Genomic DNA, 122,927 nt, shown 5'->3' with positions numbered 1-122,927 from the left:
TGACATGAAAGAATGTGTCTGTCTATGTGCTTGTAGGAAATTTAATAAGGTCTCATTTAAGCAGTGAGCTCTTGTTCCATTCCTGTCTCCTGCCCCCCCCCCCCCCCCCCCACTCCTTTACCCATCATTAAGAGAGTTTTGGCTTTGCCAGCTTTGTCTGGGTGTCAGTGAATTACAGAACATTCTCCATTCTCTGTTTTGACCAGTACCTCCAAGGCATTGTACCCGTGGGTCAATAGGTATGTAGTGCTCTGCAAAAGTTATTATGGGCCTTGCCCCAGTCAGCTGTGAGGACTTCAAAGTCCAGGGTCAGTATTTAATCCGAGTCCAGCCCTAAACCAACTAAATCCAACTAAAGCACTTTCTGATTGTATGTTGTGCTATTGCACTGAAAGAAAGCCTGATGGCCTTGTTCAGTTCAGGAAGATTGAACAGAAAATTGTAAGGCTTTAAAGCAGACAGGTAATCTGGAATGTAATGGTTCTGATAATCTAAGTTTCCTGATATGTTTGTACAAGTTTAAATGTCACTGTTGATATACGTGATCACGCAGAACATAAAGTAGAGAGACACACAGCCACACACGATGGAGTATCACACATATATGCAAGCTCCTTGGCATCCTGCAGAGGTGTTAATAGACTGAAGGTGTTGAACCTCCAGTGGGTGAAGAGAAAATAACTTCTTTCTCAATGGGGACTGTGGTCTCTAGAAAATTTCAAATTTTGAACTTTTGTGAATATGGAAAACGTGCAAGAACATGCTCAATGTAAAGATGACCTTGATCCCTGAATTCATCTCCTTTCTGGATACTTGCCTTCCTAAACATCATGCATGCTATGCATAGCAATTGTCCAAAAATGATGCATAACACATACTGACTATAATTTATTTAGTTTTTTTTTGTCCAGGGCCTGGCATGACTTGACGGAGATGTTGCTCTTCCGCAGCTGGACATGTACTGCATTCTGCATCCCTCTTCTGATCTTATGGGGGCCATTTACAGCTGCAACCATAGAAAGGAAATGGCAGCAAGCCCAGGGAAGTAAATATAAAACCACATTTAAAATAATGGTGTGGAAAAGAAAGTATAGCATAAAGGTAGCCTTTTATTGGTGCATTTGACATATAGAGATATTCGCATGTAAGTTTATTACTGCAATTAATAACTGCATAATTGCTGCATAATTAACTACTACTTTACATGAACTACTGTGGATAGTAACACTACCTAATGCTAAACAGTGCAATTTGCTTTTTACTTTGCGTTTATCTTTTTATCCAGAACTAGACATATATGACAATATGCAGAGTACAGAAAAGACTTGGATGAATATTAATAGAATATTGTAACTGGCAATGATAGCAAAGTATAGTAAAAGCATTGTCTTTAGTATTGATCTATTATTGATTTTCTGCCTTGTTTTTGTTACTCAAATATTACTTAAAAGAGCATACATTTCCAGCTCCGGTAAAATGTGTAATACCGTAAGGTAACTAATTCTTATCCAAGTAAAACATAAGCTCTCGGTAAATGCATTTACCTGAAAAATTAGCATAACAATGTTGACATAAAATCTGCATGCTTGTGTCATGCCAGCGCCATACTAGCCTTCACTCATGTGCTTATTTTACATGTGTAATTATGTTATGTGGTCTGCCTGTATGTATGGGTCTTGGAGGCCCAACAAACAAAAGGCAGGCCTGATTCTCCATTGATGTCCATCTGGCAAGTGTATAATGAGTATCTGCATGGCCCTGTGTGTGTGTGTGTGTCTCTGTGTGTATGTGTGTGTGCGTGTGGACTATGTTCATGTTGAATTTTTCAGGTCCCCACAAAGATCTGTGAATGCAATCAAAAAACTATAAATGCCAAATGTCTCATATTATGTTTGGTTACCTATGCTTAAGGTTAGGGCTGGATAGGGGTTAAAGTTGTCATGTTGGGATTAGGGTTTTCCCCATAGAAATGAATGGAGCATCCCCACAAAGTTATAATTACAAACCTCTGTGTGTGTGTGTGTGTGTGTGTGTGTGTGTGTGTGTGTGTATGTGTGCGAGCGGGTATACCTGTACTTATGGGGACACAATGTCCCCATAACATGATAAATATCCATTTTTCCCCTTTTTTCCCCTTGCATTTTTTCCCCTGGTCCCCATATGGGAAAATTCTGTTTTATAAAAATCAGTGACTGCTATGAAAAAACTAAAAATGCAAACTCTTGCATTTTGCTTGGTTACTTATGGTTATGGTTAAGCGCAGGGTGGGGGTTAAGGTTGTCATAGTTAGCGTTAGCATTTTTCCCTCAGAAGTGAATGAGCAGGCCCCATAAGGATAGGTATACCCTACATGTGCGTGTGTGTGTGTGTGTGTGTGTGTGTGTGTGCGTGTGCTTATGTGCGTCGTTTGCTACGGGCACACTTAGGATGTATTACACCTCCACTGAGATGCCTTGGGGGCAAGAAAAGGACAAGGAAGCATGTCTGGTTCACGTTTCTGTTACGTTTACCCTGCTGTTTAGTGAAAAGGAAAATTGTCATGTAAAGATATGAGATGCCTAGAAAAGAGGAGAGTAGCAAAGCATCAGTTTTAGACAATGGAACTCAGACGATCACAAAAAAATAAATGACACAGCTAATGCAGTTTGCGGTAACTCAACAAATAGTCATAAAAGTTTTAACAGGGAACTATATTGTATTTACGCATTCACTTTCGGACTTATTTCCAAAACGGAAAAATATTACATATTGCTGAAAGTGAACATACAGCATATTCAGTCATCTCAGCCTAGTCTTCTTGGGTATAGCCTCTGAAAGTGATGAAAAATGGACTTTCAGCCACCTTTCAAAGCAAATGTGTCAGCTGCTTTCATCAGGGATCCCACAGCATGTTACCCGTTTACGGACATTACTCCTCACGGTCTTATCCCTGCACTTCCTGCGATATATATATATATATATATATATATATATATATATATATATATATATATATATATATATATATATATATATATATATATATATATATATGCTCTTATGTATATATTTATGCCGATTGATTTTTTTGTATAGTACCTTTATAAGGGATAGAAAGACTAAAGAAATTGATCAAACTGAATTTATGAAACCTCTCTACATGTTGTTTCAGATATATGTTATATTGTATTGTCATTGTTTATATCCTTGACCAATAATGTCAAAACAATACTGGAAGCACACAGAAAATAATAATACAGGGTCATTAGTTATGGGAATGAGCTGAAAGGGAAAGCAAATAAGTCATCTGTTTTGGGGGAGTCTGGAGGAAGGAGTAAATCGGAGTTAAGGCCTCAAAGTGCCTTTACAATGGTGCATTCTGGGTGTCATTTAAGAGGGTTTCAAAGAGGGTAATTTGTACATGTGTTGAGCTTATATGTTGCCTCACAGTCTTCAGTTTTGTTTGCACTGGGCAATCCACAGCATATACTGTATATGCTTCCTGTCCTCTTACAAAAAGACAACATGTAAGTAAGTCTCTAACATTCATTCAGCTAAAGTCATTGTGATAGGTATACTTACAGTAGTTAGCTTAAAGGTAAACATGAAAAATTCCTGATCATTTAGCTCTTCACACCCCTACCTTTCATTTCTGCAGTTTGTTACAAAAATGTTAAAAGCATAGAGAGAATCAACATAACCTCAGACTGGAGAATCAAAATAACGCCAAACTGCAAATAGCTGATGAAACCTGAAGGACAAAACCAGCAACCTTCACATTTAAACCATCAGGTTAAAGTGAGTTTGGCTTCATCAGCAATGAGAACGACTTCAATTTTATCTCCATTCATCTGAAAAAACTTCAGTCATGCAGTACTCAAGGTTGACATACTTTCAGTGTTGCCAAATGCAGACTGGAGTGTCATCTGCATATCAGGAAAAACCAGGACTGATGTTGGCAAAAGCTGAGAGGGCTAAGCCCAGTAAATAGGAAGGGATTGGGGGCTTACGCACACTTGGTGCAGTATTGCATCTGCAAAAGGCTAAAATTGACAGTTCCCGACATTTAACTGTAGCTGTTCCATATTTTAACAATTTTTAAATTAATTATAAGGCTTTTACATCTGTGCGTATATTGATAATAAGAAACACTTTGCAATTAATTCAGTACTAATGTAATTCACGTTTAAAAGAAATGTTAATAATTTACGATTACCAACACTCATGGAGCAAAAATAAAAAACAGAAAAAAATCTCTTAATAAGCCTAAAATAATTCGTATTGAGATCATACCGCCATACCTGTGCTTTTCCCCAAACACTGCAATAGTTAACGAGAACATAAGAGCAGCTGCAGAGCCAGATTCCATGTGATTCATGAAAACCTATATGACTTCCCACGGTGTGATCTGTCTGCTTTTTGTCGGGCTACACTCTGCCATCTGCTTTAATCTTGATGTTTCTAGTGTGTGCTGATGAGTGAAACAGCATTACTAAAATTTTCAGCTGTCCCTGAGGCACACACGCCGCTATTAGTTTTGGTAACTATGCCAAGTACGAGAACCAGAGAGAACTATGATCCGGATAGATGGTAACTAATTCAGATGTTAAAGACAAGCATTTTGTTCTGTAGATGACAAGTGTTTTGGGGTTGAATTATTACAGTTGCAAAGAGTGATAGTTTTATATTTTTCTATAAAGATACAAAGGATAATTTCAAGCATAGGAGGGATTATAATTTAGGAAAATTATTGCAAAATAATGCCAATCATTAGATAGAACTAAAGACCATTAGAGACAATTATTGGAGGGGATGAGAAAATAGTTTTTTTAGTTGAAATTTGTGTTTGAGACTGATTCTGCATCAAAGAGAAATATATGTAGATACCCCACTAAGAACAAAAAGTGTACCACCCTCCAGGGACGAAGGTTTGAAGAAAAGCTCTGGAATTTTATGCTTGCTATATACGGACAGCAAGGGTGCCTTTTGGCAAGATGGGCTCAGTCACTGGATCGCATCTGGGACAAAAAAATAATCCCCACATCCCAGCTTCACCTAGTTAAATGTCAGTGCTGACTACAAGATCCCAAAGGACCATTCTGCAATTTCACCTCTTGTGTCCGTAGGCACACTCTCCTCAGATATTTACATTTTCACTTTTCAAAGAATATCTGGAGCCATGACTAACATGGCATGGTCAGCATTTGACCCAGCAATGGCCTGAGTCAGTCACAGAAGACATAGTCCCCTTCAGTGAACAGCACAAATATAACAGGTCTCAAATACATATCCTCATTAACACAATCTGCACATCTTGGTACAACTGATTTCCGAGCTAGAAAAACTACTTTACTCTTGTCCTGACCTGAGCACGTACATTAGCAGAGTGAGTTCTGTGGCAGATTCAAGAGCTTCATCACATAAAACAAATGTTAAAAACTTTTTTTTAAAAAAAAGCAATTCACATTGCCTACCTTGCTCCAGAGTCTAACAGTAAATCCAGAAGAAAAACCTGTGCAATTTGAAACATATGCATCTGAGATTTTAAAGCACGTAGCTTGAAACACAACAAACTTCCAGAAGAAGAAGAGCACCATGCTCCCAGCAGGGGAGGTAGTGTGCTTGACGAGCCCCCTGGAATGCTGTGGCTGAAGCCTTCACTCCTATCACCAGGTCGGCCATCTATCCATCACACCAGTGCAGGACAGTCTCTTAAAGCTACGCCAAAAGGGGCAAGACCCTTGACCCCAAAAAGCAGCCTCCTCTCCATTAGTGTTCTGGAAAACCATCAGCTGACAGATATACTGCTATAAGCAGTGACCAAACTCAAGATACGGCCCAACCTCATAGAATTACACTCCCAGAGAGCACTCCTTTTGGACTTTTGTGTAATTTATGAAATGCACACCCAACTGGACTCCTATCAAAACATTCTGTTAAATCCTGAGGGAGATATTAATCTAAGTGCTATGAATCCCAAACTGATCTCAGCCAAGTTGGTCTAATGACTCACTTTCATGACACCACATTTTAAACATTTCAAAGGTATTTATTTATTCTAGATCAGTTTATGGCAAAACTGTAAAATACATCTTATTGTGACTGTACATATCTTGTCATTTTTACCGTTCTCTGAAATTTAATTTCAATTACCTGAGACCAAAGGGAAATAGATTAATTATTTACATTAAGCAACATAAACTGGAAATTAACCTGACATACAAGAACATACAGTTCTTTTGCCGTTAGTGTTTTATTGTATGCGTACCTGTGTGACAAGCGATGAACTGATGTCTCATGCGAGGTGCCCCCTGCCTAATGCTCCGTGCTTAGTGCTCACATTGACCCTGTGTTGGATGAGAATATTTCCTTCTAATGTAATTTTTTCAGCCTCTCCATCACTGGCAGAAACATATCAGCAAATGTAAGAATCACACATCATGTTCTCATCCACTGACAATTGAAAAGACACGGACTTTAGATTAACTTAGTCTACACTGAAATACATTCCAAGTACCAAAGTAAATTATCTTCAGGGAAAACTATTCAAATATTAATGAGTATGCTGCATTTTTACAAGCAAGTTTATAAAATGTTTTATAGCAGATTTTCTAGAGGAACACAGAAAAAAAGAAGAACACACTCAATATGGGGAAAACTGACAATTATTGCTTGACCGAATGTCATGACGGTCTTTCAGTGAACAGTCTTAGAAAACTGCATCTATAAATGTAGAAATCACAAATACAATTATAAGACATATCTTGATCATAGCCGAAGAAGCTGAAAGGGGGATTGGCTTTTCCCAGAGGAGGAATGAAAATTTACTCTGTGAGAATATATGTTCACACAGCTTCACACCAACCTGTAATGAAATGGAAAATGGCTAAAACAGAACTTTGCAGCTTTGAAGACAATTTTGAGGACAATGGGACTATGGGGATTCTTTGCCCCACAAGAATAGGTCTATAGCCACAGAAATGAAAATGCTTTAATGGGCAAATTTAATACTGTAGCGCCAGCATATCCTGGCATGCTTGTGGGCAATTGTAAATCGCTCCTTGTTGAACTGTTCTTGATAATAGCTGTATTTCCCGATTGTACCATGTCTGTTTGCTTCTGTCTCACGTGAACTGTGTCCGATTGTCACGTCTTTTATCATTGTGTAAATTACCCACCATGTGTGTATCTTATGGTCCAGCGTCTGACCTCGTTGTGATTCACCTGTTCTAGTCGGTTTGGTGCTTGTTTGAATGCTTGTGTTACTCTTGTTAAGGGTTGCCATAAAAGGGCATTGTTCTCCCCTTATAAAAGCCTCCTTGTCATTTGCCACTATCGCTACAATGTCTTGGTTATTACAATATGTATACCAAAAACCTGATACATTTCTGTATCAATGTGTGGCTTTTTATAATTTGCTATGTTTCAGCTTTTTTACCAACTGAAAACAGATTATTATCATACATAATTAGTGAACTAGCATAGAGATTCATTGTATTTCAGAGAACACAATCTTAGTATGCTATAGCAGTGTTTCCCAACCTTTTTTGAATTGTGTACCCCCTGAGAGATTTTCTCATACCACAAGTACCCCCTTTGTCAAATGTGTTGATGATTCAATAAAAGTAGAACGTACAACTGATTATCAAATTTAAAACATTTTATTAAATCTCCATAACTTGAACATTTAATTCATTAAGCAACACATCCCAGATAGATTTTCTTTCTATACCAGGGCACAGCTAATGGAATGGCTGATAATATTTACCCATCATCAGGGAAATTAAATATAAAATTTTTTTCCACGTACCCCCTGTAATGTGCTCGCGTACCACTAGGGGTACGCGTACCCCCGGTTGGGAATCACTGTGCTATAGAATTATAGGGAATTCAAAAACAGGTATATCTTGGTATACATTTAAAAAATAATCCTGTGTCACTGATGCTGAAATTAACATAAATATTGTATTGTTTCAGAACAATAAGCGGCTGAAGTTTGACTATAAGGAAAGAATGAAGATGAAAAGAATACCATTAAGACAGCAAAGCATATCAAGTACATACAATATTGTTACACGTGATAGTAGTTCAGGTGACAAGTTCATCTCCATTTAATACACCTTAACCATTGCAAAGAATGAGGTCCACCACAAAACCAGCTGATGGAAGAAAGAGTTGATCCATGCTCTAAACTCTTGCTTATCAAAGGCAATCCATTAAGCAAAACCACACTTACAACATTTTATGAAAGGAATCAATCAATTGTAATAGGATATGTGCTTTTTTTAGTCTAATTTTAAGAGAAGGAGCTAATCGTTATTGGAACTGGAATTCGTTTCAGGTCACCTGCCTTGATATAGCATATTAGTTAATGGACATAACTGTATTACACACTATACAGAAAAGCATCTTAAGATGTTTTTATTCGATGTGGGTGGAAGGGTGATTTTGATAAGATTGTTTCTTGATGTTTGAAGCTATAAGGGAAATAACAGGATCTTCTGTCAAATTTCAGGTCATTGTTTTGAGTGGTAATAATTGCTTTCTGGGCTCTAGTTCCCAAACCAATGGGACTGTTAAGTCAGTGCGGGCCTTGGAATGACAGGAAGTATAAACCAATTACAGCTGCCGGTGGGCATTGCCTGGATTTCAGTAACATGATAGAAGGCTTACCATTTCTAAAAGGTTTGCATGCATTTTTCCCTGCAAAACAAATGACGCATTTCCCAAGGCGACTGAAATCTAACACGCCTCTTTCCGTGTCATTTTATCTTCTGTTTCCCCTCTTTGATCTGTATGTGAATATGTCTTTAAACCACACAGTTGTATTTTATGCAGAGATTAGAATTAGTGTTTGAAAGACCAAACAAAATGGTTCTCATATCTGTGGAGAGTGTTCTTCTCATATCTGTCCACCGCAAAGTCAAGTAGGCCTGGGAACAGGCTTTTACATTGGATTCGTGGTAAAGGTTATTCTTCCGATAAAATGAAATATCAGATTCGTACAGGAAATTCATGTGGTGGATGACTGTGGGAAGGCCTAGAACTAAATGCACTACACTTGGATGAGACCAAGATGGAAACAAAGTTAATAATTATAGTGTTCTAAGTGTGCTTATACTTGTGGGTTATTACCCAGCTTATCTTGGTACAATACATGTTAAAAAGACAGAGAAAACCATGGCAGTAACTGTGGATTCAGCCTGATCTGGCTGAGCAGAAAACAGTACAGTATGTACAAATGTCATAAGTCACTTCCCAACGCATAGCTAAAATGGTTGCCATTGACTGCAGCTTCCAGGCCCTCCACCCCAGGAATGACCAGAAAGCAGTATTATTAGAATTAGAATTTAAATTAGAATTTGGTGACCAGTGGTCATTGCTGACACACCACAGCACACAGTGCACAACAACGAAATGCGTCCTCTGAATTTAACCCATATGTGACATCGTATTACGGAGCCATACCATGACTTGGGGAAGGAGCGGTACCCTGTCAGCCTGTGGTTACCCTGCTAGTTCACCTTTGACCCAGCAATGGAGTTAGTTCACCTGCATGTCATGGTGGGGCATTTGGGAGCCAGGAACAGAGATGCCCAGCTATTGGACAGATTCCACTGGCCAGTAATGAGCGGAGAAGTTAAAAAAAAACTTTAGCAAATTGTGCTTCATCTGTCAAAAACTCCTTCTATGTTGTTACCCATTACCTCAGGCCCTCTCCCTATTATCAATATTCCTTTCAAGAGCAAAGCTAGCAGTTATTGGGCCCTTCACCAAGTTTGCCTGAGGGCAGGAGTACATCATAGACTGTGTCATTCAATACCCAGAGACAGTACCCAAGAATGTGGCTAGGGAGCTAATCTTCCTTGCATAGCCAAGTAGCCAAGCCAATGGAGATGCTGACCAATCAGGGCTTAGCATTCATGTCCCAGAGAATTAAAGACCTGAACACCCTATCACTCCTAAATGGATGCCCTAGTCGAAGGGTTCAGCCAGACCTGAAAGCGTATGCCAAAGCAGGTGATCACTTGAGCAGCAACCCTGGAGCCACCTCGATGTTGTTTGAGAGGTCTGTCAATGACCCGATCGTGTCCTGAAAATGCTGCAGCTTGACTGATCAAGAAGTCCTGGATCAATGTGTTTTTGCAATGATTTATGGAAATTGAATGAGCTGGGTAAGTTCCTTAGCTACCCATTGCCAAGGGCTTACAAGTGGGTAAAACAACTAGGTGAGGCGTGGGATATCTGCATTTTGGACCTGACTTTAGGGGAATGAAAGTTGGCTATAAACCAGGCGAAGGTTTATACCAGCCGTGCGCACTTCCAATGGTCACTGGTACTATACAGTTCTACTGTTTGTGGTACATGAGGGTCCAGCAGATGAAGAATATAATCCTTCATTCTCATCAAGCCTATGCAGCTGCCTACCTCAGCTGCAGGTTCCTCATTGGACAGGACCTACTGAAATTATGCCCTGAATCTATGTTTTGTAAATAATTGCATGAAACCAGACAAAGAAAAATGTTTTGCTGCACTCATTTCATTGATCCCATGGCCTGTAGATGCAAGGCAACTCAGGTAAATTATGCAGTCCTTAGTAATTAGCATAACATTTAAAGAGATCCATAGGTATCACAAGTCTACTAGTACCATAGTTTTTGCAGGTTGTCTTTGATTACTTGAGGCTAAATCTTGTGCTATTAAAAGTCCATCTCAAGCAATCAAAATACTGTATAGCCACATGTACATTTACCATTGTATTTTACAATGTTTCCACATGTTACACAATCCCACAGAAATACAGCTGGTTTTAGATTGTTCCAAAATTTCATTTGTTTGCATCTCCTGAACTGTTATACTAAAAGACTCGTCAGCTAGAGAAAATTCATTCGATAGCCAAATAAAATTATTATTTTGGCTTGAGATTTAACATTCCAATCATGTACTAAACATACAAAATCTATAACTGACAGGACTGAGTCAACAAACACTCATTCATTTTTCTTCATAAAAAAAGTCCCTTACTCACACAATGGTTCTCCTTGTAAAGTTGAAATTTTGAGCAACTCAGATTTACAAGAGTTTTATTTCAGGTGATGCTTTGATTTGATAGATACCTTTTAATACAATAAATCTGTGTGTGGTGCAAGGAGTAAATAAATATTTCAGTTTTATGAATCCATAAACATACAGTTTCTTTCTGTGGTAAATCATTTTGTGCCCATGAGCAAGCCAGTTAAGATGAGAAACTGCATTAAATATAGAGATGTATTGATGATTACATGCAGGAAACACAAGATGCTGTGGATTAAATGATTTGCTAAGCAAACAAATTACATGAATGCAAGATGTGTGTTGACTACTAATACAACTAATTAGTCAAATGGTTGATCCTCACATGCTTTCCTTACATGGACCATAATTGCATGCTGTTTATCATGCTCAAATGTCTACTCAGGGAAAAGGGTGAATCACAACAGACTATGACTATCTTTTGTCCAGAACAGATTGTGCACTTTATGAACAAAGAATGAACTGCAGGTACAATGGGGAGAAAGGCCAAACACAAGTGGCCCTCCTCTTGAATGCGTGGGATTGGGACATTTCTTATGTTTGCGCACAATATTGACCTCAGTGGAGATTAGTGTTGAGTTGACTGGATACAAGCACTTGACTTCTACCCAATTAAATTAATTTATGTCAGGGACCCAGGTTGGTCTGTCAACACCTGGAATAAATGTTCAGCTTCAGACCTCAGTGGGGCTCTCAGAATGGCTTCCTGCTGAGAAAGTGGTCAGAAAATTAAAAACATGGACGTGGATTAGTACCTACAAAGCCCAGACAGTTAATATACGAACTTCCCCCTAATTTCCCCTCATTATTTGAGTTTCATCTACAGACCTTCTCTTCATTCTTCTGAGGTATGCTACTGTTAAACCTTAGACCTTAATCTAAATTGATTTATAATATTTATAACATTATAGTTTGCATTGTTGCCTTGTTATTAATTTTATAAATGTATGTTATTTTACCATTGATATCCCAAACTACCTTAATAAACTTAATAAACTTCTACTACTCAAGAACAATTTATTAAGATTGTAAAATAAGTGCAGAAGGGAAAAAAATCCATCAGACCCCATTCTTTGTTTCTCTTTTCAGGGGGCATTAACTTCTACTAGGAATTTATCTCTGGCTTGGCTGTCAGCCCCCTGTCAAGTGTGTCTCCATATCCATCCAAACACTACAGTCCTCCACCAAGAATCTTGTTTAAGCTGTAGGACATTTCCTCAACGTAGTTCAGCATCCCATTATAACTTTGACGGAAACTGAAACCCTGGAGCTGTTATCTGTTGGCAGCATGTTTTTCTGCATCCCACAGAGATATTAGAGTGCATCTTCATCACTGTCTAAAAAGATCGACTTAGAGGGTCGCTCTCAGTTTAGCACGAGCCTTTGGAAACCGTTAAGATCATTAATTTACTTGTTTGTTTTTATGAATTTCCCATTTCTGCCATGAAGACTGCAAACAGCCCAAAATCTAACATTTTGAAATTAAATAGATATAATGACTGTATGAAGTTAAAGGTTTGTTTCAGTATAAAATAAGACCGTGTGATTTTCTGTGCTTCTCTTATATATTGTATTTCTGAGTTATAAACATCAACAGCTGTTGTTAAATCACCTACATATTAGGTCTGTCTTTGAAATTCTTTTGATTGCTTCTTTTAGATTCTCACAGTTCAATTTTAGAAGCTGAATGGCGAAGCAATAGTTTTTTTTTCATGCTGATAAATCAGCTAAAATTGAACTGAATGAAGCAAAGAAAGAAATGGAATTGTGTTTCCTGTGGCAAGCAGTGGCTACAGAGTAAATAAAAGCTGAAGATGAAAGAATAGTGATAACGAAGCCTGAATGAACCTGGTTCTACTTCAAAGATGTCCAGCTGAACCATGTGCTGTTCAGCCTGACATCACTTCACTCACACTGCCATTCGAAGCAAAGTGCTCTTTTCGGTGCTTGGATGCGATTGAAGACATGCACACTGCATTGTTGATGTACAGCCCAGTCATGTCACAAGTGCCAGAGTAGTGGAAGAGCAGTTGCTCTGTTGTTGCTCCATCATAATTACCATTACTGTACCTGCCCTTAATCCTTTCATTATACCTGCAGTACTGGAGCTTGATTATCTGATTACCTGATCCATCACATGGGATTGCACTTGGCTTTTAAAATGTGCTTTGTTTATTTTTGGAATGGAAACCATTTCTATTACCCCATGTCCATATGGGAAGTCAGATTATGGCCAACAGTATCGAACAATGTTCTGACCAGTTGCTGGCAGGCGGACAGACACCTTGTTCTTGTTTAGCTGGTTTGGCTGCATGTCTTCACCAAGTGATATTGCTGCTGAGCTAAAACTGCTCATTTTATTAACCAAATGATGTTTAATATGTCTTATGAACAACAGATTGTGGACTAGCAATGCAGGAGATATGATGTAAACAGCCCCTTCAGATGTTTCCAGGACTACAAGCCAAGTCAGCTTCTCTCCGTCCAACTGATTTGCTTTGTTTGGTCTTCGACTCATTTGTTTAGAGAAACGTTCTTGTGCCAAATGAAAGAAAGCAGCTCTGCATATCAGAAACACCTGTGGTCTTCAGTTACCGAACAAACGAATGCTTTGTTAATAAACACACATCTTATTCTTCCATGTTATTTTTTTTTTCATTGTCTTTCTCATTAAGAATATACAAAAAAAAAAGGTACCATCAAGTGTGACTATTAATAGAATGGCACATTCCTCTACGGGTGATTAATCTCCCACAGGCCACAGCACATCATATTATGTCCATTTGACTGGATTCTCAGAGGGAACTTTTTTTTTAAGTCCTTTAATGATGGGGGAAAAGGATGACTAATGTGCTAAATTACGACGGGTCAATTAAGCCGTTACAAGAGAGCAAACAAACAAATAAATTGCCCAGTGACTCACTTCATAAATTCACCGTTAACACAGGTCCTCCCACCCCCAGCCCAAACCCACATGGCGATAGCTTTTGTGGATGTGAGTCAGCACATGCAGATGCCCTTCAGTTCCTTCTGTGCCCCATGACAGTGTGAACCGCACAGGCCAGCAGCTCAGCCAGCGGAGGCGTGGCCGTCCCTGTTTGGATGACTAAAGAACTCCTGATGTTTCCACAGAGCCCAGTTTTCTCCCAAGACTCGGCTCGGTAATTAATTCATCCTGTTTATCTCTGGTGGCGCAGCATACGGTGCCCAGTGACAAATCCATGTTTACAAAAGTGATTGCTCTTGCTCACACAACGCTGCCACTAAGCTGTCTGTGGGAGTTCTGTAGGAGCTAGTAGCCACTTACAGAGTGTCACATGAGATTTTAATTCCAGAAGTAGGGCATAAGCACCCTCTTGCTGGACAATTAAAAAAAAAAAAAGATTGAATTATTACTTAAATGTACGGCGATAAATTTATTATTGAAATGTATATACCTGCACTGCCTAGGTACACACACACAGGCACATATGTAAGGATGAATGCATACACACACACACACACACACACACGATCTGGAGAAACCAGAGTACCTGGAGGAAACCCCACAACAACACGGGGAAAGCATCATATGTACAGTACGTATGTAAGTATGCCTGTTCATTCATCCATATTCTATATTCTGTAACCACTTCTCCTATTCAGGGTTGCAGGGGGGATCCTGGGGGCTAATAGGCACACATAAATATACAAGGCTATAAATAATTATGATGCTAAATTTTCCCTGCAACAAAGAAGGGGTTGTCTGTCACCTCTGAGACCCCATGGAGTTCCCCCTCAGTTGAGCTGTAATCATGATATGAAACTTATTGTACTGTACAGCAGGAAGATCTCTGTAGCGAAGCTCTAGGTTGTAACTTACTAGAAGCAATACTAGCATCATATTTTCATGACAGACTTATCAAACTTTGAGAATTAGGAATTTGGATGATTCAAAAATCCAGCTGCTCTGTGTTCCCCCCAGACTAAAAGTGAGCAATGCATGAAGGATCTGTTCAAAGTAGAGCTTTTAGCATTTTGGATTAACACCAGCTTCCCGAGAGCTTTATTACTTTATTACTGGAACTTTGTTTCTTTAATTTTCAGACTGCCAGACATGAATGAAATGTAACCAAACCCGCTGTAATCAAGAAGTAAACAGAGTTTAGCCGCCTGTCCTACAGGCAGTACTTTCAGTCAGTTTCACGATTGGTTACACTGGAATTGACAAACATAGGATCCAATTACAGAGCTCATACCTGCATTACAATGTGTTTCGCATGTTTATTTCTACCTAAATGGAGTAAAAAAAAGCCAATAAAGCTGGAATGGTGTCTAAGACTTAAAACCTTATTGAGTAATTTTACCTCCTTCAGATTTTACCCAAAAGTTGGTGCCTCAAAAATCACATCACCAATCTGCGCACTAAACACACTTTTTATATGTTAAGTACTTGTTTAAATTAAAAGCTGGTTCTGATTTCCACTAGGCTCAGTCCTTGTTCACAGTCCTATGCTAAAGTAAATATATAAATAATGTGCCATGAACTGGCATCCCATCCAGGTCATGACTCAGCCTGTAACTTGTGCTTCCTGAAATAACCTCTGGTTCAGCAAAGTAAAGGTCCCACAATGTGTACAAAACATGGCACATATATATATATAAAAAAACAAAATCTAAATTAATAAACGATATGAAATTGTGTGAAAATTTGGCTGTAAATTAAGATACATACTCATTTTATTTATTTTTTTATTTTAAATTGTTGTTGGTTTTTTAACCAGAGAGCTGCCGAAAAGACACAAATGGGTGCCGGCAGATTTTCACAGGACTTAAAGTACAAAATATTGCACAGTGTGAAATAGAGGGGTTAAAGATAAGGGTTTGTATACATACAGTACTGCATTGTGTATGTAACAATAAATATAGCAGCATTAAAAGGGTGAAATAAATATAGTGGAACTAGATAAATAGATAAATAATAATCCGATAAATTTACCAGTGCCAATTTGGGGGGTGGGGGTGGGGGGGGTGGTATTTCCAGGAATGGGTAGGGGGTGAAATGGGCAGCAGTGCATTTGGTGTCACAACAACCTTGGGGAAGAAGCTGATGCTGAAGATGGCAGGAACGGTTTGGATGGTCCTGTACCTTCTGCCAGGGGGGAACAAGATAAAAAGTCAAAGTCAATGGGAAGGGTGTGTGTGGTTGGGGGGGGGGGGAGAGATTATGCTGGAGGCTTTATGGGTGCAGTGTTCGGGGAATGTGTCCTTGATGCAGGAGAGGGAGCTCCCAGTGATTTTTTTCCTGTTCCATGCACTATCGACTGCAGGGACTTGTGTTCCTGGACTTTCCATACCCAAAGCAGGCAGTAATGCAGCTGCTCAGAGCACTCTCTATAGTGCTCCTGCAGAATGTGGTGAGGATGGGGGTGGAAGTCTTGCACTCCTCAGCCACCTCAGGAAGTAGAGGCACTGTTTAGACAATTTTCTGTAAGAGAACATGATCTATGAGTTTTATTTTTTGTTACGAGCAGTGAAAAAGGTCTGCAGTGTAAACTCCTGACATGTTTATAGTAGCTATCCAAAAGTAGCCACCGTGGCCTAATGGTTAAGGCTCTGGCCTCTTAAGCCAATGTTTGTGGGTTCTGGCTTGAGATATCCTTCACTGTTTACCTTAGTGCCGTTTGTACATCTTTCCCCAATGCACCACCCATTTATCCTTTCACTCCCCGTTTCATTGTCTTTTGACTTGCATTGTCTCCTCTCTTATTGCAGTGCTGTTTGTCCTTTTGTCACAAAGACAGTTTATAAATAATAACAATTACCGCGCAAGAACTCCTTTAAATGTATTCCACACAACAACAATCACACCAGGTCAAATTAAGCTATATGTCAATGCATAGCTAAATAAATGAAAAGAACCTTACCCAGATATAAAAGTTACAAGTAGGGATGCAAAGGGGTAAATTTTTGGAAACTTTCCATGGAAATTTTAACCTGGGAATATACAGTTGTGAAAAAAATAGGACACGTCATTAAATATTTAGTTCTTTATTAAGAAATAGCCACATATCAGTATCAAACCTGATGTAATTGCATTGCCGATGCAAGAACTGGGGGCATGGTGTAGCTCAGTAAGCTAAGCCACTTCACTTGTAATCAGATGGTCATTGGTTTGAGCCCAGCCTTGCTACTGTTCATCTGCAGGTCCTTGAGCAAGACCACTAACCCCCATCCTTTGGTACTGCACCAGGTGGGAAAATCTTCCCATGGAGATCAATAAAGTGTCTATTATTATTAAAACAAGAAACAAATTCACTTATTTAACAAAATAAATTAAGATTCCAGTTTTACTGAGGGAAAAGTTAGGACACCCTCACATTCATTACTACTGTATGTAAAATGCCTAGAATTAGATTCAGGTGCATCACATCAGGTGAAAATGTTTTTGGTGGAGCCTGTCTTATTTAAACCACAGAATTTTAGTTTAGTTTGCTCTTGATTGTTGAACTGAGTGGTATCACTATGGTGACATCCAGAAGCTCTCTGAAGCATTCAGAAAGAAGATTGCAAATGCATATGAGTCGGAGAAGGGATATAAAATGATCTCAAGAGAGTTTGGGATCAGCCATTCCACTGTCCAGAAAATAATTTACAAGTGGAGAACATATATTTAAAAAATGGCCAGGTCAGGCTGTTCTAGTAAGTTCAGCCCAAAAGCAGGCCGCAGTGCTGAAAGAAGTTTCCAAAAATCCTAAAATGTCATCACAAGACATACAGGAAACTGTTGCCACAGTTGATGTCAAGGTACATGTATCTACCATCATAAAGAGACTGCACAAGTTTGATTTACACGGGAGGTGTGCAAGGGGGGAAACCCTTGCTGTCAAAAAAAAATCAGGGTAAGACTGAAGTTTGCCAGAGACCACCTAGTCAAAGACCAGGACTTTTGGAACAATGTGCTTTGAACAGATTAATCTAAAATTTAATTATTTGGACACAGTAACAGGACATGTTACCAAAGACAGCTTTTGAGCAAAAGAACCTCAGACCAACTGTGAAGCTTGGGGGTGGAAATGTCTTGGTTTGGGGCTGTTTTACTGCAGCAGGACCTGGCCAGCTCACCATCATAGAATCCACTATAAATTCAGGAAGATGTGAGACCATCTGTCCAGAAATTGAACCTCAAGTGGGGGGTGGATCACGCAACATGACAATGACACAAAACATTCCAGGAAATCTACCAAGGAATGGATGGAAGAAAGAAATGGAGAGGTCTGGATTGGCAATGTCAAAGCCCAGATCTGAATCCTATTGAGATGCTGTGGGGTGATTTGCAAGACGCCCTTCAAACATCACATAGCTTAAGGAATTCTGCATTGAAGAGTGGGGAAAACTTTCTGCCAGTTGAGGTTATTTCAGGGAAAATACTAGCTATTAGGCCATAGGGTGTCCTAATTTTATTCTCAATTTGGATTGGTATCATAGTTCATTTTTGGTTAAAGTGAATTTCTTTCTTGTTTTTGCATAGGTGAAGCAATTACATAACCTTTATCTACAGATATAATTTGAAAGATGATTCAATATTAATATTTATTAATAGAGAACTAAATATTATTTAATTTTTTTACATGACTGTGTAACTGGTGTGTGTGTTTTTTTTTTTTTTTTTGGAGAGTACAGTTTTGGAAACTACTTTCTACTTTTGATCACTTACCGGTGCACCACATGTCAAGTCTATATAAGATGGGGAGACTAGGCTGTATTAAATTCATATTTTTGTTATTATTTTAAATAAAAGGTTAGACTATAATAAAATAAAATAATGCAGGGCAGTATATATGATATATTGACTTATCATTATATTAAACAAATAATAATAAAATGAGAAACCGATAAACTGTCAATAAAGAACACTGTTTGATAGCGCCCAAAACATAAACACATCACAGAAATGAATCCAAGTCCAACCAATCATATGGTAGTCTTACAAAAACAGACAACCTACACCGAACAAATGCACAGCAAAGTCGACTGTGTTAGTGGAACACAGCACATTCTACTGTTTCGCCAACATCATGGAAAAGATAAAGGTTCCCCTTCAAGTGTCTGTGAAGAAAGCGAAAGTTCAGCAGCCACAGTAATTTTTTTAAAAGGAGATATTGTGGATAAGGAAGGTAAGAAGATATCTGTTGTGTGGCCGTACTTTTTGCAGTTTAAAATCCAACACTTGTGCTGTGTACTATAAACTCTGCCGAACACTGGAAATACTGCAAACTTATTTCACCTCTTGAAATAATTTGCTAGCCAGTTGATGTCACTGATATCTTAGTAAAAGTTTATTATGTGATGATGTAACTGAGCATCAACCTGGTGGAAGAGTCTTTTCTCATCCAAGGACCTGTTACTGATTGTAGCAATAATCTTATGAATCCTTATAATATCAGCTGCCACAAATGATCTCTCTTTGGCAATATACACAAAAAGTCTGCAAGAGGCACACAAATGTACCGGTGGAGAAACTGGTGGAAATTCAGACAAACCTGAAGCTTCCATCCAGCACCTCAGCTGAAGTGGATTCTGATTGTTTGATCGAAAAAATTATGACTTTGAATGGATTCTCCGGGTTGAACATACTCTGCCTTCATCATCATCAAGCCTCATACGTCCCAGTTTGTAGGCAAATGTATATGTGTTCAGATTTTAAATTAGTATACTTAGTGTACTATGTTTGACAAATGTACATATACAGAACAATATAAGATTCCCTTATAAGTCCCATAAATTCCCATGGAAAATTCCCCACTCTGAAAATTCCTAGAATTTGCATCTCCAATTACAAACAGGAGCTAGATACATTTTTTGTAAGTTACATGAAAAGGAATTAGTGCATAGTGCATTTTTCATTAAAATAAATATTCTTCAAATTATATTTGGTCTCAAACAATACGGATCAGATAATTAGACTAAAGAAGGTAATTATTCTGAATGCGTAATTACTCAAAATAGAAAACCTTGATGGAGTAACAAAGCAAACCAAATTATTTTTCAGTAAATTTCAGTAGTCACCACTAATTATGGATCTGTAATAACGACATGATTTTCAATTGCTTATTTTTTTTACCGACTATTATCAATCATTTATTATACTCTTTTTATCCATACAGTGGTATATTTGTTACTGTAGTGACAGTGTTAGGAAATAAAGCCTGAAGTATGTGGTTCTGTTCTAGCTTCAGGATTTCCTTCAGTTTCAACATGCACTGGGCACTCCAAAATCATTTTCACACTCAAGTCAGAATTAGTTCAATCCCCCCCTTCAGGGAACGTATGCAGAGATTCTACCAGGAGATCTTCCGTAGAAGCATTTCTGAAATGTACTTCACACAGTTTGAGCTCCACTGGGCACCTTTTGTGTTTAATTAACAGCGGAGCTCATGAGGCTAAACGGGACGCTGGAATTGGGGGATCAGGCTTCTCACTGCAGGCACTGCTATGTCACAGCTTACAGTAGTACATTTTTATATTCAACTTCAGTGAAGCATTAGGTGCAGTAGTTCACTAATTATGCAATAACATTTTTAAAATAAAGACTTAATGTGATAATTTAATCTAGATAAAATGTTTTTTGTATCCTTAACACAATTACCTTTTCATGCTACTGCCACAAAGGTAAATGATAGCGTTAGACATCAACATGGAATTTGATGCCCTAGAAATAGCTGACTTCATAATGGCCAATATGGGCCCAGGATACTTTAAATCCCATTATTCTGTTCTAAAGACAATTATACTATTCGGCTCATAACTAATGAAAAATATATATTTTGCTATAGTAATACATGCATGAGCATCCAAAATGTGAATTTGCTTATTTCTAGGCTCCATTTTAGGCCCGGAAGATGGAACAGGAAACCACAAAATAAGAAAGTCATGATTCCAGGTTTAGAGGGCATGGTCTTTTTTGTCATTTTCTCTGGATATCTCATTAACAGGAAAATGAGAAATTTCATCCTTTGCCACTTGGAAACAGCTGTATTCTGACTGAACACCTAAATACGTTTGTAAAAAAAAAATGACCCCAATCCATACACTACGCTTTCAAAGCAGCCCATGATCTTACAGTGGCTAACAGTGTTTGACAATCAACAGCACTTGTAAAGCAAAAGCCTCCCAGAATCAAAATGACTAGTAATTGTAAATGTCAGTAGGTATTAGCAGGGATATAAATAGCTCCACCTTGGTGTAGGATACTAACAAAGACAAGCTGAAAATTTCCCTGAGGTTCACCCTTTTCTGTGGGAGGTAGAGATTCATCTAATGGTGCTTTACAAATGACAAGACTTAATCTTAAGAATGCATTTCATGTAATCGTCAATGATTTTGACATCAGAACAATGAAATTTCAGCTCCCATTGTTAGGTTGTATGGTTGTATGGTTGTATGGTTTCTGTGCTATAATCTAGGCCAAATGCAGCAGTGCTGTCTCTCGGCCTTGATTAAAAGAATATCTTTCTAAACCCCAAAGGAATTTAACTATTTAACTATTACATGGCGGTTGTTAAAGCTCATATACTGTAGATAAGTAATGATTTATCTGGAAAACAGCACAATATCACCAAATTAAAATCGCTTTGGTCTTTTAGGGTGGTCGCTATTCATTTTGCAGTCTTACTCATGTGCTAACCAAGCAGGAAAATCAAGATGCAAAAATACAGGAATTGATTTGAAAGCCATCCAACTGTAAAAATTCTTGAAGAGTTACTGTGGTTGTGGTTGGGCTGCATTTCATAGCCAGGAGAAGGAAAGACTTGGTAATGTCTGTGAAGCATGGCCACGCACTGGGATGGGACAGCGAATGGAGACTAATTATAAAAAGGGACTAAACTGGGACAAAAATCTCTGTGTGCTACTGGATATCATGGATCTGGAACACATTGGAACAATTTTTGTAACCCAAACATGAAAGCAATCGTCCTTCTGCATTGTGCCCTACAGGGATGCATGAATATCCGTCTGTGGTGCTGAGGTCGGGGCCTCCTCATGCCCCGTGTTGTTTTATAAGTGAGTTATGGCAGATTCCCCCGGCATCCTTTATGGCTGTTTAATGGCCGTGCTCTAGTGGGTTCCCTTCCCAGCATGTCTCTTCCAGGCAGCTGAGTAGTGTCTTTGTCTACCATCCGGTGTGACCAACAGGGAGCCAGATCCACAGCATTCCCCTGGCTTCCAGATGTGGCCTGGTCCCCGGACCTATTCATGCCACTGCCACAAATGTGCTTGAACTTTTACATGATCTGTGTAAATACTGTCTGTCACATTCCTGCCTGTGAACCTGAGATTGGTGAAGCTGTGATGAGTCCATGTAATTGAGAAATAAATTGTAGCATCCAATGACAAGGAATCCAAACTGAGAAACATGTACTGCCCACAGTATTTGTTTGTGCTAAGGAATGAAGACATATGCGTACTGTAAATGTCATGCAAAGCACGGGCATCCTGTCCAGAGAATGCTCATCCTTGTGCCCTATACTTACTGGGATAGGCTATGGCACACCGCTATGCTAAGACCCAAAAGCACTCAATGGTTGGTTGCGTAGTGAATGACCTTTATGGAAAACAGTTTAAAAGTCATTGATTACTTCCAGAGACCATGGTCTCGGCATATAGCAAAGCAAGCCAGAGGTCTACCAGCTACTCATTGGGTTCACTACATATGATCACTCAGTGTATTTTGGCAGTGATGCTCACAAGAGTATTAGATGGTCATGGAGGGCAATCCTACAAGGAATTAAAGGATACGCATCATATTACCATGTTTAATACAATTATGAGTATAGCTCAGCGGAAAATACAGCAATAGAAATACACAGTGAGTAATTTTACTTAAGTCGAAGACATGCCCTTAGCAAATCGGCCTTTGTAAAATATACTAAACTACTACACCAAAATACACCAATAGTGTGTGGCTGCAAAGGAAAAGTTCCTCCGTGACGCAGACCAGTTGGCAGTGAGGATTCCATAGTAGGTACATAGACCATACAGTGTCACATGTGGTGCAGGCCTTTGGAATCACTCATCTTCTACCTAAAATCAATTGTTAGCATGAAATAGAGTGGGTGGGGGTGGGGGGGGGAAGTGGGTACACAAATCAGACATCACACCCCCAGCTGTTCTCCCCTTTGCTCATTAGACATAGTGACTGTGACCATTAAAGTGAACGGCGAAAGACAAACACAATTACACGTTAATTTAATATCTGCCACTCTTAAGTACCCTCAACATGATGTATCGTTGTTGTTCCGCTTAGGGTTTCATGGTAATGACTCCATGTTGGTATGCACCAAGCTAAACAATCGTGTTGTAATGGACGGAAATAAGACTTCTCAGGGCTGGGGAATGCTGCACCTCCTCCATGCTAACCGGAGGTGGATTCCTCATCATGCTTAATGTAAGAAATGAAATAATGACCAAAATACAGCTGTGAATAAATAGCTTCCACTATACACAAATTTTAGCACAGTGTCAATCTTTTTTTTTATTATTATTTATTTTTTGAGGGATTCTTTTCTTTTAAATACCAACATGACTATGGTAAAGAAGTTCATCGTAAGTTTTTGCACCAAGGAATACATTGCCGTATATAAAACTAACCGCAAGTGTAATTCCAACAGTTCATCTTTTGCAGAGTCAGGAACAGGTAAGAGCATTAGTCTTGGAAACTGCTCCAAAGGCTCAGAAAAAGTGCGACTGACACGAGAAAGTGGGGTTGTGAGAGACTGAGGGTTTTCTGGAGGATTTCAGTGGCTTCTGGCCGGAGGCCTTCTCTGGCCCATAGCTTGTCAGTTACAGAACACTGTCATAGAATTGAATAGGTCCCCTATGTTGTGTATTCGGAAGACAAAAATATTTTTAACTGAAAGAAAAAGAAAAGAAAATTGCTGAGCAAAATGTCAAGAATTTAGCTTCTAAATAGTAGTTGTGTGATATACTGTAAATGGATGGCAACTTCTATTAGCTTCTACCATTGATCAAAAAAAAAAAAAACAAATGTAAATGACCCACACTTTTCCAGTGTCTCCCAGTACAAATGTTTCTCCCTGACACAGAATGAAATAACAGTCTCAGTATCCTTGGGTCATGACCCTCAATCTTTATCGAGGACAGCTGACCTATTCAGGAAGTTGATTCAACGATTGACACCAACAAGACTGCTGTGACTCCCAGAGAGGTAGGTACTTATGCATTTGCAAGATGGCGTCACGGTCAGTACTGCAGCTGCAAACAGCTGGATATCTTTTAAGAGACTGATTTGGGAGACACTTTATTATGATCATGTCAAACAGCTGAAGATTTTCCTTCATTTGGAAAAATGCTTTTCTTTATAAATCTTCTTATTTATCAAAACTAAATCACTAGGGGTGATACAATAATTGGTCATTTCCTTCTTACACTTCTGTGAATTTATTCAAATGTTTGTCTCCTTCTCAGACTCTTTTTAAACCAGTAGACAGAATTTTGGGTGAATGTGGTGAAACAATGAAGTGCTGTTTTTATCTCAATGAAGAATGGGAAGGCGAACGCATTACAGTGAGAGACTGAAGGAGCACCGGACTTTACAGAGAACATGTCATTTCTGCCATTCTGGAAAGTGTCTCCTGGTCCAGTTCTGCCATCATGATGAAACTCTCAGGAGGAATCTTTCAAGTATTTCATGACATATGAAAAATAAAATGATAATAATAATTTGCCTCGTAGGTGACAAATGAAGATGGTAAACACTCAGTTGGATGATTAAATCAGCATTTTGTGTGATTCCAAAATGCTTTCTAAAAAACAAGCAGTACCCTCTCCTTACCTGTCTCATGGGTTTGTAGTTTATCTGAACTCATCAGAAGATTTATTTCAGCAGCAGATGGACTGCAGATCATTCCAGAACAAATTGAAGCAGTATCCGCCATCTTTCTTTCATTGTCCTTCCTTTTGGCTTGACATCCTAATCTTTTTCACTTCTCTCTTGATCAGGACACATCTGCAGGACTACATCTGGTCTGTCTCAAGTGCTTGGGACAGGGTACAGTGGCAATCCTTCATTCCAGGACAGTCAGGTTAGACTTCCTTGGAGAACTCAAAGATCAATTGCATTAAAAGGCTACAATAAATCTGATTCCCAACAAAAGAGTGAATGGTATGATATGTTTCATTGAAAAGATTCTGTAATAAGGTTCCTTTAGAAGTAAAATTTTGTGCATAGACCATACAGGCTTATAAGGCAAGAAAAGCTGGTGGCCATATGTGTTGGAAAAACACTATACTGAAACTTTTAATATTGTTTACAGCCATAGAAACTGCATTAGTGGTTGTTATCCTGGGATTTGTGCACCTCTACATACCTGAAGCCACACAAAGCGATGGTCTACATGAGGTACATTTTAAAGAGTCCAAGTGTAATTGGGGCCAGCAATGTCACCTCAAACCTCCAGGGTTTGGGGTTGGAATCCTGTGTGTGTGCGCGTGTGTGTGGATTGTTATATTACATTGTGGGGACCAAATGTTCCCCACAATCTCGTAAAAGTCTAGTATTTTATTTGGTTACTTATAGTTAAGGTTAGGGCTATGTAGGGCTTAAGATTGTCATGTTGCAATTAGAGATTTCCCCCATAGAAATGAATGGAGAGTCCCCACAATGATATAATTACAAGCCCGTGTGTGTGTGTGGAGTATGCACGTTCACTGCGTTTCGTGTGGGCTTCCTCTGGGTATTGCAGTTTCCTCCAGCAGCCCAAAGTCATGCAGCAGATTGGTGTTTTTTCAAACTGCCCTGTTTAAGTGTCTGGTTGTGTGTTTATGCTCCCTCAATGGACTGACATCCCACCCAGGGTGTACCCTGCCTTGTGACTAGTGGCGTCGGCTGATGTATGTGCATTTCTTTGTAAAGCAACTGAAGAAGCCTGAGCTTTAAAAAAGTGATGTAGCTTATTCTAACTGGATTACATCTCATTTAATCTTTGAGACTGGCCTGGCACTGTTCACGAATTCATTATTTCAAATCAAAATAACTGCAATCCAGAGAAGGCAATTAATTAGCAGCAAAGCTCAATTTCACAAATATGTATAAGATAAAACAAAGAAAACATTAATGACGGTCAGCATTTAACACCACCCCCCCCCCCCCCCCACCCAAAACCTGAAGTATATCTGAATCTCTGGTCCAGATCTATTATGGGTTGCAATATCGGAAAAATAAATACGGAATATACAGACGACAAGAGTGAGATCATTGGTTTATCTGCTCTTGGTTAACATGTGCAGCAGCAATGTTACTTAAAAGGACAGAATTAGTAAGTCAGCATATTTCGCTGTTAATGTGGAGAATTCTTGCTTTGAAGTGTGTAATGGGAGAGGAGAGCCTACAGGAGGAGTGAACACACAGGCCAGGCCGACGTGATAAAATGTGATAATGTGCTGGAGACCTATAGCAGAAGCATAAAAAAACCACGGCAATTATTGTTTAAATTAGCTATAAACAACAATAAGCTTTATCATTTATGAAAAAAAATCAGTTACCACTTTATTATAAATGTTATATGAAATGTTGTTCTTTAATATTTGCGATTTACTTTTAAATTGTAATACATAGTTTTTATTTAAAATACATTTTAATGAATGCATTTTAATTCTCATTAAAATTAAAACTGAGCAAATGAGTTTACCATTATATCTGTATAAATAAAACATGTCCACCTAAGCAAAAATTCCACGAACAATTAAAAAGTGCAGTATAATTCTGGAACAATTTAAACATTTTAAAAACCTAAATATTAGGTCTTTTTTCCCGATGTGCATTGTGTAAAACACCATTTTCTAAATTTGTATTCATAAAACATATTAAAGGGTATCTGAAAACTACCTAAATCATCATGCATTGAACAGTGAATATTCTTACTGACTGATATTGTGTCAAATAAGATTTAAAATAGAACACAATACCTTACATTACCTTATCTCAGGAAAGATCAGTCTGTCGATCAAATGCTAAATCATACAAAATATAAAATATGGATATGCATAGGATTGAAAATAACCAATTTCACATAAAGTAACCCTTTTATGTACAGCTACTGTGAAGTACTACTAATTATTATTTTAATTGAGTTTGCTCTTATTTTGAAAACTGAATTGCAAAATAGGAACAGTGAGACAATTTCTCGGCAGTTTCTCATCCTTTAAAAATCATTTTTGTTATGTTTATTATAAAAATATAAATGTTTCCACTACAAATCATTTTACATTAGTAGAAGGCCATCTACGTTTGCACGCAGGTACACAGACACACACACATCCATGCGCACACAATTCTTAAAAATAAAATAAAATAAAGGTAAAGAGGATGGGGAGGGTTCCCATGATAATATTGCTCTTTTGAAATTCTTGTTTATAAAGTACAAAACACTGAAAAACCATCACATGACCATGTCATAACTTACGCTATACCACAAAACAAAACTTTAACAAATAAATAATATGTAAATTATCATTGCATTTTAAATGTAAAAACAAATACAATACAAAATAACAAAAATATAATACAAAGTATTTTTTTCTTTTAAGGTTGCACAAATATTTTTTTCTTTTATATATATATACAAACATTTGTACAAATTGATGTCCATGGCTTACAGTACCGCTAGCTTACGGCTGCCTTCATTACGGTGGCTGGTTTACATACGTACACGCGAATAGCGCGAAGAGCAGCGTTCTTTGCTAGCGGTTTGAGTGCAGCCGGGTGATTCATTCTGAAATGGCACAAGTTTGGGGCATTTAGTTAGTCGTTGTCAGAGCGTGAACGCTTCCTGAATACGCATGACATCATTCCTTTCGTGACGAGTAGAATTGCGGCGATAACGGGAACTGGTAAATAAGTCGTGTTGCTGTCCAGTGATGATACTATGTGCAGCAAATTAGTATGAATACTTAAAATCATTACAATGATCACATGAAGGTGAACTGTCGTTTTTCTACATCCTCATGACCGAACGCGTGGAAACAGTATCATACACTGATTTTTGAAAAACCTCATAGTTTACATTTCATAGTCTGCTGAGCCTAAAGTACTTCCTATATAGTGCACAGTGGAGAAAGTTAAATATTGGAGTTTTAAAATGGCTATTTTAATAGATCAAAAGACACCATATACATTTAATTGATTTAGTTATCAATATAACCTTTTTACAGTGAGCCTGAACATTTTCAAAGGATAAATAAAAGATTCACAACATGGTGTAGAATTTTTCTATTTCTGGGGGGTGGGGGGGGGGGGGGGGGGAGAACCCTATAATTCCTTGTTCTCTAGTAAGAAGCAAAAGACATCCTCATTTATGGTCTTGGATTAGCAGACCAGGTGACCTGTTAAATTTATATACTTCCACATTATTAATTTATATAAGATTTATTCTTAAGTAAGAGAATGAACACACACAAAAAACTCATGGTATGTAGTAACATGTAGGATGGGTTTGAGGTACTCAATCAAAAACAAACAAAAAAATAATAAACTGATAGCAATCTTGAGGAGATTTGGTCCTTAATTAGGATATATGTAGGTACCAATGGAATAACTAATGAATTTCAAGGTACAGTACAAGAAAACTGCAAGATAACTGCACATTTCAGAAGAATCGCAGTCAGACACCTGTTGCTTTTGTGACTGCGAAAACCCCGATGTGGTTATCTGAAGAAACACCATTTAAAATGTAAAAACAATGGCACAAAATCTGATTAAGATGCTCTTGTTTGTTCAGATGTGAATAGTATAGACATATTTTCCCTTGATATATGTATTAGTGTATTAAGATACATTTTCTGCAGATTTTATTTTATTTTTTGCAACAGTGAGCCATGCAAGTGTGGCCTTCTCTTATAGCAGGTGTTTTGCCGTCAGACTGGTTTATGCTTCTCCAGAATGCAGCACTCCTAAGGGCATAGCAACAGCCACTGAGCTACGTCCTTGAACTGAAGAAGAAGGTCTCACTTATATTCACAGAAAATAATTGCGGGCTTGCATGGTATTATTGCTCAGTATGACATATTCTTGCAAACAGCACCCGATTAGTATGAAAGACACCCACTTGTCCTTCTCTACATTTCGTGCTTTTTCATCTAGATCCACTTTCGCAGTTTTTCCCTGCCTCCAAACTGAGCTTTGACAAGCTTTTCGGGTTGTAGACCACTGATTCTCTTTATGCCAGACCTACACATCCTAAAATGACCTTACTGTGCACTGAAGCATACAGACAGATCCACCCTGAATGATCCCAGTCCTTCACCAGTATGACTTGCTACCTTGAGATCTCTGAATCTCACTGTTGTATCCAGACAGTTCTTTCCTATGATATGTTAAAGGTGTTTTATGCCCCACTGTTACAGGCTTTCAGCGGACAGGCTGGTACTGATGAAAATAGACACGTTTTCTCATAGTTGTCATCACCCGTTTATGTGGACCTTGATTTCCAGTTAGCTAGCATTTGTGGACACATTCATCAAGTATGGATGCCCAATCCTCAAATACAGCTTCAATCATTCCCTGGATCCATCTTTTCACGTATGTGAAAAATAAGGCAACTGATCATCGACAGAAGGTCATTCTATAGCCCAAAGCACATGCTGTAGGTGTTGGGATATCACTCATTCTTTACATAAATCCTAAGGGTATATTTTATATGTCAGTTCCTCTTTTCATTAAATTCATCAGTTGAAGGCGAAGCGGATGGTAGGTTTCATACAGGAACTGGGCCATTCTTAGTGTATGTTTCAAGTGCCTTGATACTGCTCACAATCTTCTTCTGAGGTCCTACTATGGCAATGCCAGCCTTTTTGAAGTCCCTGAAAGGCAGAAAAGAAAGGTTCAGTGATGGAGGCAAAGGCACATAACCATACGAAACAGTGCTGTGACCCCTCCCTCATGTGGCAACCCAAAGGAACAGGGACACATTTTTAAGAGATTTATTTATCCTGCTACCAAAATGCTAGTTGAATGTTATTATCAGGAACATGTTACTGTAAACTTGCTGCTATGGTATCAGTTAGTACCTGATGTATCTAATTTCCAAACAGATCACTTAAAGTCTGGGGTAAATTAAGACTATAATTAAATAATTAAACTGCAACCTAATCAGATTAATTTATAATAAAACAAAGCTCAGTGGAAATTTAATTTACTTAAATTTACTGAACATTTGTTCATAATTTACACCTGATTTAATTATTGTAGGTTTTGTAGGTTATTTGGTTTGTATATGAATAAATATTTAAATTTTATGTGCATCAAATATGCTGCAATCCATGGCAAACATTAAACGAATTGTTCTGAGCAGTTCCCAGGAGAACTGAGTTCAGTTCAGAAGGCTTGGCTTTCATTTTGCTTGCATTATTAAAACGCTTATGCTTCAGTTATAATTTTCACTGCTAGTAAATTTTTTTCTTGAAATGAGAGACCATTTAATGTTCAAACGTATGGTTTATATAACTAAAACATATAAATCTATGCCGAATTTCAAATAAAGACAATTTTAATACTGTATTATTTTTATGTTTCTAGCCATTAAGTCTACAACATATTTACTTTATTGGTATATGGCTTATATAGTATATAAGTTCAATACTTTTGGAACAATAAAAGACTGGCCTATATTAATATAATAAAAGACAACATTCTAAATGTCAGATCATGTGTATACGTAGGGATGTCATAAAAACCAGATCAGCCTGACTCATCAAATGTCTGACGTTTGATTTAAATTCATTTTGGTTTAATATGGTAAGTAAAAGTAAAATTTGAATACACAGTCTCATTTACATTTTGTCTCAAACACATTTCACATGCTTGTGTATTATGTTATCTTAACTATTCTTTGGATACTAACAGCGAAAATGGAACTGCACTAAAACACTGCAAACCTCTTAGCAAGGAAAAGAAGCCTGAAATTTACAAAATTTGTTCCATGCACAAATGACAGATGTATTTATTACTAATGACCAGAACGTTCTTTTTAGCTCACCAAGAGGACATATTCATCCCATGCACGTCCACAGAAAATGTTAGAATGGATGAATCTGCATCAGTCGAAAATCAGAATATGACAGCTAACAAAGGTAAGTGGATTACAGGATCTGTTTTTGCAATATATCGTAAGATTAGGTACAACCTCTGTGAACGCCACTATACTGTACCTCAGGCTGGCCTTTGTTTAATTTGGACATCATATAAAAGAGTATTAGTACAAGCAAAACGGTGGTTAGTGAAAAGCACAAGCTGATTACTCTGGCAGCTGTTTCATGTACAGGACCTGTCTAAGCACCGTTTGGTGAGTATGCACAGAAGCATGGGTCAGCGGGGCACTCAGCACGCAGTGAGCAGTGGTCAAACCCACCGTCCAGCCTCCGCGCTCTATAGGGTTGTGATTCCCATGGAAGGATCCCATTCAGGGCAGGTGGCTGCTGGTCTTATCTCGCTCAGGCAGATTCTACAGACAAAGTACATCTTTGAAGGACAGTGTCAGGCGCCCAACCCATCAGCCTACTGGGCACATATATTTTGCAGGCACTGCTTTAATTAGCAATTAACACTCTTAACGTTTCTAAATGGAGCATTTGTAGCATGTGAACAATATATTAATAATGAACATGTAAGTAATTCCAACTGTACAACCTTACAGTTGCAGTGTAAGGTATCATCATCAGGACCCAAGGACCCAATGAGATGAACACGGATGATGTACTCATTTTGTGGCCAATTACGTCAGAGACGTAATTACATCAGACAGTTCTATTTCTCTTTCAGTGGTAATGCTAAAATTTAGCTGAATTGTCACAATGTTAATAAAACATATGCTAGTAAAATATATGCTAATAAAATGCTAATGCAATCCCCCAGTACTGCAGTAACAAGGCCTACAAACCCCTCCTCTGTAATGCATTATGAAAGTATTGTATGTAAAATAGCACCATTAGGTACTTAAACCAAACACTTAATGACCCTTATTTTTTAAAAATGGGATATCTGTAGGAATAAGGCAATATACTAAACCCAAAGATCACAAAGCAGCACTTTTGCAGTATTTTGGTTTTATATTACATAAATCGAAAATTGAGCATAACAATTGTTACAGTGCTGGTATATTTTTTCTTTGAATATATAGCAGCAATCTACATTTGAACTACTGTGAACCTGTCCTGGATATACAGCTTGAAGGTAGATGGGTGGATTTAACGGCTTTTGGAATGCAAGCCATATTTTTCAACAACAGAAAACAGCTTGAGAACATAGGCTATATACATGGTGCCACTCAGAATGATCTCATTTGCAAGTGGAGAGAAAACAGAGACAGTTGCATAAATTTTCATATTTGGCTAGTAGCTATTTGCCAACAAACAAAATCCCTACAGTGTTTGTTTATAAGCCATGTTCTCTGTTTACTGTAGCCACACTCAGGGACTGTTTTTGACGTTTAAAGGCTTGAAAGACAGTAGTACTTGATTCGGAAGGCAAAATGCAGTATCTATCTAAGGAAAAAAATATCATGTGAAACTATGACTAAGATAGAGAACAAGGATATTTGGTATCGTAAGACTTTCTTGCCAATGACTGATCTGTAATTGTTACGATTGTGACAATGATATTTCACACTACAACAGACACAAGAGACTCAAAGATAGGGCACCCAGCTTCAGTAAGCATGGCTTCAAAGCAGTGGTCAAACAGCTAAATGGTCGTGATTTTTGGTGACTATTATTGTCTTCTATGATGCATGTCATTGTCGTGTCATTTCCTCTTTTTCTGGAAGCCAAGTCACTTTGCTAGATAATTCATCAGGATCATTCCCATATGACAATGGGAAAGTAATCTGGCTGGGAACATTCTGCCACTGAAGCTACACCACCAGGCTTTATATTCAAAGTCATCTCTCTGCCTTTCAACATCTGCTATTCTGCCGTACCGTATGGCACATGTGTCAGACAACGAATAAGTGCAGGAGTAGCATTTATGAAATACAATCATTTTATAAATCAACTTTACAATTTCCAAGGGCTTAAACTGCATTCTGAATCTAAACAACATGCATACATTTTGAGACTAATTCTTGGGTTTTGTGCTATGTTTAGAATAGCTTTTTTGAGATACATTTAAAGACTCCTAAAATATTTAAAAATCGATTTAAAATGCAAAATTAAAAAAAAAAATATATGAATTAGTTATCAGGAACAGAATCACCAGATTTCTGGCACTTTTACCAGGTGAGTTTATGCAAACACAGGCGCAATAGAAGGCTAGTACTCCACACAAGCTGCCCAGACACAGATGAAACCATTCATACTGTGTGTAGTCACAAGCTTTGGGAAGCATGAGAGTAAGAAGTAAGTGAGGAATTATGATGTTACGGTATTTGTGTCTGCGTTATGAAGACAGTGCATTTAAATAGAGCAGAAACTGGAATCACAATACTAAGTAAAGAGAGGCATGATATAGGAAGAATATTTTATGAAGAAGGAGCTTAGATATGTAATAATATATTATGAGAATATCTGTTTTACAGAATGACTGATGTAATTTAAGCAAAAATAAATGAAAAGACAAAATAGACTCAGCTTTTCATTAGCAGATTGTAAAGCAATATATAAATCAAATAAAGATAATGAGAAACATAACCATGGATTCTAGGGAAGATTAATTATCTGTGAATGTGAGAAATGTAGGTTACCACAAGCCACCTTGCAAAACGGCAGCTTGACCGAAAGAAAAGAATAAACCGCAAGGCAATACAGGTGTATAACACGCACTGCCTTTTTATCTATTGAGGACTCATTTAAGGTGGAGAGCTGGGAGCCGGCGGCTAGGCTAACAGCACCCTTTGTGCTCCCTCTCACCCCCTCTCGCAGCACACGGAACATGCTCAGTGCCTTTGAGCAATATCACCCCCATGATGAGAATCAACAGCATCAGCACCAGAATCAAATATGGAACCAACCACCAACATAAAGCAGAGTTTCAGTACAAATCCTAAGCATAATCCTAAATCATCTCCTAAATTCTTTAATAGGAGGTGTTTAGATACTCGCCACTGCCACGCAATACCAAGCTTAAACCTCTCCCTACAGGCCTATTAGCCCTACCAAATTGTAACGGTCTAGTAACGGTCCTCGCACTCCCCCTTAAGTAACCCACCCCTGAGCAGCCTCAGTCCCAGGTTCACACAATTACAGTCCCCCCCCCCCCCTTCTCCCACAATCACTCTCTGCCCCCTAGGTGGACCAACAAGAATGTCACAACAACATTAGGAAACTATTTGCAATAAAACTCTACTGTTTTCCCAAGAGTGGGTTATACCACAATTATCCATCCATCCATCCATCCATTTTCCAAACCGCTTATCCTACTGTGTCGCAGGGGGTCCGGAGCCTATCCCGGAAGCAATGGGCACGAGGCAGGGAACAACCCAGGATGAGGGACCAGCCCATCGCAGGGCACACTCACACACCATTCACTCACACATGCACACCTACGGGCAATTTAGCAACTCCAATTAGCCTCAGCATGTTTTTGGACTGTGGGGGGAAACCGGAGTAACCGGAGGAAACCCCACGACGACATGGGGAGAACATGCAAACTCCACACACATGTGACCCAGGTGGAGACTCGAACACGGGTCCCAGAGGTGTGAGGCAACAGTGCTAACGACTGCACCACCATGCCGCCCTACTACAATTAATAAAAAAAATAAAACCATAAAGCCAAGCTAACAATAAAAGCACAACTAAAAAGCAAACTGTACAGTAACGGCATTAGGCACGCCTGCTGGTATGCTTATCCAGTAGCAGAAATTTAATATATATATATATGTGTGTCTCTCTTTGTTTGTTTTAAGAACATCTACATGTCCAAATCTTAATTAACATCAGAAATAGATTTAATAATTGCTTTACCTTTAACCCAAAAAAGGAGTGTAACCAGCTTTCAATTAGGTATTCATTTTATGAAGTGAAACCCCTTCAGACATGAACAAATGCACGTCCTGATGACATCTAAACTGAACCTACTTTTTCCACACAATAAAAAAAAGAAAACAAGCACAACCAACCCGCTGTCAGCCTTGATAAATCACATGGAATCCTAGCATTTTGTTCCAAAAATTGCAAATCTCGAAAGCACATTAAGCATCTGGCAAACAAGAAAGAAATACTTTTTTTTTTTTTTGCTTTGCATTACAACAGTGCTGCTTAATTTGCATCTCAGGTGTAGCATAAATAGGTTCTAAATTTTAAAATCATGCTTCAGGCTAATTTCTGCTACTTAAATGAAGAAAATTCCTCATTTTGATTAATTCACAAGAACAGCCAGCATGTGGCCTCCTGCAAACTAATGCAAACTAGCGCAGGACATGCCAGAGTCTTATGCAATTAACTGTGCATTACGTTTGAGTCAAAACATTTTATGCACTACTACCACTGAGCTGTTTATATACACATCAAAGCCCAATGTGTATACATAAAAAAGCAGTAAGGTAAAACAGAGCCCTAACAGATGCACCCACCTTGCAGTCTTTGATCCCCTTCATTATTAAACTTACATTATTCATATTGTCAAATACCTTGTCAATAGACTAAAAGACGGACTGAGCAGAGAGCTTCAGCTTGTGCCATGCAGAGATGCAGCATGTCCTATTAACCGAAAGCAACCAGGGAATGAGGAACTGCAGTTTATTAATAGCAACTTGTCTGAGTCAGCTGGGCTCCTTAGGTATAGAAACTGCCAGATTCAATTTACTGTGCTGCTCGTAGCCGGCAGATTCTGTCAGGGTTGCGTTTTTATTTTTGCGATGCCTTTTTTCTGCTGTTGTTGGGCTACGGACAGAAGTAAGTGTGGTTACAGCAAAGTCATTACCAATTAAAATCAAACGGGGCTGGTGCATTTACCAGATAACCAAGACCTCTAGAGTCTAAACTCTGTTTAGTGCTAGTGGTACTAAATACAGATGGCTCTTGAATTAAACAATCCCAGGGAAACTTCTGCTTTGTTTATTTTCTGATCTCCTCTAATTAGTGTACCAGGGACACACAGCAAGGTAAACGTAAGTCCAGAGAGATTACGTTTTCACAAAGTGAGACTTTTAGGTATTGGGATTACACATATTCTGGGATCAATCTCATAAGAAAGGCCACAAACAGAACATTAAAAAGTAATGTTACTAATTCTAAATGCACCTAATTCAGTATAAGACAATAACAAAATATTGACAATAACAATTATGAGGATGAGGACAGTGAAGATGAGGACAGCGACTTCCTCAATCAGATACGCACTTAATGGACTGCAATATATAGATGGATAGAAGTATTCCATCTTTATATTCCATGGAGAAGCAAGAACTCTCATTTCAGCGGTTTGAGTCTCCAGAGCATGTCCATGAATAAGAGACTGGCTGTCCTCTGAGTCCATGCCCTACTGAAAGGGCTGTGCGCTCCGTGCTTCATTAGTTGACAGTAAATAGCTTGGATGGTTCTAAAATAGCCCAGTGATACCAATGCAGCAAACAGTGGTCACTTCACCGCCACTGTGCCATGTTTGTCACAGTGGCGCTGATTGGTTGAAATTTGCTGAAGTTGGCATGAAGATGGTCCCCAGTTAAATTTCCAAAGCACTTGATGAGTTTGTGCCCACCTCATGCAACCCAAAAAAGAGGGTTTAATGATTGAGATTATCTATGAAGAGGCAATGGGAGGTGATGTGATGTGGGAGGATGGAGAAGGAGGACTCTTACTCAGCAGTGGCCTTGGCCAGGCTGTCACAGGAACTGTAGCCCAGCCCGCTGAAGGCATCTTTGCAAGGTAGCGTCTGCACATTGTCCAGCCAGTCCCCAGTGGAGTGGAAGGAGAGGACGTCTGTGCTGGTCCGGTCCAGCAATACGTTGCTAGGCCTGCGGACAAGAGATGGTGGGCTTTTAGCCGAGGGGGATCAACAAGACCATTCTTCATCAAAGAAAAACACAGAGTCCTTTTTTCCACTGCTGTTCCTCTGGGAGTATATCTGCCACTACAACCATGTAGGCTGCATATGATGATTTTCTGGCTCAGTCATATTTCTACAGACAGATGCCCCAAGAGAGGTGGGTATCCCAATCCATGTTAGTATAGGGAAGACAAACTCTTGAAAACCGAAGCTGCAGAGAAAAAAACAAAAAAAATAACAATGAAGTGATGCGGTCTTAGCGTAACCCCCTGTATCGCCATTAGGAAAAACCTGTGAAGAAGTGAGACTCTTGGCAAACAGCTTCTGTCCCCCTCAGCCTCAGTAAGTCAAACCGGAAACATTTGTCTTTGACTACAATCGGCAACCATCAGTCAAAGTGCTCCTCGCTACTGTCTTTTCAAAGTGAAATATTTGTACTTCGTACATTAAATACTTACGCATGGCTTAAAGAGAACTAGATTAAACCTGATTAAACATTAAGGACCTGTAGCAGCTTGGATCTAAAACTGATTAACAGACAGGAAGCAGTGGGTAGTTATTAGAGGCATAATATCAGAGTGGGCCTGCATTCATAGTGAGGTACCGCAGGGTTCAATTTTAGGACCAAAATTGTTCCTAATTTACATTAATGTTATCAACACCAATACATTCAGTAAACTGGATAAATTTGACGAAGACAACAAGGTGGGTGGTGCAGCAGATACCGAACTAGCAGCACAGAGGCTACAGCAGGATCTTGATTTAATTAGTGACTGGGCTGATACCTGGCAGATTAAATTTAACATAGATAAATGTAAGGTTATCCATGCAGGGAACAGAAATATAAAGTAAAGATATTTTATGGGTTCTACTGAAATAAAGGTAGCTGATTATGAAATAGACCTTGGTGTGTATGTTGATGCTTACATGTCCCACTCTCACCAGTGTGGAGAAGAAATTAAAAAGGCCAATAGGATGTTGGGTTACATCTCTAGATTTGTGGAGTTTAAGTCAAGGGAGGTGATGCTAAGATTATATAATTCCTTGGTAAGACCTCACCTAGAATATTGAGTGCAGGTTTGGTCACCATACAGTACCTTAAGAAGGACATTGCTGCCTTGGAAAGGGTTCAATGTACGGCTAAAAGAATGATTCCTGGTCTTAGAGGAATGTCTTATGAGGAGAGGTTAGCTGAGCTGAATCCGATTAGCCTCGAGCAAAGGAGATTAAGGGGGGACATGATTCAGGTATATACGATTCTAACAGGTCTGGATGCTGTTCAGCCAAATGGTTACTTCATTATTAGTTTAAATACTAGACCTCATGGCCATAGGTGGAAATTAGCAGGAGAACATTTTAAAATGGATTTGAGAAAGCACCTCTTTACACAGCGTGTAGTTAGAGTATGGAATAGTAACCTGTTAGTGTAGTGCAAGCTAAAACCCTGGGTTCCTTTAAAAAAGAGCTAGATAAGATTTTAGCAACTTCCCAACAACCCCAGACGAGCTTGATGGGCTGAATGGCCTCCTCTCATATGTAAATTTCTTATGTTCTTATGTTGCTTGTGATGTTATATGTTGTTGGATAATTAAAATAAAAAAAATGAATCAAAAATAAATGAAAACCATTTTTATGTTAAACAAATCAGAAAACATTCTGATTATTGAATCTTCACAACTGAAAATAAATTTAAATCACCCCACCATATTAGGGGACAATTAAAGAGATACAAAATTATGGTTTTGGGAAGCAATTAATTTTGTGAGATAGCTTGTGTCCTTAAAAATTAATTATAATTTTGTAATATTCATATAAAGTGAGGAAAATCAATTCATATGGTAATTATAGTCTAATAGTAGTAAGTATCCAAATGAATAAATATTATTCTAAAAATATGTAACTCTATGCAAGATAATACTATATATCCAAAAATATTTCATGAATGTCTGCATGAGCCTTATGTCTTTCTCTAGAGTGCAGCCTGCCACTTCCGGCACCTTCCGGCCAACAGAACCCTTCCTCTCCTCTGCTGACACAGATGTATGCCTATTAAACGCAATGCTATGAATATGTGTCAAATTGCTTCCAAAAGCAAAATATGGCACCTGGACGACATCTCACATACACAGAGCTGTGAGCATTTGATCGTACAATGAAGCTTTATCGATAACTTACAATAAAGCTCAGCAAAAGACCTTTATTTAAAGTTGCATATATAAAGAAACTATAATACGAGGAGAACTTGAACCAGGATTTTGAGACGGAAAATTCTGGAAGCCTTGGTCTAGAGATTCAGTGTGTTCTCTTGCCTGGAAAACCAATAAGATCATTTTTCAGATACAAACGCTCTGAAGTGCTGACAGAAATACATTTTTACAACATGGTTATACTTTAAAAAGACTTTCTAAAAGGAATAATGCAGCTGGGACACTCCTCCAGGTTAACGTTGTGGGGGGGGGGGGGGGGGGGGGAGAGGGGGTGTTCCCTGCACACATACTTGCAACTGGACCATTAACAAAAAAAATATGCAGCTAGAAATGGAGGTGATCCTCAGGTCTGAATTTCAGAAAGATGCTGTTTGATTATTGATCCCAACAACTTTGTTAGCCTACAAACTTTTGCAGTGAACGCCAGATGACCTTGTACTTCTCTGTTATTTTTGCTCGCTTGTTTTCTTTGTGCCTTTGTGTTTAAATGTAGATCCCCCTGCATATGACGCCGAGGACGGAATAAAGACCGCAATGAGTGAGAAAGCTTGCAGGGAAGCACGCGGCGGCCTTCCAGCTGGGAGCTCACTCGCCATCCCAAGGCTTGGTTTCGACAGCACAGTTTGCAGACTGTTGGGCTGAAACCTTTTGATTCTTTTGAAAGGAGCAGACTAAGGAGACAGGGAAGAGTAAACACTCTGCGCTCTTCTCGTTTTTTGTTCCCCGGCTTCCGCTTCTTTCCCGCTCGTGGGGTGACCTCTAAATAACCACGGCTGCTTAGTATCATGTTTTTCAAGTCCTCCTGGGAGAGGAGAATGGGAGAATCTGGCCCTGTACCGTCACAGGAAAGACATCTGGGCAACTTAGTCATGGACAGGAATGTGTCTCTAGCTGTGAGGAGGGTCACAGGGCCTCTGCATGGCGTCTCCTGTGCCTCTCCCCCGCACTCGTCACCCCTGCCGCTGAGAACAGGTCTGCTATGGGGGGGCGGTCCCTGACTGCTGTCCGCGATATATTTTAGCCGCCACTGTAGCTCAGCCGGGCCTGCATCTCCATTTCTGTTAAAAGCTAATCAGGATAATTACATGCAGATTCCCAGGGACCAATTCTGCCGTTCTTAAGAAATCATTAGTCACTGTTACGCATCTTGACGTCTTCATAATAACTGAGCCCCTCCCATCACACTGCATGGTGCCAACGCCTGCCGCAGATGAGGCTTCACGGCCCCTCCCAACAGACAGGAAGACAGAGCCTGGAGGAAGGGAATAAAGGAGAGCGGGATTTTCTGGAACCACCACGAACCGGATCATCGCAACACTGCAAATTCATCCCGCTTGTCTGGGAACCACTGTTTGGCACGCAGGAAGTCAGTGATTGTTTACAGCACAGACAATGCTGCTGCCACCCGGTCACGGAAACAAACGGTCTTGGTCTTGGAAAACATGGGGAATGTAAATATGGCATTTCTTCACAAACCACTGTGTACAGTGTGCTGTGCACAGCGTGACCAAACAAAAGGAAACCAACTATTTCAGGAGGTAGAGTGTTAAAATGTGCTGAGTGACTAACTGATGAACTTTGGGAAAGACGTCCCTTTTGGCACGGAAGAAGGAAATTAGCCACTGATGAGCGACGCGTCAAATGCTGGGAAAGAAGCGGACTCCAGCGAGGCGTCTGTCGCTTCTCGGCACAGCGATGCTGCGTACCTGGAGGCGGTGTTGGCGATGATCTTCAGGCTGCTGGGGTTGCGGATGAGCTTGTCCAGAATGCTGACAATCTGCTCAAACTTGGGCCGCTTGTTGCGGTCCTTCTGCAAGCAGTCCAGCATCAGCTGGTACAGGGCTGCAGGGCAGTCCATGGGGGGGGGCAGCCGATAGCCATCATCCACCGCTTTAATCACCTACGCCCCAAACAGAAACAGAGAGCGGGACTCAGTAGCCTTGCAAAATCCTGAGTCAAATGTCAAAGTCAACGTAGCAGGCTTAGTCGTTAACTGCATATTGTCGCTGTCTAATGAAAAACACATATCTCCAAAAATCCATTATTTCAGGAGCGTGAACAAATGCATTTTCTCAGAAGGTACTTTATAAAATAAATCTCAGACAACGTAATGAGACACCCATAGCACCACAAATAGAAATCTGTCTTTACACAGCCGCCAGTGAACGGTTTAATGTTTAAATGGACTAAAATGTTGTAAGCGAGGCAAACGTGCCAGTATCAACAAGATACAAACTATTCTCACTTTATATGCACAATTAACAATGATGTTAGCTATCTTAACTAGTTATCAACATTGTTAAAATTTGCAAGGTAACGTTATCCATACAAATGACTGTCAAGAATACAAATGTTAACTAGTACAATCATAAATGCCTGTTATACTTATAAAACATCTTTTCATTGGTCAATTATGTGCCAAACACTAGCAGTAGTCAAAAGTCCCAAACATTAAAATGTGGACATACGATATTTAAATTTTATTATACCCCCTATTATATCCCTACAGAATAAACAGTTAAAAGATGGATGGATGTATTTTTAAAAATTATACACTGCTAATTTTAAGAAATGTTTCTTTATTTGCCAGTATTTTAAAAATATATATTTAAATCATTTTTTAAGTAAGTCTTTTGACACTGTTAATCAGATGATGTTCCCCCAGAAACCTAATGATGAATCTTGTTGAAAATCCAAGAAATGATTTTACATGCTCAACAGAACCAATGTTGTAATAGAAGCAAAAAATTTAAGTAATATTTATTAATACACTGTACTATTAATGGTGCACCAATGTCTGGAAATCAAACCAATGTCTGGAAATGCCAGCCAGTCAGGTGATCACAGAGCCTGAGCGGTAAAGCAGTCGCTATGGACGTCTGCTTGCAGGTGGCAGACAGCCCTGGGTGACAGATTCTGTCTGCCACCTGGCACCTCCACGCTTCACTTCCTCTCTCCACGGGAAGCTTATCGGAACTCCTTGCCGACAGCACAGTACTCACGTCCTGATTGGACATCTCCCAGTAGGGTCTCTCCCCATAGGACATCACTTCCCACAGCACGATGCCGTAGCTCCACACGTCGCTAGCTGAGGTAAACTTGCGGTAGGCGATAGCCTCTGGCGCCGTCCACCTGATTGGAATCTTGCCACCCTGCCAATTGACAAGAGAAAGAACAAGTTTGGATTCTACTGCCTCACCTGATCTGTTTTTTGAGAAACCGATAGCGTCACAATGCTTAGGATACATATTTAATGATTTTCTCAGTTGAAGGTTATGACACAGTGATACAATTTCCAGTGCCATTGCACATAATGTAAATTGATTCTTGTAGTATGGCTTATGGCCAGCCCTTGACTGCTATTCAGCAAAAAAAAAAATACAATTAAAAGAAACTGCCACATCTAAATTTTGGGTCTTTGCTTAAATCTCAGATCTTTCACTAGCACATCATCACACTAGTAACTCACAAAATATTTCAGTGAATGTTTAAAGGAGCTGTCTGCTACTCTGTCATTACTTACAGTTTAACAACACACATCTCTGTCATTGTATTAAATTGAAGTGTCTGTTATTACACTGCATGCCACATCAGAATGTAACCTTGATTGTGATCATTTAAAAATGTTCCTCTTAAATGATGTCATTTTTGTATATAAACTCCCATATCTCTTGATCTGAGAGGAGTCTGTTTGGTTTAAATCATTTACAAAATATCTTTTTAAGTTCCTTGAGATAATATAATAAAAGGTCTGATTTGACATGTAAAGGGGACACTGCTTTGGACAAGGATGTCTTTTATTATCAAGACATTCCACAGAACCAAAAAAAGGCCTCCCTTTGAAAGTTAGCCTGCAAGGTAGTCGGCTAAGTGCTTAAGCCAAATTTATCCAGCAGAAGCCGGGGTACAAAAAATAAGGGTCTGAAAGTAATCTGCAATAAAACAAACTCCAGGCTTAAAGTAAGTCTGGGATGGAGAACAAGTGCTGTGCATAATTTAATGGATGCACTGAACGAACGCGACGGACCTAAACATGAGCAATCCATGAAACGGAGCACTTAAATGTGCCGATCGGGGCAGCCGGCTCCACAGTGCCGGGTTCCCATGCGCCGCCTTCACGCCGTGCTCCCAGAGAGTGAGGGATGTGTTTACGCAGCTCTGCGGACAACTCCGACGGCTGCTGGAATTACCCAGGGGCCTCAGCGTCATGTTTACGGGGAGGACAGAGGGGAGCCAAAGCTAACCACAGGCGCAGCCAAATAACACAGGACTGGCCCTCACCCACCCCCACCCCCCCCACACAGACAGGACTTCTGAAACATAAGCCCACTTCTGCACGCAGAAAAACAGCTGCATTCTACATAGGTTACTGGCAATCGAATCGAAGAATCGGCCATCCATTCTGGTTACCAATACGAAAGGACAGAAGTGGGAGCAAATCCGTCTGATGTGTTTTTGGCCATGACACCAAAGAAGGTGGATAAACACAGATCTTTCAAAACTCATTAAATATGCAGAACCTTCTCAGACCCACTATTGCCAACCAGAAACCGAAAAGCCCTAAACAGACTCTTGCCTCTGTGTGCAGATACCCCACTAAAAATAATAATGTTAATAACGACTTATAAATATTATTTGTATGGTTGTACATAGATAAACAGCTTTCATTAATATCTATACACTTTACTGCTGAGCTCTAAAAATCACACATTCCAATAATCTGCTTCAAAATATTAGGAGAGGAAATGTAAGATTTAAACGGTCTTTTATTAAATCAGGAACTGCCAGAATGCATGTACACAATACTTTGGTTGTTTAATTTATTTTATGTTATTTTATCCTTTTCTGGAAGCCTCAAGATATTTGTTCGATGTGGTGAGATATTTATACAGCTCATTATGTATCTGGGAAAATTCAGCTTAGATGACCTTTTGATTCTTCAACTGCAAATCTTAAGGTTAACTACCAGTTATGTCCTTTACCAGTACTACTACTATATTTTTACTTAAAGGAATTATCCTTATAAATCTTATTGATGTGAAGAATATTGCATTGCAAGTGAGATTTTATATATTGAGTAAAATATAAGAAATGAAGTAAAATACATTTCCGGTGGCTGCACTCCCAGCAGTGCTACCCTACCAAGTGCGTGCTGTGTACTCGATGCCATGGGAAAGTACAGCATACGGTATAAATGATAAATAGTAAGAAAAACTATAAAAGAGAAACTACAGAATCGTGTACAAATCCAGCTAAAAGGTTTGCTGAGTGCCTGAAATGTCTGCTGGTTTCTGGCGGTGGTGTGGGCAGGTTTGGGTGAAAATATGAGAGGGGTTTAAAGGAGAAAGGTGCATATTCAGTTACCCCTCCCCACCTCAGAACACCACCAAGACCACCCACCCCGACAAGAAGAAAATGTAAAGAATCTTAGTGTTATTAAGATAACGGAGCAGTGTGGGCTAGTAATGTACGGCAGACTATATATTTTGGATTCGTAAGGTATTTGGTTGGGTTAAAAACTCAATGCTTTCATGCTTTCTAAATACAGAATTAGTGTATATGTTACATAAAACTTTTTTGAAGCCTAGGAACCTATTTTTCATGTCATGAAGTTGGTGCACTGTACAGTAGGGCTAATAAGTAATTCTGACATAAAACCTGCCTGTCAGACAGGAAACCAGTAACGAGGTAATCTGGACTTTTCATTTTGTCGCAGCACATTTTCCATATTTAAACATGCTTCTTCTTCATTCCTGCTTTGTGTAGCGCATCAAGATGAGCTACCTCAGACATGTCAAACAATATGTAATATACCGCATGTAGATACTACATTGTGTTAATTCCTCACCCTAGTGGTGTAGGCAGCCTCTGGGTCGTCCTCCAGCACCCGCGACAGCCCAAAGTCGGACACCTTGCACACCAGGTTGCTGTTGACCAGGATGTTGCGGGCGGCCAGGTCCCGGTGGACGTAGCCCATCTCAGCCAGGTACTTCATGCCCGAGGCGATGCCGCGCAGCATGCCCACCAGCTGGATCACCGTGAACTGCGCGTCGTGCTTCTGTGACATCACAACGAACAGAAACTCCACTTACAAATGATCTACACACGATTTTACGGCCCTTTCTCATGGACAATAGCCACATGCACCAAACTCTAAGCACATTCTTACCCCACAGCATGCGGTTTTTACAGCATGCGATTTACACAATTTATGTATTTTGTATCAGTTATATTTTCTGTTTTTCAGTCTACGTTTTAGATCTTTCAATTAAATCATCTGCCAAAAAATAAAAGCCCTTTACTACATAGTTTATTTAAAATTAATTATCATATTTGATCTGTAATAAAATATGTTCCTGATTTTAATGACTGAACCCTAAAAAATACAGATTACATATATTATATACAGTATACATACACACAGATTTATTTTACAATATATTTCTATATTTGATGTATGAACAATATGCGCTGTTTTTTGGAGAGACAAAAAGACAATAGAAACAAAGATGTTGGTTTCTGCAACCCATGAATAGAGAAAACGGGCGGAAAAGCACAAGGATCCTGGACCCAGTAAGGAGGTAGTGGCGGGAGAGAGAGAGTACAAAGGGCACCTAATCCCAGTAAGAGGGGCAGCAGTGTGGTCCTAGTGCTTTTTCATCTGGCTCAGGCTTCTCCGCAATGCTCTGGAAATCGCTGAAAAACTCTGCACTCCTTCTGGATCGTTCTTTTTTCATTCTTTCGCTTGACAGCACTGCATATGGAATAGATTTCTTATGGGCCCTGCAATCGCAAACTGAAGCCAATCCATGATGATTTGATGTTATGCTTTGGCTAATTTCAAGAATCCAGAAACTCGGGGTCTACTGAGGTGGTATATGGAACTGAGAGCAAGTCCGTCAGCATCTTTTCAGCCGTGTCAAAACTCCCAAAAAGCCGAATCCCATAATGAGTGCAGTGATCACTGCTGTTTTTTTTTAGTGTACGTGAATCCACAGCTATTCAAACAAAAACATGTGGACTGATCCCATAGGCTGTGGCACCCTACAGTACTTATGTCTGCAATGGAAAATGCCAGGAGAGTCCTGTCTCTATGTGGGCTGCCTGGCAAGGGTTTCCTTTTCCTTTTCATACTGGCGAGACGCGAGCATGCTGATGCTGGGTGCTTATGCGATTCAGTAAGGAGGACTGTGTGCAAGAAGAATTTGATACCAGCTTCAGTGATGTAAGGTTTGGATTCACTTTGACAGATGATAAATGAGTAATGATACGTGCTTCTCTCCATCCCCATAACACGCCAGGAAGCAATCCATATTTGCAACTGGAAAAGTCCAGTGCTGTCTGTTATTTAATTGCATATTAATATCTGCCAGTTCATCTATCTATCTATCTATCTATCTATCTATCTATCTATCTATCTATCTATCTATCTATCTATCTATCTATCTATCTATCTAATCTGTTTCCTTTATTTCATTAATATTGCATAATATTCTGTTTCATGATTGTACTTATTTACTCTCTTCTTTTTCATTTGTTTGCACTCAATTTACTTGTTTGCACTATGTGCACTGTCCTTGCACCTTGTCTTTTTTTACACAAAACGTATATATTCGTCTGTGCTTGCTGCCGTACATGCAAGGTTTTTCCTCTGGGATAAATAAAGTTCATCTAATCTAATCTAATGAATGATGCCCATCTCACCAGCTTCCTGCTAATGCAGGTGTCACCACTGCTGTAAAATCACAAGCTGCACCAGTGACCAAAATCAGCGTAACCCTTAGGTCAACCTGAGTATTTCTCCTGTTTCATTACAACTCAGCATAAACCTGCAGTGTGAAGCCTGCCAGCATAGCGCCCCCGGTCCAGCCTTGGAGCCCCTGGTGAGAGGAAGCCGATTCTTCCGGCGGTGTTAAACGGAGGGCGGCGGCTCGCGGGAGGAGACAGGTGTTGGGGCCCCGCTGCAGCCCATGATCGACCCCCCCCGCACCACTGCACGCGTCTCACACAGGCAGCGATCATTTACTGCCCAGGGCGCACTCACTCGCAAGAAGCCATCCAGGGAACCGTTCTCCATGTACTCCGTCACGATCATCACCGGCTTACCTGTGGAGTAAGAATGATAAGGCAGAGGGGGGGCGTCCGTGTGAGAATCCACAGCGAAGCCGCAAGGAGCCACAGTCACCTTCCCCATGCATATTGCTGGCTCTATAACATGTTACAGTATTTACTACATAGGCTTAGCATATAATAAACAGCATAATGCTCCAAAGTGCTTAAGTTCACAAAAATGGGAAACAGTAATGTGGTTACGGTATATCTAAAAATCCCCACACTGCACAACCATTTTGTTTCATTTCATTTCATCAGGTGTGCCACATTTATAGCCAAGTACTGTATGCCTTTCTGCGGCACAGATCCACAATGTCGACACTGATAAATTCTGAGAAACATGTTGTAGTAAAGTGCTAACTGTCTATTTTGTATAAAAATATAAAAAATATCCCTGTGTAAAATGGCAGTGCTCTGCTTGAATGGAGGATTTATGGAGTTCAGTCCGGATGCTCACGGCTGTCATAAAAGAACCTCAGCTGTACATCTGCGTTTTTACAGGGTTCCTATAGCGAGCGGGATGTGTTCTGGGAGCACAATCTGTGTTGCACGAACACACTGGACACAAACCGGGCCACCGCAACACACTGGGCTTAACTCGGGATACAAAACGGGCTGAGCCAATGCACTGGGATCATCTTGTGACACAAACTGTGCCACCCTAATGGACTTGCATTGTCTTGAGACACATACCGGGCCACCTCAGGGGTCATCTCGGGACACAAACCAGGCCACTCCAACCCACTGGGCCTGGGGTCCCCAGCAGGCAACTTGCTGCCCCATGTGGCAAGGGGGGTTGGGTATGGTAATGACGACTGAGTGCAGCCCCCCTGACAGTTATCGGGGCTCACTTTCCGCAGGGGAGAAGGAGGTGCCAATGAATTTATAGGATTGTCAAGGTCAGCAGTCCGTCCCTGGCGACTTTATTCCATCCTCACTGCTGTGCATAAATTATCCGCCTTATCTCCTATGCCTTAATTCAATCGCTGTTGATGGGTTTTGTTAAAAATTAGAGGGGAAAAATTGCCTTTAAATTACAAGCATGTGAGAGGCTGTTTGCGGCGTCATGGAAAACGCGCCTGACAGACGGCTTCATTTCCCTGCCTGCTCCTGCTCAGCGACGTTTCTGTTGATGCGGCACAACTTGGAAACAAAAAACTGCTTCCTGAGACTACAAAAAAAAACTTGTGCCATTTATAAGAGTTTCAACATCACATATAACATACATTAGACAGACGAAAATATGTCCCGGTAGATACAAGCACACACTAGTTGACTTTATTTGAAAGTATGGTTTTACAATGGAAATGTTAAAATGGAGGCAACGGAACAAAATTTCATTTCATTTTTGTGCATGGACTGCAGTACAGTATAAGTCAATGCAGGTTATCTGTTCATTATTTTTATATAGTTAAACACTTCTACTGCTCAAAAATCTTGATGGATCTACCCCCTGACTCTGGCTGAGGGCTTGAACAGAATAAGATTTTTTTTTTTTTGTTTAAAGCCTCCCTTAAGCCTTCTCTCCTGCAGCTTTTCATCCTGAAAGTCGGCTTGTAATCAGTAGCCCTGCGTCCTCTGCAAATGGCAAAATGCAGCTTCCAAAATCTTTGGCCAACTGCACAGCCAAGAGCAGCAGGTTAAATGAGGTGTAAAAGTCTTTGGATTATTAGGAATTAACCGAGGGGGGGGTTAATAAATCAGGCGACGTCAACGGGCGCATGCTGATCCCCACCCCTCCGCTACCCCCAAAGACCCCAGACCCCAAACACTGTAAGAGCTGCTTCCTTACACATGTGCTAAGCATGGCCAGTCTCCCAGCCCTGACCTGGACCCTCCACCCCATCCCAAAAAAACAGAAAGGATCTGCAGTCAATTTCAATTATGTTCTCCATTATTTACAGATGAAACTTTAATTGTAAGAGTGACGCAAGATTTATTAGACAAACATAATCCCACTTTTATGAACAATTATACACATTAAAGGCAGATTAAAAGCATTCCTTCCTGGATGCTATTTATAACGCATTTGAAGCTGGCCACCAGCAGAAAAAAGCAGAAGCTAAACACAGACCCTGCAGTGCTGAAGCAGTACTTTTAGAGGGAGTTTTGCAAATAGCTAATCCTGTGAGGCATTTAAAACAGCAGGAAAGTAAAGACTTCCAGAGCAATGGCGAAACAGCTTGCTATCCTTGCAATAAACTTAAAAGCAATCAAGCTTTATCCAATGCAAAATACGCAACAAAGAAAATCTGTATTTCACAGAGGAGCATTTGATACAAATGAGCCCCATTTACTTTGCCTTTATACAGAGTACATTCTTATTTAGCTACACTCCACGTACACTTTTATTCTTCCTATGCTGAAGAAGAAACAGAATTGACTCTGCTGCTTTAAATGCCCGTCTAAGGCACAGTGCAGTTCAAACATATTACTTAAAAACATTTCGCGAAAATTTCAGCTTTTCATTAACTTCTGGAGTAATGTCACCTACAGCCACAGGGCACATGGGACAGCAGGGTAATCTTTGTTCAAAAGTGATCCTGTAAGATTTATGGTTTATGTGATTGTATTCACCTTGGGCACTGGTCCATTGTCATCAGCAAGGTTCACTGCATAAAGCTGATAAAAACTTGACTTTTATTGTTTCATATTGGCCAGGTTTACAGTGTCTCTCCATGCATAACTAAAAACAGCCACTGTTATACAGTTCAGCTCATGTTTTTAGGGGCTAAAGTGACCAAGGGAACATCAACCAAAACAAGGCGAAGTGTCATTTTGTGTTTGGCATTTGCACTTACTGCGAGTGACCACGCCCTCCAGCCTGATGATGTTGGGATGGTCAAACTGGCCCATGATGCTGGCTTCACTCAGGAAGTCCCGCCTCTGCTTCTCCGTGTATCCAGCCTTGAGGGTCTTGATTGCCACACAAATCTCCTTCTTGGAGGGAAACCGCAGTCGTCCACTGCACACCTCACCAAACTCACCTGCGTAGGAATATCAGATATGGCCGGTTCAAAAACAGAAGTCAACCAGGAAATTATAAATAATGGAATATGTATCACTGATGCCTCATTATTCATCCGAACAGGAGCCACATGCTGACTGCTGCTTTGGGGGCTTTGGCAGCCTAAGGTGACTGTATGAATTCCGTTGCTGAAAATGATCTTTAACCTACTGGCTGCCCTAAACCTCAGCAACTCTCATAAGCAACAGTTATCAACAGGTGGCTTCAATCCTCTCAAAACAAGTGATTTGCAGTAGCATAAAAATGGAATGGAGACCCCCCCCCAGATAAAGAAGTACCTGTTTTAAACACAATTATATATTGGTTCATTGAAGGTTAAGTTACTTTACTTTCACTCAGGTTCTGTACAGTCTTTATTTACAGTGAGATCAACTGCAGTTTTGATCACATGCATATCAGTGAACAACTCATTCTCTTCTTCCATAAAATTAAAAGAATCCATAAACAACTTTACCAGAGTATATATATGGATGTAGTAGAATATCTGAACCCTAACCCCAACCATAACCCCTTTTATACCAGAGAATAACAATTATCTGACAATTACTTTAGTTATTATGGTTATTATAATTCTTCACTGATTATGGAATAGTAAATTCTGACGAACTGCATTCTGGCCTGTCAATGTACTACATTTCCTGGAACTGTGGTTCAGCGGTAAACCCATTTCAAGCTTTGGCAGCAGACTAAAACACATGGAGACAGGAAATTGGACAAAGGCAAAGAGGGAGGGAATTATTACACAGCTGGCCATGAAACGTCCTTATATCTCTCATTATTACCTATGATGGGTTTGAGAAACTGCCCTGATATCTGGAAAAATTTTACGTGATTACGAGTCATTCCAATTGCAAGGATCTTCTACTTGGCTTGTGAAAGGTAATACTGATGTGACGTTATATAAGCCTGGTCAGGGTGCGTCATGCTTCACTGCAATAGCTTGCTTTTATTTAGTATTATTTCTTGTGGAACAGAATAGGCATTTTACATTTTTAAACAATACAGTAATATAAATGGCAAATCCTTAATTACAAATAAGATTTATACATATTGCTAAGTTTGTAGGCAAAGTATTTCAACCCATTTTTTGATTGCCCAAAGACACTTTATGTGTTGTGAGACTGGGGGGCGTGGGGTCTCATCCTGAGACACAGCCAAGTCAGGTGACAATCCCCTTCATTCACCTACAGCCAGTCGCTAATAATGTAAAAGCCGTGTCATAGTTCCTCAGGCCAGACTACGAGCTGAAGTGTGTAATCCCATCTGCAGGCCCCTTCTCCTAATGCCACAATAGTGCTTTTGTGGTTGTTTCCTCTCCCCCATTTGTCCAAGCATAAAACTCAAAATAAGTCTTCGCTGTGTCCTAGCACAGCCATTACACAAGGCAGCTGAAACGGACAGACCACACACCTGAAGTCACAGTGTGCACCTGCTCTGGGTGGAGAAGTGAAACGGGACAGTGTGCAAACACGATCTGTCAAGTGACCATTTCATCCTTTTGTCCCCCATGTATGGAGGCTCGTCTCCTCGCCTTACACTTTGAGGAACTGCCGTAAGGGTAGAGGGAAGGATCCCAGCGGAAGCCATATTACTCATACCGCTGCTTCCCCACCGTGTCTCCCATTAAGCTTGGTGAGGCGGCAAGGACAGATGGTGAGAGCACACCTTTCACCACCACAAGAGTTCAGTGGGAACAAAACCTCTACTGAGCACGGCTACTTCCCACTGATGGTGATGATGTAAATCATTAACGTTTCAGAAATCACGTCACTAATATTAATATGTCACATTCCAACTCATTATTATTGTTATTTTTATTATCTAGCCTTTCATAATGATTTTATATTAAACAGAACTATAAGTAGCACTGTCTCCTACCTGCACCCACCACCTTGTCGATAGCTATCCCAGAAGCATCGAGCTCTTTGGCAAATTCGTGGACAGCTTGACTGGGGTCCTCATAGGTATGTGGATCTATATAAGTTTTTATACCAGGAAGTCTCACTGGAAAATGGCAAAAAAAAGGATATTTACATGCATGCGGAGTTCAACATATGTTTCTGCTTCCAAAACTACAAAGACAAAAAAGGTCAGCATTCCTCAAACTAATTTAACCTAAGCATTACCAGATAATTTACAGATTTTAAAGCACATGATTTGCATATGTGAATAAACGACTGGATGTAGCCTGGAAAACGACTATAACAGGATTATTCTTATAAATACTGCATACAATGCATAAATACTGTATATAAACACTGTACATAATAATCTGTAAATAATAAGCAAAAATACCATAGGTAAAAAAAAACAATGTCATATTTTACGATTAAATTAAAGCTTTAAAGGTCTGATTCAAGTAGGCTAACTAAAAACAAAGACAAATAAAATAAAGCACTTACAGTGTCCGTTACCACAGTGAAACCTCTTTTCATCTGAATCTTTTGATTTTCTGTAACCACAAATCCTGGCAACGACATTGACAAATAGGTTTTAATATTAATCTGTGTTTGTGTCGATGCTGTGGCTTTAGCACAGCACAGCTACAATGCCAGAAGGATCAGCACTGAGAAGAGCTGGGAGCACAGACCGGCTCCTCAGTCAGGATAAAACGCTGTTTGTGTGCCCTGCCATGGCCCTTTGATTTATACTCTCTTTGAACTGAATGGACCGTCAAGATCAGCTTTCCACATGACACGGCACTCATCTCTCCTGGTACACAGTTTTATAAAGTAAGGGACAAAAAAACATCCTCTGTTAAGTCAGCCAAGTTGGACTACATATGGGAAGCAACCGACTTCCATTCCCGCAGCTGTTTCCGATCCTTTGGGGTAAAAACACTATCACAGGTGAGTATGTACAGTATAGTGAGTATACTGATTGCCTTGGGCCGGCTTTTTCCCATTAGCACTGACTGGTACCGACCTGTTGATGAGAACATACACCACCACCGTCAGGACAATGATGGCCACGGCACAAGAGATGGCGATCAGCACCACCTGGCTGTTTTCACCGGAAATGGAGAAAGCTGAAGAGACATGTCGGTAAGCAAAGCAGCGTCAGCGTCAGGCATGGAGGTGGACGAGGAGACTCCAGTAGGTGCAAGTACTACACGACCCAACAATGGCAAAACACAGTAACGATGCTGACACTGAAACTAAGAAAATGGGATTCAGTTTTTTTTTAATGTCCACCTCTATGTGTAGTAAGTACAGAAATAATAGTGTTTTATTCAAAACCAAACATAGTTGAACTGAGATGTTTTGTCATGAGATAAAACAGAGGTTAGAAGACGTACCTTCAGTCATAACTCAATTTTGATAAAACATGCAGTTATGGTGTTTCGCCTTGGTATGGCAGTAAATACATCACATAAATGCAATGTAAATAAAAGTGTCACTAAAAAATATAGGTTTCACAGAAATAAGGAAAAGTGGGCTGACGGTCAAGAAAAATTATGCCCTTTGGGACAATTACAAAGTCTCAGAGTAAGGAGATTAACTTTGCTTATATATTTACAACAGATTTGAACTCCATCAGCTATGAGCACTAGAGCATACATTCCACATTTAATGACATATCCACTCTGGCTCTCCAGAAGCTGCATCAGGACACTAAATTACCTGCTGAACAATAAACCATGGCTGCAAGTAACCGGACCTTCCTTGCAGATATGGTTGAATACATATGGCCAAGTGGCTTTTCCTCCTCATCTAATGTCTTGAACAGCACATGCAGTAAGTACCCAGTAAGCAAGTATTTTATGGAATTTTAGTATTCATATAAACTGATTGTTATCAGTCCAGCAGAGACATTAATTTCTTAAACATCAACATCTATGGATATTCTATAGATACTTTCACACCAATGAGATCAGGATGGAGGAGAGCGAGGTAAGAAAGCGAAACTCACAGTCTGGGCTGGTCTCAAACTGGAAGTTGCGGCTGCTGAGTCCGTAACCAGCGGCCGTGCGAGCCCGGATCTGCACCAGGTAGCTGGTGTCAGGCTTGAGGCCGCTCAGCGTCACGTTGGTGCCCTTGGACCTCAGGATGGTGTAGCTCGTCTCCTGCTCCTGCTTCAGGGAACAACGGATGCAGCAGGGAGGGGGGCGAAGAAAGAGGCCTGTTAAAATCCAGCCCAGAGAGAGGGACAGTGAGAGGAACACGATCTGGTTCCGAGTACGCTGCCCCCTGATGGCTTGTGTCGACACCACGCCTAAGATCGTCCCGTGAGCCGTAAAGCTGACTTCGCAATCATGGTGCCCCTGAGTGCCGCAAACAGTGCCAACTGCACTTGATAAATTACCACCTTTATTTTTTATGGCTTTTCTAAAGATCTCCACATTGCACTGATCCTCTGACGGTGAAGGGATTTATAGGATGTCTGTACATTCATGCCATTGTTTCCAGATGTGACTACAACTGGGTAGAATGAAAGGAGGACTGGGGTTCATCACAAATAAAATATTAAGCATTTATTTCATAATACACATTAATGAAGGACCTTAGACAAAAAGGCAAGTGTCTCATTTACGGGAGAAAAATCAAAATCTGCATCTACTGTTCTTTAACATTTATTCAGATCTAAACACCAAAACCAGTGTAATATCATATTATCCTCAATGACTAAAATGTGTAAATGCATTTTAAATCTCTACTAAATGCAAAAAAAAAAACTAGAAATATTAAAATCACTTATGTGATTTAAGACAGATTTAATATTGGTGTTTAATTGTTTGAAACAGAAAAATATCAGACTTATAATTAATAAAATCAATAAAAATGATCCTTTGCTCAATAAGGAGTTGGAAGATTGATGGATGGAATTCAAACAGATAATATATAATTTTATTGCTTTATACCTTTACCTGCATAATTTCATGCTTGTAGTTGAGTGCTCATTTTAACATCTGTAGCATGTCAATACCCTCAGCACAGTGATGAGATTTACTTTTTACTTACACATGTCCAACATTAACTCTGGTCAAGTCATACCGAAGCTGAATAATCCATGTATCCATCCATCCACATTCCAACCACTTATCCTAGCCAGGGTTATGGCAGCCTGTGGCCAACCCCAGGCCGCACAGAGGATAAAGCAGGAGACTATACTGCACTGCATGCCAAGCTGTATAATCCATCCATCCATCCATCCATCCATTTTCCAAACCGCTTATCCTACTGGGTCGCGGGGGGTCTGGAGCCTATCCTGGAAGCAATGGGCACGAGGCAGGGAACAACCCTGGATGGGGGGCCAGCCCATCGCAAGGCAAAGCTGTATAATCTTACAGGGAAAACTGTGATAGCTATTTCTACAACCATGAGCTGATAATATTGTCCTGTGATACCCCATGGAAGATTTGACATATAGCTTTAGCCTTGAATTTAGTAACTCATTTCAGAATTTGTAATGTAGGAAGTACTTTCATTTGCAGACAGACATTAACATCATGCTGTATGTTTTTTCATTTAAGTCATAAATCTTTTTGTAGGTTGTCACCTTTCGCTGCACTCGACAACATATGAGCCCTGAAAATCACACACAGGTGTGCCCGAATCCTTGTTAGGGAAAGTTCTCTTAGCATGTGTATCGGAACGATCCCTACCCCCTCTGCGCACCAGAGTTTGACAAGGCGTGCAATTGTTACTTTCTGGAGTATGTGATAGAGGAAGAATATAGTTTATGCCACGTCATGTTCTGCTTTGACAATATAAATATTGCAATCTGCACATATGTCTTTATTCTCAGCCGGAGAGGAAACGGGAAATACAAGATGCATTTCAGCTACACTGCCCTTAATTTGAGCTCAAATATAAATAAACACTTCCAATTACCCTGTTTCTTTTTTTTCTTTTTTACGTTTTCTCCAAGATGATTATAACAGGAAAAATAATCGCTGAAGCTTATTCTTACAATCAGTATTCTTTAATAAGCATATGAAAAAGAACCTCTGGAATGTCTGTTGTAATTTCTCCAATTTTAGTCTCCAGAAAATATAGTCACAAGCTGCAAGTGGCCAGTGTTTCAGAGGAACTTCAATGCATTTTTTATATTTATGGACAGTATGTCCCCTCATGTGGGCATTAAGAGTGGCTGACATCCTTCTGTAAATCAATAGATCTAAGAGAAGCTTCTGCCGTTAAGCCTGGCCAATCAGGAGGCACCTCTGAATGGACAGGGGTGTGCCTCAGCCATTCTGCTTTGCTAAACGTGCATGTTGTTTCAGGGCATACAGTATCTGTGTAAAAATGACCAACTCCATAACATAATGGCTTTGGAGTCGGCGGTGACACTTTGTAAACTGGACAACCTCTTGGCACTGGGAGACCATTACAGCCCATTCAATCTAGACCAAAAGCCATAGATGGAGCATCATTCACTGGAAAATGATGGCTGGCTTATGGAAATGATGAAGCATACTACAGAGGTAAGATTTAGGGCTTTAATGGATGTGCTTTAAAAGATATAGCAAAGGTTCTTTGTACAGAGCACAGCCATACAGAAGGTCATGCCAACACTTATTTTCTACAGCAGAGTGAACACTGCTTTTACAGACTCTGGGCCATTGAGTCGGGTAAAGCTGTGCTTATATCTTCTCTGAATGCACCTATAAAACGTGACAGAAGAAACAGCCCTGAAGATCTTTCAAAGGTCCATCTCTCTAGCTCATTAAAAATGCCTCCCTGGCTAATTTCAGTATCAAATGTCACCGATAGTTCACCCTGTAGGCCACAGAAGGCCTGTAATTTGCTCTGCTCTAATTTTCACACTGAGACCTTGAAGACACATTTATAGTTAATAATAAAACTTCACTCCATTAGACTGGGCCGTTCAGCCTCTGGAAGGTATCCCAATACAGACATGTAAGCATTCATTGCGGAATCCCAACATTCTTAAATCCTAGCGGCCTTGTTTAAACCGTTTTACAGGAAAAATGGGTTCCTGTAATTCTCTCTCTACACTGATGCAATGACAAGTTTTTTCCAGACTATTCATCATATGAAAGTAATAACCTTCCTGATTAAAGATACATAAAATAGATAATGTACTGTACTGGCTATTAACTTCAGTGTCATAGGAATTCCATTATGCGCCGCAATAATTCTTCAAATAAAGAATATTACCTGAGTTAAATTTTTTAAGATTTAAATTAGAAGAATAAAGGCTTTCTTTGACTGTCGTATTGTATATGAATTTCTGTAGCCATACAGTTCATTTTCTTTTTATGGGTGAACTCTAGGTGTCTGCAGAACTTCACACCCTTAAGTTCACTGCCAGCTTCACTGTCAGGTCCTGCCAATGTTGGACGCCCACCTTCATTCGTCTGAGGAGAGGCATCGTTCGCTTAGTGTAGGAGGACCACATATCACAGGTCCTGCTGGCCCCTGAAAGAACCAAGCGACCAGCTGCACGATGACAGCTGTACAGAAAGGAATGGCTCACGGTAGCTCTTCAGGGCGGAGAACAGGGGTACAGCGATGCACAGAAACACGCTTCACCCGACTTTAGCAAATCAAGTCAATCGTTACTGACTCCCTCTACACAGCATCAATCATGAAGCCGTTCAAACAGATCCAGGGCAGGGCAACAGGAGAGGCTTACAGCAAGGCAGTCCAATGCCGAGAAGTGATTCCCATGCTGAAGGAAATGGCTTCAATATGGGTATGTTTGAAACCATCCAACACCTGGCTTTCACATGGCAATGCAAAGCCGAATCATTATGAAGGCTTTCAGATACAAAGACACTTAGGAACCTGAGCATTTTACTGTATTTTCAGGGAGACCAGACATAGCTGGGACTCGAATAGGGATAAGCAGAAGAGTTACAAAATCTATTTTTTTTCTTATTTATTTGCATATTATTTGTATCTACTACCTACTTTGAATCTAATACTAATTTTTATTTCACTAGTGCACTGATCGCACAGTAAGCAGCAATGCTTTCCTAAACCAGTGTTTCACAACCCAGTGTCTTCGCATTAAAATAAGACCCTTATCATGTGATAAATGCCTTTGTATTTGTTCACATTGAAACTGACCTCCACAACTGAAGAAAGAAGCGTTATTTTATTAAGATAGGAAACATAGCTGTGATCTAAATACTATTTTAAATCAAGGTCACAGACATGAGACTGTTATATTAATGTGAAATATGCCCCTAAGCACTCTGTGATATCTTTAAATATCCAGCACTATACGGTTTTGGGGAATAAGACTAGGAAATCATTACTAGAAATTAGTTACTGTATTCAACACAATGGCTGAATGCCTCAGCGTAACCTTTACAGTCCCTAGATATCCAGTTAAAATCTCTCCCCACCTTCTCATAGTACTTGACCTCGTAGTCCAGAATAATGCCATTGGGTCTCTCTGGTTCCAGCCAGGACAGAGATATGCTATTTCGGGAAGCTCTGTCCTTCTTGATGACCGTGACAGGAGATGGTGCTGTGGAGAGACCAAAGAGGATGGTCAGAAAGATGAAAGAGGTTTACTGTCCGCCGTGGCTACAGGAGCCTCACGGTGTCAAGAGCTTCCTCTGAAGTTCATTTTTTCCCTTTTCATCATGCACCCTTGACCTGGTTTAGCACCTTCACCATTCCATTCAAGAAAGACAGAGGCTGAATGAGAGAAGGTATTAAAAGAAATGATGACTATCATTCCTGCACCTCTGTCATAGTAAGCATGGAGCTGAGCAACGCTGGGCCAACAGAGACCATTCGCTCCCTTCGAGGAGAGATAGGTCAGGTGGCTGTTCAGATGGTGGCGCCGACCGCTAGCTCACCACATGGTCCCAGTCTTGCCTCGTAATGGGAGGCGGGGCTGCCCTTGCTCCTCGTCTGTGCTTCGCTCATTTCTCTCTTTCACTTTTTACAGCTCTGTAATTGCAGCGCAGTGCTGCACCGCTGGGCCCCCAAGCCGTCCCACATTTTAATTTTATTAGACCACAGGAAAAAACATGTTGCTCTTTGAAATGTTCAGGCCTTCCGTGATTGTGATTATGTTGTTTTAAAATTCCCCTTTTAACGTAATGAATCCAGATGAACAATCTGCTTTCACTCTGTCCTCCTGTGTGATATTTCTCTGTATGTTTACTTTATATTCACCAAAGTTAATGGCTCCCATGCTACAGTACGTATAACTTACTTTGCACTAAATTTTATGTGACATGAAAGATCTCTGATAATTGCAAATATGTATCTCCTTTAAACACAATTCTCTTTTCCAAGTCACTAACATGCTAAGTTACAGAGTCACTAGTTCAGCCCGTGACTCCATGAGGTATTTGGACAATCAAAGATTGAAGATATCGAGCTATTTATTTCAAGACAAAAGCTCAAGTTCATCTGAAATGTGGACAGATTTTCTCACAATTGGCACACCACCAACTCACCCAAGGTGCTTCACACAGCAAAGAAAATTTCTGTTTACAAGGAAGAAACCAAACCTTACATGAAGCACGTTCTTTGAGTCTGCCTGATTGCCTCATTTAGTCCTTCTTAAAGCACGGAGCAGGACCCTTTAACTGAATGCATGAAGTTTGCATCTTAATGCACTGCACTACAGAAGGGATCATTTTCAGTTGGCTGACATGTTATAACTGACCATGCAGAAGCTGACAGTCTGTGTCTTAGTTACATCTAAGGCTAGTTTGCAAACTTTAAAAAAAAAAAAAAACTTAATAACCAATAAGGAAACATTTTCAGCTATGAAAGGCGAGACAGCAGCTGCACTTCAGGGGCGATACTCTCCTCTCATTCCGGACAAGGTGCATTATTTGCTCAATTCCTGATTCTTACTGGCATCTCCGCCGGCTTCTCGTAAATGCACCCGAAAGATGGTGTGCCTGTAGGCAGGAGGATGCCAAATCACACATTCACACATTCATCTCCTCACCTCATTTGCATTTTATTGCATCATAAAGGTAGCCAGATTATTTGTCCAAGACCATTTGAGTACTGAAGTGAAGTGGGGGGTGGCGGTGGGTGGTTACGTTTCTCATGTTTCAGCTGCTATCGAGAGGCCTGCAGCGGCTGTAATAAAACACCCATTTACATTTGCGTGCTTATTTATGGAAGCGGATGGCCACATCAGAGAAAGCAATTTATACAACTGATGTAGCAGAGCTCTATATCAAATGTCAAGGAAGACGCAAAGAGTGATGCTGGAAAGTGTGAAGCTGAGCGTGTGGCTGCATATCTAGCCAGCTTCACACCTGTCCTGCTGCATTCAGTGGTCTGCATGAGCTCTACCTAACAGAGCCCGGGACACTTCTCTAGCTTGTGGTTCTTTGATGAAGTAGAGGAAAAAAAACTTTAAACACCACCTCCTACTTTCTCAGATGACTGATACCATAAATTCATCAACAATGCAATACAATCGAAATAACAATGATCAGGTCCAAAGATTGTTTGCATCCTTTTTAATCACTGATTTATTGTTTGACGGAGCTGGCCATTTTTTCTTATGTAGTTCCAGTTTGCACAGCATTCGTTCTGGGCTAAAAGTAGCATTTAGGTAAGATAACAGTGGGGAACCTCCTTGATGGGCACACTCACACTCGCACTCTATGGACATCACATTTATTGCTTATCTATCCTAGAAGACCTTTAGCTTTCAGCTAGACCATTACTTATATGGAGTGTAAAATAATGTCATAAAAAAGAACAAGTCAACTGAAAAAGTCAAAACTGAAATCACCCAGTTCTTGGGGCAGCCTGACACACCACTATTCATCTTTTCCCTGTGATCTGTTCTTCTACTTACTTTTCATGACATATAACTCTGGCATCTCTTAGACCTCTTTGAAATCTGTGTGCTAAATCACCCTACAGCTACTTCACCCATTATTCTTAAAAGACAATGAAGAATTGGCAGGGTAGTACACCCCGTGGAAGAGCAAAAAGACATCGTCGGGTGCTGGGGAAACCCAACACTAGCGGGGAGCAGATGGTCTGAGGTCTGACGTTTCAACAATTTCAGTAACCTGGAGTTATGACTTTCTGACAGGCACTCTGGGATCTAAAAAGAGGTATGTGCATTGACAAATAATCTCATAAAAGGGGACGCTGTGTGGAGGAGGACATCCAGCCTAAAGTGCATTTGTACTCAAATCTGAATGGTTTCAAAGTCATAAATACCTGGGTTCCCCACAACCCTGCCAAGAATAAGTGCTTATAAAAAATTCTTGTGATGGAGTTATGAATGTTCAAATAAAAGTTTTGATTCCATATTTTTTAGTACACCTTGTTGCTTCTTATTTGCTCTCTCTATCACAGGTGGTGTGACAGACTTTACTGTAGAGATTAAGCATTAAAGTGCACATACGAAGTTAGCAGTGCAGGGGACACACAAAGTTTAATGGGCCGTGCTTAGCGTCTCACCTGCTTGGTTGGTTGTTATGGTTACAGCGGCAAACTGGCGCTGGCCCGCTGCTAGATCGGAGACCCCGTTGAGGGCTTCGATCTCGAAGGTGTAGTTGGTGTGCGCCAGCAGGTCGGTAACGGTCACGGTGGTGTTCCTCAGCCCGGACGAGCTGGGCAGGAAGCGGACCGCACCACGACAGGGCTCACACTGCTGCTGGCCCCGCCCACAGCGCTTGCACACCACAGTGAAGGTCACGTCCTTCCTGCCACCTGTGTCTGCCGGCCAGCTCCATTCCAGGATCACCGACGTCTCATTAATGACAGAGATGACGTTCCCGGGTGCAGACGGCGGCCCTGTTGATACATGCAAAAAACGGCGCATGTTCTACCAAACACAGCTAGGGCAGAAGGGGCCCAGAATGGGTCTACATGGGCAAAGAAAGACTGCCAGAAGACATGAGAGTACAAGCTTCTGTAAACAGGACAGATTCCAGGGAGAAACCCCCTATGCCACAAAGTGGCATTATTTAACACAGTAGAAAAACATCAAGGAAATAATTAGCAAAACCGAATCCCAAACAGCAGACAAATTACTTCCCTGTAGGAAAACAATGTCTGGAAGCAAGTCCTGTACTGTAAAAGTTGCGAATTTAAGAATGTATGCATGCTTAAAAATGAAATAAAAATGAAGTTGCTGTCTGAGGTCCTAGAATTATGGTGATGCCCCTGTGTGTTCTTCTCCTGGATTCGGCTGCATTCCTGTGAAGACCTTTGGCTTCTATACTGCCACCGGAGGAAACGGCATATGAATAATAGTCGCATAAAAGGCAGGTTGCATAGACGTATGAGGGAAGCACTTTTGAAGAGACTGCACAGAGAATAAGCAGAAACAGCGAGTGGCTCATGTGGGACCCCATCTTTCACACATTAAGCACACTGTGTGGTACAGGCATGCTGAAGGAATCACTGAAAATCTATTTTTCATCTTCATCATCTATGGTGCCGCTTCTTGGCATCACTCGGCACGGCGGACAGCGTGACAGGCGCTTAACACCGGTTCTTCACACGTCATCCCACACACATGAAAATATTTAAATACTGTTTGTTTCTGTTGCAGAAAACAGTTATCTTCAGATGGCAAAATGGAGGCGGCGGCCTCTGAATTTAGACAATATTTATTTATTATTTGTCAAACTCCTTCTTCAGGAGCAGTGCATGCTGGGTTTCTCATTCAGAAACAAGGTGCCTGTAGGAGCCATTTCTTCCTTTTATTTCATCAAACTTCAGTTGCAGTGACTCATGGAGCTGAGTGACAGCATTTGAATGCATGACAAACACCTATTAAAACCATACAGGCACCGGGAATGTTAAGCAACTAATTTTATATCAACCTCACACTTGGTTTGCTGGTTTTAAATTAAACATGTTTATTCTATCCTGTATATATCTCCATAGTTTAATGGGCATGATTTTGCAGATAGTACATCAAAATTGCACACCCTACCTTTGAGATGAAACAACTGAAACAGCTGAGATTCCACATTAACAAATAAAAATTAGCTAGCATTTCTATTCTAAGAGAATGGGGTCCATTGTGCCCATTTGCCTTCATTCATCCAGAAACAGACTGATACCAGTGGATCCTGCTCGTCACCAAGAGACAAACCAAACAACTGACTCTTCAGCAGGAACTGGCTACATCTAGTGGATAATCTCATCTATGGTTTAGCTGATTCAGCTTGGCGAGACAATTTATGCAGTATTTTGACTCCATGATGAACTTCTTTTCATTTGTTTCATAAATGAATACATTTTAAAAATGGCACAGAGTGGAATCGATTAAGGTTTGACGGGTATGAAACAATAAAGAACTTCTACAGCTTCTAGAAGCTTTGAACTAAGAAAACAGTATTTTACATTAAGTGTGTCTCTACTCCAAATCTTTTGATTTTTCTGACCACATTAATGAATGTTTGAAATTGAAGCTGATTATATTCTCAGTCTCTTTTGACTGTGGTAACGTTGTATACTGTAGCATGCGGGTTATTAAAATGACACTTTTTTTTACTGTAACGTCCTAAACATACAGAGTATTTCCTCACATAGTTAAAGGAACAGCCAAGAAAGTTATTGCTAAAATCTGATTTATGATACTTCTCCTCTAAGGCCTGGAACAACCCAGCAGAAGAGTGTAAATTACCAGGAATCTGTGAATAGCAGTTAGTGCTGTTCAATTCATGGGGAGACAAAGAGAGGGAGAGAGAACTTTCGCCGGCGGGAGTGAGTGTACGTATTGGCAGGGAACGGAGGGAGAAGAAACGCCTAACAATGTGTTTCTCATTCGCTCTGCATTCTGTGTGGGTGTCAATATGAAGGCAAGAATTGGAAGAATGGGAAGGACAGAAGGAGAACTCTGCATAAAGACCATGATCCACCCTGGTAAATATTCTATCACGACCCTGCTCAGGGCCCCTGTGGACTGTACGCGTGCCAGCTACACACTAAAGTTTGTTTCTAGGTCTCGATAAATATCTAAGTAGTATTTCAGAGGATAAACGGCGTCAAAACAACAGTCGACTGATTTGTGTCAAGCCTCTCGCTGGAGGAACTTGTCTGTAATGACGCCTTCTGAGTATACTGCCGATGCATTTCTGCCTCCCGATTATACCACCGATGCGATTCTGCCTCCGGAGTGTACTCCCAATGCATTTCCGCTGAAGACATGAGTAGGCGTTCATATGAAGCCTTCATAAATAAATGTAATCATAAATGTATGATTTGGTAATAGAAACTCCACTGTGTCCTTCTCGAATTACAGACCTTTTAAATCACTCATGATTATCACCAAATACAGCAATTTTATGCTAAATAAACACACAAGAAACAAAAGAGCTTGTATCAGTACACCATAAGAAATGTGGATTTCATGGCTTTCTGCTGATGCATCCACTACAGAGACATGCTGGGATTTTGGGCAAAAGCGTGACTGCACTGTGTGTCGAGCTGAGGACGTACGGGTACAAGCCATGGACTGCGGGTCCCCCTCTGAGCGGAAGTAGTCCTTTTCACAGTCACAGTGGATAGCTCCCTCCTGTTGGGAATGGCTGTGAGGGGGGCATTTGGTGCATCTCGGGCTGCCGGTGGAAGACTTGTAGAAACCGGGCCTGCAGGCTGTGAAAAGAGACAAACGGGGCTGTGAGTCAGAGTGACAATGGAGTCACACTCACGAGTGTCTTTTACTGCTTGTATTGACACGGTTAAGATTGGCCTGTTAAAAAGTCCCTGTGGTGATGGTGATGCTATCAGAGTGATATAGTGGAAACTCTCTGAAATCTGCAGAAGATCTACTCTTTGAAATCCATATTAACTGCATTTGGGGTCCTATTATGAAGCCGCTATGAGACCATAATGCCCATCTGTGAAAGGTCGACTTTACCATGCGGCTGAATGCAGCCACGGCAAGTCATTCTGGGAGAGAGAGCAGTTGTAGTCTGAAATATGTAAATGCACCACTGGACAAGTGGAGGTGCTGTTTGAATGTCTCACTCATACTCTATTCAGCAGTTCATCCCTTTCTACTTAAGAGAATGAAGGCTGGTAATGATAGAGAAAAAGCTAATTATGACGATTGGCGTCGCTGTTCTCCTGGATTGGCTGCTCCTGTCTTCCAAATTTAGTGAGTTTGTGCACAGAGGGAACTTCAGGAGCTAAGTCAGCTCAGTGAGTGAGGAGCCAAGCAAGTAGTATAGGCTTCTTTAATGAAACCCATTCCCTCATAAAGGTTTAATTCCTTACGTATGTGTTTCCTGGGGAGAACAACTGCAAAATCAGGGCAATGCACTACCATCAGATCGCTGGATATACTGAGGAAGTGGGAGTTGTGACCAAAACACTTCACGTTTACTAATTCTCCAAAAACAGACCGATTTAAAGACAGGCGCAGGGCAAGGGCACATCAAGCACGCAAACTGTTAGGGGAATATCGTGCGACGGTGTGACATGTCAGGTTTATGTCGGTCCACGGCTGGTGGCAGACGACCAAGGAAAGGCGGGAAAAAGTGCAACAGGAAATCAAATCCGGTTCAAAACTTCCCTGGCAAACACACCAGCAGCAGGCCTGGATGACATAATCATGTGCTGCCATGCACCATAGAGGTGAGGTCAAGAAAGTGAGCATTTTGATTTAAGACAGTAAACAAAATGTCACATTTGTTTATTTATTCCCCAGTTGGAATTTCAATATGTCAGATTCACAGGAAGTATTTGAAGCTTTTTAAGCAAGAAAATTTAATGTGTATTAAATATTTACACATACGGCACATTTATGGGTTATTTTGGATTTAGTGCTTTTGGTGGAGTCTGTTGGAGCCTTACTGTCAGAGGCTGCACTCCTGATCCCCATTTCAGTGAATACATGCAGCTGGTCTGCCACAAGATACAAACAAACAAATATGCTGTTTGCTGATGTGTGCCAAAGCAACTTACATATGTTCATCAGTTCATATAGCTTATCAGTTTATAAAAATGCCTCTCTCTCTGGCGATGTGAAGCAGTCTTCTGTCCTTTAACAATGTTTAGTGCATTGAAGATTTATAAAAATTTTATACTATACTATACTATACTATACTATGCTATGCTATGCTATGCTATACTATGCTATGCTATGCTATGCTATATTATGCTATGCTATGCTATACTAGGTATTTGATCCATTGACCCACATTCAGCAAGTACAGAGGTGCACTGGAGCAAAAGGTGCAGGCTGGGGTTACACCCTGGGCCAGACCTCTAACTATCAAATCAGCATCAATTCCCCAGATTGTGGAATGGGGGGAAAGCAGAGATTTCAAGCCCACAGCTCTAGGGTTACACCCCCCAAGCCCAGCCCAGTCCAGCCCACCCCACCCCACCCCATCCCACCCTAAGCCACACTCTGACGTAACTGCTCTGCAAAGAACTTGCAGATAGTCCACGAAAGACAAAAACCAGAGGCTGTTCTTATATCCTCTAAAAACTGTGCAAAATCTGTCCTGTTGACCCAAAATTTAACCTGATATGCGAGTATGCTGCTAAGAAATGGTCCCCTCCGGGTCGGTCCTGAATGTGCTCATTCACTGCACATGTGCAGTGTGAGGTGCCATTTATGGGATCAATGGGCAGAAAAATGCCTTTTCTGACTTCCTTGCGAACTATTATCACACCAGATGTGGGCCTGACTTTACTATCCCCAACTGGAAAAACATTTCATTCACAAGACATGTTATCCCCTGTAGTGCAATATCTGCTGACAGTTAATTTCATTATTTCCATAACATTACAGCTAATGGTGGCCTTGTGAGCGCAGGTCTCACACCGACGAAGAGCATGTTTCTCAAAGAGCGTCACACTACAGGCCCCAAGCAATCGATACCGAAATAAGTCACAACATCCAGTGAATGGTGGCAAGATTAATGTACTTCCATGTCTGTGGCTCTCTGACTCGGGGGGAGGGAGGAACAGACACATTAATTCACTAGGCCCTGTTCGGACTAATTGCAAGTGTAACTGAATCTGGCCATACTCACCGCTGCTCCCTGACCTAATGTAGAGGTTTACTCTCTGGAGAAGGTCTGGGTCAGGCGCCTGTCAATATATGAGTGGAGGCGTCTGACACATGATCTCACGTGCACCGGTCCTCTCGACTGGCTCCTCGCTGCTGGATGTGAAATTAGGGCCTTCATTTGCCCAGTCAATATGCTACGGTCACTAAATACTCTCATCTATAATTAAAGCGGGCACCGTTTGTCTCGGCAAGCTGGGCGGTGAGCCGGCACTGCGCTTCATCTGGATTGCAGCACACCGTGAGTGTGACCGTGGACTGATGTGCCGTCCTGGTGCTGACACAAGCACGCCCAATGAAATGACACAAGAGGTCTAACCGCCAGCTCCTCCAAGCACACCACGCGGCTACAAGCGTGCAGACAGGGTCAAGAGGTCCTCTTACTGTTTGACTAAGCATTAGAACTGCTAAGACGTGATCTAAACGATCTTCTGCATGGTGTGATGGCTGCAAACAAGCATGGTGATTCCAGCATCTCAGCATTTTTCAGCTATAGTTTACTGAGGATTATGCAATAAACAAATTGGCATATGGTCATATGCAGTTCTGTGTATAAAAAAAAGCCTTGTTAATGTGTGATGTCAGGGGTTAAAAGCCAGACACATTAATGGCAACAGGAAGACTGAATAAAAAGCTGTCTCTCTTTTAGAACCAATAAGGGATTCAATATGTCCTGTATTTTCAGAGAGCGTGATCAATTCCCCAGTTTCTTACATGTATATTTATAATCAGGTCATGTAAATTACAGTAAAACTATTAAAACCAGCAAATATGACTAGTGGGATCACTAAAATTGCAGTGTATGCAAGTAACTTGCACACTTGTATCATGAGATGTCTGCTAACCCATTTCAAACCACCAACACTTAGGTGTGCGGATGCATCAGCCAGAGAACCATGAAAGGTGATTTATTGGTGCCTGTGTGTGTACTATGGGCTGCCAGACAGTGCTTACCCATGTGAAGATGGCTACCTCATTCCAGATCAATACGCACTGGCTTGTAAACAGCACCAATGACACCCAAAGCAGATACCCAAACTGATCCTCCCTCAAGACTCTTAAATCTTTACCCCTAAATACAGGAGAGCTGCACTCCCAATAGGCATAAGCTAGGAAGAGGCCCAGGGTGAGGATGCAGGGCCTGACTGCTGCAGCCTGGGCTCTGCTTTGTTTGGCGACAGTGTGCATGGGAGTGCCAGTGGTAAACAAAACACCACAGGATGTTTACTAACCAAACTGGTTCCTTCCCCTTCCAGTGAAGCTCTCCATCCTGAGGATGGTGGAGGCCACTGAACCTAGCAGGCTGTGCTTGCAATGCCCCCCCCCCCCCCACTATGCTGTCTCTTACGAACTCGATGGGAGGCTTCCCAGCATCCCCACATACGTCTCCCTTCCCGTCTCTGCCACCGTGACCCTGAAGGCTCGGTGGAGGCTGCTGGGATTAATGTCAGCCACTCGCAATGCCATTAGCTCACAGTTTTGGGGAAGACTGCAATTCCTCCGTTGGATCTGTTGGCTGTATAAACAGCACGGTTTTGGCCGCTTGGCGGCCGATCAGGGATACATTATTCAAAATAACATCTCCACGTGGCTTAGCAAAGCACAGGCTATCTGCAAAACACCCAGTAAATATAGACAGGGATTTTATTTTAGGTACAGTATGACTGTGATATGCAATTTCAAACCAAACTAAAAATGGCTTGAAGAAGCATCCCACTTCAGTGTCTGGTATCTCATACTAATGAATTTTCCAGCAGACAAAAATATGAATTCTATAAAAAATGTCATTATGAGACAGTGTTAAAGCAGCTCTCACTATGGAGGGTCTCACCTCCCACCAGCACACTGGCGCAGTGATCAGCTCGGAATAAAGGTTCAAGATGACAGCAATTTTGCATGCAGAATTCCTCACGCGTCGTCATTTAGAGTCTCTCTTATTTAACAGTCTTGTTAAAGTTATCTATTTAATAACCCCCCACCCCCCCAGGCCATTAAAGGTAGTGACTGTGTTACCGTGTTCAGGTCAACTGTACTGACAGCCCCCCCCCCACCTCAATGAGCCACAGGGCTCATGTTTCCCAGCTCACTGGCCGCCCACAAGGGCTACGCCGCGCCGCACCTGGGCCCACCGGCATAAGCAAAATTAATTAATCAAGCCATCAAAGGCTAATTAGGAACCGCCACTTCTGCTACACTACCCTGAGAGAGGTGCTACACGCACCTTTGCTGAGAGGCCCCAGGTGAGCGGCTAAAAAAATCACACAGATTCCCTCCTTTCTCTAGCCTTACTGTGCAGCTTTCCATCGCCTTTTAACTCATAAGATCTAAGAAGGTCACGCAAAGCTGCGATATAATTGGCCCTGGCTAAATTTTAAGCAGCGCTGCTAGTCATCCCTGGCAGTCTCAGAGCTTGTGGTGGGGGGAGCAGTGGTGCCCCCCCCCCCCTCCCTCTCAGCCCCACGTTCTGGGCTGGGCTCGCCATCCGCTTAATCCTCCGCTGAGGAGGCTCTACCATTCCTTCAATCCCTCCGACCCTGGCCTCTCTGGCGGCCCACACAGCGTCTGCTGCTCGGGAATAAATCACTCTGGTGGGACAAAGCGGGCAGGGGGTCAGGCAGGGGCTGGCCGATTATGCAGCCTGCTTCAATGTGCGGAGCCAGCTTTGGGCAGTGACTGATAACGCGCCTTTATTTTCTGCCCGGAGCACCAGCACTAAAACCGCTGTAATCCAAACAACCTGCTCCTGGCTGCCCCCTCATCGCATTCGGCCGATGCATCCTGTGTTTCATCCACATGTGAGCGCATGCCTGTCCCCAATTGTCGCTGTCTGCAGGTGAGTCCAGAAGACAATGCAAATTGAGGTGGCCCAAAAAGAACAAAGAACAGATCCAACTCCGTGGACAGAGGGATCCAAGCATGCTTGCGTGCCTATGGTGACAGACAGCCACTGGAGAGAGATAGACAGGGACTGGTGGGTGACAGACAGACACCAGAGAGTGAGAAACAGCCACCACGGCCTGATCCACATTTCTCATAGCTGCTCTGAAATGGTGTTTGAGTTGTCGCTGGTGTTCCCAGCCCTCTGCAGAGCCCAGAATTAGAGCGCTGTGACTCTCCTCCATAGCCCATCTCCCTCATCAGAGACGAAAACCCCAGCATCAGAGCCCCATGACTCTCATCCACACCCTGTTTCCCCCTTTGGAGACACTGTCCCAGCACCAGAGCGCTGTGACTCCCTTCCACGCCCCTTATCCCAGACCTACCACCTGCCATCTTTGAGCATTGGTTTGTCATTGGGGGTCTTTGATGAGTAATGATTATTAATGACTCTTTTGGCACCATCACTTTTCTTTGTTCATTTTCTGCACGCTACTCACAAGGTTTCTGATCATTTGCATAACAAACCATTAAAATAAATCAAATGAAACCATTCTGACGTGTCACATGACCAGCGTGATTATTTATCTTTGCTGGATGTCACGGTGCTGTCCCATCCTCCACGGTGCAGAATAAACTCCTGAGGACGCGCTTTTGGCACTCAGAGAAGCCGCACCAGGCCTGGAACGGGGACACCGGTGACTCGGGGGGGCACGATTCAGATTTTGATGGCAGGTGTCCCAGGCAGAGCTCTGGCAGAAGGGCCCGCAAATCAATCTGCATTGACACGCCGCCCGGCGGGGTGTCCACACATTTGGTGAAGGCTGGGCAGCCAGCCGGCCCCCATTCATCTCCCCATGGAGAAGAGAGGAGAGGAGGCCCCTTCAGGGGAAGGGGGAGGCGGGGGCACCTCGACGGAAGCCCCAGAAGGGTGGACGTGGCCGACGGGGGCGGCAGGGGGGGCCATAAATCAGGACGATGGACTCCAGTGCGCGGACATGGCTGTCAGGGGGGGAGACGCGGCGCCGCAGGTGAGATCCAGACATGGCGGCAGGAGGTTCAGCGCATCGGCGGGCTCCCCTTACCCAGCACCCCCCACCAGCCCAGACAGCTGGTCCACAGCCCCCCCCACACACACACACAGGCACACACACAACACACATGTTTGTATTCATATCTCAGTAGTGCCCATCCAATGATTTCTCTGAGAAAAACTCTACTCCCAACAGGACGACATTAACCCTACCCAGATCTAACCTTATCCATAAGTAACCAAAGGAAATGTGAAACTTTTGTCTATCTTAGTTTTTTGATTACAGTCACAGATTTTTATGAAATTGCCGTTATCATTGTGGCGACCGGGAAAACATCCTCACAAGATAAAAAGTGGGGAAATCTGGTCCCCACAATGTTAGAAACACACACACACACACACACAGATATGCTCGCTCACACACAGACACTCAAATGCACAAACACACGCACCCACGTCTTCATGGCTTCTGCACATTATACTATGCAGCTCAAGCTGAGTCACAGAGGATGAGCATTTCCACCTTAAGTGCTTAGAATGGATTTTTTACTAGAAAAGCAAACAACAGCATCTAGCTGTAATACATGCTATGAGGGCATGTGACTGTACATGTTCCACTGTGTGTTCAGGCCCTTCCCACCCAGCTCCCATTAGCCTTCACCCTCAATTGCCGGCCTGTCTGTACATCACGTCCTTTATCCGGCTTCATTAAGATTCTTCAGGAGCCCAGCAAACAGCTGGATACGAATGTGAACACTGATAGGTTAAAGCCTGACATTTCACGCAAAAGCTATCTGCCCCCTCCAGCGAAGGGGTCTGGGGCAATTATCAGAGCGGTTAACGCAGCCAGTGAGACAGCCACTCGCGCGAAAAGGTCAGACGATGGCCCCCCCTCCGATTCCTCTCTGGCCTCATTGATCCGTCACCCCCGTCTCACCAGCCTCCCTTCCAGGTGTCTGGCTCCCTCCCTTCACCCCAAGATCAGACACCCCCAGTTCAGCTGTGATGCGTGTTCTGGGTGAACCTCCGGGGACCACATGTGTGGCTACCTGCTTCCCCCGCTTCACACCATGCTCTAAACAGGCATCTCCCCCCTCACCCGGTCACAGAAAACAACCATCTCTGTCCCTGCATCGCCTCTTCAAAGATGAATTTCCACCGTGGTGGGAAATGCTGACCGTCTCCTCAGTCACTGCGAATAAGAAATATATCTGCATGTGTACAGGAACAGATGCTTTGTTTGTAATGTGCTTATTTACATATCCCTGCTCTGCTTTCCTAAGACACACACACATATAGAAGTAAGAGTAAAACCTGGACTTCAGGGACAGCCATTCATCTAGTGTCTCTAGAACGTTTGCTTTTTTTCTTTGGGGGGGGGGGGGGGGCATTCTCAAAGACGGAGATGTAGCCACTCTGCTAAGCACAGGTGACGTTCCGATCACAGATCCAGAGCCCTAACCTGCTGAAGCACACAACACCCCACATTTTGGTGGTCACAACCACCCTCGGCCCTGCGATCACATAACCCCAGTTCACAAAAGAGACCCACTGAGGTGTCCATCGGCACGCCGTGACATCGCTAAAATTCCCGCACCGTTCTCGGCAATCCCGCGCAGCCACAGGGAGCTGGTAACATCACCGTTTAGGCTTTCACCCAATAGAATGCCAATCAATGGGGCAGCATGCTTGACTGTGCAGCATGTATCACCTCCTGGGAGAATCCAAGCAGAGCGAAAAAAGGATGCTGCAACAAAAGGCTTCCTCATTTCAGTGACTGTATGGTGGTATATTGCGAGGTGGCTGCTCACCTCCTGCCCGCTGTCTCTCCTGCTCGTTGAGGCCCACTGGCCATCATATCTGTTAATATATCTGAGCAGAGACTGCAGCACACTTCAGAGTGAAAGACAATCCCCTCTTAGTGGCCCCAGCGTGATCAATGGACTGAGAACCGCGGCTTGTCAGGAATCGGGAGTGCCACGACTGGCTTGTACTCTGCAAGGGATCGCGGACAAGCTGACAGAGCACCAAGCCCCCTCGAGGTCCCCAAGGCCAGGCCTGACTCACCCTCGGCAGCATGTTACCATAGTGTCACACACAGTGACACACACACACACACATGCGGGCGCCCAGCTACAGCAAACCAGTGCAGACGTGTCTGTTTCCATGCAGACTGGTTCTTACAAAGCACAGACACAGTTATATGGAGTAACACAGCGGCACGTGACATCACTGCACAAAACACATGTGCTGAGATTCACACACGGACAGTCACATGGACACGCCCCTAAAAGCTGTCACCATTGGGAGGGCTCTATTTGTTGGTTAAAAGCCGGCATCTGGACAAAATGAAGGGACATTCACTCGATGCGCAGCGGAGCTATTCAGTGCGACTTCTGTTCATACAGTATGTTCCGGAGCCCCCACTGCGCCATTAATCAGGACCCCCCACCCGAGCCCCTCTGCAGCCGAGCCTGTTTGCACTCAAACAGAGCCACCGTCTGAGGGTCTCCCGAGTCCAATTTCATCCCCCCTCAGAGCCGACGGCTTGTGGGAATGCGTGTGGGGAGAGGGACAGACGAGCTGACCGTACTTCCCCACGGCAGTGAGCGGCTCCAGCGCGGTGCCATTCTGCACAGGTAGCTCTCCGCACAGGCATATCTAATTACCGCGTGCGTCTGCCATGTCTCACAAGGAAGCTTTTAAGACCTCATCTTCTAACCAAACCCAGAGAGACAGCATCAAAAGCCCTACAGGCAAGTCCGGCCAGGAATCAGGTGCTTACGGGATCCACCTCTACCCAATCTCCGTCTCCATTTCCCAGATTTCCTACTACGGGATCAGCAACCTCACCCAGGCGGTTAGATCTGATTCCCTCCGGCAAACTCTGAGCCAAAGATAATGCACTACTGTTTGTGCAAGAGTTCCCGTACTTCAGCAACCAAAACCACAAGGCCTAAAAAAGAGATCTGACTGAGTGAAATGAGGATAATTGCATGATCTAATATAAGAGCCACAGCAGCTTAACTCTATTATTCACGCAGATGACCAAAAAAACTGTTCAATATCTAAATTCTTAAAGCCTTATTGATGCTTCTGTGCCCCGTCTGCAGAGTATCATCCAGATGCCTGGTGCGTTCTGCTCGGCATAAAACAGACGCAGACCATTAGAGCATCTGGCCTTCAGGCTCACCAATACGCTGCCGTTCCCCTTCGCTGCAAAGGCTTAAGCCAAGCCAGACCCTGCAGAGTTCACACGCTCACCTGCGATAACATAATTAAGGAGTGCACGCCAAAACAACAGCGTTTCAGATGGGGGCGTCAGAGTGGGTGGGGACCTCACCAGTGCACTGGAGAATAACACAGGGCTGATGCAGTTTAACGGTGCCCCGGCAGGGTAGCAGGCAGGGGACGCGGGACTGTGGCCGCAGTGTTTACATGTCACCGGATCAGTGACGTTCAGGGAGAAAATGAAAATATAAGATGCTATCTCAAGCTGCAGTAGTTTATAGTAGATCTGGATAAGGGATAAGAAAGTGGAAAATTGGGGGTGCTTTTGAGTTTGGCAGCAGTTGAAAACCTGAAAGCTGTAAATATTCTGGAATGAACGAGCATCAGATTTATCCATTCAAATCATCGCAAGTTGCTTCTCTGTACAGCAACGTCCTCACACTCAGCTGTGCGTTGGTTCCTCCGACGTGGGGGAAATCTGCATGCCTTCCTTCCGGAGTTATAAGCACACAGCCGCTCCCCTTGAGTCGGACACCACGGGACAAGGCTGAAGCTGGGGGATTGGCCGAGCACTGTATCTGAAGAGTATGCACCCCGCGGAAGGGGCCCTGAATCTGCCAGGGTATCCATGACCCTCCAACACCCCTAAAACCAGGATGACACCAGCAAACCATCATCTTTGGTCCTCTCTGTTCACATACAGGTTTTTTAAAGATGACTCTTGTGTTACTGATCCATTCTAAATATAGTCCGGCTCTAACATTTCATAATTGCCTCAATGAAAATGATTGGTAATGAGGGGTGGCAATTCTTCTTTGCACCTGGAGACAATTTCATGCAATGGAGCACACTGTGTTTCAGCAATTACCACTGATCTGTCAAGGGCTTTGACAAATAATTTGTATTTGCGTGTTGTACTTAAAGCCTGGAGCAACAACTCAGAAGGAATCCAAAGGCTTCGGAGGGAAATCTGCTCCTCCTCTACTCTCACAAAGGGACAGATGAGAGGCAGTACAAAACAAACTTCACTGTAATTATTTAAACGTACACAATTTTACAGATACCATCAAATCACCGCTTAGGGACTTCAGTGTCACTGAAATATCATTTTTAATTCAGCAAATAATTTGACTGACAGTCCTGCGATTTAATCTATATTCAAACAAATCCTTTGGACAGAAAAAAGCAATCAAACTAAACCATGTTTAATGTATGAAATCATCATTCCACAATGGAATTAATTATATGCAGAACTATCTTATTTGGCAGTAATAATATGCAGAGCTATCAAATTCCTCAGTGTGTTACAGCCACTTGCACTATAACTACATGCAAATGGAACTTTGCATGCAGTAACCTTTCGCTGTGCATTGGAATGTAAATCAATGTTTCAACTGCTGCTCCTTTATTAACCGCAGCAACAGTAAATACAAATCACTGTAATCCACATGTCACTAAACTAATGTTATATTCACATGAAAAAAAGCACCTTTCAATGCTGTAGTGGAGGAGGCAGAGGGACATTTGCGCCCAGACGCTTCATGGTAGGGGGCCCACTGCAAAATGTACCACAGCCCCCTCCCCCCAGTCAGAAAATTGTACCCTTCTGATAACAGGCGATCATGCAAAATTCGCAATAATTTACCGATTCCCAACCCCCCCCCCCCACCCCAGTTTGGCTAATTTTACCGAGCATCCATCCACCTCCTCATCCCCCTCCCATCAGTCCCTCCCCCCCTTCTGTGAGATGCTTCCTCAGTGTTTTAAACAACACAATAATCACATCATGTGATCCAGCTATCCAGGTCATATCAGGGACAATCATTTTAAAATCCCACATCAAAAAATATGATTATCAACATGCCTATTTTGCTATTTAATGTGCGTAACACAACACCAAAGCCAAAAGCAGACATGAAATAGCAACCTATGATATTAATTATGGACCTCAATGAATTTCTATTTTAACATAATTATACAATAGCTATATCACTATGTTCATCTTTACTGCAGCGAATGGTGTCAAGAACAACCAGGATAAAGTAGTGACAGTCTAATAACAAATATAGTGAGTTTTCATGTTTTCATACTGGGAGATTGAAGTAATCTTGACTATCTGCTTAGCACAGCGCTATCAGCCATTTAGAGTGAGAAAATGGAATCTTTTCACTGGAGAACAAAAGCACGTCTGTCATTGTGGTTCCCCTGCAATTTTCTGGTACTACAGCCATTTGTTTGACAATGTCATGCCGAGTGCTAAAAATAGCCACACATGGATTCAAATGTTAATTGCATGTGGTGAAATCTGGAGATGCAGCAGCGGGCACTGCCAGTGGTCCTTTCATGCCTGGTTCACGGTGGACAGGTGCACACAGTCTGCAGTAGGAGCTAACTGTGTACCAAGTTCAAGCCTCTCCATCTATGTGATCGAAACTGGCCCTGCACCGGCACCCCGCGTGAAACTAAATAAAACACTGCATGCCTGGAAATGTGACCGGCATATGAACCTCTTCTATTAAGCATACAGCCGTAGCTCTGCCTTTCAGCTCAATAAAGGCTCTTCTGATTCAGAACCTCTGTAAATCATATCCCCATCCACACCTTGGCTGCTGTACCAGCTGAATTTCAACATCTGAAGAAGAGGTCAGAATGCAGCCAATCACAGCGCTCCAATACAGAGACTCCATGTGGCATCTTGTGCCAACTGGGCTCTCTTAACATGCCGACACACCCATATCAGGCCCATCTACCAGAAAGTGACTTTCATAAAGGTCCCCGCTTAGCACTGACGGGGACTGCATGTGACTCAGTGGGCTAAGCCTCTGTGCCTGTGACCAGGATTTTGCTGGTTTGAGCTTAGCCTCAGCAGAATTGTCATGTCTATAGGCCCTTGAGCAATGGCCTTTACCCCCAGCTCCATGGATGGCATTGCAGGCGGCCAAGCTTGCTGTCACCTACATATGTGTCTGTGTGATGTGGAGAGTAAGAAGGGGTGGACAAAAAGAGAATTTCCTCACAGAGATCAATCAAGTGTCATCATTTTTTTTATCTCCAGACCTTTAAAGGTTGGCCCCTGTGCCCCTTATTTTTTCGCTGAACCATTCAATGGTCCAAAAATCCAAACACATTCAGTGGCTTCAAGAGTAAAGAATGCAAGTTCTAATCTCAGGTAAAGACTTCAACCATCTAACCTAGAGCTCCGCCTCTAATGGAAAATGGAACAGTTGGTTAAATCAGCAACACCTAATTTACCTGTTCATGCTGATAATAGCCTATTGTCCTCAGATACATTAATCCACCCCCGAATGCTTGCTTAGGTTACCATCTGACACTTTTCCTACAGACAGTAGGAGCCTGTTTCAGAGGTATTAAACATATCATAAGTGATATGAGTGAACAGAAGTGGGTGCTCTGCAGGACTGTCATGCCATGCAGTGTTTACCTTTCATTAAGACCGATTTATATTTCTGTGTTGAGCCTATGCAGAGCTTACACAGTAGCCCACGCTGTTGCGAGTATTCATACTTGTGTACCTGTGTCGCTCCGCAGTTACACTATGAAAATGCTACTTGACTGACGGCAGTGTTTTGCTAAAACATTTTTACTGTTATAGGAAACAAAATTTATCAAGCTTTGCAATTTTAATATTTAAAAGTCTGTTTGAACTTTTGTGTAAGCTCTGCATGCGCTCTCCAAGTTAATCTTAATCATTTTCATCCTTGCTGTTTAAATCACTCATAGATGGGTTTGTGAGAAATTCTATTTTGAAATCTGCTTTTGGTTTATAAATATCGCAATATACATCACAAAAAAAATCACATTGCAATATCTGACATTTTCCAATATTGTGCATCCCTAGTGTGCAAGGCTGCAAGCATGTTTTTTAACAGTGTGAAAGGCTGCAAACATGGCAAAAACAGCAGGTTAGCAACGAGCTAAACAACTTGCCCTACACTAAAATACCCCCAGCTGGAAACTAACAACAACAAAACATTTGTGTAGGAGGAAGTGTGATGCTACCAAGCCAACCAATAAAAGTTCTTGTGGTCTTGTATCAACGCAAAGTATAGTTACATTTCTCAGGAGTTGCACATCAGGCAACGGCATAGGGTATGCAGCTATGCTGAATCTACGGTGTCAGTTTGAGGCAGCCATTGATGCAGGATTTGCTTTAAATCAGCCTTTAATGGATAAGTGGATGGATGACACCAATGTACACTGTCATTGTTCTGCCTTCCCATACTAAGCCCTGGTTATACTCTTCCATTTCCTCACTATTGCAACAGCTTCCCAAGCACATAAGAATTCATTTTGTTGTATCTGTCTGGACAGTAGACTCACATAAGAGATCGACCTTCCTTGAGATGTTACCAGCCTGAAGCTTGTCTGTGGAATTCAGTGGAGAGTCTCTCCAGCAGTCCTGTCTGCTCCTGTTCCATCTGCCAGTTACACTTTTCACTACTGAGTTCCTCTGTCTCTCGCCAATCAGCTTGTTTGACAGAGCCGTGGAGTCAGACAAGCACAAGCATCTGTCCGTGAAACATAGTATTGATGTCTCAAGTTGTTACCCTCTTCTCGTTCTTGGGCGGTCTCCTCGACCCACTCTGGGGAGCCTGTGACTCCCTTTTTTACGTTTCCAAAGACAAGAGAGAATGTTTAGGAAGTTGGAACATGAAGACATTGGTATATTCTCTCAGCTATAACAACATCGTCAATCATGCTACGCTAAGCCTGGACCGATGCCACATCAAGCCTTGTTGTTTTCATACTTGTGGTTTTGAGGACATTCTTGTCTATTAAAAAGCATGTGGCCTGTGGCAGCCGTTTGACAGAGTGAAACCTACTTTTAAAGGTACTGAAACAAATTCTGTCTCCAAAACACCAAACCCTTAAATTCACAAATCAATGAAAGATGAAAGATGAAGCTAAACATTTAAGGGTCTTATTTGCACTGCTCTAATGTAAACTAACAAGATTACTTATTCCATTTTCCCCTTATTTCTCTTACCAGGGCACATATGACACTGTATAGAACAACTTACAAATTAATTGCCCACTAAAAATAATTAACACACAAGACAATTGTGATGATGATGAATTAACTAAACCAGGTCAATTCCAATTCCTGTTAAAAGCATCACAGTGTTGTGACTATGAAACATCAGACCTTTAAGGGACAGAAGATGGAGGATTTGAACGTTGGATTTGCACTTTGGATTTGGACCTTTAGGTTGTTGGGTCAGACACTAGAGAACGCCATGCTATTTCCCCATAACATTTTTCCCCTTTCCCTGAACCTGGATTTCACAGTAAATCATATCCTGCTAGATAAAAGGGTAAAATTCTGATTTTGAATGAGAACCATACCATCGTAATAATAGCAAAAACAATACTAACATCAGCAGGACTTCACCATAAAAAATATTAGTCCAAGCTTTCTTTTGCTGTGTTTCCCTTCCTGGCAGGTAGGTGGAGTGCAGAGCATCTACTTCCCCACCCAGGGTCACACCATGATCCCAGTGGGCTTCACACAAACAGCCCAGGAGACTGAGCAGGAAAAACAGGCTGGCCTCCAGGAACACATCACGCTAGGCCTGAACTCATTTCCACAGAGATAAATAAACGCAAGCAGGATGATCTATAGCTGTATCTCACCCTAATTTGGGCTGCTTTTCCTAAGAATGGGCAACTCACCAATAACCAAGCACATAATAAAGTGCCATGTCCCATTTTCAAGGACAGTTTATGAAGATTTTTCAGGGACAAGATTCAGTGCGCTGAAACAATGTTCACTGCAAGCATGAGAACTTCACTGAAAGCAGCGACAGGGTTTCGCAATGCCAGGCACTAAATCTTGCTAAATCGCACCCTGCTTTACAGTAACAATCTGTCTGCATTGACAGAGCTGTCCAGCAAGGCACTCGAACAAATCCCCACTGAGATGATTCGGGGCTTGCTACCTGCTACACTGATTAAGATGGAGGAGCAACACAAGAACCCAGCATAGCTTCCAAAAGCAAAAGGTCAAGGTCATAAAGACTGGCTCTATGTGTTCTCTCCAGGGGCCACGGATGTAACAGAGGGGCCTTGAGGTTGAGCTTCAACACAAATTCCAGCCTGGCATCATTTTGCTGCAAAAGATCAGCCTATGTCTCTGGGTGGTAACCCTAATCATGCAGGAGCGTGAGAGGTTGAATAATGGCCATCTGCTTTCCGTCTTCATCAGCAAGCATCGCTCAAAATTAGATTTTAAGCATTGACCAAAATAGGCACTTTTGCTTTCTGGTTGCTATGCTAGAATAGGCCTCTGTTGCTTTCAGCCTGGTGAATGGACTCCCCCCAGCCTGCTGAGGAAGAGGGGGCCCAGCCATCAGCAGAGAAGTCGCTGTCAGTGGGGCCTTGTCCCGCTGTCAGGCCTGCACCACGGCCATCGATCACCGTCAGCCCCTCTCTGCCCCGCACCCCCAGCAACCACCGGGGGTCCATCCCAAATAAGCGGCACCTGCATCTGGAAAAAGGGCGGGGAGGGGGGCACATTCCTCAGCTCATGGTCGCTGTCTTTGAAGTGAAAAGTGCCGGTGCCCCAGTCTTGAGGGGGATTTTTAAGGACTGCTGCCCCTTCTCACGTCTCCACCCTCCTTACTCTAGAAGGTGAGACCATAAAGGAACAGTTGGATAAGCAAACAGCCTTTGATGCCATGAATAGATGCTTCATACAGCAAGCCATGGGACTGGGGCAGATGCTCCGACATTTGTTCTGTCTCTAGTTTGATTTGATTATTTTCATTATAGTAATTGATTTCTTGGGTAGTACAGGCTGTTAAAATAACTCCTTCCCACAAGTCTTCACAGTTGACATAATGTAGTGATACTGTTACTGATTTAGATTTTTCTAAATAATCTGTTTAAATTTGTCATATAAGAATAGAGTCATTGACATTTTTGAACTTTGGTGGTGCAAGGAAAATATAATCAACTGTAGGCCTGTTGAGGTAAAAAGCACCTATGAGTTGAATAGATTTAGACTCAATAGCTGCCAAAAACATAATTTTTAGAAAAAATCAATGCAGTATGAGCTATATCAATAAACAATTTCTTTGAAACTTACCACCACACTGGCAAGAAAAGTGCCACCAATCCATCTGAAATCCATTTCAACCACTCTGCCTCGCTTTTCCAAGCATGCATCCTAGTCAAAACCTGGTTGTCGCAATCATTCACTGCGCTGACATCAGAAAGCACTACTGACACTTTGTAAGATCATGCTGAAATAATCTCATCCCATAATCTAGAGGCAGAAAATGTCAAGTCTGGTATTTTAGGGAGAAAAAAAAAGTTTTGGGGTCATACTCAAGGAATGAGCACCCCTCTGCTAAAATTGACAGGATAACCAAATGCTAGTCTAATGGGCTCCATCTGGGATGGGACCTCAGTTTATGTAGGATAATTGCTCGATTAGGCACTTGGCAAACCTGGGCATTACGGTGGCTTTGGGAACAAAATAATGATTCAGCCACAATGACCCCCAGACTTATTATCTGAAGTGACAACTGTCTCAGATCCCAAGAACAATAGCCAACTGTAGACTCGTTATGTATCAGTGAATCGTTCTGCCCAGGATGAAGAGGATACACTCACAGCTTTAAGCTATTGTCACTTATCCTTGTCCTTGTTGGGTTAACCCAACAGTTTACAGGCATTGTGGTCTACTGTGCCTCAAAAATATACAAACTGGTTTACACTCCTACTTCAGACCTTTGCACCACTTTTTGAAGAGGGTGGGCAGTCACCGTTTGTCTTGAGGAACTCAGTAAGAAGCCAGTCTATGTTTGCCCTAATTCTTTATATGAGCACATGCTATTTTGTTTGTTCCTAGGCCCCAGAAATGTTTGTAGCATACAACCCTGAGCTATATATTAGGCACATGAGGGTTACATGTCTCTTTCCTATTAAAACAGCAATTTTTCTTTGTCATCGGATTAGTCATGCATTGTTTTGTTTTCCCCATCTACATACAACAAAAAGTGATCTCAGCCCCGATGAAGCTCATAACTTTTTCTAAAATCTGTTCTCGAATGGTATCCAGCTGGGTAGACGATGCTTTAGGTTCTTTGGCCAAACCTTAACATAGCAAAATGCAGACTGTTCCTCATTTGCAAATAGAGGCAGTTCATATGGTCTTAGTGCCATCTGACTAGCACTTGTGGAGACACCCAGCTGTGGGATGGCATGTGGTACCTGGCTCCCAGCGAAGCATCTGAGTGCTGACTGGGTTCCTAACAGAGAACAGAGGGTAAAGCATTTATGGCTGGTGGGGAATGACATAAAACACACGGCATGCAACCAACACAGGAGCATGCATGCAGGGATGCGATGCTGCCAAAACCCATCAGGTCCTGGCAGGGAGCACTTCTCCTCCAATTGTATTACGTAGCCTCAGTGGGGACACAGCCATGGAAATATATGACAGTCACATTCAGTTCTAATAAAAGTCTTCCAAGTCAAAAGTATTTTAACTGCCTGTTTCCACAAAGTAACAGTCGGTAAGTGTTTATGATAAGAATGTGGAGTTATTGTTGAGAAAGGTGCATTTAAAACACATCGTCATAGTGAAGAGCAATCATAGGCCAAAACCTGGAATGACACGTAACACCTTCGCATGGTAGCCATGTATTTTGTAGAGTTCTGATTGTGTTAGTGGTCTTAAGCACTGTGCCGAATGGCTCATCTCCTACAGGAAGAAGCTGCTTTAGTAATCAGTGACTGGGGAAATTAACGACCGTCAGCAACAAACTAAGGAAACAGCACCCTAAGTCCTCCTGAGCATGCCTGATTATCATCATACTTATTTTAATGATCATAATCATCACCATCACGCCCCAAACTATCTAAAAACACGTTTAGGAATAGAGAGAGAAAATTACCCCCAAGTATAACCAGCATTATTATGTACACATTAATTAATACTAGATGTTCAGAGGATGAAGAAATATGAATTTTTAAAAGTTAGAAATTCATGGGGGCAGCTTGGTGGCTCTGGGGTCGACCTCACACCTCCAGAGCTCTCAGTTTGATTCCTGTTTGGTTTACATGTTCTCCCTGTGTTTGTTTATTTCGGGAACTTTGGCTTGCCCCCACAAGTGAAAAACTTGGAGTTAGATGATCTGGTGAGTCTGTTTTGCCCATAGTGTGTCTGTGCCTGGAGCTGGACTGGCATCCCATCCAGGGTGTCCCCTGCCCTGTGTCCTCCTTTGGACTGGCATCCCATCCAGGGTGTCCCCTGCCCTGTGTCCTCCTTTGGACTGGCATCCCATCCAGGGTGTCCCCTGCCCTGTGTCCTCCGATGGACTGACATCCCATCCAGGGTGTCCCCTGCCCTGTGTCCTCCTTTGGACTGACATCCCATCCAGGGTGTCCCCTGCCCTGTGTCCTCCTTTGGACTGACATCCCATCCAGGGTGTCCCCTGCCCTGTGTCCTCCTTTGGACTGACATCCCATCCAGGGTGTCCCCTGCCCTGTGTCCTCCTTTGGACTGACATCCCATCCAGGGTGTCCCCTGCCCTGTGTCCTCCTTTGGACTGACATCCCATCCAGGGTGTCCCCTGCCCTGTGTCCTCCTTTGGACTGACATCCCATCCAGGGTGTCCCCTGCCCTGTGTCCTCCTGATGGACTGGCATCCCATCCAGGGTGTCCCCTGCCCTGTGTCCTCCTGATGGACTGGCATCCCATCCAGGGTGTCCCCTGCCCTGTGTCCTCCTTTGGACTGACATCCCATCCAGGGTGTCCCCTGCCCTGTGTCCTCCTGATGGACTGGCATCCCATCCAGGGTGTCCCCTGCCTTGTGCCCAGAGCTGACCTACTTACTATAATTCTGTGCTGGACAAGCAGCTTATGGATGATGGATGGATGACAATTCATGTCTAAATTTTTAAAAGCTGCTGTAAAACTTCTGATCAGACCTCTCATTGTATACAAGGTTAATCCCATCTCTTTCACCATAAATCTGAATTACTGCTTGCAGGATTCAGGGCAGCCAGTCCGACAGCGAGTGTCTCAGGAGCACATCAGTGCCTTGGAGATAATAATAGCGACCCACAGTGTGGTCCAGATTGCTGGGGCCATGTTTTTTTAATCTTGGAAGCCCTTGGTGGCTTCTGAACCCCCCCACCCCCTCATCACACTTTCCTCGACGGATCTAATCAGGTCTGATAAGTAATCAGGGAGGGTTTGTGCCGGAATCAGATGTCTGGGCAAATCCTGCAGGAATGCAAAGCGTCGCGAGCCGCTGGGAGGCAGCTGCAAGCACGGGACGCCCTGCCAGGCCCCGGCTGGCACCTGCACTCTGTTTTTGTTGTGTTTAGATCAGATGATAGCTTGTAGAAAGCATGGATGATGGCCGGGTGGTTCACCTGCCACTTCTTACTGATTCATATCTCATAGTCACATTTACAAAGCTTTCATTTGGTTTGTTAAAATCAGGTACCTCTAAAAGTGCATACAGAATTGCTGGAATCAGAAATGATTCTGGTCTGAAAATCAGCAAAGATGACATTAAATTCCAGTATTCAGATGCCGGCTCTTTACATTCTCTCATTTACCCTGATTTATAACTGACTCTACATTGACAGCATACTGTATGAGGAAAAAAAGGAGCAAATGAACATTTACAATAATTACATGAGGGTGGTTCCCTTTGTCTTAGATCTATCAGTAATATGATGCATGTACAAAATTTCCAAACTCTATTCATCTTTATGTGACAGGAGTAACGTAGCACTCTTACGTCTCTTTAAAACCTGCAACATGAGGATTCAGCAAATCATGTCAGTTATCCTAGACGAACAGAGATGCAGTTCAGCAGAGGGTAAACATGTCAGGCACAATGGAAGCGCTGCAAAGCCTCGGCAGTGAGGCCAGACACAGAGTAAGACGAAAAGGAACAGGCCAGATGCCCCGCTGAACACAGCGCCACATGAAATATTTAACAAAGGCGCTCTGAGCACAGCGACATCACAGCCAACCAGATGACTCCCATCAAGACTCTCGGCGATGAAAAGCAGGTCCATCCTCCATGAAATAATCTGCTTTATGAGTACAGTGCTCCTTCCCGGCGTAATCTATCCGTTAGCACTTGGGGCCTGCAGAGAGCCCGTTTTCCTGCTGGCTTTCTGTGCTGAGGTGCAGCTGTCCTGTTCTGGGTGTAACATAAGCCCTTATTAGGCTCCATTAGAGCCCTCTGAAACTAATAAGAGATTGTCAAATACATCCAAACATTCACACGACTGCTCCAAAGGACAGCAGCGCGGAGAGTGGCGAACTTGATGTGGAACCATCAGCTGCCGTCCTGGTTTTTCTTCCTCGTTTGTCATACTAAGGAGTGGCCAGGCTTATCTGTATTGTTTCACTACTAGTAGGGGGACTGTATTGCTGGCAAAGTTCTTAATGAACTGAATTTGCCAGCCACATGCTTAATACTTTTGAAAAATAACAACAGAATGTCTAAACACTATGTCTTTGCCTAGTCAATACTAAAACCGTGACCCTCTACCAGTTATAGAAAATGGACAATATAAAATATGAGCCTTCGTTTTGTACAGTTTCCCAGCTGCTTCTGGTCATACAAATCTGCATTTTTTTTTAAACATGCTCTGAGTTACTAACTTGCTGCATGTCCAGCTGCAAAGAGCGCAGTAACAGACAGGTAACAGATCCTCCTGCTGCACAGGTGAAGCTACACCATGTATCTTTATTTTCAATGGTGTACTTATTATTTACCTTCAAAACTAAAGTAAAAGTCTGAATAATGAGGTCAAGCAGACAATTATCTTTACTGTCTTACATCTATCATTGTGTATGGACTGTCAAACAAAGAATGCATGTAGGTGTCCATTGTCCTCTTAATGAAAAGGACAGACTACTGAAGCCTAAGATCATAACCAAGGTCATACCAAAGCCAACCCCTGATTACAATTCAATCATATACAAATGAGAGCATGGTCACCAATCTCGCGGCTTCACGCCAAATGGCACTGCCTCTCTCAACTCTATTAGTCCTGCAGAAGTAAATCTGAACTGTGCAACAATACCCTGTCTTACAGATTCAACATAACCAAGTGCTCAGTTTAACGCCACATCAGTGACGCATGGTTACAAAACCACACTCCCTCGTTCTGAACAGCCACTGACTCCCAAGGACACAGCTGTGATTTCAGCGCAGGCTCGTCCGGTTCCACTCAGGCCTTTTCGGACTGCTCCACCATCACCCTTCTGCACAGTGACAGGCCGTCATCAGCAGTGAAGAGAGGTTAGGCTGTACTGGTATACACTGTGAACGCTGCAGGTCCCGCCTGGGCTTGGACTGAAGTCAAATCATCACAGAGACTAGCCAGTGTTTCTGTGGTAGCCAGCAGCCAGGACCTTTATTAATACAGCTCCGGGTATCCAGGACCTGCGCTTTTACAGAATGTCTCTGTACAGTATCCATGTCATTCAATACAAAGCTCTTTGCTGGCAAGAGACGCATGCAGCACAATTTCCAAATCATGGTGCCGTCAAATGCAAATGCTGTAGTGGAGGAATAGCATATAAAATCACTAGCTGTAAAGGAAACAGAATACCCTAAATATGAGTGTCTGCACTGTTAACGTAATTATCCATCTATCCATCTTTAAAAATGTGCTCAGCCTGAAGCCTATCCCAGGAAGCACAGAGCGAAAGGACACTCAAGATGGGGTGCCACTTCCTGACATTGGCAGTTAATATAATTAGCAAATAAGTAAGAGAAATATACAGAAGGAACTAATGCTAAAAATAATATTTCTGTGACATTCCTTGTTATATTACATAAATTCACATGTTATTTTTCTACGTATTGCAATGTGTGAAAATCTTTCTTACCCTAGTAATGCAATTAGTAATGGCACATGGTAATACTTCTGTGCTACAGTAACTCTTTTCTGCTTTGGTGAAGTTAATCCAGCATATAAAGCCAGAAATCAGCGACTGAGCATCAGAACGGACACAGTGCCCAGCTCTCCGGCATCCAGGGTCATGCAAGGCCAGCAGCCGAAAAGCCCTTGGAGGTCCCTCAAAAGCTGGTCCCCTAAGGCACTTCATTACCCCAGACTCCACTGCCCCCCCGATTCCCTGCGATGCCCTGCCTGGCCCCCACTACACAGTGCCCTGATGAGGTGCTGTGAGAGAGTGTTTCCATGGGTCCAAACCATTTCAAGCTGTTTTCTGCCGAGAAACTTCATCAGACCCTTCCTGGGGTCAAGCCCAGCAATCTGCTGGATGGAGCTTATCCCACCCCCCCCTCGACAGACATGAGGAGCAACTACATTTAAAACTGCCAATCCTGTTACTATTACTTATTCCTAAAATGCTTATTCTGTGATGTTTGGCCTCAGTTGAAACCTGTGACCTCATCTCAGAACAGCTCCTGATTAACAAAACATTAACCACAAAGCCACCTGGATTACTGATTCTTCCTTTTAAATGTTTGCTAAATGAGATGGTGTGGATTTTAAAAGATGCTCCAGGTTTCACTTGTCACTAATGATAATTGTCACTCCATATGTAATTGCACTGCTCTCTCCTTGCCCTCCAGCATTGTTATAATGTCCTGGAAGGTATGATTGTCTCAACACTATCCTGTCACTACATTGTTAGTCACTCCTGTGCTCACAAATTGCTGTTTTTATTTTTTTCTTCTATGCAATTATACCTTTGAAAGTTTAATTGCCATCAGCTTATCTGCCAAGAATTTCAGTGATGATAAAACCACAGATTGTTTATGTAGCGTAGTGTAGCATTTTCTTCATTTTTTTTAGGGATTCATCCATGTTTTTTATGTTTTTAATCTTCTGCCAGCCTGCTGCAATTGTCACATTCCTAGGAAAGAAAGCATGAAGGTCGAGAGCCTACCTTGGCAGGAAAGCCCTCGTTCCTCGTAGCCAATGTTACACAGACACTTCCCAATGGGCACCAGCCATTCCCCCTCAGGGCTACAGTACATCTTTGGGAGATCCTCCTGCTTGGAGTTGTTGACGCAGGAGCCCAGAACTTCCACTAGAGACTGGAACTCCATATGCACTGTGTCAGGGAACATGGCCAGGTTGCGCACTATAGAGGGGCACTTCTTATAGTATACCCGCACCGACACCAGGGCCACACAGGCCCCCACATCCTGGAAGGCCAGGTAGAAGCCCTTCCTGGTGATGGGTCCCACCTCCCGCACCTCCGTGTTAAGCTTGAGGATCCGGTCACCCAGGTCCGTTTGTGTAAAACTCTCGTCGGCTGCAATGGTGTCGATTTTGACGTACTGGTGCTCCCTGAACTTGACACCCTGGTCCTCATCTGTCTCTAGGTAGTAAAGGTTGAAGGTCTCTTTGCAGGTGCCCAGGACCAGGGGAATACTGTTGCAATCTCTCAGAGTAAACTTGAGTTCTACATAAATCTTCTGTGCGGAGTTGCGAGGGATCCAGTTGGTCCTCAACCAGTTGTTCTGGTTGTACTCCATGACGTTGCACACCTGGAAGGTCCGGATGGGCGTGTAGTGTTCATCCACACCACTGATCTCTTCCCACTGGAAAAAAAAAAACAGAGAAAGACATCTTAAGATAAATCGAACCGGGGTTTGTCCATTATTTTCAGCAATTTAAACTGCAGACGTATTGCAACGCCCTTCCATTATGAACAATATGTGACCTTAAAATCTTGCATACGTAAATCACTCCTGATTCAATTTAAGATAAAAGCTTTACAACGGCGATCATCAAACGAACTCCTCTGCTTTAACATCTCCATATCATCGACTGGTGAACAGTATCAAATCCTGCCAAGTAAATCCTGTCACAGCAGCCCAAAACCAGAGACAGCAAGTGTGTCCCAGACATTACAATTAACTACACAGGATTCATTTTTAATTTATTTAAGTAAACCTCTTTCTTCTTGTTTAGATGTTGAAATGTTAGTGCATCTTTAAGAACAGTACAGTAATAGGATTATTTTTAAATTATTAAAAATTGTTTTACTTGAAGTCTTTTTATTTTAATTTTGAGTATGTGCAATATGACAATTTTGACAACAGATCAGAATACTGTTTTTTTTCTGGCTACTGCTCCCTCTGCCCCCCAGCCTTGACTCCCACACATATCAGAGCATCGTTACTGCAGTGCCCTACACATCCCTCCCAAAGCTTAGCACAGCACGGGGAGCCCGCCCTCCTCGACCTACAGCGCAGAGCCTTTCCTGGCCCATTCCCGGATCCCCCCCCCCCCCCCCCCCCCCCAAGCTGGATCTCCGGGAATGAAAGCCAGGTGCTGGTGCCGTAGCACATGCTCAGATTGCAGGCGGCGTCGATGAGATGCGGAAGATGAGGTGCGCGTAGCACGGCACAGAGCATCAGGATAGCCGTCCTCTGTCATGCATGACATCAGTGCGGCGAGCCCCCACACCCTGGGCATTCCTCCGCCTGCTAAGAACGCCAGGCACCTCCTCATGAAAGACCACGTTCAACACACTATCTGGTGTCTCCGGACATCTTCCGCGGCACTCATGAAGGGGCAAGCGGTTGCCCCATTTACTGAAGGGCTGACGGAGTGGAGAGGTCGTCTCTCGGTGACGGGAGCTGAGAGAGACAGAACTCCGCGTGCCAAGGCCACCCAGGCCACGTCTCCCAGGCCGGCTTCAGGAAACGGCACCTACGAGTCTTGCAACCGAATACAATCCTGGGCTGAGGACGACTGTCATTTTTCAAAATATCACTTTACCACGGTAATCCCCTCAAGCAGGGAAAAGCTGCATATATGGAAATGGGAAAACGGGCCCTTGGTGCATCTGGCAGGAGCCCGGCCTGTGTGCGCGCACTCTGAAGGCAGGCCAACTGGTAAATACTTTCAACTAATAGAGTTGCTGGCACAAGGCAACTATCATAAGAAGTGCTTGTGTTTCAGAAAGATATGTAATGAAATTATAATCCTCTACTTACTCATATTACAGCAGAATTACATTAGTGCTAGAAAAGTCAGACTTAGACCTCAGCCACATGGCGGAGTCGTGTGCATGACTCACATAAATACATCGTTTACTTTATTTCCACCATTATTCTCCAAAGGCAGACCAGAGGCTTCTTCTATCCAATTTTTAGTAGAATTGTTGCATCATCTAGTGTCCCGCCAAGGCCGTTCCGAGGAATCAGCAGAACACAGTGATAGTGCAAACCCAGGAACGTGATTAAGGCTGTGCTTGTGCAAGGCGACAGCCAGCCTGTCCCACACCAAAGTTAGCTTGGCCGAAGGTCACAGCTGTGAGCACGTCACTCAAAGGGATCAAAGGGGGGTCATGATGTAAGGTGACACTTTGCATTGGGCCATTCATTCAGACTGTTATGTTTGTCCCCAATTTGAAAATGCTTACACATATATTACTTTTACATCACAGCCTTATTTTACCATCTATTTTAATATATTTTCAGAAGCATTATTTCTAGAAATGAATTATATACAGTGCTGTGCATTGGTCTGAGGCAGTCAAAGAAAATGTTTAAAGTTATTTATGTGGGTGGTAAGTGTATATTTGCTTAGAGGAAAAAAATATATATAAATAAATATATAATTTAACATTAAAACATACACAATAATTTATTCTGTTCTCCAAAAAGTTACTGATATTTAGCTGGATGGCTTGAGAAACACACCTTAAGTTCCCAAACCTCTCCTCGGGGGCATCTCACCACCTCTTCCATTAATTACCTAATTAATTTAATTGAAAAACCCAATGAGCTACTGAATAGTCAAATAGGATGTGATATCGGTCGAGATAAAGAAATACATTGGTGTATTTTCCAGCAAGTGCAAATACTGGGCATGTTGAAATGGCTGAGCTGACAGACATAATATCATAGTTTGACATCCACAGGAAGATCATTTAAACATCATTTCCTTTGACTGCCTAAGGCTTCTGCAGTGCTGTTTTCTGCATAAGAAATTCAGCAATGTGATGTAAAATGAATTATCTATGGTCAAGAGAAAACATAATCTATGATGCGGCTTTAGAAGATGCTCATTAATATGTGCAGCCTTTTCAGGGCCCCAAGTCAGACAGAAAGGAACACAGATGAAGTGATTTACCCCACAGACAAATGGCGCGCCTCCACCTGGCATTCCCACACCTCTGCCAGAAACCCAAGATCCGACACCTAGCGTCAACCGAGCTTACATTTCCAGCAGCGGGACGCCGTAGACAAGTGGCTTCTATCAGTCAGCAGCTTCTCATGGAGGGAGAAAACCATAACACACTGCGCTCTTCCCATTTAGCCCACTCAGGCCCTGAGGAGTGCTAATCCCCATTTTATAGAGAGGTTTTCATTTTTCTTTGTACAGCTGGGGACCCCTCAGCCTGCTTTCAGACCGAATTCCAGCCCGATTTTGCGGTAACTGCATCTCTGTAACCAGAAGGCCTGGTGCATCGTTTCTCCACAATTATCTATAAAAAGAATGCGGCGATACCTTTATACTTAAGGTTTATCCTTTTTAAACTGGCATGCATGCTGAGCAAGAGAATTTTTCCTTATGTAGACAGATTTTGCAAACAATCACATTAAACTGAATGAATGTTGTGGATGCTTTGAGCTCATTTTAAGGAGCTCATCATGAATATACATGACAGCATTCATCACAGTAGGATTGTGATAAATCTCAGGTCAAGAGGTACAGCAAATCAAAAGGCCCAAAATAAAGTCAGCCATAGCCAGCAACCCCTTAACAGGAATATTTATATCTGGGATGGATGTCATAGCATGATGCACAGACACGCCATCCAATGGGCTCTGCTCTTGATTTGCTTAAACCTATGCTATTTGTGCTTACACAGGCTGGAGGTGGGAGGCCCATCCGTCAGTGTCAGCTCCATGCTGGCACATTATACAAAATCATTTCTGAGGGCACAGCTTTTTGGGGCGAAGTGCTAAGAAGCCCAAAGCAGGGGGAGCTGTGAGTAATTACACATAATTCACCTTGAGGACTTGCCCCTTTATGCCATGTGTCTCACATAGGGATTCACTGCAATTTGAAATTAATTTGAAAAAGACGTCCCCCTGCCTTTAACATGGACCCTAATTCTTATATTCATCCCATATACCGCAGTGCGAAAAAATCAAGTAAGGTTCTTATTTTTTCCCCCTAAAGTAATCTTGCAAAAAAAAAGAGACTTTTGTTACGCGCTCACTTTTCAAATGCTGGCCCTTTAAATAGCCCACTTTTTATAGGTTCGGAAATGCACAGCACTGGGAAACCAGCTTTGGCAGCTATATGGAGCAAATGATTGAATTAGCTTTAACAAGTGCCAACAGGTAAGTCAAAGACTTAATAAAGTTTTTAACGTGGCTTTGTCAGAATAGCCCGTATAGCCAAGTGCCCCCAAGTGGGACGGACAAACAATGCCATTACCTGCAAGTGAGAAAATGTGACCTTTGGTCACCATAGCTGACGGTAAATAAAATACAGTTTTAAAAAAAATCCCATTTATCTCTCCTTGTTTGAGTCTCTTACAAAACATAAACTCTGATATGTGCTGAGAACTTACAAAATAGCCTGGGTACTATTACACTCTATCATCTGCTCTGACCATCCAAGTGGCTTCTTAAACCCTGTGCAACCACAGCATTACTGCTACTCAGAGGAAGAAAAAAACCAAAGTCCCCAAGAACAATGCCGTCAGTCGAGCTTGATCCTCGAAGATCCCTTTTCCCCAGGACCCCCCAGGCACACTTACCCCATGTGACGGGTAGGAAATCCAACCTAGTTCTCCTTGGCCTGCTTTAGAATCCAGTATGTTCACTGCGTGTAAAGAGAGAAACAAAGATTCAGAGAAAACTCCCCCAGTCCACCTAAGGAGGTCCATTGTCAGGTATCCAAATCGGCCAGGCCATCGCCTCTCTGAGTGCTGTTCTACTGATAGCATCTACAGTGCGCCAAGAAAACTGCATATTACTCCTAACCCAGCTCCATATCTTCGGAGCAAAATCCAATACTTGTATGTAGCAGGGCTCATTAGCTTCACAGAGATCTAAGCTCGGATTGAATGCAAAAGCGATAATCTTCAAGGGTCATGCACCACATTTTTAGAATCATTCACTATTGTCCACTCTTCACTTTGATGATAAATGGAGGTTGTAGTGTTATAATTTTTTTGCTCTTTTCAACTCAGGGAAGCTAAAGGTTGAAAGCATAAGAAAGATAAAGAAGCGGCCATACGCATCAGCGACAGCTGCTTAGTGCTTGCTTGTTTGCTACTTAAAATGTTGAAAACACCCAAATATCAGATTTTGAGTCACTGCATATCTGCATGGAATATGAGATAAACAACAGGATGTAATACACATCAGTGCTCAGGGTGACCAGGTATTCCCATGATGCTTTGGGGCTTGTTACACTTTTCAACTCCTGTCTGTTGCTTTGGAGAAACAAGTGCTTGTTATTTATTTTACAGCCGCTTTGTTTCTATTTTCCATCAAATTAACATAAATAATTCCTTCCAAATCAAATAAAATCAACTCAAAGTTTATTTATGAAAAGCTCAACAGTACAGCAAACAGAAGTAGATGCAAGCAATGAAATGTTTCCCAGAGAGCTATAGTAAGTGACAATAACATATTAAGAGATAAATAAATAAGATATTAAATAGGAACAGTAAAACAGTAAAAACATCTGAAATAAAAATAAACGGGCAGTCTAGTTGATAAAGCCACTCTGAAAAAGATATACTATATAGATATATAGTTACATTTTACATTTTCTATTATGATGAAGAGTTTTCTAAAGAGTTTACAGTCAATTGCAAGCTTCCACATGCCTTATAAAAATATAATACATATATAGGTGAAGAAGCAGTTTTGCAAATATATCCGTCAGTGAATTAATCTCTCTGATGGACCATATTAACTGTTCCTCACATCACAATTGTCCCCTCGGCACCGGTACCGCCTTCCGCTGACGGACTTCTGAGGCCTGAGGAAGGGCCTCTTCTGACACACAGCACATACACCGGAACCCTGGGACATGCGAGTGACGTCAGCAAGCAGGGCGCCATGGGAAGAATGAGTCTGCAGCATGTCAGATCACACCCCCAGCAGCCCTGCCTGCATTCTGCCTCTGTACGCTCTACAAATGCTCTTCATGCCGATATATGACTCTGATCTTTGTCAGTATAACACTTCATGTCTTCTTCTGCCTTTATTTTATTTTTTTACAAGTACGTGAAGGGCCGCTCTACATGATGTTTTCTTAAAGCTTAAGCCAAAACAAGCCTTTATTGAAGGTTCACTAATCATTCTCGACATGGAACTTTGCAATATGTATTTCTTCAAAACGTGTCACTTTTCTTAATATTACAGAGCATTTCAGAATTAACGTGGCCTACTTTAAATCAAACGAGACTGAAAGTGAAAATCGACAAACAGACACACGAATACAGGTGCCTAAGGGGAGGGTGTCTCGAGGGGGTGGGCCAGGAGGACACCTACGCAATTATAGTCTGGAAAATCCTGAAGCGGGCCTCACCTGAGACCTGGTGAGACAGCTGGTATGCAGCTCGCATGTAGCCGAAAGATTTCCACTAGCTGCAATAAAGCTAATGTCAGATAAAAACTAGGGTTATTTGGTTCCAATTTAAACTTCTCAATGAGCCGAACCAAATCTTGAATTGGTCGGGTCAAGGGAATTAGGGAGCATAAATGAGACAACTGTATTGGCGGGTGAATTCTCCAGCTGCAGAAGACCAGCAGTTGTAATCTGGCATCTGTATCCCACTACGACCAGCACTCGGTACCGGAAAGAGGGGATAGAGCTAAAATCGCTGACAGAGATATGACTGCTTATCTCTGGGATCGAGAAAGCACGAGGACAGAAGCAGGTGGATCGATATGGGAAGAAGACAATAGGCAAGGACCCAAGCTGGCCCACAGACAGAGATCTTGCAGATTGCTGCACCATGGTTACTGTTCTACCTTTCGTCATGGTGCACATCATCCCCGCACAGGAAAAGGAACAGTGGAGATCCAGCTCTTCACAAATGTGTACAGAACTCCAGTGATAACCGACATCAGCACTGAAGCCAGAAAAGTGAATACCTTCGATAATCAAATTTAGTTTGCATTGTAATAACCCAGAAAGTTGTTCTGCAATATTTATGATGCAGAAAAGCACAAACATGTGGTTTCTTGTGCATGGCAGAGATCGAGACTCTGGCACTCATCCCTGCCAGAAACAGCAGATTAAGGGGCTTTAAAGTAACATTCGGGGATCTGGCCAGAAACATTAACGCAGCCCAGCCAAGAAGAGGACGAGGCGACTCACCAGCGGCACCACGAGACCCGCAGATATGAGAGCTGATGCGCCAGGGTGCTGGCATCCCTGAGACCCTATGGGGCCAACCTTCGAAGGCAGCCGTCCAAGCCGAGTCTCCATCAAACCCAGCTGACCTCAGAGCATGGATCCGGTCCCTTCACTCCCACGGTCCCCATGATGGACCCTCTCCTGCAGCTGGCGCTGTTAAATCTGGTACGCAAAGCCTGCTGGGAGACCTCCAACGTCCATTTTGACCAGCACATTACACCAAGCCTTCTTTCCCAAAGAAACACAAAACCAGCTGATCTGCTGTAGAGGGGACAGCCAGTCCTGCATGCGAAGACCATATTTTAATATTTAGATAATTAAATCCCGATAACATATTAAATTATTTATAAACGCTATTTTGGAGTGAACTCCTAGTTTATAATGTAGTAAGAGTTTTTTTTTAAATAAGTAATTATAAAGAACATTTGCATTTTTCTTGAGAATTTTTATTTTTTAATGATTTAGAGGAAGTCTTCTTCTTTTAAACTGTTTTGATCCTGTTTAAGCTATTGGTTTTCTAGATACAGTAAAAGCCGGGGTCACAAGGTATAGTTTTCACTCTTACAGTAGGAGTCTTTAAGAAAAGAAAAAAATAGCACTTTTCAATCAATTTTTACATGTTGGGATAAAATAAAACCTTTCAAAACGCCTTTAAGCTTTTACAGCACTTTGCTGTAAATTATTTTTGACAATTTCAATGCATACTTCATACATCAGAAGTATATTTAGTATGCAGTTATTTTTGTAATTAAATTACGAATAAAATATAAAATCACATAACAGTGAATGTATTACATTTTTTAGATTGAATCAAACACATATAATACTCATTTAAAAGCTTCTTTGTAAATGTTTGTTGTATTTCTGGACAATTTTTTTTGTTTTTAAGGGTTTAAATACTTATTTTGAAAATAATGTGTGAAAGAAAATGTGTAAATCTACCGTCTATCAATATGAAATTCTTTTTATTTAATTTTTTCTAATTTTGCACCTCTTTAAAAAAATACATACATAAATAATGATCATGTCCCTAAGCTCCCTTAATATCGGCAGAGAAGCACCTTAAAAGTGTGTGTGCCGTGTCTATGGCCAGGCACCTCAGTTCCCAAGGTCTTCCGGACTTTCAGGACGTGTCCCTCAGTCACCACTTCCACCGGCAAACAGCCCGGCCCGGTGGGTCGACACCAGGGAAGCCGGAGGCCTATGGGGGCCTACTTTTTCCAAGGAGATGTGAATAGGCACGTTCTCCGGCCTCCCGAAAGGCACCATCGCTCACAAAAGCCCAGCCCTGTCCCAGTGGGAGCCCATGGCTCTGGGGTCCGTCTCTCTAAAAATACAAGCTAGCACCATTTCCAGGGCAGGAACTGGAAAGCATGCCATGTTCCAGGACCAAAAAATGCACATTTATGTGTTCAGCATGGAAAATATCACAGCTTCTCTTATGGTCTGAGTGCTATTCAGAAAGTAGGGGACTAACTTTCTAGTCATTACATGAAAATGGTCTTCAGTGTATTACCATAACATTTTCTAAAGAGATATGCGCCCAGTGTTTTTACCATTTGCTGAACATTTTATGTGCGACTAAACAAGCTTTGTTCTTCACTGATTTTAAAACCTATTAAAGCATAAATATCACACCAAATGAAAAAAAAAGGATATAGCCAAGTGTCTATATAAAACTCTACATCACTGGACAGGTCAATCTCTTTGCCCACCATGTTCGGTCAGGACTAACACTACTTATATAAACACTGCTAAATGGCAGAGAAATTCATTTGCTTCTTTAAACAGACGCCTATTTCACTAGGCAGTCTGCCCATTTAAAAAAACAGGATAGGACTTTCGACAAGAGCAAAGTTCCTGAGTTGTGTATGTGTTATTTTAATTTTAATCAACAATTTGCATTTATAGGTATTGAATAAATTATTATTATTCCTTTCTATCGTGTATTGGTTAGAACCAGCAGAAACGTTTTAACTTTCAACTGAATTCCAGATTTTACAAATCGCTCCAAGAAATTGTTCCTCCAGAACTTTCCGAATGCTGTAGTTTATAGCGGGTATAAATGAGTTCACTGGCGGAAGTGTGGCGACATTTAACAGAAAATCAAACAGAACGCTATAAAGTGACGAATACATATGCACATACTTACATTTAAAAGTCACTTGAATGCCTAGCAGTTCTCAGCACCTGAAAGTTACTCCAACCTCAGCCCAGTCAAATTGTTTTCCGGACGTTCTTTCAGGAATTTATTAATGCTAAAATTCAACACTTTCGGACATATGGATTCGGGTTTTTGGAATGGTACGGAAAAAATGGTCTAATGATAACTAATTGCAGATTCAATACAGTAATAGCTAAAGGCTGAAATAATATATTGCTGGCAGGTTAGAAGGGGATGAGGACTTCAGATTCACGGAACATTAATTCACTTTATAGGAAAATAATATGAGCTTTTCCGAGATAGCCTATTCACGAATTATATCGTTGCATTTAAATTCCTAGACAAATACCTGTTTTATTTCATCTATCTCCTAAATACAGATACATACGTGGAAAGTTATATAATTTTCCTTGCAAATTAATGAGCCTCGGACGTGCGACTTTATTTCATTTACCTCCGCTATAATAAAGGGACGTGGTGAAGAATACCTAAACGGGTTGCTGTAGGAGGTGACACTCCAAGAACATCACTCACCCCGGGTTTCAGCGGGCTGAATTCGGAACGGCCGCTGCACGTCGATTTAACCTAGGCGAAGTCTGTTACCTTGTCAGGATTAACCTTTGCATGTTAATCAAACCACAAATTGAGAATTTCCACATGGAATATTGATGCGTTGTATGTACGAATATTTCAAATAGGCCTACTTATATTTTACAAACAAGTTAAACTGCGCTTATTTGTTCTTACCCATGCCCTACACGATAGATAGTTCTGAAAGTTTTGAAAATAATTTGCAAAATAAAGATGCAAACCTGGACTCAGGCAGTCAGACTTCTATATGAAATACTAAATAAACTGCTATTAAAGGTAACGATAGCAATCTACACTTGTACATAACGGGCACAGATCCAGTAGGTACTGCATTGATTTAAGTACAAGTATATTATAGTGAAAGGTAGGAGATTTATAATATTGCTTGATCATATCAAACATTTTGATCTTTGAAAAATGAACAACACGCTAAATTTGGTAGAACATATTACTCAACTCCAGGCAAAGAAAAATTCAGACCAAGTGATCTAAGAATTTATAATTGCAACAACGGCAGCAGCAGTAGTAATAGTAATAATAATAATAATACGTATTATACTTTAGTAAATAGCCGATCTGTTATTATCTTATTGCTATAAGTGGATATAAGTTATGATTACTGTTAGAGAAAAAATTAGAGGGTGAAGGAAAATGTAAAAAGGAGAAACGTAAACTAGTCATATTTTAAATGCCCACAAATGTTCATAATTTTAAAATGATACTCAACTATAACAACAACAACGTTCAAGTTTATCTTAGGCGCGGCGAAAACGGTCACTGCTGTGTGGTTGCTGCGATACCATAGCGGCAAAGCAACATAACTAAATTAGCCGGCTAAATTATGGAGATGACATAGAAAAAGCTGGTTAAATCATCTCTGCTAGGGCAAAACAAACTTGTTAACTGTATGTGTGAAACATGGATACTTGTAGTAGTATATAACTAATATGAAAACTTTTAATATTTGGTAATTACATATAAACTAAGTAGACCTATAAACTGCCGTTTTGAAATGGTATTTTATTGCTTTGTCAAAGAAATATTGTATTAATATCATATGTTTTAAAGAGTTTTGTTATACTTCGTAATAATTTATACGTTATTTTGAGTTGTTAAAACAGGCAACCCGTTCATATACCCTGTCTTCCCTTCAACTGTAGCAGCTCGATACTGACGCTTACTGGCGGTAGGCCCTATTCCTTCAAGATTTCATAAGAATAAAATCGGGAGGAAAATTAAAAGGATCAAGGGCGATTCTTATTCAAGTTAAATAAAAGCTTAGATGCATAAAGAAACAAATGAAATAAAAGCAAATAAAAATTTGTCAGGTCTAGGTGCCACGAGCATTTAAAAAAAATAATACACTTAGTAAATGCGGTAATATAATAGTGACTTTGCGTTTAGTTTAATATATTTTTATATATGTCTTACACATTACGGAAGAATAATTACATGTTAAAATGCCATGTTTGGCAAAAAAAAATGAAAAATTATTTCAGATCATTACTGTTTGGCTTGTAGGATAAACTTTGTTTCGTCATTTGAATCGATATTCACAATTTTGGAACACGTGGGTCACAGTTAATTTGCAGCTCAGTTTTAGTATGATAAATGACTAGATCACATCATATATCGGCTTCTAATATTTCTTGTAGATTCGGTTTATAGCTCCTTTACATATTTTCTTCACTTGTCTTACATTTGTTTTATATTAAGTCACTTTAGGATGCAAAATAGTGAACTCCGGCTGAGCATTTTTCATATAAATCACCGTAACTTGCAATTAATTATAAAGGCTGTCACTTCCGTAAAATCGAAAATTTAAATATGGAAATAGTGTTCACAATATTTTAGGCACGAGATAGGTGTTTAACTTGCAATACATGACATTACCATTTGTGTTGAAATAGGCCTATATGACATTGCCATTTGTAACAAACAGTATATTGTAGGCTACACTCCCAGAACTGAATGAATAATTTTTTATATCCTGGTATATTTATTTGTTCACTCTTTATCCTGTACACTAATTTTGCAGCACCTGCATTCTCCAATAGGCTAATAGTTCATATGCAACGATGTTGAATCGGGGACCACTTTTTTGCATCAGATTGTATACAGAGATTTATATCATATGTTAAATTGTATTTTTATTATTTCTACTCTCCTACTATTTTCTATAAGTAATCAGAGAAGTTCAAACTTCTTTCGAGTTTTACTAGATGTGTCTAAAATATCCTGCCAACGACTAAAAGGGCCTGTACGGAATACGCCCGTACGCCGTTAGTCTCAGTCAAAAAATAGGACTATAAAAATAGCACTCAAACATTTGATTTCTTTACATTTAAATAATTTATTAGTCGTAGTACACTAACAATTGTAGTGTCAATAAAACGTGCTTATTTAAAAATATTTCTGTAATATTTTGACTTACAATTGTATTTGCATGGATATCTTCGCTGTACATATGTCAATGTGTGTTAAATCATGTTATTGCATTTTGTCACCATTGGTATGACATCATTGACGAAAGTCTTTTGGTTCATTCACCTTAGATGAGACATGACTTTGATATTTTCATTCCTCTGTGTGAATTTTCATTAATTTTCACCAATCGATTATGCTTACACACGAGATACATGCATAAAAATGGAAAACTTTTGTTTGCATACTTAATACACTTAAAGGCGTTGTTCATTGGTGGCGGTACTGTTTCTACATCTATCTTTGCACAATTTTGTCACAGAAGTGAAAGAATAATGTAGGAATAATAGAATAATTCCTATTAAATCAAGCGGAAGACATCCATGACAGTTGTTTTAATTATTTGTTGAGCATCGACTCTTTCTCACCAGACACAATAGAAGAATGATTTCACATGCAATGTGAGGTGCAATGATAGATTCTGATCACCGATCTTGTGATCACCTTTGGTGAGAACAGTACACTCTCCAAAACATCAACACTGATACGGGTGTGAATAAAACTGTACAGAAAGCTGTCCGAAAGAAAAGTAATAAAACTCAAATGTTAGCGATTTTAAGTCAGTAATACGTATATTCGGGAGCTATGGACGTTGCATTGTCTTATACTGAAACATCGCAATATTATTACAGGAGACCAAAACAGGTCGCTATCACAAGACTGTCTCTTCCTTTTTTGACACGTTATCTTCAATTTTGATAGAATAAACATGATAATACAGTAAATAGGCTGCATTTACTTTTACCTAATCTATAGACCGTGCCGTTTTATTTAGTATATCGCCATGTAGAAAAGGACTGTCAAAAACGCAATTCAAAGCGAGGCAGGACCTGAATTTGAAAACTGAATAAATGTTATTGTCACGTTTGAACGCTTCGAGTTGTGAAGATTCAGAGCATCACTTCAACTTCAGCCATAACAGACTCCGAAGCACCGATACCCCGAAAAGTAGCGCAAGACTGCCTCTGCCTTTCTCTTCATCTCAAACGTTACCTTACCTTCATTGGAGGCATTGCTAGTCAGTTGTCCTCTGCAAAGAAACGAGAAGAAGACGAGAAAAAGTACAGGGGGGCTGCAATCCATGACGGCAGTTCAGAGGGCAACAAGAGGTACATAACTCCACGAAGCATGCCACTGATGTGAGGGCTCCGATTCCGACACAAGTTACCATTCTCGGCTCAGGGGCTGATGTCAAGTTTGACACCGGAGATGAGGAGGAGTCTGCGCGCGCTCTCTAGCTCCTCCAGCGAGAGTGGATCTGAAGGACGGCTTCCTTTTTCCGCTGGGTCCTACTTACAAGAACGGTGGGATTCCAGCTTGGTTTGTCATGCTTTTCTCCTTTTTCTCAGCACGTTCCTTCCAAGTTCAAAAAGGGACACACTCACACCTTAACAGGACATTAAACTTTTGTGAAAAGGTGGACTGTTTGCTAAAAAAAAAATAGAAGCGCTAATAAAATAGTACTTTAAAAGAAACATAAAAAAAAGATGTTATTTGTTGTCCTTGATCTTACTATGAGAAAATTAAGCTCAGTTCCGTAAATGAACAAAAGTCGTAATGCAAATGTACTAATATATTTAATCATATTACATTATAAAACTAGACATTGTTATATAATGTATATGCCTTGTGAAAAACCCTGGAAATGTCAATATTTTATTTCATTTCTAAACAGCTGAGAGGAAAATGGCATTCTCTACAGTTTCTTTTTGTTTTGTTTTTTTGTTTTAATGAATAGCTACTTTGTGTTGTGTACTGGTTACATTTGAAGTTTGTATTTGGTTGTTGTATTTGCTGTTGTTTGTCATATGCTGTCACATTGCATGTTATTGAGATTTTCTTCCTGTATTGTATCATTTATACTGAAAAGATATTTTTTATCATTTTAAATAATTTGTAACTAGAAGATATATATATATATATATATATATATATATATATATATATATATATATATATATATATCTTTAAGATATACAGAGATCTTTCTTTGTGTGTGCAGATGTCAGTTACTTGCAGCTAAACTTTTGCAAATAATTAGTACTTGGTAATGAAAGCAACTAGCAGCACCGCCGCCGTCAAAATGTCACGGCATAGACCCAATAAACAGCCAGACCCACAGTGACAGGACGGCAATGATGTGATATATCCTCGGAAAACAATTCTAGCCAGCTGCTGGGTGGAGTAGCCGATGCTGGATTGAGCCTGGGAGTGGATCACCACACAAATCCACTATAACAGCTACAGTATAACCAGGGCAATTTAACGGCAACTTGCTTATAGTAAACATCTCTTCCTACGTTGGTTGCTATGTTCTTAAAGTAGCCTATTGAGTAACATAAAGGTGGCATAATGGGGTGCCTTTTTGCTGTTATAGGGAATTGCTGGTAATTACAATGAACACTGTAGTTTGAGTTAGGCATGTTGATCTACTATTCAAAAAGCATGAGGCTGCACCAAATGGCCTGCAAAAAAAATGCACATACTGTATGTACAACGGCAAAAACTTTATAATTCTCATGGTACTACACACAATTTAAGGAAATCGTTATTTTATACAATCTTTATAAATAAACAGAAAAAGATACAGATAAAATTGATAAAATCAAGGAAGAAAACAAAATAATTATTTCATGGCAAATGTTGGTATGTGTGCTAACAATTACCTGTGTGGGTGAATTTAGATTTTTTTATTATTATCATTATTGTTTATTTTATTATTTTTTATCACTTCATTCCAACCTTTCTTCCCACATACTCAATGTACACGTTTGACTTTAATATTACACATAAAGTAAAAGATATCCAGAATCCATATCCATATGAAATAAATGTAGACAAAGTACTGTAAGCGTCACGTGACATCCAGATAGTGCCAATGCATCCTCATCATTTTTCAAAATCATACAATTATACAGAGTAATTATATATTTTAATATATCTGAAAATTTTGGCAATAACTGCATGTCAAGTATTGTGCATTATTTCTTTTGACTAAAAACATTGGACTAGAAAAATGCTTTCTCAATATTAATCATTTACTGAAAACAAAAATATACTAATCTATTCTATGTAAATCTATGATATACGATAATGGAATAAGTAAAGCAACTTAAGTCACTCTGTAATCTCAAAGGCTTTTAAAAATGCATGTATTTTTATTAGTCAGTTCGATAGAGTATGTTGCACAATTTCCTTGAAATCTTTTGCAATTGTCCCTAAACATTCCTTCAACATAAATATGTGCCAAGGGTGAACACATTACATGTGGTATAATTTCTGACAATAATATGATTAACTGTGCCGAACTGGAAAAAAGTAATGGATGATGCTATTAATATCAACTGAAATAAATATTATCGATTACCATTCAACAAGGTTTCCTCCCAAAACAATACCTTATACTATGCCATACAAATATCAGATGTAAAAGTATCTGAATCAGTTTTCCCCACTGACCACTGCATACACCATGCAGGCCATGTCTACGTTTTACGGGGGTTATTAATCTCTGGAATAATTTTTTTCAACATTTACAGTACATCCTATGTAGTGCTACTGTACCAGCCAGTAGATACTGTGCAGCAAACAGACTGAATGATTCAGAATGGTAATATGAGTACTCAAAGAATGGTAATATGAGTACACCCAGAATGGTAATATGAGTACACCCAGAATGGTAATATAAGTACATCGAGAATGGCAATATGAGTACATCCAGAATGGTAATATGAGTACATCCAGAATGGTAATATGAGTACACCCAGAATGGTAATATAAGTACATCGAGAATGGCAATATGAGTACATCCAGAATGGTAATATGAGTACATCCAGAATGGTAATATGAGTACACCCAGAATGGTAATATAAGTACACCCAGAATGGTAATATAAGTACACCCAGAATGGTAATATGAGTACACCCAGAATGGTAATATGAGTACACCCAGAATGGTAATATGAGTACATCCAGAATGGTAATATAAGTACACCCAGAATGGTAATATGAGTACACCCAGAATGGTAATATAAGTACACCCAGAATGGTAATATGAGTACACCCAGAATGGTAATATGAGTACATCCAGAATGGTAATATAAGTACACCCAGAATGGTAATATGAGTACACCCAGAATGGTAATATGAGTACACCCAGAATGGTAATATAAGTACACCCAGAATGGTAATATGAGTACACCCAGAATGGTAATATAAGTACACCCAGAATGGTAATATGAGTACACCCAGAATGCTGCTCAAAGCTGCTGCAAGTGCAGAGCCAGAGCTGTTTCCCCACAGAGATCTGGAGGGAGGCTTTGAGAAAGCGGCTGAGGCCTGGGCCCAGACAGCCCTTGGGGATGGTGGCAGGCTTCGCAGAAGCCCCGCACAAGCCTGGCAGCAGACTTCACAGCCGCACGTCAGACCCCATGTCTAAGGGAAGCTCGCTTGCCGGATTCAGCAATCTGTCAAGGAAGTAAACACGTCTGAGGCGTGATTTATTGGACGTGCGGGAAGGGGGGGAGGTAAACCAACTCGAATCACAGAGAGAGGGAGGGAAGCAACTTTTGGTTCTCGTGACGGCATTGAGGTTTCATCTCGAGGCATACGTTCCCCCAAAGGGCCACGTGTAGCACTTTTTGTAGTGTGTGAAAGTCACCCAAGATCATTCTGTAGTGAACATCTGAAAGAAGAGCACCGTGTCTGTTACTGAGCTACTGTATTACAACATGTTGATTTTATTGTTCTTTAAAATTAACAAACATAAAGCTTTGTTTTCAGAAGACAATTTACTGGTGACTGGCTAAGTTGGTTGAAATTTATATGTGAGAGGTGATGTAGAAGATTTGGGGCTTGGTCTATTGTTTTCTGGAAATAAAACTGGCACCACATCATAAAAATGTAGCGGTCCATGGGTAATCTGAAAATACCATTTCAGATGATTCCATGCACATAAAATAAAATGAATCAAATGAAAAAGTTGCCCATATTTATAAATACAGTGAAAAAGTCAAAGGAAAAAAAAATATTTGTATGTATTATTCAATATTTGTATTATATATAAACAATGGATATCTTCATATATATTCTTTGAAATTTTGTGGTAGGTGACCACCTTTTAACCACTTTTACTTATAATGAAATTATAGAGTCATCAATCAATGTCCAGAAATGACATTTTAATTGAAGCAATGGCACGTCTAATAGTGGATTTCCAGTTTTTCATACATTCCTAAAAGAGTCCCTTAGTTTCCTACTTAGGCCTTCTACTTTAGCTTTAGCGTTAGTTGACTTCTCTGTGTTTGCAGAAGTGCCGCCCTCTCTGTGTGTACCAACCTTGTCTTGAACACCATCGCTTCTCCATCTGCTCTCAGAATATGCCAGAGATAGTGACAATGGCAGCTCCAATCCATATGCCAAAGCAGCTCAGTGGCAGTGCTTCAGTTGATGAGAAACCTGTTACTGTTCTGGAACGACACACCCACAGTGTTCATCTCCTATGTTGGGCAGGAACATGGATTCATGGATGTTTTTCCCACAATCATTTCCCACTGAACTGATAGGGTTAATGTGACGTCAATCACAGACAGACTTCATCTGTACAAATCCCTAAAATTCTCCAGATGAAAAACTTGATATGTACATTTGCTCACACTATTTATGACAAAAAATTGTATGTAAACAAAGTATCAATACGCAAAAGACGTGTAAAATATTTCACAAATAAAAATTATCTTGTTAATGCAGGTGACAAGTGATGCCCCTTTAGTGAATGACTCTTTGTTGTATTGTTTGGGCTTTGCTTTGTCTAACTCTGGCTTACACTGGATCAGATCTCACTCCTCAGTAGCATTTTGGGAACATTTCTGTGTAATTTGTGTCTATGTTAACATTTCATTGCAGCAAAGTGCCTAGTAACAATGACATACTGGAATCAACGTGAGGTAATAAACCAGGATTCATTTAAACTGTATTTTTATGTCAAATTAAAAAGGTTAATGCGGAACCATAGAGGAAGCCACTTATAACAAACACAGAGACCTTTCGGAAACAATTAACTGCTTCCACTTCTCATTAAAAGCTGAGTGTAATTGCTCCCTTAATTAGACATGGTAACCTGCCACAGTGCATGTTTGTTAAAGGAATATAGGGTACCACTGGCTGGAAAAGAACCACTTTAAATTCCTCAGGGAAAAGACTTTCATAAAGAAAAGGCTTCATGCATATTCAGCAAAACATATATTTTAGCTGTAGTTTCCAGTGATAACCTTGGCTATCCTGACTCTCCCAAATTTTATATGGAAAAATGAATTATCATACGTATTTTATGTTTTTTTTCTGCAATTTTAACCTTAACGAATACAGGAAAATAACATGTAAATTTAAGATACTTGTTCATGCAAATTTTTTACTTTATGCATATTATTTAAAGCAATATTTAATTCACCATCATGCAACCAAAATGTATTATAATTAAATAAAAAAGATTGGGTAAAATACTAACATTGTAATATTCTAAGCTTTTAAATTATTCAGTTTTGATGGGAAACAGAAAAAAAATCTAATAAAATTTTCATATCAGCGCAATAACAATATAATTAAGGTTGTGGAAATTAAAAAAAAATAATTTGCATGTATTATACAATGCAGCCAAATACTTTGCATTTTAAATGCTCAACCTTATGTTTTAACAGCTGATATAGAGAAGATATGGAGACTTTGGACATATGAATTAAAAGTTAGCCTCACAAGCAATCTGATATGTGTTGGCAAGGGAACAATCTGAATTCACTGGAAACTAATCTTATCAGCAAATAATGAGCGGCTGTCAGCAGTTTAATTACAGGATGTTCGCTTGATGACATATAGGTTCTGGAATGGCAGCATGGGTTTGCACAAGACCAGCCTGCTTCATAAAACTTCTTTTGTGAAAGTCAACGGAGCACCAAACATTTCTTTCTTCCTTCATGTCGAAAAAATAGTTCCTTTGTCTCTTTGCCTCTCTTTCTACAGTACATCTCTCTCTCTGTTTGTATTTGTCTTGGACACTGTGTCTTTTTCGACATCAGAGAAGAGGAGCACTTGAAAACCTATACAGGAGAGTTAATTACAACAGAGGACCATCTGCATATTCAGGGAGACCTTTGCTAAAGATGTGGGTTTTAGGGACGGGGGTGGGGGGTGGGGGTAATTAACTCCAGGCACTATAATTACAGCTGTCTTCCTCTGTTCCTCGGGTTAGGCTGACGGTGCAGAGAGTGTCAGGCTGTGACAGCCTTTTTCTCCTCGAACCCGCTCCAATGACAGCATACTTTAATAAGTCAGAGCACACCAGAAGCAAGGACTCCCCCCTGGTTTTCTAATCGCTTTAGCTTTTAGCACATCCAAGTTCACATTTCCCATGAAGCCCCAGAGAAGTGATGGAGTGCTGTCATTTTCTCGCGTGTCTCTCAGAGGCCGGAGTTCGTAATGAATAAGAGGTGTTACGGTTTCCTGAAAACCCTTCACTGGCTGTTTTATTTGTAGAAAATTAATAATGGAAAGTCAAAATAATAACAGAAAGAACTGCAAAAGTTCACCTCTCTGAATTAAATGAAACATAAGCGTTTCTCACACAAAGCAGAAATGTCGAAAGGAGGTGTTTATTTACACTGTGTACAAATATAGAAACAATTTTAGAGTGGTGAACCCTTTTACAATTATCCACTTTAAATTCTTAGTGTTATGACTGTTTCTTACATCTGAAAGTCAGCAGCACGGGCAAGAGTTTGGTGTAGTAGCAGTTAGAGGGCCGTGTTTGTTTATGAGTGTTTATGTGTCTGAAACAGGTCTCGGAGCTCCGTGAATCTAACTCCCTCCTGAAGCCAGCACTGCTGTTGCGCAAATATTAGAACTGCCCCACCGTCCACTCAATAACGTTGCGTTTCGACAGGGAGGAGATTACCAGTATTTATCTTCATTACCATATTAGCTCACTGGCCCTTTCATCAGAACCCAGGGGAGGCTGCAGTAATTGCTAAAAGCCTAGATAGCCTGGAAATGAAATACAGAAAAGGAAATTGAAGTTCTAGAGCAAGGCTTCACCTTGAGTTTTGTCGTGATCCTTTGAGAGCTGCGGACTCAGCTGAAGGAAAACGAGACATCATAACAATGAGCAAGTTTCAGGACGCCAGACAAGCCATGTCGAGCCAATCAGCAAGAGCCGTTCTTATTTATAATTCGCTCACTCTAACGTGAAAGATTTCCAATATTCCTCGGCACTTTGGTGTAAATCAAGCATATAATTCAGGCAGATTTTTTTTTTTCTTTTTCTTGTGAACAAATGATGAAGTGCACGCGCCTGTACATCAAGGCAATGACAATGGAGAACTGTGAATGGGTTCACTGCAGGAGGCTACAACAGCTAATTATTAAGATGACAGGGTTTATATATGATCATTAATGCTAAAGAAAGTCCACACAAACAATAAATAAAAATAAGCAGAGCGTTTCCTAATTATAATTTAGGGCAGTTACTCTATGCTGCAGGACTAAGTCTAATTAAAGTGGAATCCGGAGGGACTGGACAGCACGAAATAGTCATAATAAACCCAGTTCTAGTGGGACAAAAGACAAAAGCATGTAGTAAGCAGTTATAATTCCGCTCAAGTTTTGTTTTATTTTTGCTCATGAGCAATTCTCTAAAAGCAGGAGTCAAGATTTAAAATTAAAGAAGGTTAAATATTTAGAATCTTCAACAGCAGGTTGAATCTGCAAGATCCTGCATCTCGGATTGATTTTGGTTTGGGACGGAGAAGCAGTTCTAGCTATGGATCTGAGAAGTAGGACTGTGGCGCAGTGAGTCTTTGAGTCAAGGGTGTGACACTGGGTACTGAAACACTTCTCTGTTTTTCTGTCTTACATAATACACACCCCAGGAGATGGCGGCATGCTGGGGGAGGTAACACCATGACCCGAGAAACCACCGCTACCCACAGGACATTAAAAACTTCTGTAAAACCCAAAAGATCCTCACCTTACAAAGCAGAGCTAAAGTGTCAAAACCCAACTATTTGACACAGAACCAGCAGGCAGAACAAGCAGTCAAGGAAATAGGGTTGAAATTGAGCATCTCCACTTTCAGATGCCACCAGGGGCTTTGCTGTTGTACCCTTGAGCAAGATTCTAACCTAAAAAGCATTAGGTAAGTAATTCAGCTTTCTCACTGAGGGCAACACTGCGAGATTAATTGCTTTGGGGCAATACGCACTAAATAATGGTCATTTACCATTCAGAGTGGTTTAAAACCCTGTAGGCTAATGGGGTTGCGTGACTCTTTTTTTCCCCAGTCTCCAGAACAGATGCAGGGAAAGGAGACGATCCGTAGCCTGTCTCTGAGGCCTGCGGCATAACAGATGCCCCTGCCATGCCACCCACCCGAACAGCGGACTTCGGCCGCTGCTTAGACTTTTCCCTCGTCCCTTCTCTCCTGTCCAGGAAAATACCCCAGGCTTGAGGTGCCAGAGTCAGTTAGTGCAGAACCTCAGCACCTGAAAGCACTGGGCATCTATGCTGACAGCTTGGCGTGTGGCCGCATGAGTAAGGCCAGACCATATGATGCTTCAGAATATACATTTAATCAACTGAGAGAAAGAGGTGTATTATTAGGCTAATGATTCCTGTTGCTATTAATTAAAAAAAAAAAAAAAAAAACCTGGCTCCATCCACGAGTGGGACCTCTGCATAAGTATGTGTGCTTTGAAATTTAATGTGTTTATTGTCCAATCCCGCCACCCATCCCCCTTTCTGTGGTTTTAATTAACACAATAATTAGGACATTTTCATGGCTCGTTTAATGTTTACAAACTGCATTTCAAAAATCTACATAAAGAACACCACATACATATGATTTGAGAGACAAGTCACATGATCTTCTGCCAGAAAAGTTTAGTGTGCCGCAGACAATGGACACATAACTGATCTGATTGGCTGTCTTGGCACGTCAGCTGCGAAGACAGCCTTGGCTCCCCAGAGTAGTCATTTCATTAATTTACCACCCAAGCGCACTGCGAAGCCTCTCGTGTGGCTGAAGCCCAGGGCCTGTGATTTCACACATGGGATGCACTGTGATCTGGGGGCCCACATGCTTCTATTGATGGCTAACAATAAAGGCCCGGCCCCTCCAATCTGAGCCATTAATGACGAACATGCCTCGCTAGCGCTGTGCCCTCACCCCACAACATGTGACCCTGTGCATCTGTCTCTTGGATCTCCCAATTAACTTAGAAAGAGATGGGCAGGCCAGGGAGGAAGTGCTGGGAAAAGCAGAAGGCACAGAAAAACAGGAGCCTGGAGCCCAGCAGGGTGTTCTCCTATGACCCTCCATGAAACAAAATAATACATCATTTTCACTTTATTTCGGAACTCAGACATCAGGACTGCAGGATGGGAAGTAAGTTGCACAGAGGCAGCCCGTGTCCACAGAGAAAGCACCTGAATGTGGGGCTGTTTCAGGTATAAAATGTTAACAATTCTGTGAAAAAGCCATCATCCTTTACTGAGAGTTTGAAAAAAGAGCCTTTGTTCATTGTGTTGTGTTCACTCAAATCTTTGGTATCAACTCCAGACAAGAGAATCTCAGTTGCTACCGAGTGCAATGTCTCCCTATTCTGGCACCAGCAATGGAAAAAGCATCACTGCTGTGTTTGGGCTTGTGTCGTCTCCATTTCCATGTGCAATTAGCTCAGAAGGTACTTGGGAGAGTCCTACCCAGGGCAGAGTAAAGCCTTTTTGGCACAGTGGGAGTACGGGAACGGCTGAGGGGGGAGCCCAGGGGCTTCTTATTGCTCACTATCCCATTGTGCGTTTTTGAGGAAACCCAACATGAACCTGGCTGTGATGCTGGACATATTGTCTGACATGTGGCCTTGTACAGTGCAATGGCTTAAAGCAGTCAGGCTCTAACGAAATTTCGATTGCTCTGTTACTCACTCCGAACCCTCACTCCCCCTACTGCAATACCAGGCTGTTTACTTATCCCTCCTGTACATTCATGTATGGCAGTTACTGACCACTGTGTACAGATCACTGTCATCGTGACAGCAAGCAGCACCTCTATATTCTTGAAAATCACGAGGCTACAGGACACCATGATCCTCATCAGTCTGCTCAGGGAAATTCCCCCTGTGTCTCGCCGATAAAATCCCGCATTTTCAGAAACCACAGAACGGTCAAGTGAATCATCCGGATTGAAAATTGTAGGTGTTGTGCTTCAAGCCTGTGGTTATGTCGTGCCTGACTGAGTGACGGTCGACATTCTCCTGCATCCTCAGATAATGTTCAAGTCACACTTTCAGCTTACAGGATATTTATTTTCAGGACACGGTGCATTTTCAGAGACAGCATGATAAAAACCATGTCAATGTGCTGTAGACAGGCCAAATAAAGATTGCAGATTTATTTTTTTTGCTGACCTGCAAACTGTGTAACAATTGTCCCACAACGTAGAATAGGAATAGTTTTGCATCACCAGTATGGCACTCTGTAGGGAAACAAGAAACCATCTCATACCTGATATACACTCAGTGACAAAAACCGTTAAGCACCCAGATGGAGTGGTGGAAATTAAATAAATCTACACGTAGTGAAAGGTCATGTGACTGTATAGCAATGATTATAATATCCGATCAAGCGGAGAACAGAGTTGGCAGTTTGGGCAAAGTGCTGGTCCCATGTCAGTAGGGTGTGGCATCCACCCGGGCCTAGATACATTCAGCAATACAGTGTGAAAGGGAGATATACAGCCGTTGTATCCTCTCCTGCGGCAAGTCGGCCCACAGCTGTTGTAACTGGCCCTTGAGATCCTGCAGAAAGGCACTGGGTCTGAGCTGATGTCCAAGCTGACCCCACACATGTTTGACTGGGGAAAGATTGTGGGAACTGGCTGGGACCCAGAGCACCTCAACATAACGCAGGCAGTCCATAGACATGCATGCTGTGTGTGGAAGGGCGTTGGCTTGTTGAATCACTGTATCAGGGTATTGTCTCAGGGGGGTAAGACATGCGGATGCAGGATGTCACTGACGTAGCACTGTGCCGTCAGGGTCCCCTGAATCACTACCAGAGATGACCTGAAGTCATACCCTTACTATTGTCATACTTGTCCGTGATGAATTTTTTCTTAGAAGGTCTGCAATCATACCTATTTATAAATATAACTCTGCACATAATGGATGACACAGCAGTTCAGGTACCCAGGGCAATGCATTCTCACTTCTGGACAGTTGAAATAGCACTTTGGGACAATTTCAGGACAGTACGGGAAAAGTTCATTTAAGGGCTGGGCTACATATAACCTTAACAGCCATTGTGCCTAGCTTGAATGACTTCTTGCAGACAGCACAATAGGCTTCTAGGTCATTTCCAGTTACTTGTCACAACCATGTTTGGAAATATTGGTTATCGAGTCATTTTCAACAAATCCCACATCTCATTCACTGTAGTCTATAGTGAGCGCTGTACAAAGCTACATACCATGATGAAGTATATTCACAATTCTATTATCTTACAACAAAAGCAAGACAGATGCTCAGATGCTGTCATTTAATCACAAGTTAGACGTACGTAACCTATATATCCATCCATCCATCCATTTTCCAAACTGCTTATGCTAATGGGTCGCAGGGTGTCCGGAGCCTATCCAGAAGCAATGGGCACGAGGCAGGGAACAACCCAGGATGGGGGGCCAGCCCATTGCAGGGCACACTCACACACCATTCACTCACACATGCACTCCTATGGGCAATTTAGCAACTCCAATTAGCCTCAGCATGTTTTTTGGACTGTGGGGGGAAACCAGAGTACCTGGAGGAAACCCCACGACGACATGGAGAGAACATGCAAATTCCACACACATGTGACCCAGGCGGAGACTTGAACCCGGGTCCCAGAGGTGAGAGGCAACAGCGCTAACCACTGCACCACCAGACCGCCCCCTAAACTATATATCGATACAAATTTATTAATATTTACACCGTGTCCATATATAGTGCAATGACATAGATAAAAGGGCCAATAACGAAACATTAAAATGAGACGAACTTGTCCAGGAAAGTGAGCATTAAGTAATGGAGTATGAAAGACAAGGCATGATACTTCTTTTTCAGATTATGTATTTTATACATATTTCTTTAGGAATTCCACTGTGTCCATTTATCACCAGTGATTGTGAGTTAATGACAGCAACTGAATGCAAAGTGCACATTTAAACATTTAATAAAAGTTACTATCAACTAAAAATGCTGAACCAATATCTCATAACAGCAAGATCACCTCTTTTCATAGATATTAACAAGATTTAGCACACATGGCGAAAGGGATTGAAATACAAAATGTGATTACAAACCACCTGGCTTGCATTTGTTGGAAGATTTTACAGCCAGTTTCGAATATAAAACTGTCGCATCCTTCCCATCCTGTCAACCCGATCCTCCTGTCTTCTGGGAATAGCTTAACCAGCCATACCTGACTTCTGTTAGCCCGACTTCTCATTCCTGCCCCTCTGTTAATTACCTTGAGCTGTTTTTACCTCTGTCTTTACCTCTTGTTGCCTCTGTATTTAAATGCTCCCTCATATGATGTTCCTTAGTCTAGTCATTGCTGAATGACATGTGAAAACACACAAACGGAAGAAACCAAAATGAACATTAATCAATATAGCCAGTTTTGTTTCTAAATTTAACAGAGTACTTGGATTGAATAGTAAAATTATAAAGAAAAAACTTAATACTCACAGGAATCACTTTTAAGACTTTTTAATGCTATGTAAGCCTTAATTTTTGCTAAATTGATTTAATGGTTTTTAATGACCCTGTACATTCACTAGCACAGCCTGTAATTTAATGTAAATTCCTAAACTAAATAAAAACGTCAGGTGGTATTGAACTAGTTTGTGGTAAATGGAACCTGAAGAAGGAACTCAGCATCCTCTGGAGACCAAACATCTTCCCTGAATCAGGGTAGTTAGGGTCATTAGCAAGTTGGCCAACCTGTTTTCATTTGTCAAGAAGCTGGGGGGGTCAATTGCTTCTAAATTACTGACCAGTGCTGGGAAAATATCGAACAGATAATTGGGTTATTTGCTCTGTTCAGACGATTAGCCGTGTTCAAAGGTGTTTGAACGCCCCAGCTACCAATATTGTAATTAGTTCAATATGTAGGTAGAGAAGGTGGCTAAGGTAGAAAGTGATTCTATTGTTTTGCTGCAATAGTGCCACCCCATGCCCCCCACCACCACTGCGGGGCTTTTTTAAAGAAAACAGATGGAACCTGATTTCACACTGCACAGGTGCTCCAAAAAAGGGGATGGTAACAGATGGGGAACAAGGGCCACAAGTTAGATTAGAGCATCAGACTTTAAGGTGAGATGTCTATGTAATATTTATCCTGAAAACTCCAAAATATTAGGCAAGATGAAGTTCTGATGCATGTTGCTAATAATATATATAGATTAATAAGTATATGCACCTGTGGCTCAGTGGGAAGCATTTCGGCATTATGCTTCTAAGCAGTAGTTTGAATCATATCCTTGAATCTGTAGTGTCTCCAGTCCAAAAAACATGTGACAAATTGTGGTTGTGTGTGTATATGTACCCTGTGACGGACTGACATCGATTCCAGGGTGTTTCTTCCCTGTACCTTTTGCTTCCAGGAATTGACTGAAGGCCTCCTCTGTATGAGTTTGTGAGAAGACCCATACTCCCCCTTGGAGCACACCACCTAACGGAACTCATCTTGACATGCAAGATAGACCTACCTTCCACATTAGGCACTGATTAGTGGGGTTTTTCCATATGCTTAGGACCAGGAACCCAAGAAAGGGGGAACAGAACTACAGTATAAGAATGTCCCTGGTTTTCTTCTTATATTTTTTGTTCACATCCCCAAGCTGGAGATAATCAAACTTCAGAATTTCAAGAGGTATTTTGCCTTGCATTTCCTCATCGGTAATGTTGCCATGCCTCCCCCATGCAGACTGGACCAAATCTTCATCTTAGTGGGCCTCTAGTTTGCAGAGCCGCATTTGTTTTTCATAATAAGATACTCAGCATATCTGTAAGGAAATACATGTTTAAGGGTATAAATCCCACAGTTCAGTTCAGATAATTACATTGGCTCTTATTCCACTTAATTGAGGACAGTGGCTTTAACAGCACTTCCTGCAGATATAACTACTGGAAAGCCTTTCATGTATATTTTATGTATATCCTTTAGTTATTAAATTACACATAAATTACATATACTTTTTGCATAGGTATCACATTGTTTCCTCACTCTTAGTCAAGGTAATTTAAAGATCTAGACACAATCAATGTGACCTGATCAAATGAACCATTTTCCTATATATTTTTATTGGCCATACCCATAAATCTACATTTTAGATTTAATTTTCAGGATTATGATAAAATTTAACCATCGCAGGGGTACAAAATTATAAGGATAGATGACTGAACATCAAGATGTGTGGTATCATTGATTCTTTCAATACTACCATTCATCAAATGCTCTAGGACCAAGAGGAGTTTTAGAAAGGACACAGTCTTGAAAAGGACACATTTTAACAGTGGGTTCACAACAAAAGTACCAGAAGGTAGAGGGACATCTGAGAGAAGCAGAAAAGAAAAAGATTTCAGGCTTCTTCAGAGGGTAGTGAGGGTAGGTTTGCAGTACAGAAGAAGGATAGACATAAAAACTTTTGAGTATGACAATGAGAGAGAATCACACATTCTGTGATACTGAGGGAAAAGGACACAATATTAATAGCTGTGACTTTCCACTGGGAGTGACTGAGTCTCAATCACGAGCCCAGCAGACTGGAGGTAAGCAGGGGCTTCGGGCCGCCTTGTCAGTGTGCAGTCAGGGCTACCGCGGCTGTCTCAGCCCGTCTAACACCCCAGCCTTCTGCCCTTGTCCATCATTCAGAGCTGTCTCTCAGCTCCTAACACCCCCACGTTCTGTCAGACCTCCCCACACACACACTCACACAATCCCCCCTTTCTAACTGCATATTTTTCACCCGAGTTCCATGCCTCCATTCCTACCCTGTCACTCATTCATTTTCTAATCAAACTCACTGGAGGACCTTCTTGTTTCACACACACACACACACACACACACACACACACACACACACACACACACACATGCATACACAAGTTGGTCTTCCTATCTAAATGGGGACTGCCCATTCATTTCTATGGGAAAATCCCTAATCCCAGTCACGACACCCTTAACCCCCACCCAGCCCTAACCTTAACCATAAGCAACCAACCAAAATACAAGACTTTTGGCACTTTTACTTTTTTGATTGCATTCACAGCTTTTTATAAAACTGAGGTTATCCAAATGGGGAACTGAATAAGTCTCCCCAAGAGTAAGGAAGTTTCAGGTTTTACTACACTTTGGGGACATTTTGGTCCCCAAATGTGATCTATGCAAACCCATAAACACACACACACACACACACAAACACACACCCACAGTCGTGTAATCATGCTTTATCTTTTTGGGGACCTCTCATTAATTTCTATGGGAAAAATGCTAATGCTAGCTATGAAAACCTTAACCCCCCACCCAGCCCTAACCATAACCATAAATAAACAAACAGAATAGAAGAGTTTTTGCATTTTTAGTTTTATCATTGCAGTCATGGATTTTTATAAAATAGAGTAAACTGGTCCCCATAAGGAAACAAAAAAAAAGGTATTCATTATTTGGTCCCCACAAGGTAAAGTATACTTGGACCACACACACTGAATATTTAATTTTATTAATTATTATAATATTGTAATACACACACTCCCCAGGTTACGATGGTCCATGTTATGATGTTTTGACTTCACGATGGGTAATTGTTTTCCGCTTTCAGTACATTACTCAATAAGTTACTTGAAATATTCAACACTTTATTATAAAATAGACTTTGTGCTAATGATTTTGCCCAACTATTGGCTAATGTAGGTATTCTAAGCATGTTTAAGGTAGGCTAGGCTATGCTGTGATGCTTGTTAGGTTAGGTGAATTCTATTAAAATGCATTTTCACCTTTTGATATTTTTAGATCAGAACATAACCTCATCGTAACCTGGAGAGAGGCTGTATTATAAAATATTTATTATATTGTTTTATATTAAATTGTGCATCCAGTAAAATTTTATAGACAAGTACCAGTCAATCACATAAGAGTTTAATAAACGTATAGCAGATTAAAAGAACAAAAACTAAAACGAGGGCAAGAAATGAAACGTAGCAAATATAAAAGGGATTCCCCATTGTCTAGCTGTGCAGCAGAGGGACAAGCAGCCTTATCTGACAATGACCACTCCGGCTGGAAGCCCCCCCTCCCACAGTCCGCGATGACCCTGGCGACAGTGCATCAACACCTGCATGCTGTGCGGCCTATCGCACCCTGCAGGCTCTGGCGGCCAAGAGGACAAACAGCTGAGCCGTTATCACGAGCAGTGACCCAGGTGCCGGTGCGGCCGTGATAGCAACCCCCCCGGGAAGGCAGCCATGCACTCCCAAAGGGATACGCAGGACAGGACAGTCCGGAGGCCCTGAGGACTCCCCGAACTCATCTGGCATAACGTAGGAGCAGGCTGTTGCTAAGGTCAAGCTGCCAACGATCCCGCTACCATCCCATAATTATAGCAGGGTGACCTTGTGCTTCAGTGCCCCGGAGGACTAATGTAGAAATACCATAGATGCTCTCTAACCAACTTCTGGTCGCATTAAACGCATGCGAAGGTCAAACAGTGAAACCAAGGCAGCTAAACTTTTTATGCTCGCCAGGCTGTTTTTAATTTGGTATTATTCTGCATGCCTTTTGCATTTCTTTGTCTAGCCTGAAAGAAATATCCACACTCTGGTGAGAGCTCCTAGTACTTGGTGCTATAGAAGCTCTGCCTTTCTGGGTTTTGCAGCTTATGAGTGGAGAACCCGCAAGTGCTCCCACTGCTCATTCTCCAGCCATCTCTGCAAAAGTCCCTACACGACCTATAGGAGCATTCAAAGGATTGGAATGCATTTTTAAGGATGGTTCAATTTCCATGCATTAGGAAGGCATCCATTCAGTATGTCTCTCTACAAAATATGACTGCCATAGAAATCCGTGCACAAGTAATGAGAAACAACTGGGAAAAAATAAGTCAAAATGTTTAGTAAATTATTACACAAAGTGGAGCCAGAGAAGTAAAGTATGATGTGATTCTCGCAGTCATATTGTAAATTCATAAAGTGAATCAATTCTTTTTCCTTCTGCAATGTTCTCCACACTTTCTGTGTCTATCTGCCTGACATGTGCTCTTTTGTTTAGGAGATCCTGATAAGGGCTGAAGGTCTCCGGACATTTCTGTTGCTGCAGTTGGGTTTGAATTATTGCTGCTCTTTGCCCTCGTGGGAAGCCTGTCCATCGGGGCAGCAAACTGGTCACCACAGGTGAGCCTCTCCTCTGTCACCTAGGAAACAGCAGGTGTGGTGTGGGGGGGGGTGGTAGAGGGGGCTTTGGAGATAAGGTTCTCTTGAGACCCCTTTGGAATGTGTAACAGTTGGACGTGAATGAACAGTAAATGGCTACACCAGTGTCACACTGCTGAACCAAAACTTCTGTATGGACAGTGATGGATTTCACTGGCAGGTGGTATGGAAGGAACCCCCAAGGTTAAAAAAAATAATAAAATAAAACAGAAATGTCGTTGTCTGTACGGCAACACTTACAGCAATGCGATATCCATTGTGCAAAGGCATCATGGGTTTTCTTCCAGCATCACACATTAACTGAGGAATAAATTTGCAGAACGTGTCCATAGCAAAAAAATGCAGTGTTACTCGTTACAGTATAACAATTGGAGCCAAGTGCTGCTTTATAATGACACAAAGGAACATGCAGAATGGCTTGCCTGTGAGTGTCTGGCAAGCTCTCCAAGAAGGTGGCATTCCTGCTCTCTGTTCGCACGGCAGTGTGTGGCCACTGTCGGCTTAATAGTCTCACATTGGGTGTGGAGAAGAACCCAAAACACTGTTTTAGCACGATTCAAACTAGAATTCAAACATGTGACGCTAGGGCTCAAAACACTTACACAAAAACACAATACAGATTCATACTCTTTCAAACTAATCTCTCATTCAGGTTTCGCATTTTTTTCTGTTTCAATTAGGAACCCACTTCTGATTCTTTACTATTTGCCTTTGCGTGTTTGTTACAGAACAGAGGAGAGAATATGAAATAGATTTCGGACAGTGAGTCGGGTGCACTTTTCATCACTACAGAGGAATGTGGAAGTTTGTTTTCATGGCCATTGGAACAGATGGGTTTCTGAGTGCTCAGGGTACATAATTCCTTATCCTCGGCAGTTCTGTCCTCAGGACGTTGGGTTATATGGATTCCATTATAAGCAGCCCTGTGTGAGCAACCCAACTTAGGCATCATGCTTTTCCTTTCTCTGTACTTTTAAAAGACACACAGCTGCTGTTTTTTCAAAAGAACAAATGGCGGAAAATGACACATCTCCGCATTCATAAAAATACTGTATGACATGCAATCTGTTATCTTTGGTTTCAATGACCATAAAGACACTGGGATTTAGACCTCAACATTCACCCCTGCTATGCCATTGCTCTGCTACAACATATAAAAATGTGTCTGTTAAATGTTTAACATAATCCATTCCCTTATTGTTATTCCAACGAGCTCCTGCCTTCCTCCAGAAGGGTGGGAAAATCTGAAAGTGTTCAACAAAAGACCTATAAGACATTACGAAAATAACAAAATGACTATTCAAATGGTGTGGGTACAATACAGTTTCAGGAACAGATAAATATAAGGATTAAAATAGTAGGTAATTGTTCATTAGTGACTGTTTTGGCAGATGAGTGAATTACTTTACCACCTCAGAAGAGAGAAATTTAATGTAGTGGATAAAAAAAAAGATCGCTAGGCTAAGAACGGTAGCTTTTTTGCTGAGTTAAAAATATACCTGACACTGACATAATTGAACCTCCCTTGAATGCAGCTGGTAACATTTTGAATTTATTATATAGCTATATTTAGCATTGATAACATAAGTTGAATAATGGAGTCCTGAGGTAGATTCATTACAAAACGCATTATGATTTAATCAAACTGAAAAAAATTATATTCATTATTCTCTGACAAAAGGCTAATTTGTTTAATCCTACCCTCCTTTGTCTCTCTGTTAGGGGGGGTGATGAAACTGCTCCCTTTGGCACAAAGTGTGGCCGGTGTGAGAAGGCGCTCTGTGACAAGTTCTGAGCGTGAACTGCCATCGAAGGTTACCTGCAGAAGGGAACAATATCATGGGATGCTTCTGTTTTGGTTTTAACATGATGGGATTGTTGTAATCAATGACAAAAGATTACCCAAGAAAAAAAATTACAAATCCATCCATCCATCCATCCATAACAGCTTATCTGGTACTTCGTGATGGTGAACTGCGAGGCAGCCTCGGAAGGATCTGGACTGTGCCAAACCCATAAAAACAACTGTTGTATTATGTAAATAAAAAAGTCTTTTTGACCTTAAACTGACTTCATAATTTTCGCTGCATACATATACATAAATATACCACCCCAGCAGCCTACACAGTCAGCCAGACAGAGCAGTTGTGACGAGAGTCAGTCGAGTCTCAGCAAATGGCATGATTAAAAGAACAGTTATGGGACAACCACAACACTCAGTGACCACTGACGCATCGTTTTGGCATTCATCTCTGGTTAAACCCATAAAGGTACGAGTACAGTGCTGAGAGAGCTTGTAATTAACAACAAAGAGAAGATCTCCTTAGGGAAAATGATTTAATTTGTTGCTTTCAAACAGAGTTTGATGCAGAGTTTAATCTGAAGCAGCTGGTCTCTCTTCCGCCACATTGGGACTTGAAATTGCATTTAACTCCAGGGGGAGTCCAGGAGGGGGCGCTGGGGAGTGCAGATCCCCTCTGTCCACTTTAGTCCCGGCCGCAAATATCAAGAGAAGGTCGACAAATCATGTCATACCTCATTTGCGTACTTATTTGTAACTGATTGTAAATCTGAGATTTAGGTCAATTTCTGGAAAGTGGAAGGGAACAAACCTCACTGTCAACAGAACAGGCATTGCAGTATAACTGGACTTTTGGATGGAGAGGACAGCGTAATTACAGAAACGACACTCAGCTGCGAATGTGTTTAAATGCTTTCAGTTTTACCTTATTTCCCCTCACGATGTCTGGTAAATTTTCAGTAAAAAAAAAAACAACTCATTGAAAGAACCCAGGAATGGTTGTGCTATTAGTTTAAGTGTTCCAATACCAGCAGGGCAGCACCAGCAACGCAGAGCACAGTCAGCATTACATTCCTGTGAACAATTTCACATCCAGTGTCAGCTTTGTCTTGGGGAAATAGTGACCAATGACGTTTCTGTTTAGTACTCCCTGGAACATTCGACCCTCTAAAGGACAGCCTGGGGAAAGAATGGCACTACGGTAAGTGTGAGGAGTTATTGTCAGATCTGCAACCCTCTCCCCCCAATTTCACCTGCTTTCTGTGGCACTGGTCTCTTGTTTTCTCGATGCACTCGTCTAAGCAGCACACGCCTCTGGGTGAGAACAGCATGCCTGGGGACCAGGGGTTATCTGGGGCGACCTTGGTGAGCAGGACCTGATTGCTGGCAGATCTGCAAGAGAGCGAGAGATGTGAGTGCCCCCCCCCCCCCCCCCCCGAACCCCCAAGCGAAGGTTTACACAACCGCTAGTGAGATTAACAGGAAACCCAGAGCTACCGA

General features: G+C 41.4%; 1 protein-coding gene across 3 annotated transcripts; it reads right to left on the bottom strand.

Moving 5' to 3' along the window:
- Positions 1–27,396: 27,396 nt before the first annotated feature.
- On the bottom strand, positions 27,397–102,316 carry LOC125706032 (ephrin type-A receptor 3-like). Of its 3 annotated transcripts, XM_048972484.1 has the most exons (18): positions 102,114–102,316; positions 93,256–93,320; positions 88,408–89,068; positions 64,756–64,911; positions 61,759–62,094; positions 58,698–58,822; positions 54,290–54,452; positions 53,303–53,405; positions 52,780–52,844; positions 52,256–52,381; positions 50,151–50,336; positions 47,282–47,343; positions 45,086–45,295; positions 42,240–42,389; positions 40,944–41,137; positions 36,843–36,998; positions 31,458–31,550; positions 29,789–29,910 (listed from the first exon to the last, which is right to left on the bottom strand). In XM_048972484.1, the coding sequence occupies exons 1-17, from the start codon at positions 102,196–102,198 to the stop codon at positions 31,475–31,477; spliced, it is 2,919 nt and encodes a 972-aa protein (XP_048828441.1). In that variant the 5' UTR covers positions 102,199–102,316; the 3' UTR covers positions 29,789–29,910; positions 31,458–31,474. The 3 variants fall into 3 exon arrangements, with proteins under 3 accessions (XP_048828425.1, XP_048828433.1, XP_048828441.1); XM_048972468.1 differs by lacking the exon at positions 31,458–31,550 and having other exon boundaries at positions 27,397–29,910; XM_048972476.1 differs by lacking the exon at positions 31,458–31,550 and having other exon boundaries at positions 27,397–29,910; positions 54,290–54,449.
- Positions 102,317–122,927: the final 20,611 nt, after the last annotated feature.

This window comes from Brienomyrus brachyistius, chromosome 1 (assembly GCF_023856365.1).
Source record: "Brienomyrus brachyistius isolate T26 chromosome 1, BBRACH_0.4, whole genome shotgun sequence".
Classification (NCBI taxonomy): domain Eukaryota; kingdom Metazoa; phylum Chordata; class Actinopteri; order Osteoglossiformes; family Mormyridae; genus Brienomyrus; species Brienomyrus brachyistius.
This window is presented reverse-complemented; position numbering and strand designations above follow the sequence as displayed.

Coding starts and splice junctions, on each gene's coding strand:
- LOC125706032 (XM_048972468.1), bottom strand. CDS start 102,198: ATGGATTGCAGCCCCCCTGTACTTTTTCTCGTCTTCTTCTCGTTTCTT. Junction 64,912..88,407: donor ACGAGGGCTTTCCTGCCAAG/GTAGGCTCTCGA, acceptor CTCTTTTCACAG/CCTGCAGGCCCGGTTTCTAC. Junction 45,296..47,281: donor CCCTGGATGGCTTCTTGCGA/GTGAGTGCGCCC, acceptor GTGATGTCACAG/AAGCACGACGCGCAGTTCAC.